The sequence below is a fragment of the Pelecanus crispus genome, chromosome 10, assembly GCF_030463565.1.
Source record: "Pelecanus crispus isolate bPelCri1 chromosome 10, bPelCri1.pri, whole genome shotgun sequence".
Taxonomy (NCBI): Eukaryota; Metazoa; Chordata; class Aves; order Pelecaniformes; family Pelecanidae; genus Pelecanus; species Pelecanus crispus.
The window spans coordinates 23744781-23888959 of record NC_134652.1 but is presented as its reverse complement, the minus strand read 5'-3'; the positions used below and the strand labels follow the sequence as shown (position 1 = coordinate 23888959).

At 42.6% G+C, this 144179-nt stretch overlaps 1 protein-coding gene across 1 annotated transcript; it reads left to right on the top strand.

Annotated features, from left to right (window-relative positions):
- The first annotated feature begins 72325 nt into the window (after positions 1–72325).
- SORBS1 (sorbin and SH3 domain containing 1) lies at positions 72326–142366 on the top strand. The gene is made up of 34 exons (XM_075717923.1): positions 72326–72422; positions 73671–73736; positions 75856–75951; positions 78984–79103; positions 80663–80689; positions 80851–80966; positions 83378–84184; positions 84769–85140; positions 88034–88181; positions 92445–92474; positions 96313–96488; positions 97284–97347; positions 98489–98563; positions 98894–98956; positions 102982–103029; positions 103144–103273; positions 105273–105387; positions 108639–108722; positions 112687–112752; positions 113320–113421; positions 114767–114816; positions 117754–117929; positions 121777–121865; positions 123440–123607; positions 125038–125084; positions 126834–126948; positions 127056–127181; positions 128846–129040; positions 130958–131686; positions 133012–133128; positions 138998–139057; positions 139689–139879; positions 141358–141470; positions 142299–142366. The coding sequence occupies exons 1-34, from the start codon at positions 72326–72328 to the stop codon at positions 142364–142366; spliced, it is 5046 nt and encodes a 1681-aa protein (XP_075574038.1).
- The last annotated feature ends 1813 nt before the right edge of the window (positions 142367–144179 follow it).

Here is a 144179-nt window from a genome sequence, read left to right as displayed (position 1 = left end):
CGATGGGAACTTGCCCAGTCAATTTTGCCTTCCATGGGCTGATAACAATCTGTTTATAAAAGGTTTAACATCCTCTCTTGCTATCTTCATGTTCTGCTTTGGCCTTGTTTATTCACAACTGAATGCCTCTGATTATATTAGCTGTCGTGTGCTCACTATTTGATGCTTTGCATAGTAGAACTGCAATAAACTGGCTGTGCTAGATGTTCAGTGTATACTTAAGACAATGACCATTTAGCTATCTCATTTCCTTAGCAACATTTTAAAGATTAATCATAGAGAGTGGTATAAACCAAGAAAAAGGTGGTTGAAATAGATCAGAAATTAAGTATTTTGGTGTTTTGCTTGGACTCAATATTTTGATAACTTGGTGCAGAATTCACAACCACCACAATGACTTGTTTGTGTGCCTGAAATTTGGATGAGCAGTGATAGAGCAATTCTCAAATATGCAAGGCTAAATTTGCTGAGCCCATTTCTTGGTCTTTGATGAGACTGCAGTAAGCAGTCAAATGCTTAAGACCCGTGACAGAAGTGGGTATGTTTCCCTTGGGGATTGGAGGGGTGGCCACTCATTTGCTAAACCCCAGACAGAGGCCATCGAGTCACTGTCGTATTGACTTCTAAGTGGGTAAAGCAACAGCCTCCTTCCTGTTGGGGAGATTGCTGTTGGGGTCGGCGTATTAGAAGGATCTCCTGTTTGTTCAGTTTAGCAGCATAGGGGAGAGAGGGAAGGCTTTAAAACATCTAGGGGTAGTGTTTTGTTTTCAAGTACTCTTAAGTACAAATGTATTCTTCAAAATCGTTGCCACTGGAGTTTGGTTTTTAACTGTTTTGATTGTCATATTACCAATTTTATGAGAATAATTTTGTAGCCTGATTTTTGTGTTAAAAATTAAGGAGCGGCCTCAATACCAACACATTATTGCCTGTGCAAAAAACCCAACCCAAACCAAAAAACAACAATAAAAACCACCTCACCAAAACACAAACACCCCCACCCAAAACAACCTCCCCTGCCAACCTTATTGCATATATCAAAAGGACATTATATGATCTCTCTTTCCTTCCTTCAGAGAAGCAGGTATAGACACTGCTGTGGGATGCCTCTTAATGAGTCATGATTCACTCTTGCAGGTGATTTACTAATTCTACCGTAGGCGTGAGAGTTGGGCATGGTTTCTGCTCTCTTTCTCTCTGAAATAATAGATTGTTGTGGTTCAGTTTGGTTTTGGGTTTTGGTTTTTTTTATTTCTGACAGGCAATCAGTCAGTCTTAACTGAGTAGCTCTGAGTGGATGAATCATGGGATCAACTAACCTTGAGGATGAGGGTTTAGACTGTAGTTTATACAGTTTGTTTAATTACTTAGTAATAAAGCAAGGAAGGACTGGGGAATTTTGACCTTACCTGGTGTGGATTTCACTGTATTTTGGGGAGAGACAGCATGTCCCGTGCATGCTGGCTGCTTATAATGTGAACACTATGCATTTAAACCCTGAGTGGAGAAGACATCTGGGAGGACTTTCTGAAGCTCATTGAGGCCTGGATTGCTCATATTCAGCTTAAGACAAATCCTTAGAAAAGGTTACTTAGTCACTGTGTAGGGGAACAGACCTTTGCTGGGCCTTGTTTCTCAACAGTTATGCCTTGGCTGAGTAAATAGGCCCTTTGAGCAAGTACCAGATTTGGCAACCGAAATAGTGCTTTTCATGCTTCAGGCTCAAGCACAAACTCAAGCCCTCAAACTTGCATCTCAGAAGATGGCAGCAATCATTCTTACTTTGTCAATGAATGGGTTTGTGTTCTGTGCTGTTATAACTCTTCAAGTATCCTCTATACCTCCTTGGTTCCATATACATTTTTAGTTACTTTCTTGGACGTTTTTCATATTGCTTGGTCCTTTATACATCAGCATGAAGAGAATATTATATTCTGCCACTCTGATGGGTATCATTGTCATCTTTAATTGCATAAACTCTTTCTATATGATTATTCAATTATTTGTATTGTGATAGAGTCTAAACTTGTCTCAGTCATAAGTCAAGATCTCCTAGAATTTCCACAAATGCAAAACAAAGAGACTGTGTTGCCCATAAGAAAGACCTTAGACCTACTTTGACCTATTCTGCTTTTCATGTAGAACTAATATGAAATTACTATAAGGTACAGGTCCATCGGTTTTGAAAGTGGATTATAGTGCTAGCATCTGAGAGTCAGAGAAGGGATAAACTGTGTCTGCTTTGCCACTTAGTTATTCAATATTGCAGCTGGAGATGGGGAGGCCGTATACAATGTACTGTCCCTGGCTGACACAAAAGATTTCATTTGGCTGGGGCGGCTCAAAGCTGTCACAGGTGTTCTCCTTTCATTTACAATAGCTCCCTTAAAATATAAATGACTGCATTTATTACATGAGCTCTTTTGCCTTCTTTGGAATATCCCAGCTAAAGTTACATTACACATAACAAATGCTCTTGCTCTCTTGAGAATTAGTTTAATTACTGATGTAGGTGGGTAAAGGATCTATCGTGTCCGAGATGTTAATTTTACCATGCTTTAATTAAGAGGTCAGGTGTGGAAGGCTGCAGAATACCTCCTGCTTAAAGATGCTGAATAGAATGGTGGGGGATAGAAGGCACTGATATGATGAGGTTTTTACTGTCTGTAGGAGTATTGACTTTCCTTCTGCATCTCCTTACAATGAGGCTGGCATCTGGAAATACATGCCAACTTTTATTCGCTCATTGTGTTTTCTAACATTAAAGGCTTTTTCTGTCCAGAGTCTTCGAAGCACCAAACCAGCATGTCTCTCCTTTCAAAGGTGATGGTCACTCCTAGGTACCACTGAATTCCATCAGAAAGGTCAGGACTGTGTCCTTTTGCCCAGTGTGTTTGAAGAATAGGGCTGCAGCTATCCTATGCCCCTGTGCTCTGGCACAAGGGAGGATGTGGGGTGCATGTTCACCAGAGGACAACAGGTGCTACCATCTCTGAACATCCAGTTGTTTCCTCCTCATGTCTCACTGTGAGTGTGGGCAGATACCTTCCAGCATTTAATTTGAAAGTCTTGTTTCTAGCTGACTCAAAAAGCAAGGAAATGGACTTGGAAAACATTCAGGAAGAAAGCAAAAAATGGGCAGGCAGAAGGAAGGTGCGTCTCATAACAAGATTAGAGAAAACTAGATGATAAGAATGCCTTGCAGTAGGGTGGCTGGGACATCCCCGTCTGAGCTTGTTATGTTTGCCGTGGCAGCTGGAGCAGCAATGCTATAGATAGGAGCAGGTGTTCACTGGCCAGCGTTTGAAGGTTTTCTTGAGATTGACCTGTTGCACTTTTAGAAATACTAGGTGACCAAGTAAAGTAGTACTGTTGCTCTCCAAACAGCTGTAAGGACAGTTGGTGGTTTTTATTAATGTCTTTTTCATCCCTTATTGTCTATGTGAATTGCTGATTCATTAAGATGTGATGTGTGATACAGAAAATTTCTTTTCAGAAACTTTTCTCCTTTTTCATGTATTTTCTGTTGGTGTTTTCTCCTCTCTGTGGTGGTCACTTCTCTTGCTTTTAAAGGGGAGTAACAGTTCGGCTATGCCACTGCCGTCCTCTGCATCCCTGGAGGAAAACTGGTGTAATACTGGAAAAACAGGGAGTTAAATATTAACATGTACTACTGAATGTTCCCACTGAAAAAATCAGGAACATTTCCAAGCAGTGAAAGCAGACTTTCCTTTCCTGTAGTTAAGTTTTGCTGCTTAACTTTTAAAACTACAGCGTGCCTGGTCATTTTAACATGGTTAATAGTTAGAAATTGGGAGTCCTCTATGTCTTAAGTGCGCTCACCCAGGCTGCTTCTCCTTACCAGGTGATGGACCTAGGGGAAGAATCTCATGTGGTGGGTTAGTCCTGAAATGTATAATAATTTTTTTCAAGGTAAGAAGTTGATTTTTTTTTTTTTCCTTCCCTCTGTACTTTGGCTTGGAAATGGAAGTTTTGTTGCTTGCTTTCTTAGTCAGAAGGGCAATGCTAGTAAATGTTGTGATTTGATATTGATGCTACAGTAACTCCTTAAGGCATACTCAGAATTGGGTTTCCTCTTGGGTTATGAAGATGCATAGCTGCCCCCATTTGTATTAGCTGAGGACCTAATTAGCTAAGGCCACAAATGCGGCATTGTATTCTATTGTCTTGAAATGTCACGACCAGTCTTTGCTGAGATAAAGAGGTGCACAAAGGAAACGGTTTTGATGAGTCTTCACTCTTAACAGTTTGATGTATTCAGAACACATATTTATTCTGTCTTGCTGGTTGTCTCAGGTGTCGAGACTTCTGCCTCAGTGGACCGGGAATCCCTGCTCAAGGTGTTAAAGCTCTAATCTTTGCAGAGCAGCTCAGATATCAGCTGTGGTGAAGCAGGAGCTGTAAAGCCTATGACCCTGAACTGGAAGAGCTAGATTGGTTAATATAATGTTTGTGGGCTGATATTGCTGAAGCTTCTCTCTGTATATGTAAAAAATATGCATGATGATGCAGAGTTGATCCTTCAGAAATAAAATGATGGGTTTTGTTTTAATTCCGATCACTTGCATTTGTGCAATAGCATCCCAAAGCAAGAGAGGTCTTGGCATTTGCATGAGGCACGTGCTTCTGCCTACAAACAGCCAGTAAGATAAGTCAATAAAAACAAACCATGCAAGGCATGAATTGCTTAGAGGTGGAAGAGACCTATTAGGCTATCTAGCCCTCCCGCATGCCAGTGAAGAATTGCTTCAACTGGATTTGCTCTAAAGGACAGATGAATAGCTGAGTAAAACACAGGATCATATTTTCTGTATGATACGGTGGAAGGCCTTCTATGCTTCAGTTTTTACATTTGCATCTAGCTTTGAACCTCATAAGCAGCGATATCCCAGAGAAATTTTTTCCAGGCTGTTTGATTTAAAGTGTAACAACGGTCTGAACAGAAACTGCTCTGATTGCACAGATGTGCAGTTTTGCTTTGTGGGGTGATTTTTATCTCATCAAAGCAGAACAAGAAGAAAAAGCAAAAGTCTGTGAGTATGGCTATCTATGAGAGCGCAAGTGTGTGTGTTTGACAGCACGAGAGGTCTGTCCATATTATATCAATTGTGAGAATAAAATGGCTACTCTGCCTGACCATAGGAGGGAATTTTACAAAGGCAACACATTGCAAAGAGAACAAAGGCCTCGCTGCGTTATGGCTGTGTGCGACACGCTGTTAATGCTAAAGCTAGCTACCATTTCCTATTAAAGTAGTGTCTCGCACGTTCGTGAAACAGAGGCTGTAATGCAAAGTGATTTAGCTCACTGGGAGCTGATGCATCTAGTTCTGGCCCAGACATACGAGGCCTCTGTCATCAAAAAGGCAGACAAACATGTTGGTGTTTTAAGCAGCTTCATCTGCTGACTGGACGGGGAATTGCAGGCATGTTTGTTTCATTGCATTAATTTCTTGCATTATTCCCCTTTTGTCTGTTATTGTTTCCTTACCAGTATTTGTATTTGAACAGAAAAAGAGCTCTGTGGTAAATTATGTGCATGCCCCACTTCTTTCCAGGCCCGACATGTTTATATATACAAAGAATTATGGAGGAATTAAAGAGAGGACCAAAGAGGCTCAGAAATTCTTTGGAAGAGCTTGTCAGTTTTTTAATTAATGGGCATATAGCAGAGGGAGTGAAATCTGTTGCTCAATACCATAATAGGCAGTGCAGTGCTTCTGCCTCTCTCTGTCATCCTTAACAGACAGATTTATTTTTGGTAATGAGACATTTAGCTCCTTTGCATCTATTAAAAGCCAGTTCCAGTGTCAAAAATCAGTTGGAAGTAACATGAAAAAGTTTAGTGGTGAAATGTGTTTCTTTTGGATGCTTATTGCAACTCCATCAAATCCTGGGGATCCTTTTTCACTTTATTTTGGTGTATTTTTGCCTTGCTGCAACTTGCATTTCTGGATGGTTTAGGTGTTGTTCCGATAGCACCAAATAACGGTGTGAATATTTAGATTGCATAAAGAGGCTAATGGAATTACTTTCAGGGCAATAATTAATATACTATACTGTCAGTGTAAATAATTGTTTTTCAACACTTTTCTGTTTGTGGACCCTTTAGGGCTTTTTGTTAGCCCCAGATCCCTGCCTACCTGACTTAAGCCTATTGAAAGCAGACTTGATTTTCTTCATGGGTGTCCTTGAAGCAGTCCACAGAAAACCATGGGTGAGTGGCAGTCTGGTTCAACTCACCTGGAGCCATAGAGAAGGAGTCCCCATAGAAGTAATTGTGGTAAAAGAATGCCATTAGTCAAAAAATGTGGGCTCTGCATGTATTTCTGGTCCTGATGCAAACCAGTTAGGAAAGTATTTTCACACTTGTGGACTGAGTAATTAATGTCATACTTAAGCAGGTCAACAAGCAGACCACTTTCCTTAAGCTGTCCATAGAGAAGCTTGTGTGGGCTCTAGATGAATGCAGTGAGTTTTTTGTAGACGTTTGTTTGAAATTCTGTGGGTTTTATTAGATGCCTTTTAATAGGTTTTCAAACTGTTCTATAGCATTCTGCAGGTGGGATGTAATTTTCCTAGTGAGATCTGAAGTGCTTGACAACTGGTGAAAAAACAACTGCCTCCTTTTAGGTTTGTAAATAAGATTTCTTTAAAGAAGCTGTGTGGTGCCTCTGTGCACCTCCATTTTGTTAGCTATAGAAGAGGGGAAATGGCCAGGATATCAGAAAGGCTTGCTGATATGAAGTGACCCAGAAGCTTATTCCAGGAAGTTTATTTTCAGAAAGTGTTGAGTATTCATCCTTTGAGAACCCTTTAAAGTATGTATGATTCACACCAGACATTCCTTTCAGTCTTGGCTGATACCCATCTCATAAAGGTGAAATAAGACTAAATAGATTGATGCAAGGAATGTTTTGACTTTTTAGCTGATAAAGTGCTAATTATAAGAACTGCAGCCCATCTAGTAACAGAACCAGATAACAAACATTGAAAGGTTACTGTTGCAGAGGCGTTACGTCATCCAGCTCCATGGATGAAACATCTTTTCCATGGAAGGAATTGCATCCTACGTGGAAGGGATTCTCTTCTGTACTGTACAAAGCCTACAATTGTCCTTACCTACCCATTTCCTTTCACTCTTCCGTTCTTGCACAGAAGTTATTCTCCTCATTTGGCTTCTGCTGCAGTCTCTATGTCGATGTACTATAAACAATGCTATCCTTTCTTTCCCTTACCCTCCTACACATGCTTTTGAACAACTCTGGTTGCTAGGATTACAGTCCTCATAAGGCTTCAGGGGGAAAAAAGCGTCCCTTCATCATCAGCTTCCTTTTGCAATCTCTGTTCTTCTTTGCATTACTTAAGTAATTTTTTCCAAAGGCATGTTTGCTGTGAGACCTTTCAACAGCAGCGCTGCTGCTGTGCTCCTTGATGCTCTTCCTGGCCTTTTGTTTAAAAAGGCATGGAAAGTCAGTGACTAAGTTGCGGAAAATGATGCAACTTCATTGTATGCTGTGACTTAAACCTTCAGCACCTCGCACAGGGACTACTTTAATTTGTGATGAAAAGAGACAAGTGCTCCAAAATGGCAGAGACATTGACATTCTGTTCTGTTCCCTCTCCTTCCTCCCTTCTCCCCTGCACTCAGGTTTTACACACGCAGATGCTGACTCTGATGCATCACATACACTGCAGAACTGGACATGTTTCTCCTTCACAGGAGGCGTGTGGAAAATGACAGCCTTCACATTATTTCAAGTGGCACAGCAGCCATCCTTTGATGTGCCAGACTGATTTTTGCAGGCAAGAATTGACACTGAGTTAGACTGTTGTGGGTAGAAGGATGGATATACATGCTCTTTGTTTTCTAATAAACATGTTGTTTTGCAATATTGATTTGATGTGTGGATTTGGTCAAGCTTGCAGTCCTTGAATTTTCCCTGCTCGCTGCAGGGGGGTTGGGCTCTATGATCTCTAAAGGTCCCTTCCAACCCAAAGCATTCATTCTGTGATTCTATGCACTTCTGTATAGTGTGAGCACTGATATTTGTTTATTTTTTTTTTTTTTTTATTTTTTTAAATGTGGATCCTGATTCTCAGCATGCTTGATCTTCAGAGCTCAGGTCCAGGAAGTTTTCGTGCTTATTCCAAGGATCTCACTGTAGCCTTTTCTGGGTTAAAAAGTGTAGTCATTCCAGAATCTGTGTTAAACCTTAAGTTTGAAACCCCTTCAGAGTCTCAAAATAGTACAGGATAGTACCAAGTTCTCTGGACCCCACTGGACCTGTGGACAAGGCAGGAGCTCATTTTGGAAGAACCTGTGTTCCCATGGGTCTTAAAACTTTGCCTGAGATATTCAGGAGTGAGCTGTTTAATAATAATGCTACAGTTGAATGATCCCTCTTAATCAAAAGGCCCAGCATGCAGCTACAATGAAGAGTGAAGTTTTGAACAACCTGGCACCGATCTCTGCATCCCACCAGCCTGGCTGATCCCCACACTGCCTTTGGCACCCTGTGAGAGTGGGCACTGCTGAAGTCCTGCCTCTGTATCGCTGAGCCATGTGCTCTGGGGAAGGAAAGGACAAGGGGCAGGAAGACACGTCATCCACGTGAAGATACGATGTGGTTAGAGAGGGGCAGACATTCAGCAGTTGACACTCAATGCAGTAAATTCAGGACAATATTCACTCCATCAAAATCAAAGAAGAAATGTTCTTACCCTTTCTGTCACAGAACAGCTCATATTAGGGTACAAAACATCTCTGTTTGGGCTTCCTCCTGGGTTTTGCATACAGGAGACTATCCAGATTTGTTGGATACCAGGCAGACCTCTGCCAGGTCTTCTAACTTGTTTCTGCTTAAATGTTTAGCAGGTGTGGTAGAAGTATCAGCTGGGACGTTGAACACAGTGCGAGTGAAAAGCAAAGAGCTCATGGTGAACAGTAATTAAGAAGTACTGCAAAGGGTGGATTGGGAGGAGGCAATGAAGTGGAATAGTTATGAATGAGATTTCTGCACAAGATGCAGGGAAGGTTGCCCAGAATATCTCCTTCTACCTCCAGCACCTTCCAGTTTTCCAGCATCTTTATTGATAGTATCTAAGAGATGTACTTCTGCTGCTCCTACCTGGATATCCAAACATTTCACACTTTTAAGTCATTCAGAAAATTTACTTAAGCCCTAAAATAGGGCCTCAGTTCAGAACATATGTTCTGTACATTTTCCATACTACTTAATTTAAAAGTTAAAAATTCAGATACTGTACTCTCATCTTGCTCAAGCTGTTTGGAAGCTGCATGGCCGCCACCTGAGCAAAAGTTAGACCACTGCGCTTGCCAGAAAGGAAATTTGTGCATATTTTGCCCTCACCAGACCATTTTGCAGGGAGCCAATGGGATCCTGGATACTTTCTTCAAGCAGTAAATCAGCAGTTTAAAAGCAGAATTTCATTTTGCTGTTGCTGCCTTTCTGGCTGTTAGGAATGTAGTTGCAATGTGTGTCTGATCCTCAGGGATATCAGTAGGAAGCATGTGTTAATGATTGAACTTAACTGGACTCTCAAAGAATTTCTCCTTCATTGCAAACCAATGGAAACAACAGTCCTTTGGCGCTCAGAATTAACATTAGATAAGAATGATTTATGTCTGAGTTACTTATCTAATGGCAACACTTACTATTACTGCTATTCATAATAATGTTTGCTCCAGTATACATAGGCATTTTGCTGTCTTGTGGTGTATGGAAAATCCATGATTTTCTTCGAGCAGTGTTGCTGGAATCAGGGTATATGTATCTCACTCTTCTCAGCCTTTGACTCTACACTCTAGCCAAAAACGTCCAGGCCTTTTTTTTTAATAAAAAGGTCTGACTTTTTAGTTTTGTTTTGTTTCTATTTTCAGAGGCATTTATTTGTGAAGTGCGGCTGAGGGTAGGGCATGATTTGAATCAAAAAGCTTTTGTACAGGTGTACAATCCAAGTTGGACACGTTACAGGCAACCTGTAGTCAGCATTTGCCCCTTATAAATTAATAGAGGAGGAGAGAAATAATAACCTCTGTGTTTTCCATAACAGCACTGGCATTAGACCATGAGAAAGTCAGGTTATGACTTGAGTGGCTATGATTGGTCCTGTGGCTAAAAGATAGGTGTTGGACAGGGGATTTGATCCACAGTAAGCATAGGATAGAAAGGGAAGATACAGCTGTGCCACTGCTAGTGTGCCTCTCTTTTTTTCTTTATTGGAGTTCCTTTATAGGGATGTCGGCACATTGTAGTGCCCAAATTGGGTAGAATAGTGTTGCTCTTCCTGCTTTACAGACAGTAAGTGAGAAATTAAGAGCTCTATGACACAGGAAGACAGACAGCGGGGTTAGGCATGCAGGCAAAATGTCTCTGCTGGTGGAAGGAGCTTTAGGGTATCGATGGTACCACATGATATCTGATTGGTATACCCAACAGTGTTATGGCATGGTTTTGGGCTGCACTGTCCAGCATGGTGGATGTGATCTATTGACTCCTGAGGAAAACGAGGCTCAGAACCTGGGAAGATGGGGAGAAAAGGGATGGAGGTGTTCCTAGAGCTCTAGTCCTTACTTCTGGGCTCAAATAGTTGGTGAGGCAGGTTGCTTTCTGACAGGGAGGAAGAGGTAGGAAAGTTGATGGGAATTTTACTTACTCCCCAGAGCAACATCGTGGGGAGGGAAAAATTCCTCACTGACTGGAGTACCCACAAGTACATATCAACATGTGCATAAATCTTGTGACTGAAAAAGGAACAGTACGATAGAAAAGCAGTGGTGCGCTGTGCATCTAGTGTAGAGCAGCTCCCCGGAAAGCCTGTGCAGGACAATGGACTCATATTTGATGTGAGGATTTATCTGCCAGTGTAGGCAGGAGCCCTTCCCAGTGACAGAAGGTGTGTTGGAGAGATGTTTTTTTCGCTCCTGCTTCAGGACTACAGCTGTCCCAACTCACACATAAAACTTCCAGGGTGAGACAGGGAAGTTTGGACGTGATACATCCAGCTGAATGAATACTTTTAATCCTATAGTGCCCTTCTCACTGGGGAAAAGCTGGTGTCTTTCCCCCATCCAGAGGTACTACCATTTGAGAAGCAAAGAAGGAAGCAGGGAGGAGCTTCTCGGTTTCAAAAAGCACCTTATTCTGTATTGAGAAGAGGCAGCTTTTCACTGAGAGTATACAGAAGGCATAAATGTTCCCTTACCAGGATCCAAATACAATGATGATGCAAAACTGTGAGCTCTACCTGTCCTGAGGCTCTGTAGCATGGGGTGAAAGCCAGCTTGGAGCATGGGCCCTGCTTGTGTTATTCTCACTGGACTCAGAGAGTACGAGTTGAATTCTGCCACTTGCTGGTGTTTCTGATCATTTGTCCTTGATGGCAGCAGCAGAGAATGAATTTCCCAGCTGCTATCGCCTGCTCTTGAAAACATGCAGAGAAGTGCCTGTTGCAGGTGGGGAGATTGGCAGGTGAGTTCCCACTATATGGCCTTAATGAGGTGAGAAAAAACTAGATTTAACCTTGAGCAGAGATCCTGAAACCAGATCTTCTACAGGGCTTAGATCTCATTGAAATTCTCTAAATAGCTTTTGCAGATCTGTCTTTCTGGGCAGCTCTGCTCTCAGTTGATTCTTAGGGAGACCTGCAGGAAGAGACAGGCAAAGGCCAACCTCTTCGGACAGAGGAGGCTTCCCTGAGAGACTGCGAGATGGAGAAGCAGCAGCATAATGTCCACAGGACGGAACTGGCTCTGTGGCACACCCACTGTATCCCTACATTTAGGTCTTGGCCAGTAGGAAGACACCTGACTAAATAGTGATGGCCACAATTGTAAAGCAGACAGACTTCTCTGTACATGAGAACTTTTGTCCTAGTCCTGACTCATACGTAACTTTGTATTAAAGACAACATAGTAAGAGTAGTGTTAGAACATTTGTATACATCAATCAAGCTGCAATTTATGTGACAAGCTAGGAGAATTTAACTATTTACCAACTTCCATGGTATTTTTAGAATGTTTAGAACACTCTTGAAAAATTTCAAAGATGATGAGTAGAAGTCATTCTGTATGAGTTGCACACGATGTTTTCATATTTGGCTCTATTTTAACCTGTTATGGAATCCAGTACCTTCTTGTCACCAAGCGAGCCTGTGTCTGATGTATTAGATCAAAACATATTCCTGTCTCCAAATGCTAACAGCAGCACATTCAGTTCTCTGGATTTCAGTGGCTAAAGTGGGTGTTGCAGGAAGTTTGGCACTGTTTCTCTTTACAGAATAATAAACACAGATGATGTTGCCTTGGGTTTCATATCGACAGGGAGGCTCTTGCCTCATAAAAGCTGATTCATGGACAAATGGTGACTCTTAGCTTTAAAAAATAACGATACTAATTGAAGTAGATAGGCTAGAAATAGTTGTCAAATTATTTCTAGCAGACCCCAGGGCAGTGGTTTCTTTTATTTTAGACTGAGAGAACATTTTATAGTTAATTTTTCTAACAATCGCATTAGATTATTGTATTCTATAACACTTACTGGTTTTTTTCTTTTCCAGGAGGAGTCCAGAACATACCTTCAGAGCTGTGGCTTCTCTTTCTCCGAGCCCTGCCAAAGGTATGTACTTTACGCACTGTTACTCTCCCTAGTATTCATCTCAAATGCAGTATGGGAATTTTCAGAAAAGTGAGTTTCAAAGCTATTGGCAGAAGACGATACTTCCTTGTTATTTGAATGCAATATTTTAAACACAATATAAAGGTCTTCTCCAGCAAGTTGCATTGAATCAGAACTAAGCCTGAGAATCCAGGTTAATGTGTACAAGAGTGGCTATCCTGCTTGTGCTGTTACAAGTGATGTTCAAGGTTGGGCTGCCTGGTAATGGGGATAAACACTTGGTTTCAGAGGCCCCAGCGCAAGAACAGAGCTATTTAAGAGCAGGTCTACACCGACTTCAAAATCATGGCCAGTGTCTGTTAATTAATATCATTCCCCAGGGTTATACCGTAACTCAGTTATCACTCCTAGGCAAATAACATGGCATAATGGAAGCACTACATCCTTCCCTTTCCGAGTCTGTGAATCTTCCTAGCTCTCTGGAAGAAGGTCTTGTTTTCTAATTAAGCACTGAATCAAGGTTGTACTGCTCCTCCTCAGCAGCTTGGTACCTGAAGCAGTTTTACGAGGACAATTGCCTGAGGTGTAGAGAAAGTGCTTTCAGCAGATGTGTAAAATATTGACCTAAAAATAGGATAACATAGTAAATAAGAACCTGATGTTCAAAGGTTCAAAGCTGTCCCTGCTGTCTAGGTTGTTGTATAACTTGGAAGAACTGAAATAGCTTTTGTGGCAATAATTGTTAACATATGATTCCAGAGTTAAGAATAAAGAATAGTGTTTTTCTATAAACATTGCTGTAAAAGCCCATAATATAGCATGATATTTCTATGTTTTTTCTGAACTAGTGCAAAGAACTATAGAATCATAGAATAGTTTGGGTTGGAAGGGACCTTTAAAGGTCATCTAGTCCACCCCCACACACAATGAGCAGGGACATCTTTAACTGGATCAGGTTGCTCACAGCCCCATCCAACCTGACCTTGAATGTTTCCAGGGATGGGGCATCTACCACCTCTCTGGGAAACCTGCTCCAGTGTTTCACCACCCTCATGGTAAAAAATTTCTTTCTTATATCTAGTCTAAATCTACCCTCTTTTAGTTTAAAACCATTACCCCTTGTCCTATGTAGCCTAGTGATTAATTTCTGTATAATTCTATAGGACATTGCAAAATTCCTGAGTAAAATTCTGTGTTTTCTAGTGAACTGTACATGTCAGCTTGACAGTGTCTGCCTGGTAGCAGAGACAGCAATGTATGATGAGGAACAGTGAGACTGATTTTTTTGTTTGTTTGTTTGTTTGTTGTTTTTTCTTCCTTTGAGCAGAGGGTGGAAAGTGGTTCCTTTGAACCATCACACCACTTCAGCTTTGACTACTGCAATTTGTAGTCCCCACCGTACCTTCTAAACATGCACCCCCCCCCCCCTTTTATTTGGAGCTGATGGTGCCCCAGGTTCGCAATGAGCCATGGACAGGGAAGGTGCTGGTTCTCTCTTTCAGTGTCCCAAGAGCCATGAGCATTTTCTAGTTCTGCATTTGGAAAGCCAGATATTCACTGACCCTGTGTGAACTCACCCATGCTTTTCTCCCTCCGTAGACCCCTCTTTTCAGTGTGGAAGAAAGAACTGAGAGTGATTCAGAATTAGTTTGCACAAAGTTTTCCCAAGTAATTCTCAGCCACCCATGGTTTTTCTGGAAGAGTGGTATACAATAGGCCTTTGTCTCCAGATGGATTTATTTATTATTTTTGAACCTAAATGCCTAGCTTGACCCCAATCTTAAAGGGCTTTTTAGTCCCCGAGGATTAGCAGTTCATCCTTGAAACCTTTTGAAGATGTGACTCTTCTGTGAATATACAAGGTATCATAAATCTGTTCAGTACTAGAATGAATGCAAATTATTCTAGTTATATCTGAGTCAGAGCTTGTTGCATTTTAAAGGAACTAGAGACAAAGCAAAATGGCTGTGAAAGAAGTTTTATGGTTTCTACAGAAATAAATTTTTTTGAATTAGGTCTGGATTCCTTGACAAAACCAGTGTGGGGCGGGGGGGGCATACTCTCAGCAACAGGTTTGCGATTCCTACAAGCTGTGAGTTCTGAATTGGTTGTGTAAGATTAGTTGTTCAGTTAACTATTCTTTTGATGTTTGGGTACTTGAAACCATGTTCTTTAGAAGCAAAATAAGACAATGAATGGATCTCCATCTTCTCCTCTGCTTCAAATTAGTTTGCGTTAATGTCGTGATTTAACCCTGGCAGACAACTAAGCACCACACAGCTGCTCACTCACTCGCCCCGGGTGGGATGGGGGAGAGAACTGGAAGAGTAAAACTGAGAAAACTCATGGGTTGAGATAAAGACAGCTTAATAGGTAAAGCAAAAACCATGCACACAAGCAAAGCAAAGCAAGGAATTCATTTGCTACTTCCCATCGGCAGACAGGTGTTCAGCCATCTCCGGGAAAGCAGGGCTCCATCACGCATAACGGTTACTTGGGAAGACAAATGCCATTGCTCCGAACGTCTCCCCCTTCCTTCTTCTTCCCCCAGCTTTCTGTGCTGAGCGTGACATCATATGGTGTGGGATATCCCTTTGGTCAGCTGGGGTCAGCTGTCCCAGCTGTGTCCTCTCCCCCAGCTTCTTGTGCCCCCCAGCCTGCTCGCTGGTGGGGTGGGGTGAGAGGCAGAAAAGGCCTTGGCTCTGTGTAAGCACTGCTCAGCAATAACAAAAACTTCCCGGTGTTATCAGTACTGTTTCCAGCACAAATCCAAAACATAGCCCCATACTAGCTACTATGAAGAAAATTAACTCTATCCCAGACAAAACCATCACAGTTAAGCATGAAGGCATCATACCACTTGTCCAGCTGGTAATACAGCAGTTGTTTTAATTTTAAAATAATGTTTCTCAAACAATGAGGACGACTTCAAGAGGTTTACATTCTTCTGCTTAAAAGTGGTGGGGTTTTTTTTGCTGGTCTCTTATCAGGTAGAATAAGAGTGTGGTTTTGACTTAACCTGTTTAAACGTTTCCTCCCCATTTTAGTTTGATACTGCTACGTACTTTGGCTTTGTGGAACACAGCTTTCATGTGAAAATCCTCTCACGTGAGCTCTGATATTCGATAAGCTGGAAAGTTCATGAAAATGTTTATATCTTCAGGGAAGTGTTCTTGACACCAGTTACAATAGGTGGAGAGCTGTGGCCAGGTTTTGGTAGGATTTTTTTCTCAAGAGCTGAACACTTGCAGGCGAGTGCAAATTTCTGTAAAGGGTTCAGCTTCCAGTCATATGGGGGCAGATTTTCTAAAGCGTTTCTGTTCTGATCTTTCTGAAAGTCTTTGTCCCTAACTCGTTTCACTAAGTAGCCTTGCCCCTCCCTGCCCCCCCCTTCAGAACTGTAATACTTCTCACTTGATAAATGGTGCACACCTTTCCTTCCAGGGAGATACTCATTTACACCAAATCCAAACTCTGAAAATTGTGTTGGTTGCAGGTAAATACATTTTGACTAGTACCCAAATCTTGTCACGCACGATCCTGAAAAGGAGAGAAAAGAATTACTAGCTGATCTGTTTTACTGCGTGCTGATATAGCTGTGTTCCCTGCAATATATCTTTGTACTGCTTGGTCCAATCTACTTTTAAATGACTGAAGTGGTGGAGTACTTTTTATGCCACTGAAGAAACTGTATAAAGTCCAATAGATTTCACTGTTACAAGATTTTTTTTCCTAATGGAGTTGTCTTTTGCTTAATTTTAGACTTGCTTCCATCAGATATAGCTCCTTTTCTTTCCTAATGCATACTGACAGTTGTGAAAACCTTCCCAATTCATCACTTAGTCAAATATCTTTCAAAGCTAAAATATCAAGAGTGTTATCAAGAGCATTATCAAGTTAATGAAACTGTATTAAAATGAATAGGAAGGAGATTCTGACCCTAGGATGCAGTGCTGGAGGTAGATGGCTGGATGGGCACTATACAGCACTCCTTGTTTCAGAGCCCTAATGAACATGCCACAACAGTGATCCTTTATATCCCTGGATTTCATGTCAACAGTGCACAGATTGTTGAGATTATGGGATAAGACCTGTCATCACCAGCTTCACCGTTAGGAGTAACCTGATGTAGAGAGAACAAACCCCTATTTGTACAGGTTATGGAAATTTCTGCTGTGGTTTGTTTGTCTCCATAAGCGCTAACCTGAGGCTAGATGACATGAAGGCCTTACACTCCTGCTGCCCCGTTGGGTTTGCTCCATTACCATCACCATATTTTATTCATTGGCCCTGAGGCCAAGACATCATATGTTCACTGTTTGTTTGAGCATTCGCTGCCTGTGTGGTGTCAGTGATGAATCACCCAGCTCCTATTTGGCCACTGAAATAAAAACTATGCATCCAGTCTGCCACTGGGGTTTCTCTTTCACAATTAATTCTAACACAGGACATGATACAGTCAAACCCAGAGAAGAATCATGCCAAGAGTGGTGTGAAAAATAGACAGGACCATTCTTGTCTCTTCATCCAACATTAAAGAGAAAGCAGAGATTTGAGATATTTGCTTAAAATTACATTCATTATTTGCTTAAAATTACGGGGGTCTGGAGGGAGATAACATAAAGGAGATAAGGCACAGTGGTTGTAGCTGAGTGTAGCCTCACATCCATAGTGCTGAGCTCCCAAACTCTATCCTGATTCAAACATGGGAAGAGTAGATTGGGCCATTTCCAGTGCTACAATGTTTTGTTAGACCACTTCAACTGTTGCATCCTTTAGCTTTGAAACTGCAGTGTCACCAAACAGCTGCATTTTTTTTAATTCCAGAAGCTTCTGACAGTCTCACTGGGTATTAGCTCACAGCTTGTTCCAGCAAATGCATTATTACCTATTAAACATTTATACAGTAGCATAAAGTTAGACAAGGATTCACAAACACAAATAAGACCTGTTCTTTGCACTGCAGAGCCTCCACTCTAAATCATGTCTAGATGATGACATACAGCACAGCTGCTTGTAGGAGGAAGGGTGAGAAATGTTTGAAGGAAAAGTGATTTCTGAGAAGACAGTGACTGGAGAAGGGGATTTGCAGGTCTAGGAACTAACAAATCAGAAGGTGTAAAAAGAGCAAAAATAGGAATTGAAGCAATATAACAAGTTTAGGAGGTAGTAAAGAATGGAAAAGAAGTTGTTAGCTATGAGATAAGCTTGAACATGAAATGGGCAGGAATGGATAGGAGAATTCTCTCTTGCCACTTTCTAACATTCAAGCAGAGATGGCTTCAGTGTCCAGATGTGATTGAAAGCATCTTGCAGATTTCGAGGATGGGATGCTTTGGGTGGTTTTTTACCAACATTCTCTGCATACCAGCAGAATGGAATAAAGTCTGTGAAAGTATCTGTCTTGAAAAGCAGTAAGTATTGTTTCTTTGGTCTGCCCCGACCAAAATGCAAGTGTTCCCTCATTACCTGTTGGTTTGGAGCTCTGCACTTTCCCCTACCCCTCACCATGTGTTCCACCTGGGCAGCTTCTTTTATTGATTTGGTGCTTCCAGAACTGGATTTCTTTTCTCTAGCTTAATACTGAATTCTTGAGGCTTCTTGCAGTTTTCCCTTTTCTTTTTTTACAGAAATATCGAGGTATTGAAAAACAAAGGGTGGTACAGACGTTTTTATATTTTGCTTGGAATATGTCTAATATGGGAGCTGCTGGAAACACTGCATTATGAGCTTCCAGCCAAATGAAATCTCAGTAAATCTATAAGTCTAGTGGACTGTATGGGAAGAGAGAAATAATGATATTATTATCTGGGGCTGGCTCTAAGCAAAGTTGTCTAGGGCACTAGATTGCTCTTTAAAAAAAAAAAAAGGCCAGGTCCTTTCTGGTCTGGAAAACCAAAAGTGTCTGAAAGAAAGAGTATGTGAAACAGAGAGAGAGTTGGTGTTGAGAAACGAGTGGCACCTTCCAGCACACTTCCACTTTTCCTGCTTGCTGTCTGTTGGCAGTACTAGGAACAGCAGGGCTCCACAGCAGTTTTGACACAGTCAGATCCATCATTCAGGCGCATTCAGTCTTGTCCATATTGCTGGGAAGCTTTTAGCCTGTTAAAACTAGTGAGTGCAAGTTCTTAGTAGTTTGTAAAAATAATTTCATGGCAATGCTATAAAATTATGTTGGTTTCTGCCAATTTCATTTGTGGTGCCTTGAGATTTCATCTGAGATGTGGGCACAGTGCAAGTATAGTGAAAGACAATTGCTGCTCTGGGTATAGAACCTTGATATATGTTTTTGAAACACCAGAAGATGAAGTGACTCAGCTCAGGTCCTGGAGAGAGACTCTGGGTAAGGCTGGAAATGAAACGAAAGTCTTTGCCCAGGGCTTTTCAGTGCCTACGCACCCATTTTGTCCCTGCAATGAATCTGCATGTGGCATTTGGAAAGGAAAATTTTTCTTTGCCTAGCACTGCACTTAATGTTCTCAGACTGTTACACTTCTCTTTGCTTTCCCTTACTCCCGTGCTCATTTTTAATATACCGATATCAGAGGAGTTACTAAACATTTGGCTGAATGCAGCAATTTTTATCGGAGCACTCACGGAATGTGGGAAATCACATGCTGGAGTGCTACTTGCACAGAGACAGCAAATTCAGGAGTAACGCTGTCAGGAAAGGGATGTCCTGTCACCAGCTTTTGTTCTCCAACACAGTTGCCAGCGAGGCGAGGGGGCCAGTCATGCCCTCCGTCCTGCCTGCTGACTCTGCCAGCTCAAGTCCATTTGTGAGCAGTTCTGCAGCGTGACAAGTGCCATGGCTGTGGGACACAGAGAAACAGCACAGCCACTGTCCCCTGCTCAGGACTGAGATCAGTGAGGACTTTAAAGAATGAAGTCCCTGTTGACAAGTACTTTGTGGACTGCCTCTGTGTAAGCCTCCATCCAGAGGGCTTTGACACTGGTTTGGGCAAAATCCGCATGACCTTAGCTTCTAGTTTCAGGTTTCTTGGTGCTTGGGTTCTTCTGCTGATCTGATCTATTGGCAGCTGCTAGCACTTCATAGTCTGATGCTCAACCGTTCCTTGGGGCAGAGCTGGCTGACCAGCCTATGGAGCGCGGTTACGTGCTCCTTTTGTAGACTGATGACAGTGACAGTGTTCAGGACTTGACCTAAAGTGAGTAGTCCTGCTCAGGGAAACATAATATTGCATGGGAGGGGATGGAAGCACTGCACCCATCCCTCTCCCCACAAAACCTATCTCTACATACAAGTGAGCAGAAGTTTTAGTGCCCTAAAATTGGAGTTACGGTACCAGTCCAGCTGGAGTGTGTTTCTTTTAGGTTTGATCTGCAGTTAACATAGGCTTGTGAAACTGGCTTGAATTGGCCTGATATTGAAACCCGTTTTGGAAACATGAAGGAGAGCAAAGGTAATTTGTATAAAAGTCTAGTGCCACTGCAGGCACTGGTGCCAAGGAAAGACAGCTGGAGAGAGGAAAATGTCACAGAGGAGGGGGATGGGACTTGTGAAGTATCTATAAACTTACGATTTGTATCTGTAAATAAGATTTTAGTGGCAGCTAGAAAACAGGGGGATGAAAAGGGAAAGTGGCAAATGATGCAGACATTAATCCTGCTTAGCAAAATATTTCCAAGAAATAAAATTTCATCCCTGGAAGAAAAACAAAAATGCCAAAGCTGATAGTCTGAAGGCAAAATGGGAACCAAAGGCTGTGCCAAGGTTAAACCTTCTTTTTTTTTTTTTTCCTCCCCATGTATTATGACAGAGGAAAAGGCAGAGACTGCTGTTTTTTGCCTGCCCCAGAACCAAGCTGGGCAGGTTGATTAAGGGATGCTTGCACTATTTTAGGAGTGGATCTGAAAGATCAAGGAGATAAATTGTTACTTGCATTGGAACAAGTGGGGGCGGGGAAGAAAATAAAGGGTGAAACACATGGGAAACATCTGCTCCAAGGAGGCATTTTAGAAATAAGCTTCAGCAAGAGGAAAGGAGAAGCAGCTGTGCTGCATGCAGGAGACCACCAGGGCTGCAGTGGGAAACAGGAGAGAAGTGGAGGCAGAGCTGGGGTAAGGCTTTGGCCAAATGCAAAGGGGAGGCAGAGCTAGTGATAAGGCTTCAGCTAAATCCAAGAAAGAGGCAGAATGAAGACCCAGACTGCAACGCTGTGGCTGAGATACCTCTCTAGTCTAGACTGAAAGTGAAAATTTGGAGTGTCTGTGAATAGTACACTGCCTTTAATCAAGACCCATCTCAGGGAAAGGAACAGGGTGCTTTGGACTTGTGCTGAAAGCAGGGTAGGTGGTAAACATACAGAATGATTTATCAGAAATGGTGCGCCCTTCATGGAGGGGATGTATCACCCTGTAATCAGGAGGGAAATGAGCTGTCTGGAGAACATTAAGCCAGCCAAAGAGGGAATGTGCTAGGCTAGGGCTTCCAGACTCTGCTTCTTACTGTGCCACAGGTTCTGTATGTGACCTGGAGCAGAGCACTTAAGAGTACATTCAGATGTTTGGTTCTGGGTCTTCAGAGGTGCCAGATGCATTGCTCCAGAAGTACAATCATACTTGTTCCCAAATAATCTGATTTACCTGAACCTGACTTGTTTCTCGGCTTTTACTTTTTTGCACTGAACTGTAAAAGATTTCACTTTGAGTTCTGTGGAGCTGTGGTTTCATTGACTGATATAAACTGATCCAAGTCCTGGCTGCCATTGAAAGAATATGCCCCACTCTACCCCTACCCCAACTTCACCCCTACCTTGTGTTAGATCTACTGTTGATGGGACATGGTCAGCTAAACTGGGAACTCATCCAGCTAAAAACTTACCCAGCAAAGACAAAATGGTGCCTCACTGACCTGGAGAAGCTGCCTTGTGTCTTCTCAAATAGGAGGGATGCCCAGCTGCAGCTTTCCCAGAATTGCTGGTTGATTTCTTGTATGTGACCTTGAGGCTTCTGGTACTGATGAAGGCTTTTGGATTAAGTAAATCAGTGATCTGATCAACTGTGGCATCTCTCAGGTCCTTTTTTCTGGAAAGTAAATTTTTTTCCCCTATATTGCTGAAATTACACTGTCCTTGTTCCTCTAGTTGTCCGAGTTCCTATCTTTTTCATGTTGCTCATGGGAAACTCATCCAAAGCCCATTGAAAGCAATAGTAGGATTCATGTTACTGATAGCAGACTTTGGATCAGAAATAAATTCAGTTATTATGCCTGGGGGTTGTACTGTTTATACTCCACAGCTCAGTTTCTATATCCCATGATGCACCACTAAAAACAAATTGGAATGAAATTCATCCCATGTATCCAGTTGTGTCTATTACCCTTTGAATTTATGAGAAGCCCTTCCTATACTTAGAGACCACAATTGCCCTAGAATTGATCTAATCCATGTTTTCATAAACCCTTTTTTTGGATGAAAGCATCTCAAAGTGCTCTACAATATCTGTGTTCAAACCATTCCAGTACAACTCTTTCTGTGGTTGCGCTACACCACCATTCCCATAACGAGCCACAGGAAATTGCAACTGTGGGATTGCTTCCTTGCAAGTTGAAAAGAACTGTCCTCAGATGGGCAGAGTTAGTATACTGGGTTTTGGTTGGGACTAACATTTCTTTCCAGCCTAGATGGGCTGGAGAAAGAAAACCAACAAAACTTTCCATGAACCACATTAAAAGAAAGTTTTGCTTCCCTGTTGAGAAAAGCCATTCCCAAAGCAGAGTGCTTTCAGGATGGGTGGGGAAGTTAGCTGGAAGGGAGAGGCTTCACAATCCAAAGAGCAGATTGAGACTGTTGAGGTTCTGCTCAGCATCTCTGATGCTTGATTACGTTGCCTCACCCTGCCAGATTTCTGAGTTAGGTCAATCTCACTTTGGTTCTATAAAGCTTATGCATTCTTTGAATGGATACTGACAAATTTGAGCCTTCTGTGCTCAGGATGGATATTAAAATATCCCATGAACCCCCGCTTCTGTCATAGAAACAATGGTCTAAAGTGAAATTTAATAATCTGGGTATTAATACAATCACTGGGAATTTTCCAAAGATAATAGCACCACTAGTAATACAGCACATGCCATTCCAGAAACAAAAGCTGAAAGGTCATTGTTTTGATACCTTTAGCCATCCAGTGCATTTATGTTGCAACTCAATATTTAATTTGAAATTATTAGGAATGTTTCCAGAAAGAAACAATTGCTGATGAAAACTGTAAAAAAAAAAAAAATGTGACAAAAGAAGATCTTAAGTTTTAATGGCAGGATTAACTGCATTATGTTTTCAGAATAGGACAAAAAGTTTTTCACTTTTTAGCTTTGAAATCCTTTCTTTTCCCTGAAAAATTGTTCCCCCATCCTTTCTGTTTCTCCTTCCCTAACCTAAGTATCTTTGCTCTCCTTTCCTTTTCATCTCTTTGCTTCATCCAATGGGAAAGAGGGTAAGGAGGAAACAGAATTGGGAGAAACTCACTGATATCCCAAACCTGATTTATTACTTAAATTTTTCTTTTTTTTTCAAATGAGACAAGATGAAAACTCTGAGGAACTGAACAGAAAATCTTGTTGGATTGCAGTTGCTGCAAAAAATTGTTAACGCTGTTTCAGCTCATAATACAGGTGTAACTCTTATCAACTGGGTGTGCTGAAGGCTATCTGGTTGCACCTTCAGACCACTATAGTGACTTTCCTCATCTGTAACAACACTTGTGTTTGAAAGCTTTGTGCTAAGGCACTTGTTCAGAGGAAAACATCATTTATTGAAACACTATCTCCCTCCATAACACCTAAGGGACTTCCTATCCAGCTATTGAATTGTCACAAGTCTGCTTATTTTAGGAGATTTTGATGGAGTTGCTGTACAAAGAGGAATGCCTGTGGACACAGAAGCATCCCAGAACATGTCCCATCCGTGTATTCATCTCTCATTCATCTAATGAACAGAGTATCTGATTGTACCTTGGCTGTTGTTTTGATAACCAGCATTCCACTGTGTTCCACCTACATGAGTTACTCCATCAATAATTTCCTTAAAGTCTTCTGACATAAGAGGTGTAGTTGCAACTAAGTAAAGATAATGAGATTTCCTCTAAGCTCCCTTTGGTTCCTCTTGATTTACCATGCAACTTTTAATTAGAAGAGGGAAAGAAGGGGCGAGGAAGAGAGATCTCATCAGTTCTAGTCAAGCCTTGAAGAAAGGTAAGACTGCATCTAGGAAAGGCAAATTGTCCCAAAGTTATTTTTAATTCTGCTGGTTCTTTAGCAGTAGGTACGTGATGAAGTGAAGGAGTGAAAGGATGGACCTATCAGGAAGCAGTGGTGAAGGAGTCTCGGGATCACAGTTTGCTGCAATGAATGGGTCAAAGATCAGGACCTGAAGATTATTGATTAGGGCCTGTGCAGGAGGAAAGAGAACATCTGTTCTTGTTCTATCACCCCCTGCCTTGCTGGTATGTATTCTTTAGGTTGGGTGACGTGAGAGAGGGGACAGGAGTAAGAAGTGAAGCCTTGTTCACATCTGTGTCTTCAACATTTCTGAGCCTGTTGGCGCTGAAACACTCAGAATTTTCCAAAAGGCTGTTTCAGTGTAGGTGTGAAGCCTTGCACAGGAAACATGCATTTTCTCAGGTAGACCAAAAAGTCTGTGATTTGCTAGTTTCTGTGACCACACTTCTTGTACAAGCATGAAATATTGACCAGCCCAGGATTTAGAAACCAAGTTTCTCTTAGTGAGGCTCTTCTGCAGCTTAAAGGAACTATCTGGCAAAGATGGCATCAGAACTTTCTTTTTAATATGAAGAAAAATTCTGACAAAGAAAACAGTACCAGACCTTAACCTGGATTACTTAGACAAGAAGTAACCAAAAATAGGCAGTATCTGTATTCTACAATGTGGATGGAAAGCAGTAAATATTTGTCTGTCTTCCTTCCCTTTGAAATAAACACAAGACTCTGCTGTCATTCAGATAATCTCTGTTTCTATACTAACCCATCTCTTTAAGGGAGAGATCTATTTCCTATTACAACCATATAGAGGCCCTGAACTAAAATATTTTGCATGCCTTTGCTGGCCTCCGGGAAACATTAAACACACAAAGACAGACAAACAGCTGTGAAGCCCCTGTTTAAAATTAGGAGCGGAGAAGGGAAGCAGAGTTTGTGGCTGCTTTTCTCAGACCCAATCTGAAAAGGATCTCAAGTCAATTTGCTTATTTTGCATAAAAGTATCTTTTTTCTCAATATTAATTAAGACCAGCTGTTGAACCAGCAGAGCCAGCGGGCAATTACACCTTTTGCCATGCGGTGAATGCTTGGCCACTACAAGGGTATTTTTAAAGTATGTCTGTTACTGAAAAAAAAATCCACAACCTTGATTGCACAAACTATTTGCTAGTTGCTGCTATAGGCAGCAGTCTGTTTGCCTTACATTGAAGAATGCTATTTGACACTATATAAAAGGCATGTATCTATTTAAAATAGCTTTGCTACAATAGGATTTCACTATCAGAATGCATAAATTTTTGTAACTGTAGGCAAAGGGACAGAGAGCAGAAAACAGGAGTAATAGCTGCTGAAATCTGTTACAGAAGAACTCCTGTTGGTAACTTTGCTCATGAAAGCAGTTATACTGGAGTAGTTATACTGGAGTGAACAGGGAAGAGTCACAAGTGCAGGGATTTGAAAGGTAGGCCACCTCAGGTGCTGCCTTTGAGAAGTACAAAGTCACTGGAGGATGACTTTTAAGGGTAGTACCTAACTGTTGAATTGTGGTTACTAGTCAAAATTTCCAAAGAGCTGTGATGCTTTGGGCCTTAATGTATAGAGTTAATTCCCCATCTGTGAAATTGACCTAATAATACAGACAATTTCTCATTAAGGACTGTTGTGAAAATTAGGTAAATGGGAGTATAAGAACGGGCACAGTTGTGGCTCAAAGATCCTTCTAATGCAGTCTGCTCTGGCAGTGGCTAGTGTCACAGGTCTAGGGGAAGGGTTAATGTAGAGGGCAAATGCAAATTGCTACTTCACCTGAGATATCCGCACCTTCTAGTAACTTGTGGTTAATAACTTCCCAAGCTAAGAGTTTTAGCGTAAGATCATTCTTTCATTTTTCCTAATTTCATTTTTTGAGCTTGCTTACACAGTGGACCTCCGCAAGATCCTGGAGCAACGAGCTGTGCAATCCAATTATGTATGATGTGAAAAAGCACTTCCTTTTGTTTGTTATAAAAATTCTGCCTAAAGATTTCTTTCAGCACCCCTTAGTTCTTGTGTTCCCAGAAGGAATGAGCTGTCATTCCCAGATTAGCATTTTTGGTGTCTTTCAAGATGTAAAGAGCTTTCTCATCTCCCCTCTGCCAACACTTTCTCAGACTGAAGAATCCTGGTTTATTCAGTGTCTCCATGTCAAGAAACAGTTGAGGACACCCTCTTCTGTTCCTTATCTAGTTTTAACTTTGAGGTGATAATCTATAAGAGGCATACTATCAATTCTAAAAGTTGCTATTCATGAGCTAGTATTTGTTGTTTGCTTGGGACTTCTTGGTGGGCAATCATTCAAGATGAATTGAATATTACATTACATGTAGATTTAAGCATTATAAAGCACACACATACTCATACTAGTCCTTGCAGGGAGGAGAGGGAGGATCTTTTACGGATCTGTTTTCCCCTAGTGAGACGTAATGATTTTGAAAACGGAGAGCTGACTATCCGCTACATTATACTTATTTCTGAGCTGAGTTAGAGCCAGTCTCTTTAAGAGCAATGCAGAAGAAGAATGAAATTCAGAAGAAAAATTGTTTTTCTTACCAAGATTCCAGAACGAAACCATTTTACACCTAAGAAACTTAGTAAAAAAACTGCATGGACATCCTCTTCCTTTGTGCGGCAGCTGTTTTCACTCTGTATTTTAATGAGTGGGCTGAACTAATATAATACCTTTGGGGAAGGGCTTTCCCCTCCCTCCCCCCTCCTTGGCATCCCTGCGTAAAAGGCTGCACTACAGTATCATGCTCTGTGCTTCTGTTGAATGAGTAAATGCCTATAGCTGGACAGTCAAAAGGAAAGGCTACATCATGTTCTCAGCTGGTTAAGCTCCTTAAAGCAAGCTTTTTAAAATTTTCCTGGATATTCATCTGATGTGATTTTGGCTGCAAGAAGTAAGTATTTAAAACTTCGGAAGATTTAAGACCTTTCCAATCTCTTCTAAATTTTCCGCTATAACTAACTTGTGGAGTATCTGTTGGTTTTGGAGGTAGATTCTGTTTGAATTACTTCATTTACATTTCCTGTTAACTGTTTATCTCTCTTCTGAATGATTTATAAATTCCCTAAAGTTGCATACTGAGATTCTTGGAGGAAAGTAACTCAAATGGTGTTGTGTATGATGTGTAGCAGAAAGTATTGATTCCCTTTTACTCTATAACAAAACGAGACTTCCTTGTCACTACATATGTTGTTTCCAAACTACTTTTTGAGTCCCCTATTTCTTGATTCAACTCTGCCTGCTGAGTGACTTTTTTTTATCCTGGTTGTATAGTTTTATTCAATGTTTAATCAGTCCTTATGTGTGCTGAGAACATCTGCTTTGCAAGTTTCTGTCTGCTTTCACAGTAATACAATAATTTCTCTGTCTTTTGTATGCTTTCTCATACGAAGCAGAACTGAGAAAATGGTGAAAGCAGCGGCACTTTTTTTTTTGCTGGTTTTCCTTCGGCACTAGATTACATTCACAAAGCTCAGCAAATAGCAGAATTCCCTCTGGAGTGCTGGGAAGCAGCCCAAACTCACTACAGTTGCATTTTGCTGGACTATTCTTGTAGCAGGGTTTTCTATTTTCCTCTCTTTCTCTTTTGTGGTCTGCTGAAATTCTTTCTGTTGTAACTGCATTCCTGATTGATTCCATTCTCAGATAGGCATCTCTTGCCCATTAAATTTCGCCAAATGAATATCCTGAAACAAATGTAAAAGAGATGCCATATGTCTAACTGCAAATTCAAGTTCAGAAATTTTTTACTAAAACTGGGAGTAAGACAGGCTCAAATTCAAGCCTTTTTAATAACTTAATTAATTTGGGGCTGAAATTTAATGGAACTTTGGGTCTTAATTTAACAGAAAATCAAGGCTGACATTAAGCCTTAGAAACTTAAAGTTTGGGTTTGGTTCTAGATTTCTCTGCTGCAGCTGGAACCATTTAGGGCCAGACTCAAACTTGATGATTTGACTCAATAATTAGTACTACACTTAAAACATTTAAAATGAGACCTAGGGTTAGGTCTTTCTTGGTTATGCTGGCATAAATATGGGAGAATTCCTTTCACTTTAAAAGGTCCAGTCTCTGTGAGCATGCAGACACTTGGACTTTAAGGCAAGCGTTGTGGTTGATATCGGGACTGGATCTTCATTCTTGTTTTCCAATGTTATTCTACTCCAGTGATCGCCTGCATCTGTCCTTGCAATATTCACCTCACCTGAGATTTGCATGACAGCAAATAGCCTGTGCTTCCCCAGAATGGGGTATTGCTGGGTTGGGTATTTCTGGTTGGGAAAACAAGGCTTAAATTAAGCAGATAGAAGTTACAGTAACTCCAGGATCATTTAAAAAACACTTTTTGATTTAAGTAGATTTGGGTGATAGCTGAAGATAGTAACCCTGTCTCTTTCTCATGATGGACTTCAACTTTAATGTTTCCTTTAGGTATTCACCGTCTTGCTTAGTAACTTATGGTTGTTCTGAAAGGCTGGAGCTGTATTATATATTGTTGCAAGTAAAGGGCTACCTGCTGCTGCTCCCAAGTGAAGAGGAGTCCTGCTCTGCAGGGCCTTCTCAAGCACACCAGTGCCTTCCCAGATCTCCCATCAGTGACTGGAGATGGCTGTTAATGGTCTGAGCTCAGGCGTCTGAACAGTACTGAACACCATGCCTCAGTTTCCTCTTAAGCTTTTTCCAGATGATGTCCTTGAGGTTTAAATGACAAAGTTTGTTATTCCACAACTTCCTGAGGTAAATGGTTCAATAGAGGCAGTCATTTAGAGGAACAGCCAGAACCCAGAGTGTGGTTGATAGCCTTTAAAGCACCTCGTAGAGAGTTTCCTGCCTGTTGTACAGGAGAGGCTTTTCTTGTAAGACTCCTTTGAGGTGACTGAATGGTCTCCCCTTATACAAAATATCCTCTCTATGCGACTATTGGCCAATGAGAGAGAGAAATAACTAGATACAGGCATAAGCGGGCACAGCAGCCTTGTCAAGCCTGCCCTGTGGCAGATGCAAATGAGCTTTGGCAGTGAACTGGGGCTCACTGGGAGGAATAAGTTTAACGTTTAACTCTGTGGCACACACTCTGTGGGATCTCTAGCATGTTACTTGATCTGTCTGCATTAAGTTTCCCCACCTGGGAATGTAATAATGCTTCGTTTGTCTGTATTGGCTGTGAACTAGTCTGATAAGGACTGTAGTCTTACACACACCCAGCACGTTAGGGATAGCATTTGACTGGGCCTTTAGATAATGCTGTAAAAAATACTGAAATACGAAAACGGATTATTTCAGGTAACTGCATCATCTGTATGTATCCATACAGAAGGCATATGCTGAATTAAAGATCTGCTGAAAGCTTTATTAGGAGAGTCACATCTATCACATGAGCGTATCTGTTTTACTTTATTCCAATTAACCCACAGAAGTGAGATATTTGTCTCTTATTTTTGACTGTAAGTTCTGGCAATATCTGAATGGAGGGAAGCGGAGATTTATGTGTTGATGTCCCCTACTAGGCAAGCTGCAGTAATGTTTAGCACATGAATATGTTTTAATGTAACTTTCTAAATTATTTTTAGATTCCATTAAAATCTGCTGGCTCTGTATGTGGTAGATTCTCCAGGGCCGAGAGTGCATAACTCGGGGGTGTCCTATTGTGCAAGAAACCCTATCCAGCCCCTGACTTGATTAGTTTCTGAATTCCCACAGTTGTATGTTCTGAGCTCCCAAAACTCTTAAGACCCACTTAATTTTCACAGAGAAAGCCTATTTCTTTTTTGTCTACCTCTCATCATTTTGCCAGGTTATGAGAAGCTTTTGGCACTCAAATCTGTGCTAACCTGTTTTGCAGCTTGCTCTCAGATACCTCTTCAGAGTCTTCATCCTCACTCAGTGTCTTGATATCTTCTGTGTGACACAATAATTTTCAATGCTGCTGATTCTGATGTTGGAGTAAAAAGTTGAACAAAAATGGGTAAACATTATGGGTCCTCATTAGTGAGTAAGGGAGAGTAGGTAAAATGTGAAAAGATTTATAGGGAGTATTGTTTAAATATGTGATTTTCTGCATGATGTGTGAGTGATTCTTCGAAGACTATAAGAAATGAAGATTTTTTTTGAGAATAGAGTACCAATTATCTGTAATTTTATATTTTCTTGTGGATAGTATGCATAGAAAGACTGTTATCCATGAAGTAAAAAGGTATAGGTGGATTTTTCTTTCAATGTACTCAGTATTCTCATTCTTCCCAATTTATTCATGTTGTGAATCAGGGAATGGCTGGGGTAGGAGGGAAGGTGGGATTCATAGAAGTAAAGTAATCATTAATGATGCCATCAGAAATCAAATGGCACTAGGAATCACTTTGGACCTCTTGTTCTTTGCATTATTCATCCCAAACTTTTTTGTGATTGGGCAGATGAAGGCACTCCTTCTGGTGGGGATCTCTGTGGCTGTGAGTGCTGGCATGCATCAGATTCCATGATGGGGACCAGAATCTGGATTTACAGCAATAAAACTGAGACCGGGAGTAACTGTGTTTGAAATTAGTTATTCTGGGTTGACACAAGAGTAAGTGAAGTCTCTGTTCTTGAGAAATGCTGCTGTGGTTGAACTGGTGTAAATGTTAGCTGGAATATTCCAGGAGCGTACAGCAAATAAATGTCAAAATCTGGTTGTTTTGGAGTGGACAGACTGAGTACTTAACATGGTGATAAAAGTGCAGAACTCTTATAGAGTATTGATCAATTTTTTTAAGTGATTGAAAATGAGACTGGTGGTTTTAGTTCTGTTGTTGAATTGGGAAAATGAGACACTGCTCTGTAGTGCAGTGATTGCAGAAGGCTGGGAATAAAGCTCAGATTTCCTGAATCCCAGTTCCTCAATGAGCTCTTTGAGAATCTGAGTCCTGCTGAATTATCTTCAGAGAGGAAACTTAACACTAAATTGTGATTACTTAGCAACACTCTGAATGGGAACATCCTAAAAGGTTTGAAAGTTGAGTGTTATCAGAAAATCAGTTTTTCATAAAGGCAAATCTGGTAGATGTATGGATAAACATCTTCTAAAAATACAGAGGGGGGGAAAAAAAACCATATCCATTAGTTCTGTCTGCATCTTACAGTATTACCAGGAGCAGGATATTGTCCCTGGTAAATCCCACATGCTTACGGGTAATGTCTTATCATTGTGTAAGCTTCCACACAATATTTCCTGTATCCTGGATCTTTCCTCAGTCATGGGTTTTGGTGTGCATTTGTGTTTTTTTTTTTTTTTTTCCTTCCTGAAATGTCTGTTTCTTATAGGGACAAAGAAGACTGCTGTAATGTTCTCCCCAGTAAGTCATGTGCTGTAAGAGGAGATTGTAACTTTACTTTGTGTTACAGCTTTTCATGTGATCAGCCACTCCTAAAAATGGCAAAACATCACTGTTTCATGCACACTGAAGGGTTGTAAATAAGAAACTATCCAAAAATACTGTAGTTTTTGGCAGGGACAAGAATATTTGGCAGGAAGTTTGCCTGCAGATAACACACAAGGCTACTACTTTAAATGCTTTAAATGTTGGTTTCTTGTCTCTCTCTTTTTTTTTTTTTTAAAGATCAAAAGGTTTCCCACAGTTTTTGACATGATAATTTGTATTTGAACCATTTTTGGGGTACATTGTGTGTCATTAAGTTTATAGACTTGTCCAAAACCTCAAATCATTAGCTCCTACACATAAATGGCAACTCATCTATCACATCTTCAGTAGCAAGGGAGAGCAGGCTGTTTCGGAGCCATTTAAAATGCTTGGCTTTCATATTTGCCAAGTTCTTTTATTCTCTGTAGGTTTTAATGACTCAGACCTCTGAAATCTCTTCCATACATGGTTAAAGTGTAAACCACCGGTTGGGGGTGGAGGGGGAGGATGGAGGGAACAACTTACTGAACTGAGAGTTTTAAACAAACCTGGGTGGTTTTCTTGAAACAGCATTTCAGTCCTAAGTCGTACGTACATATTCAAACACAGGGTATCTCTCAGCCTTCATCATGCTGGAAGCTAGTAGAAATAAGTATCCATATACAGTGAATGCAGCGCGTTTGCATCCAGCAAGGGTAGCTAGCCTCAGTCCTTCATCCAGGCCCATCTTCTTAGCCAGGATCCTTTTCTGGGGTCTTATTTCTGCAAGATTCCTTCAGCCTTTCTGCCTTTGTCCATCTTTTACGCATGTGTTAATGAAATAACTTGGTTAATATCACCTTCTTTTAACAGTGGACACCCATTGCAGGTCTATCTCGTTCTCCCTTTAAAGTAGCTTAGCACAGACAGCACTTACTTTTGAGCAGGTTAGTAATGGATGGTCAGCAGAACTATCAGATCAAATGTTTTGCACCCATTTCTATTTAAAAAATATCGTCTAAAATAATTTAAAGTTTTCAGTGTGACTGAGCCCTCTTCCAAGCAAGAAACATATTCAGAGAGGCTGATTTGTTCTAGTGCTCACTAATGTCAGACAAACTGAGTTGTCATACTGTCTCTGTCACAAGCCTCTTGTGTCATATTGGTCAAATCATCTAGCTATTGTGGGTAGGATTTTCAAAAGCACACAGAGCTTATGTAAACCCATTCCCATTCAAGCTGACGGAGGCCTAATTCTTGTTTCCTCTAAGGCTTCATTACACTGCCTGGCAAGGTCAGGATCTTTAAAACTAGGTTTTTTGCCCTGCCAGAGGAATATAAAGGGACCCCATGCAAATGCAAATCTGGCCCTGGCAATTTTTCCTTGAACTTCAGTGGAAGCAAAATTAAACAAACGCAGCAGCTTTTCAAAAATCTCATTTTGTGCTTCTTCATTTCCCCATTGCTAAAATAAACCTAATAACACATACCTACCTCATACAAATGCAGCAAAGCTAATACAATGTTTGCACAGCCATTTGAAGATGTCCAGCACAATGTAAGTGCCAACTTGCATCATTATTAACTTGAACTAATTTGCTGATCAGTGAAAAATTTGTATGGTGGTTTATATCTCTCTGAGGAACATCCCCAAATCCAAGTAATTTAGTTTTATTAAGAAAAACAATGTATTGATCATGAATTTAAGAGCCCCAAGTGTGGTATGGACTTTTGACGTACACCGTTGTGCGAGGGTGTTTGGTCCCATGTTAACTGTTCTGTAGGTCACAAGACTGTTGATGGGAGCCCATTTCTTTCTGTCCCAACACTACAACAATCTATCAGTTGCTCATGGCATTTTGTAACAGATCCTTGCAAAAGTTCACAAGGATATGAGGATCCGTGTCTTCTAAATGCCATGTATATTTTGCAGACTGATAATGGAGTGTTTTGTTACTGCAATGAAATGCCTTTTCTTCTGTTGACACTCTAGAGCTCAAATTAATACCGCACCCTGTAGCTCAGAATAACATCGCTTAATTTGTATGAAAGTGCTAACAGAAGTAAAAATATATTTTAAGGGTGTTCCTGTTGCATGAGCTGAGATGGTTGTTAGATAAATTAAGAGACCACAATAGTAAGTGTCAATGTAATAGGAACACAGATTGCCATACAAACACATACTAACAGATGCCTGCGAACCCTTGCTTGCAAGAGAAATCCCTGCCTATGTGAACAACTGCCTTGCTATCAGTGGACTTGCTCATTAAAAGGCTGTTTGTGTATGAAATTCCAAAATCAGATCCTAAATAAAGAATGCAACATGCTTATTGTATGGAAGTGGGGGGTTATCTTGAGGCATAGGGCTTTTGCTGTTTCCTTAAATAAATGAATATGGTGCAAAAATGGTCATGGTCTAAAACGTTATTCGGGAAACATCTCATTCCATTTCCATTCCTTAGTGCTGTCTCTGGATTTACACAATCAATAATGCACATAAATCTTTCATGGACTTAATCTATATATTCTTCTCTCAGTGGTGCATTTTTGTCTCTGTCAACATTGGAATAAACAGGATCTGCCAGAACAGATTATTAAATACAGCTAGTAGTATTGACTGTTTCTGGAATGCAACCTGATTTACAATTACAAAAGCTAACTGGGGTTTGTTAACACAGGAGCAGTGAAGTAGGTTGGAAATCAGCGCTGTTCCAATAACTGTGTAGCTGGGTGGGAGGACTCCTTACTATCTCTGATGTCTGGTGCAGCATATGTTAAGCATGTTGTGTTTAAATGCATTACACTTCATTGGCTACAGCATTTTATAGTTGATACAGTTGTCCAGCTCCCCCAGTACTCCAAAGAGGTTGTATCCAGAGACCACCAGCAGTAAATAACCTTCCCTAGGACTATGGCTGCAGCCAGGCTGCAGATTTCCTCTGAGGAATCTACATCCAAACCCAGCTCTTAAGAAAAGGGCCCTGGCCTCGTCTGTGTCAGAGTGGAGAGGGGTGCCAGGACTTTAGTCACATTTGAACCCTCAGCCACACAGCCTCTTTGGGACCTTTGGGAAGGTGAAAGGGTGACTATGTTATGAAATTGCTGTTTTAGTGTTCCAGACCTACCGCTTTCACCAAGGAACTGTGCCATCTGGCATTTGATTAGTTATCTTAATGCCACAGGATCCCAAATATTCCAACATAGTCTGGTCTATATTTTAAGTAAAACCACATTTCCAGACTGGAATTGACACCTTCAACTGTGGTATTTGTACCAAATGTGGTTGGGTCCAAACAATGTCTCTGCCAAAACGCAAGCCACAACTTTAAAACCCACAACTTTAAGTCTATTACAAGCTGACACTACCTAACTACATATATGCTGTTCTGGTGGGAAGAGAAATCTGCATGGCTGTTCGGTGCCGGCTGTTCCCTTTCCTTTTGTAAAGGAATAAGCATTCTCCATATAGCAGGGAATGAGAGCAGCCCTGCAACTAGGGGCTACGGCCTGTGTGCTGACATCTAGATCTGGCTAGTTGCCATGATCTTAGCTATTAACACCTGAGGCTGTGACAGCGGGTTTACTGCTGTGTTTGCTAGGGGGAGGTAAATCTCACTTCTCTGTGTAAAAACAAAACCACCCCTCCCACACACACACAAAAACCCAAACCAAAACAAAAACCCAAACAAAAAAAAAATAGCCCAACACCCTAGGTTTCCAGGCTTTGCCATGTGGGGATTCGTTCCAGCTTATGTGCCTGCCCTAGTGCAGGATGACTTGTCCTCTTGAAGTGCTTGTTGCTCACCATTGACCGCAGAGGTAACTGTCTAGATGCCTGACATTTGGTTAACTCTAGCTAGGTGAAGTGGATCCTGTCATTACTATTTATCCTTCATGTTTGTACATGTCAAAAAAGTCCACGTTTAGAATCCGTGGCATTGCTGATTTTAGCTTGAGTGCGGATTATGTTTTACAAAGTTCATGTATGCATATGCTGGTGTGCAAGCCACACTTTGATAACATTTCTTCCAGAGATTCTTGCTGCTGAAAAGCACTGGGTAGCTGGTCTTGATGGGAAATAGAAAGTAAAGAGTGGTAAAGACATAATTGAAACTGCAGCTCTTGGCAAGATCTACGATTTCTGAAAAATTGAAAATATAACAGTTTCATGCTACAAATGCTTTGGATGCATGGTACACTTGGTGGTTACTTGGAGCCAAATGGCATTTCACCTTTTTGCATGTGTAAAGTTGCTAATTAGGGATGGACAGTTCATCTCTGAATACGTCACATAATTGTTCTGAAAATTTACCGTTATGAATTTGTGTCTCTGAGGTCTGTAGTACTCTTTCACTGTATTACTCTAGTCTATGTGGCTCTCAAACTATCCTGTAAATATTCTTATAATAGACAGGGCCTTCCTATGATGTTAATATAATTATTTAATATTGGTATTACAAGAGCAGTTGAAAGATCTAGTGCTGAGCCTATTTTGTAAGATGCTGTGCAAACAACACCTTTGCTTAATGAAAATACTAAACTGAAAGTTGCTATACCTATTAGTTTTTTACCTGTGTATGTTAACACTGAGTAGGGGAAAACTCTTTAGATTTGCCTCCTGCTCTTTGTCTTCAGTCAATATATTCTTGTTTGAAAGGATAAACTGCAGATCTGTGTGAAAATGAGAACTGAAGGCACATGATGTGAATGTAGCTCTGTTCTAGCAAAGAATGTGAGTATCCAGAGGAAGTTAAGTATGGGGTTAAATCCATTTAGTGAAGTCCAATGGCACTTGCATAAGTGATGTGCTGCCTCAGAAGCCATTGGCAGTTGCAGCTGTTTACATCCTTAAAGTTATGGTAAAACCTAATTCTGTTTAGCGAAAGTGATCATGTGCAAAGAATTAAATAGTTGCAGGAATAAATTCTAGTTTTGAAACCCGGACCTGCTGGTATCCAAGCTGTACTGGGGGTTCCTTAACAAACGGTATGTGGGGAGACCTGGTTTATCATTCCAGCAGGAGGGCCGGCATTTTGTTTGTATTCTTTTTGTCGGGGGTGGGAGAAAGGAGTTGTAGTAAGATACTGTCTGTCCTTGTCTTCCCATTTTGCATTGGTGGGGTAAGAAAACCTGGTTTGATTGCCAGGCATATTGAATTCCTTGAGTCAGGGGCTTGGTGTACCATGGGTAGTAGCAGTGTCAGATTCTACTCTGCCATCTGCTGAGCCACTTCACTGATGTGACCTGAGCCATTTCCTGGTAGGGCCAGTTTGGATGGAAGGTGTTTCCATGTGTTTGTGACGAGTTCCTGTTTGCAAGGCACTGGGCAGCAAACTCGTTTCACGCAGTCCAACAAAGTTATGATATAGAGGTGACTTCTGTTCACTCCTGGACTGGTTTCAAGATCCTTTTGTCGTGGAGTGGTTATTATGTAGAGAGTGGTTCTCTTCCAAGTCATCCAATTTCTTCGTTATGTTGTTTACACGCTTCTCTAGGCATGCTTGTGGAGTGTGTCTGTTTGAAGGGTGTCAACACTTCACTGTATAAGCGTATTAATTAACTCTTAATATCTTGATTGTAGACATGAAGCCCCAAATCACTTTGATTATTTAGAGGAGCAGAACCTGGAGAGGGCTTGCTGTATTACTAAGGATGCTTTTTGTCATTTCAGGAGTCTACTGGCAATTGACTGCACTGTAGACTCAGTTCATCAGGCCAGTTGTGGTTTCCTTTGGGACTTCAGACAAAACATCCTGCCTGTACTTCAATTTCTCTATCGACAGAGGAAGGACAGCTTTTACATAGTCATAGCAATAGGGACTGCTCGGCTTAGAGTTGCTATGAAGTTGTCGAGAGGACATATGTTATAGAAATGTATCATTTTGTTCTGACTGAAATGCAGCATCACTGTTCCTTTCATAATTCTCTTTAAGAAGAGAGTGTCAGGACTTCAGCACTGATAGCAGTTCTCTTACTGCATCACTGGGCAACTTATTGCTATTTGTAACAGCATAGTTTCCATTTGTCTTGACAGACTATTTCTAAGCTTTGCTCATTATTTAGGACTGGATTATATCACTTTATTTGTTTCTGTAGATGCTTTCATCAGAAACCAAGTCCAGATGTAGCAGGTTGGCAGTAGATCAGGTTGAACTACCCAAGGTTTTGCTGAGACTAAATAAGGCTTAAATATTTTCATTCTGTTTCCTCTTCACCTTACTTATCATGCTGGCATTGACAGAAGTAAGGCTGCTTTCCTGAGTGTTGATCACCCTTCTGCATAGTCAGTAAGTGCTGTTAGAAGTGTTTAAAATACAAGTGACTTGTTGATGCAAGAGAGAGACAGGGGTTTGAATAGCTAACCCTCCTTGTTTTGGCAAGCCTATTAAGATGTCAAGTGGCTCATATGGTGGACAGGATTCCGAGACCTGCAGTAGCACGGCCCTGACATTTGGAACTGGCAGTCAGCCCTGAAGGTAACAGTGCACTCAGTCTGTTTTCACAGTCATTCTCCTCACAGGTCTATATCTGGTAATAGGCTGCCATTGGCAATTTGCATGGCAATTCGGACTAATTGTCACCAGCATTGTCACCTGTCACAAACAATTCATAATCAAATACTGCATCTCTGCAACTCTGGGCAATTACCATGTGTATAACAAGATGTGTTATAATGTACCGTGATCAGTAAACAACAGCATTGTACTGACTTTTGCCTTCTGCTTCCTGAAGAGTGCTGGTAGAAGCCAACATGCTGCAAGACATGGCTACCTCTGGCCCACAGAAGACATCCTTTCTTTTCTGTGTGCAGGAGCCAAAAATGAGGGATGGCTTACATTTGGAGTGGGGTGTGTGACAAAATACTGCTTTACGGGCACTGATAGCCCCAAAAGGGCCTCATAGTGAGGCAGTTTGACTTTGTCATCCTCTCAGAATAAAAGACACAATCTCTAACCCCTCAAACTGAGGTCTTAGAGCAATGTGGCCTTTATGGAAAGTGCTGTTCTGATTTTTAGCAGTTGAGTCAGTAAAACAGCATGGCTTGGCATCTAGTTATAGAAGAGGTTGGGGAAGGATATTGCTTGCCAAATATGCAAAGCATTCGTGTGATTTACTTCAGCAAAGATGTGAAATATATCCTACTCAGTCTGGGCTAAGGAGGAACCCTGGGGCTAGGAAAGTGCGGAGCTTTGAATGGCAAATGGAGATTGGAAAAGCTGTGAACCCCCAAGGAGGTGCCTTGTCTCCCACCTGCTTGAGACCAGCCTGTGGTGGTGATAAACCCACGTCTGGATTGAACCCCTAGGACAGTTCTCTGTGTATACAGTGGAGCGATGAGATTTGACAGAAGATGAAAGTGAGTTTAGGCTCCTGTTTCAGAAGAGCTCCTGCAGTGTTTTGTTGAACACGGAGTGCTATTGGAACTTCCTGATGCAGTTAGGGCCAGTGCTGCTTTTCTTCTGATAGGGATGTCTCTGATTTGTGATACAACTTAGTTATGCATGAAGATACATAGGAAACATCTCAAACACTGCAAGCTAATTAACTGCAGATACTATTTAGTTACCAGTATCAAATCTATTGTATCATTTTCTGTATATGGACTTTGGACTTCTGAAAGCTGTTAGATCTTGTCCTTTTACTTACCTGGGGTTAGGCTTCCTGAATACTTCCCTGTGAATTATGCAAATGACCAGGAGAATAAAACGGGCCAGTATACATCCAAATTTGGTTCAAAGAGGTTACTAGAGTAAAATTTCTTTGCATTGCAGAATTCTGTCTCCTTCCAGGAAACACATGTACCGGGGACCTCAGCAAATCAGTCAGTCTGCTATGGAAGATCTCATTCTGTACAAATGAGATAACTCACTCTCAGATACATAATCTAAACTGCATTAAAATATGTTTAGTCACCCACCTCTTCACAGAACACATGCAGCATTCCTCTTTCCTTGTTATTACATGACAATTTTCTGATAGCAAAGCAAGAGAGGATTAATTTGTACAAGAAGTCAGGTCAGGTCCATGTGAAGAACATATCACTGATACACTGTGGCAGAAATGTGTGCATACTGTGAACATAAATTATGAAAAAACTGCACCTTCTGGACAGAGATCACTCCACCTCCGTCATTCTCTAAAAAGAAATAGCAGGATCCCAGTGCATGGATATAACTGCACCAACACAACCTTGGTAAAGTTAGTCATGGATCATACTTCGTATCAGTACCTCAGCAGATCTGCTTTCCCTTCATTAGCTCCCTCCTTTTTCAAGGGTCCTGGTCTTATTACTGTTAAACAAAGAGCTGTTTCTTTATTGCTTTTGACATGGGGCTCAAGAATTCACTTACATAAAAATGCCTTGAAATCAGTGGGTGTTTTGCCATAGAGTATGCCAGGTTCATCTCCTGAATGTGAAAGGTTTATCATCACTACATCATCAACAAGGCAAAGAGGTGTGATAATTGCTGGCTCAAGGGGCTGTGGAAAGCTGTGGGCCTGGCTAAGAAATCCTTCCAGTGTGGAAGTGACTTCAGGGTGAAGCTCAGGCTCAACAGACACAGGCTGTTCATGTAGTTACCTGCGTGGCATGGATGTGCCTTGATGGCCTAAGTAGCGCATACTTCTAAATGTTCGAGAGCCTCCTTAGACTATTCTTTTGAGCCCTACTTTAAAAAACACAAGTGTCTGGCTCAATAAAATGTGGGAAATGAGAGCAAAGAATTTTAATAATTATTGTGGAAGTTTATTCAGCTTCTTAACACAGCTGGGAGCTTCTATACCATATGTGAGCTATGGAGAGTTTAGAATGAAATACGTTTCCTTCTAAGGTTTGAACATGTTTCAGAAGTAAAATATGTTGGCCATGAGCACACATTACAAATGACTGTATAACAGTTAAGCACAGTCACCTTCACTGCATACAGGCCTCACAGATTTTAGCAGTCAAGAAACAAAGAACTGAGTCTATAATGCTGCGTGCCTTTGATATTGATCTTTGGAATGGGGATATCTTCCTAACTCATTCCAGTCCTGTCATGCCAGGAGCAGCTCTGTGCTCAGATTACAAGGAAATGTGGTGGAACAATGCTGGCTTACGCTTGCTGAGAACAGGAGTACAATGCAATGGAAGTTCCCAAGATCCTGGCGGCTTAGCTAATGGACATTGCATGTCTTTATTAGTGTTTGAACATCTGTTTAGTTAGTAAACCCCAAGACAAGTGAGTACCTTGCTCTTTTCAGGACAAAACTAATAATGTTTGAACAACTTGTTGAAAATGTTTTGGCCCAGCATTGTTATAGCTAGTCCAGCTGTGTTATAATAAAGCCAAGCCCTTTATTATCTGAATGGATGGATGGGAAAAAATATGTCTTATATTACAGCCAAATACAAAGCAGCGGAGTTACTGGTCTTCTGAAACATGGGTCACTTACTATGAGGTCATGTTCAAAAGGTCTTTCTAGCCCTTGCCATCCAGAGAAAATTGTCTGCTTGACAAGCACAAGCATTCTTCACTTCTGAATGTATGGTCAGGCTCTGCTTAGCAGCCCATTGGCTAGGACAAGTGAGCTGTTTACATGGGGAATGTCTGCTAAATTCTGCACCTTTGTTAAAAGGTGCAGGTGTGGTAGATGATGGATGGGTCAAAGGAATGAGAAGAGAGTTTATCCTTTTTCTATTAGTATGCTTGTTTCTCTACAGCACTGATTTGGTCTAGCCTGTGAAGTTCCATGAAGCCAAAGGAGTCTTTAGGCATAAATTTCAGTCCTTAGGTCTGAAGGGGAAGAAGCTCTGCACAAGATCTGGCACAGGGTTAATAGAGAATTCATCTAACCAAGATGTGGTCTCCCAAATGGCAGCACTGTCTCAGGTTGAAAGTTTTGACTTGGATTGAATGTATAAACATTTGAAAAGACATCAGTAAGAGTAGCTAGAATTTTATGCAGCACTGAATAAGAAACAAGGTGAGTTTGGTCTGGATGTCTAATGCCAGGTAAGTTACTCATGTGCTTCTCTCAGGTTTTAATACTTTTTCTTGTTTTTAAAAATGGAAAAATGGAGCAACGTCACCTCAGAACCATTTTACAAATCGTAAGAGTACTGGATAATTTTGTCTTAGCCTTATGAGAGTATCCTTCCTCCCTTTTGGAATTCTGCAACCATATTTGACTGTTCTGTCTGCGCTATCCTAGACATCTTTGCTGCTCTCGTCAAGCACATGGCTTAGTTGTCTCTTGGCACCAATTTGTAATCTGCCATATCTTTTGTCTCTGACTTTTTTTTAAATGATAAGTCTGAAGAGTTTATAGTTCACTTGAGTATTTGTGAGATGGCCTCATCTCTCAGATATTTAATGACCATATTAGGGAAGCTCCGAAAGCCCAGAGAATCTAGTTTATAGGATTCGTTCTGAAAGTTTAGTATGCTTACAGGATTTGAAAAACAACTTGACTTGATGGCTTGCATTTTATGCAAAGCTGTGAACCAAGAGGAGAGTAATTGAAGCTTGGCTGGTTCAGAGATATGAATACATTAATAGTATCTCACAGGAAATACAAGAAAAGGCTGGTGATTCAGGTTCACGGATAGCATCTATTCTGGCGAGTGACCTCTTGGAGTAGGTACAAAGATACATAGGTCATGCTGTTGTACTACCCCTTCACCATCCTGAGTGATGCTTCTAAAATGTGAGGGTCCAACATACCAGTGCAGGATGAGGAAGCATTGATGATGATGATAGACCTCTTCCTGTAGAAATTCTGAGAGATGTTCTGCACAACCTGATTATATCTCACATCCCATGGGCTATTTAGCTATTAAATGTATCTGCCTCTGCATTTTGATAGAATCCCAATGCATAGAAAGACTTTTCAATGCAGTAAGAAAGTGGTTGTGGCTAATCTGTTATGAGGTACTTGGATTTTTAAATAGTACCAGGATCTTTCTATGTAATTTTGTTTTTTGTTTTCTTCTGAGCCTTTGATAATGTTTTTCAAACTTATTTTCTGTAGCCACAAAGAAGGCTGAGGTTCTTAAGTATTCATATGGTTCTTTAATTTGGGGGGAGGGAGGAGGGGAAAGAGCAAACAAAAGAAAAAGGAAATAGCCCGTTAAAGATGGCTATACCTACTCTGCAAGGTGATGGAGCCATTACAGCTCTTCTGCAGTGGAAGTGCAGTGCTCACTTTTGCAGAAAGTGCATGTAGTTATTGGCTCTGGAGGATGATGCTGACAGCCTGGGCCTTCAGAGGCAATAAATAGGGCCTCTAAAGGGAAGTCAGCCTTTAGGAATGTGAGAAGTAAACACTGCCTAGGCCTCCTGTATATTTACAGTAGAAATACCCACATGAACACTTAATTGATCTCACCTGGGGACCTGGAGCAGCCTGTCTTGTGCCCAGGAGCACAGTGCTAGCATAGCTAGGTAGCAGCTAGCTCAGGGCTTGCTCGTGTATCTCTCTATAGCCCTGCGTTGTGCTAGCATAGCTAGGTAGCAGCTAGCTCAGGGCTTGCTCACGTATCTTTCTATTGCCCTGCATTGTGCAAAGTAGGCATTCCCAGAATGTTATTATTTTTTTCAGTTGAAACCTAGGATTCCTGGATGCTGTGTGAGCTACAGCTGCTCAGACTTCACAGAAAAACCCAGCTATCATGGGAATCGCAGTCAAAGCACAAGAGTTGGCACGGCGGGGCCTTCTGCATTCAGTCTGCATTTGACTTGCAACTGGTTAGTGTCCCCTGACTTCACAGGGAGAGCAACCCTCCTGGGAGGTGGGATCAAATTCTGTTTCATGCCTGCTGCAGAGTAAACTGTGAAAGGAGTTGGATCCTAGGAGAGCTACTGCTTTGACTCTTACGCCTTCTTTGCGCTGAGCTTGACACCCCGTTCTCGTGTTTCTCAAGTCCTGGCTGAGGCGCATCCTTCTGCATCAGGGGAGGAGGACAGAACTTCCCATCAAGTATGTTCAAGGAAGACATATGGGAAAGCAGTGTCCTCTTTGAGATTCAACTCTCCCCTCTTGGGATTACTGGACACATAAGTGCTTCAGTGCTAGGAGACGGAAGAAAACCTCTGATTTTATTCAGGTTCGGCTCTTTCTAGCTACACCTGACACGATGTAGCGGCAGTCTGAGGGGTTTGCTGCTCTGGGTCTCTGTGCACAGGTGGAAGTAACTGAGCTCTGCTGAGGGATCCTCAACTGAGCACAGCATCATCCTGCCCCCAGCACCCCAGAGCACTCATGTGATGATCAAAGGGAGGCAGTGGCTCCTGAGAAATGTCACCAAGCATTTAGAAAATCATTCTGCTTGGCAGCATTTCAGCTTCTTATTTTATGACTCTCCCCTCCCTTGCCCTTTGATAATGTAGGCCTTTGCATTAAAACAGGATCTGTGTTTCCCAAGAGAGAATGCCTGGAGGATGGAGTGAAGTCATGTGTTGTATGTTCATGGTATTGCCACTTCAAATGTTCTTGAATCAGCATGTGATTCCCCCCTACCCCAAAGTAAGTGATTTCACGTAAAGAATCATGAGGGGGTTTTGTTTGTCATGTAAGAATATATGTTAGAATGACTTTTATTTGCCTTCTGGTTCTGATCCTTTCTGGTTCTTCAAGTTTTTCTCTTCACTGTGAGTGTCAGTGACTCCCTGATTTTATTTTGGGAGTTGTTTTTTTTTATTATTTATTTTAGATGAAAGCTGAGATTCTCATGCAGTCTTCTGTTTCCATCAGGTGAGGCTTTATGAAAACATCACACATTGTAAGAGCTGACAACAATATACCAGATGTGCAGCGCCCAAGGGCGCATCAAACAGGGAGGTGGCACTTTGTGCTGTGCCCATTCTTAACTGACTGGGAGATATTATATGGTTTAGAGCAGCTCCATAAGTGATTGTGGGCAATTCCGGATGGGTTCAAGCTTCGAGAATCCCCCAGGAGATTTTTGGTTAAAGACTGAATGTTATTACTTGACTAGAGCTATGAAAAGACTGCAGTATTTTTGCAGCAACACTTTGGAACTATTTCAGTTACTGGAACAGTGGATGTTAAAAATCGGGGCTGGTATTTTAGCACCAAGGCTTTGTTGAAGACAGGGTGGCTTTTAAAGCCACTTTACAAGAAATGAATCTCTGTCAAAGTTTGTGCATTTTGTGGTGGTCTGAGTATGAAGACCAAAAATGGAGATTTTTGGTGCTTATCTTCATTCATAGGAGCAGACTGAGTCACAGCTGGGGCAGACTTTAGGGGGAGAAGAACTCTTGAGCTAAACTAAGCAACTTGCCGTTGTGCTCATCAGCGTTCCAGCTTGCTAGAGGAACAGAAATACCAGTCATTGTACCAGACAAAACTGTAGGCTTGCTCACTGGCATTGGCGCAACCCAAAACTTCTGAGGAGAACTTGAACCAGTGCTCCCCTGTGGTTTGGGCACCCGTCACACACAAGACCATGTAAGGGCCAAATAGGAATTTTACAGCCTTTTTAATTCCAACAATGACTCAGAAAGGGCAGACCCTGCCTGAAGGCACAAGTATGGGGCTGCAAATGGAAGAGAGCGACGCCTTTGGGCTGATTATTCTTCTAACTCTTCATGTAGCTCTCCCAGCTGTAGATATTACTTATGTTAATATAATTGTCTAATCCTTTTTGAAAGCCAGTAAAGCTATTTCCCTACAGTATTCCCTCCTTGCCCTGTGCTAATAAATTCCTCAGGCTGATTTTATGCCACCTTTTTAAAATTATTTTTATAAAAGAATATCTATTACATTTACTGCCTTTTTATAGCATGGATCAAGATAAATCGGCACATCCCAATCTTGCTTCACAATTATTCATTCTTTACTTCACTTGCAGCCTGAAATCAATCAGCTTTTCTTTCCTTCTATCTTTTCCAGCTAAATATTCGTCTAATCTTTCTGTGTAACCTCAATGTATGTTTGTCATTTTCAGTCTGTTAAACATTGATTTGATTCAGTTGTCTAATCTTTCAAGGTTCCTCGGTATTAATTAATGATACATTGATTAGCAAGTCAGATTTTCTGGGCAGCTGCTCCAAGGTTCTGCCTGATTCTTCTGTGGCTGTTGCCTGGAGCATTATGAACCCCAGCCCAGGTAACAATGTGGTCCCCAGGACTTTAACAGCTTCCCTGTGTCTGGTCCAGGGCTGCTTCTTCCATTACTCCCTTCCTGTGCTTGAGACAAGCAGGAATTATCTTAAAACATGTTTGTGGGGCCCTACCACCGTTGGCAGTGTACTGCATGGTCCAGCAGCAACCATAGCAGCCTTGAGACTGCCTTCCGTGTTCCCCCTACAGCAACCCAGAGCAGTACCCTGCAGTGTGTAGTATCCGTAACTCAAAGAGTGCTCCGGCCCAAACTTTGATCCTCTCAGAGCTGCAGTTTAATCAGCTTTAGACTTCTAGAAAGGCTGGCTGAGCAGGAGATGTTTCTTAGTGAGATGCTTTCACCTGTTTTAAGGTTTCAATCATACCTGATGTAACTTTGCCGGCTACTTTGTGACTTGCAGTGTTCAAGCACAAGATACAGAGTTGGCAGGAATCTCATGAGACTTTTTCTCATAGTGTTTACAATCAATTTTCTTTTCTTCTGTTATGTATAAAGACATCAAAACAACATGAGGTTTAAACAAATATGAAACACGAATTTGTTCTTTAGGACAGGAAGCATTTTTCTTTTCCTGTAGTCCTGATCGAGAGCCTTGGCATTTGCCCTTTGTTTTGCCAAGAACAGATCATGTTTTTCAGGGTCTGAGTCTAATTTCTGAATTAGAAGAGCAAAGAGAAAAAGAACTCCATTTACAAAGTCTCAGTGGAAAAATAAAATAGGCACATATGCAAACGTGGGGGGGGGGGGGGGGCGCGGTGTAAGCACGTGCACAGACGGGGCTAGAAGCAAGCCATGCGACTTGCTTCCGTGAGACACGCTGGCAGTTTCATCACAACATGGAGCTAATGTACAGAGAAAGCAGAGGGGCATTTCACATCAGTTACACAGCTCATGGACAATATGCCTGTGTCAGCTTTTCTCTGAGCTGGTAGTGACCCCATGCAGTGCACTGTTCCTTTTCTCATTTCCATCTGTTCAGCATTTCAGTTTCTCAAATCATAGGAAGCCTGCTATTGATTTTTAGATGTGTCCTAGGTTTGCTGTAAATTTTGTACAGTGACCTCATACTGCCAGAAAAAAAGATTTCAGGACACCTTCAGTCCAACATCTACCCTTAAATAAATGGAACATGTTTGCAAATCATTGCAACCTATTTATAACCCTTTGGGAATGCCTGAGCTGAAAGAGAATCACCGCCATCTTAGTAGTTATTGATCTCTGCAGAGTAGATCTTTCTTTTCATGGGAGAATTCAGCCACTTTACCCTTTGTTCTCTGTATTTTGGTGTGTGATCGTCTCTCTTTCGGTATATGCATGGCGGCACCAAATCGTAACAGTTGTGTCTGTCTTTGTCCAGCATGTTGTGATTTCATTTGGAGGCAATGCAGTCTCTGCATTAGGCCAGACAGATTCTGCTCTGGCAGCGACACATCCGCCTGACATGCCCCATTGCTCTGGCAATCTACAGCTGAACCCTCTTTATGTCATTCTACTGTTCCTTTTCTCATTTCCATCTGTTTGTCGTTCCAGAGTTTCTGGAATAATGGAGACACAGTGATTGCTTTTGAGATGTGTTATAAGCTTGTCGTAAGCATTTTCTTTCCTTTAATAGCCCCCTTTGCCAGGCAGTGCAGTTGGTGGATACAGTAAGGGGAATTGACAACTTATTCCAGCTGTTCTGCTGAAGCAAATGCCAGTGGCTCTTCTGCGTGTTTCCCCGCTCGCTGTCCGCATTGATTTTCTATTATTCTTGGCAGATATACCAAGGCCCATTATTGCAGCTACTGAAAATTAAGGGGGCCTCGTCCCTTGAAGTGTTAGAATAAGAGAGATTTTAGCGTTAGGGAGATGAGGAAAATAAGTGCTTGTACTTTAAGGGATTATTGATATAAAATCTATGGCAAAAACCTTACTCCTGTTCTGAATTTTGCATGCTTCACCCTTTCTGTGTTCATTGAGGTAAAATTCATTACCATAGTTGTTAGCTGTGAAAAATTATATTCACTGTGGAATTAAATCATGTGGCTGGATTTAAAGTCCCAGCTTTATTTACAGCCACTTAATGTTTGCCTTGAGCTGTGATAGAGATCTTATACCTTAGGGCTCCAACTGATTTGCAGAGAGTCAGGTAGAAGTAAAATACTGTCCTTCATGCACAGTGTTCTTGAGACACAAAGGAAGGATGTGAGAGGAAAAGGCATCTGTCTTCTGTGGGAGTACTGGGTGCTGGCTATGGCCAGGGTCAGAGCGCAGCGGTGCTGGGACCCAGCAAGGGAGGAATCCCTGCACCCCCCAGAGCTGTGGCTGCCGCCCCCCTCCCCGCGTGGAGTACCCCCCTCTCTGACTGCAGCATTTTCATCCTTGGTACAAAGCCCTTCGTGAGTGATACTGCACAGGGTGGGGAAATCATTCACTGCCTTCTCTTTCTCTCCCCCTTCCCTGCTGTGGTTTCTTTTTTCTAGGCAGTTACGTAGTTCTCAGTGTTTCTGAACCAAACGTGGTGAGCATGAGATTTTGTTGCATTATTTTCCCCCTCTCCCTGGAATGAGGGGCTATTGTTTCCTCCTAGAGAAGTGTAATCAACACAGTGCCTGGAGACCAAGTCACTACATGTTTGACCCTTTGCCTTGGTCACTGACCCACATTTCATTCAAACATGTTGGTAAATAGTGGCACTTCTTATGTCTTTAAGATTTTATGTAACAGGCGGGAGAAGATTAGAATTGGAGGTATCTCTTACTATTTTGGGGCCTGGGCTGCCTGCCAGTTTTACTTCTTGAGTAGCAAGTATGTAGTTTTGTGAGTATGAAGCGTGTGACTCATTCTCCTCCTTGACATGCTTTAATACATGTACTGAGTGGTGATTTACATGAGGATGCATTGAGGTTCTGCTTGAGCTGACAGCACTCAGTGCGCTTTAATCTCACATGTGGAAAGAGGAAATGAGTTAATCTGCAGTTAAATATAGAGGTGATGAAAGAGGTGGAAAGGGGAGGGGTTGACTCTAATCTCACTTAGGTTGGGGTGAGTTGAGAGTAACCTCTGTATCTGGATGGTATTACTCTGGGGTTAGTCATATCTCACCTCTGCGGAGCTGACAATATTAGCTAATGGAAAATGGCGACAAAGTGAGAATGTGCCCTAAGCTCTGGTGTCGCTGCAGTGTTGTTCTTTCTGTTCCCCCTCTACATGTTGGTGACACCTTCCCCCCCACCCCACCCCCCTTCAAGAGGTAACCAATGGATTGTAGGAGTACACAACTGTACATTGCTGAAATTACATCTTAAGGACCAAATCTGAGAGTGGATCAGTGTTGATCTGCAAGCTTGGTTCTCTGTGATTGATGTGAAGATGTACCATGACTTTGTTCCTTTATTTGGCAGTGTATGTTTGTTTTCTGTTTATTCCCGTCCTCAGCTTTGAGCTGGAGATGCAGAAGAACTGAGAAACCGGGATACCTCCTCCGTAGAAATCCCCTTCTGTTCTCCCTTTATGTGCTGCAGTTCTTAAACTCTGTGTTAGACCGAGAGCTGCAACCAACCATTCGCTCCAGCTTCCTGCTGGAAATTTCTCTTCCAGCCTACATGTTTTTTTTTGGGGGGAGGCTGCATTATTGTATTCCTTACTGGTATATATTAGCTGCTGCTGAGCAGTTTCTCTCTGCAAAATGCTGCTGGTATGCTGCCTGCCCAACCAGAAAGACAGCTACACCCGAGCACAGAGGCGAGCTTTGCACCAGGCTGGCACTGCTGCCAGGCTGGGTGCACTGCCTGTGCTGTGAAGCAGTAGGTTGCCTGCACAGTGTTGGAGAAGTGGTGAAATGGATTTTGATGACTCTTTTGGGCAGGTAAAAGCAGACTTTTGGGCATGGGCTGAGCAAACCTGAAAGAGGAATTGCAGCAGCAGCCAAGAGTTGCTTCTTCTGAGAAGGGAGCTTGAGCTAATCTGTTATGTGCTGACAATGTTTTCTCAACAGAGTTGAACCGAAGTAGTCTGTGTGAGGAATTTGCATTTGGAGATCACATACTATATGGGTAATGTTTGTTGAGCAGTGGGTGAGGAAAGCCACTGGTTTACATAAGCTCACTAAGATGAAAAGACTTTCAGTTAGAAGAGTTCTTTTTTATATTGCAGAAAATCTAAAACAGTTTTTAGAGATCAAGATCTATCCTGGAATGTACTTGTGCCTCTTCTGTTGACTTTAGTGGGAATCACATGCTTTTGCAGGATTTGGCCTGGCATGTAGATTAGTTACAGCATCACTGTTGTCTTCATTCTTCCTGTTGGCCCAAAGCAGTATTTTGTGAGTCATTCCAGTCCATAGACACGGGCTGAACTCTGGCCATCTCTCCCTAACAAGTCTATATAGATCACATACAAACTGTTTGGTAAAATCTAATAAACTATCCAAAAGCCAATAACATTAGAGATGGTTTATCAATAACAGGCTGATTCTCAGTATTAATTGTAATTAGCAAAAATGTTATCAGAATCTGATCTTTGCTGCACTAGCTGAGGATGGCATTTTTGTTGTGTTTGATACTTAGCAAGCTAGAACTCACAAGATAGAGTGGCTCAGATAAGAAATTTTTAAAAAAGATCCATTGATAGCTCTTCTGATCTGAACCACAAGTCTTATGACTTCCAGAGTGGAAGAACATAATTATATCTGAGACCAAGGACAAGCATCAACTTAGCAAACAGTTGCTCAAGTTAAAGACAGGGACCCTTGTCCTCCCTTCCACACTGCTCCTTGCTGCTGTACTGATACTGATGGTTGACTTCACTTGTAGCTTTGCCAGCTGAAGAGTGCATGTGAGCACTGTCTGACCAGCATTGAGAAAATAGATGAGCTTAATTTATCTTCACTGGTTGTTCAGTTTAACTTGGATTCTGCCTTCTGTGGATGATGGAGTGCTCACGTGGACACTTACGCTACCAGCACTGCGGGGAGTGGTAACCTCCAGCAAGTGGGATGGTGACAAGCAGTTTTCAATGGAAACACCTTCAGAAGATGGGTGTCGTTTTCCAGCCTTAGAGGCAGTATAGACCAGTGAAAAGAGCATTGTGCTAGGAGAGCAGGAGCTACAGTTTGTTCCTGGCACTGATCCTGGTGTTATGTGATCAGGTCAAATCACTTCTCATCATGCATCTGTTTCCCCTTCATCTGTCTTGTCCATTTAAACTCCTTGGAAAAGGGCCTGCCTGTTCTTATGTGGACAATGGCAAAATGATAATATTTTTATTCTGCTGGTCTTACAGAGCTGCTTAAAGTTGTTTTTTTCTAAATGGCCTTTAGGTCTGAGTACTGCTTGTTGTGGGGTGGTTTTTTTTCTTTCCAACCCTTTGCTTTTCCATTGCAAAGCTGGCCCCAACACTAATGTGTTTGATTATGTTTTCCTTGCCATTGTACTTGCTTTGATTTTGCAGCTCAGTGCCCAAAGCACAAGGCGCTGTACAAACAACATGATGAAGTCAAGCAGGGTCAGCCCCTTTTTCTTTTTACCTTGAAAACAATGTGAAACTCCTATGTTTCTTTTGCTTGGCACCTCCAGCTCTTGAGCTCGAGTCTGTGTGTGGGTCTGCTGCCCTCCTGTTGTGTTCAGGTGTGAGATCACTTGGACAGCGTTTTCCATTGCTGCCTGTGGAGGTACTGGAAGCTGTGCTGTCTGCTTGGTTGCGTGTGAGATTGAGCTATGAAGTGTGGAAAATTAATGCAAGAATAGCAATGTGCTGAGCTGATGTCCATGTCTACAGTGGGTTAGTTGTGACTAGGTGCCATTACTAGGGCTCACAAGCATACGCATAGACTTGCCTTGCTGGATCATGCCTGGCCACTGTCTGTGACAAGGCATTTGTTTCTCACCTCTCCTTTTTGCTTTTGGCAGTGTTCCTTTCTCCATAGGGATGTGGTTTGAGTGTGGCCTGTGTCCAGCCCTTTTAAGAAGTGCCAGGTTACCGGCTGTTGATCTGAGAAAGGGAGGAGCTGGATAGCTTGATTCTGCGCTACCATAGTATTGTCAGCCAGTGTCAGCCCTCAGCATGAATAGAGCAGCCTCCAGAAACACCCATAAAAATGTGTACCTTGGTACTTTTGTACTTTAGGCTCATCCCCATCTTGTTCCTGCTATTCCCTTCCCACATCACTCTGAAGAGCCCCTTATGGCAGGTTTGGGTACCAGGACAGACTGAGGCTGTAGCTTGCTGCATCAGAACTGCACAAACTGCAGTTTTCCCTGAGCTGCAGTGATTTATTTGACTGTGGATCTGAACACTCTAAACTCAAGTTGTATCTACAGTTAGGGAAACCCTTACTTTAAAAAAATCCCCCAAAACCAAAGAACAACCAAAAAAAAAACCCAAAACCACAACCCCACAGGAAACCTCTTTACCAGCAGTGTGGTAAGGTTTCTTTGTTTTGTGGTGGTTTTTTGTTTTCTCCTCAGTTTGCTTGATTTCAGCACTCACCTGTTACATTGCTGCATTCATTCAAAGTTTCCGTGTGGGAGCACTGATCCAGTTGTATGCTGCTTTTTGTAGGTTGCTGAGCAGTTCAGTCACCATCGGGGGCCTGGTGTGCTGGCTGCTTGTGCAGGAAGAGTCCAAGTACCTGTTGCATTATTCAGTGGAAACTCTTTCAGCAGACTTTTCTGTTACAGTGGAAATCAAGTTCTAACAGCAGATAAAGCCAGAACACAGCTGAAGTCTAACAAAATTAAAATTAAATGTGCAAAACTTTTTGGCAGTGTCCTTTGTCTCTGATGCTGTCAGCTGCTCTAATTTTGATGCCACTAACAGGAAGGGAACTTTTGTTACTACAGCAGTGGGCATAAAGTTTGTCTAAACTAAATCCTTCTGTGAATCCTGCATTGATTTTTCACCAAAAATAGCTTCTTATTGTCCTCCAGGGGCTAATGCGGGCCATATTTCCAAAGGGAAAGTTCGAATGTTTAGCTATCTCTTCTAGATTGGGGCACAGACCAGCCATAACCTGCATCTGTCTTCCCATGTCTTGCTGCGCTTCCTGGCTATGTGCCAGGTCAGAGCCTTGGTTGTAATAACTCTCAGCACCAGAGGAGTTTCTATCAGTTGCTTTTCATGCCACTTACTCTCTCCTTCCCCTCTCAACCTAGCTCTTAGTCCTTGTGATGAGTAATGAGTTCTCTGGTTTGGGCAGCTTTTGGTAGCTGGGACTCCAGCCAGCTTCAGCCTTTTGCCAACTCACAGGGACAGGGCAGGCTGGGAAAGCAAACAAACTGTGGTTAATGGCAGCAGGGCAGCTTCTTGTGTTGCAGCAAAACCAAGGCTTGACCTTGCCACTGGAATATTAACTCTCTTGGTGCATACTCTGGACAACATTACAGGAAATTTTCTTCCCAGTGCTAGCAATAAGCCTTTCAAACGTGTCCTTTCATTGATCCCTACGTACTTTGTTGGAGATGGAGAAACTACTAGACTGTCCTGGACAGAAAACTCTAATTTGTTTCAACTTGTGCTTTCCTAGGACTATTCTAGTTTTATTGAAAAACTAGCCTGGTTCTTCTAGGCTCGTTGTTTGGGATATTGGTGGGTCGTGAAAGAAGTCTTGAGGCTTGTGAAAACATCATATTATTGGAGGTCTGTGAGAATGTTCTAAGATGGCTCCCAGGCAAGGTCCCTGATACTCTGAGAGTTTCTACCTCTGTTTTTTCCATGTCATTTATGCCCCACCTGCACTGTCATGAGGACATCTTACTGGTGAGGCTTAGTGGCTGACAGGCTGGTTGTACCAGGCCCTTGGATGTTCTGGTCTTGCATTGTTTTTTGAAAGAAACGTGACTCCGTTCCCCTCAGAGCTTGAATAAAACACGCATTGTTTGGTCAACCAGCATAGGCATGTAACTTTGCTAGTTGGTCTCCTCAAGTTCTTTTGAAAGTTGTTGAATACAGAGAAATATGAAGAAGGTAGTGTAGAGAGGGGCTGGGCTGCCCTCTGGAAGAACACCTCTCTCCACTCAGTATGGAAGAAGCTTAGGGTGACTGGCTGACTAGTTCAGCCTGATAAATGACATGATTAAAGTTGAGTGGTGTCAATACTTACTTTATAAATCAAACTGCAAAGACATCTCACTAGTACCAGGCTGCTGTTAATGTTATTGAGTGAAACAATAAAGCTGCACAGCCGTCTATCAAATCAATGTCAAATCTAACCATTTAGACTTAATATTGGACTAGAGTTAAATAGTCACATTTCATAACCATCAATGCATGCAAAAAAATAAATTGTCCTCTGTGAATTCTGCCTCTGTGGCTGTCCGTCCAGCTGTGTACCCTAATCAAGGAATTTGTCCGAAGACAACCTGATGTATGTTTCTTAGTATGTGTCTACTACCTCCCCTTCCTTCTGAGGGTTTTTGTTCCTGGCAGTGGGGAGTTACATTTTGTGGCTGTTGTTACTCCTAGCTCCCAGCCCAGGCTCTGTGTCCAACAAGCCTATTTATGCATCAGGGATAACCACATAAGATGCATATTCTCTTCTCTCTTTCTTCATTTTGCAAACCAGTATACTAAATTAAGCTGAAATCAGCAGTGATTTACATTAGTAAAGAGACTGTAGGTTGTAGGGAGGCGTGAGTATTTGTGCTATTCAGCTGTCCTTGCTGCTTGGGGGGGGATCTCTAGCAGAAAGGCAGGAAAGCAGATGTGGTTTCAGCCCTCCCTGGAGACAACAGTAAATATCGGTTCTCACATAGGGGATACTAGGATGCTGATGTGGTCAGCCTGCTGTTTAACTATGCTTCCTACATGGTAAGCAGAGGGAGTTGCTTCATCTAAAAGTAACATTATTTCTGTGAATGGCTGATTGCTTTGGTACAGCCCTCTCAGTAATTGTGTTGGACAGCAGGACTAGTGGCACTAATTGCATTTTCTTCCTCGTTGACTTTTGTAGGTATGTGCTGTTATGTAGCAGTTGCATGTGAAGAGAAGACGGGGTGGAAGTCGCTGCCAAAGGATCCTGTCCTTCTAAGCTGTGTCTGAAGGGTTCAGCCAGCTGACTGGCGTGAGTACCCTGAGGGAGAGGAAGGAGCACATCACTGGGAGACCTCATCCTGACTTGGGGCGCCAAAATTGCATCCATCTCTATCACTTGCAGTGAAGGAGTTTTTCTTGCTAGGAGCAGCCTACCTGGGTTGTGCAGCAGAAAGCTACATGTTGGTGAGAGCACCACTGTATTATATGGGGTTTTTCAGTAGGTGAGCCAGTCAGAAGCTCTAGTTCTTGAAAGAGGATCAAGCTCCAAGTGCTATTTTTGTGGTGAATCATGGATGCATTAGATAAAACATAGCAGTCCCAGCAAGGATTAAATTCACCTTTGCCACCATCAGATGTGTTCCCTGTTTATTATCTGCATTTGTGACACCCTTTTCTATTTATTTTGATGCTGGTGCCAGTAAATATTTTGTGCCTCAGTCTAGGTTGGAAACATATGGAGGTAGTGGGATTTTGGAATTGGAGTGAGGGTTAGGTTTTAGGATGAAGACCAAAGTTTAGCAGTTGGCCTTGAATAAGCTACAAATCCAGGTGTAGCACTGGTGCTTGCCTGCATGGCAGTAGTGAGCTGGATTCATTGCCTCATCTGCAAGAGGCCATTGGGTTAGGTTTGAGTGAGTGTTGGGGTGTGTCACTTGGCTTGGCGTAGGTTTAGAGCAGAGAGCAGCTGTTGGACTGGGATCAGGGTTTGGGGGGAGTTACGGAGTTGATGATATAAGATAAGGTCAGATCCCCAGGGGGCTACTGGGCTAGCTTTAGGGTCGCTGCAGACAGGACAGCTACAAATAGCTGATTTTTTTTCTTTAGAGGAGATGGTGTGGGGGCTTTGGTACCATTTGGTCTAAGAGTAACTCCTTGAAAGAGACTTGACAGTTCTGAGATAAGGTTTGATATTCTTACTTGCCTGAGGCAAAAATGCTTCAGCCTTTGAGAACTCTGCATTGAAGCAGAAGTCATAGACATGATCAAGGCTGAGGCTCACATGTCAAGCTGTTGAGACCATTTTTTCGCCTTGGGATGACTCTGATATGGAGCCTGTTTGTGATCAGGAAGGCAAAGGTCCAAGCAGCAGTTACAGAATACTGAATCTCTGGCATCCCAGAAATGGCAAATACAACTCTTTTGGGCTACTTCTTTTTGTTTCTAAAAATGCTGAAATCATCAGGGGAGCAGTCTCTCCTGTCTCTCCCCTTCCCTCTCCTCTGCACGGGTGCTCTAATGGTCTCAAATTTCAGCTCTGTATGATCATCTCAACTCCCTTCCCATATAACACTGCACCTGATATTTGTCTCCATGCCAGAGTCACATCCATACTGACACTGTGATTCTCAAGGGTTGCTTATATCTCCCTTCAGTGAGACAGAGCCCTTGCAGTAAGGCTGCATCAGTCTCTTGCATAGAGGCTCTTGTCAGTCTGAGTGCGCTGTTTTCTTTGAACTAGTCCTCTCTGAGGAATGAGTCCCGGCTGTTGGAGAGGAAGCTGGAGAAGCTTTTGGGATGTATCAAGCCAAGTTTTATGTCATTCTCTTCCTGCTGCCTTATAAGCAAAATCACACAGACTCCACTGTTGAACTGGCACAATTACTTGGTCTCTTCTAGAGATGGGCCATTTTACACCAGGCCTGAACATGATCCTGTGCTTTAGCTGCAAAAGGGAGGGAAGCTCCCTCCCCTCTGTTTGGCTGTTTTAGAGGGAAAGGAATGTAGTACTTCGTTCTCCTCCAGCCAGAAAGACGCAGTCAGGCATTGATCTGGAAAAAATGCATCTCCAAGAAGCCTTGATTCTCAGAGACATGCCTGGGAGTTGTAGTGCTTCTTGCTTGCAGTGTGGCTGACCTACGTCATCAACCCAGTGATGACATCTCCTTTTCTTCTTCCCTTATCCCTGATGCCTGCTCAATCCTACTAGCTTTCAAGTGACATCAAGGCATGGCCCATCTATCCTTCAAGGAGTGTATAGCATTGAGTACCAGGGCCTGCATAGCCCATATAGGAGTTTGGAGGAGAATGACTTCCTCTTTAGCCCCCATTCCAGGTTAGGTGGAGCTCTGAATGGCTCTTTTTACATTACCTTTTTATATGAGAGAAAATAATTGCTTTTCTGTAGTCTGATGACTCTGTTCCTTTAGTTGGACACTCATGAGAATGCAGGGAATTGCTTGTATACCACGCTATTTTGCATTTGTTGTTTTTAGGAGCTAAGTAAGGCGTTGTGTTGGTTTTTAATGTGAACTGCAATGCATGCTGCAGATCAACTATTCACTTCAGACCTTTAGTCCAGCCATCTGGCACTTAGCGGAGACAAAACAGTTCCAGGCCTGACAAGCTGGACTAAAGGTACAGAGGGGGGAAAGAAGATACCTAGCCAGTGTACCAGGAAACAAAGTAAGTCTATGAAAACACAGTGGGAGAATCTTGACTATATCTTTTGCTGTTATAGGTGGGGGAGGCAAAGTGTGGAAAATGCTACCATGTAGGTCCAAGGGTCTCTAATTTTTTCTCCCACAAAGGAGAAGAACTGCCTTAGTGCCCTGTTGCAGAGGTTGCTAAAGAGTCGCTGTTCTCACTGGTGGCCAGATTGTCTAGGGCCCGCTGAACCATAGCTGCTGCCTTATTCAGTTCCCAAATCCATTGCTTCAGGTGAATGCTGAAGGTTACTCAGACAGGCTGCTGTAAGGCGCAATGAGTCCTCCTTTCACTGCTTCCCCTAGGGACAGATCAGGACGTCTTCTAGAGAAGGGCATTGCCCAGAATGTCATTTTTTGCTCCAGCCAGCTGGTTGCACCAGCTCCACACCAGCTCTGCCCATCTTAGACTGTAGAAGAGGTTTAAATAGTGCAGCACTGTGCCAGAAACCAGAACAGTAACAGTGAGAGTGAGTTTATAGAAAGCAGGAAGATGGAGTTTTCATTTTTTCCGTTGAACTTTTGGGAACAGATGGAGAGTCGATGAGGCAGATATGCTGGAAGGGACAGTGTGTTTCAAATGTTTTCCTTAATGTCTTCCCAATCTGCCCATAGGATTCATAGCTCCTGCCTGTTCAGTGCAGGGCAGTTAGTATAGGATGTGAAAACTTCAACACCCCCGGGCCTCCAGAGGTGGATGTTCCCCAAGGCCTCCTGAGCTGTGTTTTTGGGCTAAGGAACTTTTGACACAAAGGGTCGTGGGAGCAGCTCATGGCCTGATGGGCAACGTCTTTGTTTACTTCATTCCAAGTCACTGCAGTGAAGGATCTGGACTTTCTGGATAGAGACAATGACCCAGGAGCATCTTGACTGAGCCCTGTACTGACGCTAATAGGCCAGTCCAGCCTCTCTAAATGGCCAACGTTGTGGTGTTTGGTTTTGGGTTTTTTTTTAATCTGGTTAGAAGCCAAGAAGAATCTAATCAGAGCCCAGCAGTACACTGAGCAGCAGTCATTATCATTATTTAGTCATCTAGTTGCTGTTTCTTTGCTCTGACAAGAAATGGTGGTGTAGTGGGAGGGGATGGGCAAAGATCAGCTTTTGTCTTCGTCTCCTTGAAGAGGTTCAAGCACACTTCCTCTCAATACACCTATACCCAAGTGTTGCCCTTAGAGGACAGATTTAAAGTCAGTGAGGCCTTCAAAACTCTGTTTGTTTTCTTCAAAATACAGTTTTAAGGGAGAGAAGGGGGAACTTAAACCCTCATTAACTCCCAAAGGCAATGATGTTTGGCTGTGAACTGTGAGATATGATTACTCTCTCATTAGTTTTCATAGTCTCAAATGTAACTGGTTAATAATTCCAGCCAGCTGGCCAAGTTTGAGGCAAATCCAAATTTCTCTTCAGCCTGGTGTTTTGGGATAGACCCTTACTTATTTATGACACACACAGCAAGTACATTGGGCAGAACTGCTGGGGCTTAATTTCCATGAATGCCCAGGCTTGTCTACTGGAAGACATGTTGCTTCTTTTGGCTTCGTAGTTCTGTTCATGGAGAACAGAGGATCATCTGTGGGTAGCCTGATTTGATACTCACTTGTCTTTAGCAATTAGGGTGCAGGGAGAAGCATTGAAGGAAAATACTGAGATGGAGAGAGAGCACAGTCTGAATTTTCTTTGCTGTTTCTGCTAGTTCCCTTCTTTACTGCACTCCTTCTTCTCCTTTTTTACCTTCGACAACCTACCAAATCACTGTCATTGGAAGAGGCGGTAACCTCGGATGCTGGCCCAGAGATTATGCTAAATATCCAAGTATTTTGAATCTGGAGAAAAAGGAGAGGATTTTACAAAAATCAGCTTCCGTGTGTCATATAGGAGGTGATTTTGTCCTGACTGTACCTTAAGGTTAATACAAGTTGTACAGCACAAAGGCTAAGAGTGCTGGTAAACAGCTAGTGCCATTACAAAAGCTTTTAATATTGATTGGGCTGTATTCTTTTACCTTCACAGCCAGTGGTGCCTTTCATTGAATGAGGTGCTGGTTGGATCAGGAAGGATGGCTCTGGCCTAAACAAACATTGTTATATGAAGTGCCATTGATGGTCTTCTGTAGTAGAGGAACAAAGCCTGGGTTCTCCTGCCACACACAATTCAGTAATCACTGAGCCTCATCGTTGTGTCCCATGCCCCAGTTTGGTACATGTACCACAAATCACAGCATGCAAGTTTTACTTCTATTTTGTCTGAGCATAAGTGGCAGTACAGGGTACAAAGGGCTGGAGATGCTTATGTGCAGGTGAGGATGCATGTTTTGTTGATTGCATGCTGTAACTGCCGTTAATTTCCTTAGGACTTGGGTAAGCATAGCTGAGCCCTAAGTTTTTCCCATGCAGTGTTGTATTTAGCAGGTCCTGAATTCCACAAAGTTGCTTGGACCAGGGTCAGCAACTGTTCAAGGTGGATAGGCAAGGTTATGCTGTCTTTTATGCATGAGAGTTTAAATAGGTCAGCAGATAGTGGGAGCTGGGAGAAACTGCCACTCAGGTGACTGCTGAGCAGTTGACCACTCCCAGCTTGTGTTGGTGTGAGGCAGTGCTTCCCAGCTCCTGCTGGGTCCTTCAGTCAGTAGAACACAGCAGCGGGAGCCATGCCTCTCACAGAAGTCTCCCTTAAGATGCTGTAGATCCCAAATCCTGGTAAACTGTGATCCTACCAGGTAGTTTTTTTCTGTTTTAAATGAGGGATCACCATCCTACAGCATATCCGTTATCTCCAACAGTCGGAAGGGACACTAGGACAGTTCTTCAGCAAGGAAGCCAAATTATGCATTTGCTTTTCTGAGCTGTTTGAGAAAATTTTCTAGCAGTTTGTCTTGTAGCCCATGCTGTTCTCTCTGTATGCTTAGCAGGTTATGTGCTTTCAATGGATTAATAGACACATTATTGTTACAAGGGCCTCTTGCTAACCCTTAACTTCTGCCCTGCAGACTTGCTCCTACTGGCAGATTAAGTTCCTATCTAGAGCTCTTGTAAAGATGTATACAAGCCTTTTAAGGAGTTTTGCTCAGTCTCTGGTGACAGTCTGAACCCCTTCATGCCATGCAGATTCAGCTGTAAGTCCTTGTGCAGTTGCACTAAGCTGCCTGGCAGGTTGTAGGAGCTGCTGGCAGCAGTATTTCATTCTGTGGTGACTCTGGTTCCCGTAGCTTTCAGCTGGGGAGGACTGAGCTGCAGAGTTCAGGCTCAGGTCTGAGGCATTCAAAGGGATCTGGGTGTTGGGAGCTTTGGGGCAAGCTAGGGCTCATCTCTGACAGCAGGGAGGGTGCTGTAAAACTATACTAACCAGAACCTGGGTGGCTGTTTTGTAACAAAGCAGAAGCAGGGTGAGCATGCTGGGTGAATGAGTTTGCTCACTCACGGTACTGGGTGGAACTCTAGCAGCAGCATGTTATTTTGGCTGAGTTTTGTTTTGCAATTCAAACCCCAGAACTCAGAGGGAACTGAACTAAAAGCACGAGCATGAAGTAAGTTTGCTTGCCTTCCTCCTCCATCTGCAGAACCAAGTAAGCTCAATCACTTTTGCTTAGCATCTCCCAGATCTATCAAAAGTACCTCCTTTTCTAAACTACATGTCACAGTTTGACCTTTGACTCTTTGACCTCTTCTAGTGGCTGGAAAGCCCAGCCCTGTGGCATATGGGGGTAGCATAAAAGAACTAGTATGGCTGTGTGACACTTATCAAAACACAAAAACTGTATCGATTGTGCAGCAACCTTTCCAGTGTAGCTTATAACTGGAACAACCCACTTCCTCCAGAGAAGGGATTTGTTTATGACTGGTAGCAAAACAGACATGATGATGGTAGGCTTGTCCAGTGGCTACTAGAGCAGTGGTGCAGAACATCCTAGAACTGGCATCTGCCCCTGTTATGCCAAAGAATTCCTTTGTTGTGCAAATTGGTTTGCCCCTTTTGCTATTTCCTTCAGTTGTTACGGTGATGTTGTCTTTTACAGCTATGGCTATTATGGGGGAAAAATACAGCAGTGATTGTGCCGCAGTAGGTGCCAGGAAAATTGCAATGCATAGTACACTGTTACTGCGGGTTGATGGTAAACCAGCAACGCTTCATAAAGCTTTTTATCCTGCATTCAAGGTTGACTTTGGAAACGACCAAGCTGTGTGGCCGTGCAGCCATGCAAAGTTCTCCCGTTGCCCAAGTGGAATAGCAAATTCTGCGAAAATTCAGTTTTCCATCCAAGTGGTTGTCTGTAGCAGAAACTCCCCCCTCCTTGCCAAGCTGTTTGAGGGTTGTCTAAGCTGGTTCCTGCAAAGACCAAAAGTGTTTCGGACCCAATCCGTGACCTCAATTTTCCTATCTAAGTTTTGACCTGAGCCAGGCCCTGGATCGTTCCCTGCTTTGACTCTCCCTAGGTGCCATTCTTTTGTTCACTAGCTGTTATTTTTACAGTATGGTTTCTACTCTCTCAACATTTTAATCACGGTCATTTTTATTACCTAAAGAGAAACTATCAGAGGCTTGTTTATAAACCCCTGCTACACAGCAAGCAGGTCTTCCAACTGACACACTCTCATGCGGTCCAGGCTCCACAACAAACTTGAAGGAGATCAAGGAGGGTATCTTTGGGTGGTGAGGGAGGTCTCCTGTTGTGTACTGTTGTATAAACAAGTATATTTCAAGTAATTGGAGCTGGTGATGAGTGCACGGCTTACTTTGGACAATGTTGTGGGCCTTTTTGTTGGTTTTCCTGGTTTGCTTTTGAGAACAACATGGGGTTTGGGGGTTTTCTTACAGAGAGGACAGTAGGGTCTGACCATTCAAAACATACTGTTTTCCATCATCCTTTATTCTGACTGTTGATATGTCTGAAATAACCCTCTTCCTCCTCCACCCAAACCAAATACACCTGACTTTTAAAGGGGCTGGAGTCTAAACCTAGATGCAGACCTGAACTTTGCAAATAGTCTCTGATATCTGCTGTGGTAAATGAAACCAAAACCCTAGGTACAAGCTCCCCAGCATTAGTCTTTTGGGATGTGGTAGTAAATGTGGGCTCGGGGGCCCTTTGTTTAATTAGAACTACCAGTGGCACATTCACACTGAGGTGTGGGATTGGTCTTAAATGAAGTAAGATAGAGCAGCATTTTCCAACCTCTTCTGGCTCCTTAGCCAATATACCAAGTCAGAATTGTGCCTATATTGGCTTACAATTAAATTCTTCATTTGGTGGAAGGTAAGTATTGGAATGCTAAAAGGTGTTTTGGGGAGCAAAAAGGAGAGCCTGTGTTGCTGACAGAACCTCAGTCAGCATTTCATAGTGCATCAGTATGGGTTTACATGTGTAGGTATTTGGAGACCTTTGTTCTGTGTCCTTCACTAACATTTTACTGAAAGAATCTAAAGTTAGAGTAAGCATTGACCCACACAGTAACCTTTGCTCTATGTCCTTCTGTAATCAGCAACTCCTGCCATCTGTGTTGTTTTCTAGGTCTTGTCTGAATGCTGGGATGCTCGCCTTGCAATAATTTGCAGTACATTTTTTCAATTTGTGAGTTTGGCAGCAGATTTATGCACTGTATGCACTGTACGTGCATATTTGAGGAATCAAAATCCAGAGACGTGCTGCACAGAGAGACACTCTGGAGCATCAGTCACGAAAGCCAGCAGTGCTTGGTGTACTGGTTGCTGTGGTCTGGTGACAAAGGACAGTACCAAGATACTTAAGGGTCTCCTTCAAATTATTTCCACTATTAAGCTACCACTTGGTCTTGCATGAACCATCCTCTAACGTCTGATTTCAAGAAGTCTTGGTCCAAGTCGTTTGTTCTGTAGACGTTCACCGTGGAAGCAAGGGTGATCCTGTGCTGCTACTCACCTTCCTTACCAACAGGCTGCCCAGACCTGGGGATGTGTCAGTATACCCTCACCCTCCTAAAAGCTGGCACCACCTCCACTCCAGAGCAAGTTTTGGGCTGTCTAAAGGGGAGCCAAGCTGCACTGCAGTGGGGACACTCCACTGTAGGGACACCCTAGTAGAGCTTGTGGCTTAAAAGCTCCCTCGATGCCTGTTACGATGCCCATAGAGTGGGCATCTAATATGTAATAGCCATGCAGGCACTTAGTTTCACTACAAATCTCAGCCGCTGATTGTAGAAATTTCAGCTGCCCCTTCAGCTCCTAGCTGTTGAAATAGGATCTGTCATGTCTAGCGCTAATGAAAATATTCCTTCCTTGACAAGCAGATGCTGCCTGGTTTAAAAAAAAAAAAAAAACACGCTTTTTCAAGTATTTTCCCTGTACTTTAACATTTCTTCAAGGTCTGCCTGTCAATTCCCTTCTGAAGTGCATCCCATACCCATGCTACCGTGGAGTGTCACTTCCAAACTTTCTCTTTTTCCTTTGCCCAGCTCCAGAGCTGCAGGAAGAGTCAGTGTCTTCCGTGATGACAGTGGCAGGGGAGTGACAGGCAGGCTGGGTGGGGGTGGCTGATGGTGAGCAAGCCTAGTGACAGGATGGGGTGACTAACAACCAGCTGGCTAATTAAAGCACAGCAGTAGGAGGAGCAAAGTATTTAAGGATGCCAGAGAGAGAGAGAGATGCTTCCACAAATTTCTTGTTACACCTCAGCAGCCAAGTGACTTGGGCAGCACAGTGAGAGGTTTCCTTAACTCTTTCATGCCTCTTATGGAGTGAAATCAAGGCACTAAGAAAATGGCACCATTAACGGAAAAGCCTGAATCAAGGTAAGGACACTGGTATGTTTTTTTAGTCACAGTTAGTCAAAGTTAGCCTTCCTAGAGCTGCTGTGAGCTGAACTCCCAGGACTTTACATGGCGCTGGTGTATGCTAATGTGCACTGAGTGGCTAGGTCTGTTGGGGCAGTACACACTGATTTTCAGATTGCTTCTTTCATTTGGAATAGGTATTTCCACTTGCTGCTTGAAACCAGAGGAGATACCAAGGTAGTCATTACATGGGTTTGTGTTCTCATTAAGGAAAACGGGCAGGCCCTTCCCTCCTTACCCTAATGACTGGATCTTTCTCCTGACTATTTTTATGGGAAGGAGGGACTGAAAGCAATTCCTGAATGCTGATTCTGAGGCTGTTGCTAAAATGAAAGTGATGAGAATGGATGTGGAATTCTCAGCAATATGTGAATTTGGTCACCTGAGGCTGGAGGAGTCAGAGGGAAGTGAAATGAGGACTGCCTTCTGGAATATGACTTTCTGCTATTTCTGGAGACACTTGGAATGTCAGACTGTTGCTTAACCCAGCAGTTTGGTTTTCTCAGAGCATCTTCAGTAATGAGTAGAGGAGCACTCACTGTGTTCTTCATTCCAGTGTGTAGGTGCCTTTAGGGGCAGCACAGTCCAGCAAGGCTAGCAAGCCAGCACTCCAGCCTGAATTCCCTATTCCCTGGCAGGCACAGGTTTGCTGTCTGGCCTCGGATGTGTGACAGTGACCAGCCTTTTGAGTTTTGCTGGGACCTTTTTTTGCCTGATGTTCAGGTAGATGAATCAGTTCCCTGGCAATTTTTCTAGTGTAGCAGTGCCTCCAGGTTGGCAAAGGCTAAGGAGAAAGACCCTGTCTAACTTCAACTGGCATCCCTAGGCTTGTCAAAGGTGTGTTGAAAGTAGTGTGTTGAAAGTATTGTATGCCTGGCTCCCCATATGCATTGGCTAGACTTAGCTTTATGTGGTTCCCTGGGGGGTCATGGTAGTTATGTGTAAATGAGACCAAGTCTCAAACTGCTTTTTCTTATTCTGAAAATATAAAAAGCAACCTGTAAGACTGATACACGCACCTTCTTACACTGTGCCAACTCAGCTGATTTCAGATGTTACATAGAATAGAGGCCTGAATCTTCCATCTCTGCGTAAAATAGGAATATCACCTATATACCTTGAAAAGCATTAGCTGTTGCTTAGTGAGTGTTTGTGCAGAGCTTCAAAACAGCTAGTGCTAGCAGAGGTCCTGACTAAAAAATTAATGTTTCGTGTGGTTGCCACAGTGAGCACTCACTCGTTAATGCCTGTGCAATTCCTCTGCCTTACACAACTAGGAATTTCGGGATGTGTCTGGGATGGTATAAGGTGGTCTATAGCATTAAAATATCTGGTTTATATGTCAGAGGTGCATCAGAATCTACGCTCATTTTTGTGAAATGTCTGTAATCTGGATTTGAACTTTGTGACACTAGTCAATCTCTAATTAGTATTTCTACTTAATGCAACTTCCTCTTATTTACTACTTCACTGTTTGAGAGTGTGTGACAGAGGTGAAGACAGCCTTTGTAGTCTTTGTTATACAAAATCATGCAAGAGAAGCTGCTGGATGTTGTTTAGATGATCTAATTGATCGTATTTATAGAATGCCATTCACTGTAGTAAATGCAGTGTAGTGTTTGTGTCCCTCAATCCGGAGGTCAGCTGAATGGATCCATTGTTATACATAATTAGGGCTTCTGGAATTTGGGTCTGTTTATTTACAGCAATTGTTCTGCAGAGGCACAAGTGGCCCCGTATCAGAGGTGTACAGAGAGTTAAGTGCAGTATGCAGAACACCCCAGCTGCACAGCTCTTACAAGTAGTCTCACAACAGCCTGAGCTCAATGAATCTTTTTCTTCCAGCTGAAGTACAAAACCAGCATCCTCTTGGCTAGGTGCAGTCATTGCAGATTGTCTGAAAGATTTCCCTTTTGCAAAAAGGTAAATCTGATGTCATTGAATTAATTACCTCTTAACTGTAAATAAATCCCAATTTCAGCAGTTACAAGCTCCCTACCCAAATTCCTGTATGAGTCTCATTTGAGCTAAGTGTCCTGAACGGTCCCAGGCTGCGGTATGCTGCTAAATCATTTACGGCTTTCCCTCTGGAGTTGGTGGCCTGAGAGCTGTGCCCAGTGAGTTCCCTTGTATAGAATGTACATCAGCTTGTTTGAGGAGTGCTTCCACCTATGAGGTGTTAGCATACATATCACAGATAAATCTGAGCAGAAATCTCAGCTTTCTGCTGCTCTCAAATGCTGTGCCTTGTGTCTCCTGCTAAGATGAATATAAGATTTTATTTAAAATATCCTAGAATTTTTTTTTTTCTTTCAGAAGTTTTAAAATGTACATATGAGCTGCTTGGGCGTATGGGTATGGCACAAAGGCATTTGTTTCTTTAGCAGACGTGAATGATACATGGGGCACAGCTACTGACACCATGATCTCAGTCATCAAATACAAAAACCAGAAGGCAGTCATGACAGACTGGGGGAGGAAGTCAAAGCCCAGTTACAGTGTATTTAAAATCTATTGTCATGAGAAGAAATGTTTTTGACTGTAAGGCTACCTATAAGAGCAGTTAACTTACCAGAGGGAAGTGGTGATGCACTGCATGTCAAGTTACTCTTCTGTCTGCTCTGGGCCAAATAACCCTCTGGACAGCTGTTTTCCAAGCCCTGTGTCTGTAGTAGAGCAGGAGGTTCATGGCTCAAGCAGGAGCCACCTTTCATGCCCCCAACCCTGCAGGTATAAGTCATCGTCACTTAATGAAGGTTCAGTGGCTGATGTGAAATTATTCCAGTCTATTTCTTTCCAGGGAGGTCCCTGGAGACATCAAAGCGCTGTCTGAACTAGCACTGACCATAGAATTGTTTTTAGTAGACGGGTCAGAATTAGAATGGACCAAAAAAGCTGATTTACCTTTTAAACTTTGCTTTTCAGCTGTTGGGCATGTCAGCTGTAGGCTTTGCTCTCTGGTTCTGTGACATTAAGCAGAGTTTAGACTTTGGACTGCCAACATTTTTAAATCTTCCGCTATTTGCCAGATGTTAATGAGATGGGTGACAACATGCAGACCAATTGCTTTGGAAATGCTTGTTTACAGGCTTGCAAAATGAAGACCCAGAGGTGCAATTGCTTTCTAAAAATGCATGGATGGAGGTGAGCGCAAGGAGGAAGAGCTGCTTAAACAGAAAAATTGTGTTGGTGCAAAACAATTTAGCTGTAGCTGTTCGTGAATTAAATTTAGGTTGCAAGTCAGAAACAGCATTCAAGCCATAAGAGGAATCAGTTCTGGAGCAGACTTCCAGGAGGAGCCATAGAGGCAGGAGACCTTACCAGTTTTAAGCTGGAACGTGAAATGTTCTTGCACAGGATTGTATGACACAGTTGCCTGCAATAGGATGGGAGTAGGCCTGATGACCCAGGAGATTCTTTTCTTCCCCCTGCTCCAAAAGTGGTGACCTTGAACTGAGTTAACTCAGGTTGCAGCTAAACTTTGTTTAAAGTTAATGACTGGAAGATGACTTAGTTCAAAAGCATCTCTGAGTTCTTAAAGCCACATCTCCTAGTTTACATTTCCTATTTGACTTTTATTATTCAGAATGGCACTTTCCTCTTAAATTGCACAAAAACTGGCACATATGCCCCAGAATGTTTCCTCCTAATGGGCAAAATTAAGCTAACATGCACCATATTTTAAAAAAAATAATCAGCAATACTGCATATGAAATGTGCTATGTTCAGTTATTCTAACAGCTGTAAGTTCAATTATTTATAAGAACACCTTATCCAAGCTCGTGTTCTGTGCTGCCACTTGTTTCATTTAGTGACCTTTCACTGCTCCCTTTCTGCAGTCTTAACACTCACTGAAAAGCATGGGAAGGCTGTTGTCTTGTACAGAATTGGTATGATTCTTCTATGTGCACTGCTTGCTTATTCATAGTTTTTTCATGACATTATTCTTAGGAGCATAATGTCTTCTGAAGGAATGACAGGATGTTCTTTAACCCTTAAAATAGAAATGACAGGCAACATATTTCTCTCCATGTTTCAGGATAAGAGAATAATGATGCTTGGAGAGAGAGATGATTGCCTGGGTTAACCTAGAGCTGCCTCCTGTATTCTGGTTATTTTTTCCTGCCACATTTTATGTGATACAAAGTGAGAAGTACAGAGGAGTTGTGCTTTCCAGCAAGTTTCTTTAAGCAGAGGAACCCTCTGGTAGGAGGCACTGGCTGCAGTGCAGCCCTTTGCCCACTTTCCAGATTTGGGACTCCGCATTGCTGGCATGGCTGCTTGAGCAGAGCATCTGGGTCAGGGACACTGGTGGCAATGTGAGAAAGGGTCTGAGCCAGGGGTTTAACAAATGAGTGCTGTTAGTGATATGTGAGACCTGACCAGGTGAAAAGTAAGTTTTGTGATTCCTGATCATCCCTTAAGTCTGAAAGTTTACCATTTTTCTAAAAGCCTCAACTCCTAGATTATACTAACATAAATAAGATTTTGGTTTTTCATTTAAGTGCAGCCACAAAACATTTAAAGCTTTTGTATATGGGTAGAAAATGTTGAAAATGTAAAAAACTCAGAACTGAGAAGATAAAGCAGGAGCCCAAATCTCAGGAATATAAGGGACCTGCCCAATAAGTTTTGAATGCTCATCTCATGTTTAGCAATTGTTTTAAAATCCTATGCGAGCCATCAGAGCTGTCAATAATAACAAGAGAAGAAACAAAAGGAAATCACTTTTCCCCACACGCACATTAGACCACCAAAAATAACCACCATCTGTGACTCTTAACTGAGATACCAGTGACTTAAGAGCGTGTGTCCTTACTCGGAACTATTAATGAGCTGTTTGTTACTCCCTGCCATTGTAGGGGGAGTACTCGAATGTTTAGAGCATGTGAGATAATCCAGAGACTGCTGTGGAAAGAAGTAGTTGCCACTTATCTGCATTCCTCCTAAATAGGCTTCTAAATGCACTGCTCTCTTTTCCACACCAAGTAGGGAAGGAGCTGCAGCCTTGGAAGAAATGTGCTGGGGGTGAAAGGGAGGAAGGAAGCGTTAAATGTCTGTCTAGAGGTATGACCAAAGTGGCAAGGAGTTGGTGGATGTTACATAGGGACATTGGCATGTTCAGGGTTACAGCTGCTGGCTTATGCCCCGAGTTGAGGAATTCATTACCTTTCATTGTGCTTTGAATGTTTGCAGCTTTGAAGCCTTTGTTGCTATGTCTGTCACATTTCAGGAAAGGCATGAATTCCAGTCTGGCAAGGAGACACGGGTTAGAGCAGGGAGCTGGAGGGAGACACTGTGGGGGGTGGAGTTTTTTTTTTTTTTTTTAAATTTGTTTTGTTTTGCTTGATCTCACAGTACCAGTTTCTCTGTTTTTAATATTGATGCTAGGGATCTAATTTTTGGTTCCCTTTGAAAGTCTTCCTTCTGAAGCGCTGCTGTGCATGCTTGCATGCATGTCTACAGGATGTTCTCAAGGGGAACTGGGAGCAGCAAATGTTTCCAGATCCACCTGCTCTCACAGCCCACGGACAGCCTGTCTGGCCAACCTGGCAGGGACTGCTCTGTCTAAGGATGTACCATCCAAACACTCACAGCACACTGACTTACAGCATGTACCTTCCCAAGTTGTTACAAAGGGCAACGCTTGGCTGCACTGGGGCTGTGGAGCCAGGTGTGCTATCTGGCTGGACCACCTATCTGGTCCCAAGAGCAGCCTTAGGGCTCAGAGAGTCCTAACAGGACTTCAGTATGTGCTTTGGGTTAAGCATAAGACAGGTAGAGTAACTCTGTAGCCCTGATGCAAAAAGGCACTGAAGCATGTTCTCAACTCCAAACATGCTGTTTAGATTGAGGAAATTATGGTGCAGTTGTTTCTACCTGGATGCAGAAAATCTGTACACAGATCTTCAACTGATCAAAATCAACTTTTAAATGGAGTTTCTGGAGTTACACCAACCCAGGCACTCAGGACTGGTTACGCTCACCCCGAGCACACTGAATCCATTCTGTGTTTGGGAACCTGCATTAAGTATTTGTTCAATTTGAGTGCTTGAATAATGCTGATTATTTTCTCAGTAAGTGAACACTGAATGCTTGTTACTTTAATTGAATTCCGTAATTGCTAGTAATGTGGGGATATGTGGAAAAGTACTTTTTCTAGATCTAGTTCTAATGAGTTTGTACACCTCCTCTATTTAATTTTAGCAAACTACTTTAATTATCACTTTATTTTTAACCTCAAATCACTTCTTGTGAAAAGTAATTTGTTCTTTTAAGGCCAAATAATTATGCTTTTTTTGGTGTGAATTCTTTCCTTAATGCTTTTCTTAATGCAGTGAAGGCCAGTACTTCACACTGTAAGCAAAGTCAAGACCTCTTTGAGTCAAAAAGACATCACTGAAATCAGAGTTTTATGGCAGCTGTGATGTCACTGTTTCTAAACAGAGGTGAGACAGTTTAAAAAGTACAAAGCATGGGGTCACAAGTTTAATTGCTTGGATACTGCCATTGTGGAAGGGGACCTGTGTTGCTCTGGGATTGCAGCAGCAGTGGACCCTGCCTTTGCCCAGACACCCAAGCTTGTATTTCCTCTTTCCTGAAAAGGTAATACACTAGATTCTGCCCCCCCACACCACCCCATTTTTTATCTTGTATACCAGAGGAAACCATTTGAGAATGCTTGGAGTGGAAGAAACTTTCTGTTGACTTGCATGAAGCGCATGGGGAGGGTCAGTGCTGAGTCAAAACTTCTGGGTACCAGCAACCTCCTCAGCTTCAGAATGGCTTTAATCCTAAAGCTGAGTTGAAACCTACTGCAATAGTGCCCCTTCTTGTAGTTTTCTCCCTGCCCTATGGAGGGACTTGTATTTATCCAGTGAGTTTAACTCATAACAATTTTCCATACATGCTACAAACCTCCTTAGCCTGGATAGCCCATCATTTTAGCCTGTTTTTTTCTGGTTTGCTTGAACTAAGGCATCTTTCTGTCACTGAAACATACAGAGATCAGAAAGACCATTATTATTATTAAGTATATTTGTCTAAATTTTCAAGCTGTGTCAACTTACAATTTCAGGGTACTTGCTGCTAATATGAAATGGTAGAAACAAAAAGCAGACACTGTATGGGTAGGCAAAATCGGGAAGCAGACCTTTAAGTTGGGCTCACTTTTTGTTGTTGATGGATTTTAGGTGGCACCCTCCACTTCATGCTGTGTTTTACTGGGATCAGCTTAGAGTTAGGCTGCATCCTGCTGAGCCTTCACCAACTGACAATGTATATCTTATGTGGATATTTTAATGAAGAAAACATTTAAATAATTAAGTGTTGGCAGCTGTTGCTGGGGTGGCATGCTGGAGAGCCCAGATATTGGCTGGTTTTGCAGACTGATCTGTTACTATATTTGCTTGTTGAATTTTCTTTTCTTTCCTTTAGAGTATCTGTTGAACATGCTCATTATATTCTGGCTGGTATGAAACAAATGCTAGTTAAGAATGGGGATGCTTGAGGCAAGAGAGCAAATTCAGCTCCCTGAAGGCAATTTAACATGTAGCAGGAAAACAAGTATCTCCAACTCTCCTGTTTAGTTTCTTGTTTCTCTGAGCACTTTTTCCCCTATACTTCACAGATTAGGGTCTTTGGTTTAGGCATGATTTCACAGCTTCAGATACCTATTTCTGTTCACGTCATGGAGGCCATTAATTGGCTGGAATTACACTTGATCTCACTCTCTTTAGTGCTAACTTTTGAGGGGGGAAAAAAAGATGGGAACACAAAATTGAAGGGTTTGTAATTCAACCTAGAACCTTTAGAGAGTTGAGAGATCTTGGCAAACACAGACTCGTTTTGTAGAAATGCCACTCTTTGACTCTTCAAACCAACATCTATGGTGTGACATTGAAACCTATTCATTTGCCGCAGGTATCAAGTCCCCACAGGAATGGGCACTGGGTATGAATAGGCCCCACAGTTCACCTCCGTAGACTGTCACGACCATGAAAATTGACTTTTTCTCCTCGTGGTCCCATCTGGTAGTTTTTGTCTTGAGTTGGTAATTTCACTGCCTTTGGTTCCAGGAGGATTAAAGCTTCTCATTTTAAAGTTTCACTTAGTGGATTCCGATCCTGATCAGTTGCACTGCAGGACTGGAAATGATGGGTGCAGAAGTTAATACGCATTTTGACAAGTGTATCTCTTCTGTATTGAAACATGTTTCAAAGGAGAGACTGACTTTGATCTGAGCCACAGATCACCTTGAAATCTAGCAGTGGTCTAAATTGAGGGGTTTAGCTTAAACCTTTTAGTCTCAATGAGGATTTTTTAAAATTTATTTTTCTTAAAGGTGATGCACGTTTTATATACTAGAAGCTAGCCAGATTTGCACTTTGCCATATATAGACTGTTAGGCTTTAATCAATATCTCACAATTTAATGTTGAGCATTAGTCTTAAAGTCTGAAAGTAGTACCTATATTAGGTGGAAATACTCTTTAATTTCTGATAATTATCAGCAAAAAATGTAACTGATGGTTGGCATAAGTCCATTTGGGTTTTGAAACTAAATTTTTTTAAGAAACTGTGACTATTACCTTGACTTTTGTGATGAATGTTTAGCATCGTGTTCAGGGCTGTCTGGGCAGACATGAAACATAATGTAACCATTCTGCCTTTCACTTTAAACAGAGATAAACAAAATCCAGACGTGAAAAAGGCAAGTTCCTCCACCACAATGAGCTCTGGTAAGTCTGTGTTGTTTTCCATTTGCCCTCCTTGGCATTCCTTTTTATTACTAGAAATACTTCTCTCTGTTTCTGATGCAACTACTCTTTCTTTTTTTTTTTTTTTTTTTTGAGTCTTCTTCCACCTCCCAGAAAAGAGTCAAAGCCCTTGAAAGCTCAGGGAATCTGACTGACTAAGGCAACAGTGGAATGGCTTTCTAGTAAAAACTGTCCTGGCTTCGTGTTTGTTGTTTCAATTTGGCCCATAATGCTAAAAAAATTACTAGAAACATCTTGAGCTGGAGTAGGTCACTTCAGCTTCTTTCACTTTGGAATACAAGAATTCAAAATTATTGATTACCTGAGAAGATTATCTGAAAGAATTTTATGTTTTAGTAGGGGTGACAAAGTTTTACATCTGGATAGGAAAAATCAGCTGTTCAAAAATGAGGGACCAGGAAACGGGGGCTGGTTGGGAAGAGGAAAGCTTCTGGATTTGTCTGGTAACAGGCTAAATCAGAGAGAAGAACAAAGCAGACGCCATACTGAAGTACCATATGTAGGACCTGTAGAATAACATTCTCACTTGATTTTAGCACCTTATCAAGTCTCGGCTAAAGTATCGTGTCCGGTTTATAGCACCACATTTTGAGAAAAATGTGAACTATTTGGAGAGTGTCCAGAGGAAAGCTAGGAGACTAATCTGTGTCTGAAAAACATGAGCTGGGAATTTGGCTTAAGCATTCAAAAGCTTCCAGACTGTGAAGCACTGGAACAGGTTGCTTTAGGGTGATGCTGGAAGTTTGTAAGAACTTGTTAGGCAAACATTTGTCAGCAGTGACAGAGGTAGATTTGTTTCTGCTATGGGTCAGGAATATGGCTTTAAATGACCCTTGGAGGTCCTTTCTAGCACTGTCTTTTGTGTTTCTCTGAATTCACAAGAGCCAGTTTTATTCATGTCAGCTGAGGACGTTGCAGACTTGAAAAATCTCTGTTAAAAATCTCATCACTCATCTGGATGCCATATGCACATACAGAGACAGTCCCTGTTTAAAAGAGACTGCGGTCCAGGTAGTCAAAGGGAAAGGAGAAACAGGGGTGTCATCCAAGGGAGATTTGTGTCTCCAGGCATCTCCTGAGATAGTAGGAATACTTCCTAGTTGCTGAATCAAGTAGTGCTGACCCATGGCATCCCCTCATGGTCAGAGGTTAAATTCAGTTGCAGAGGTTTTAACCCAGAAGTAATCTGCTGCTTCATTTATCTTACAGAACATGAAGAAATTGATGTTGCAAAAACTGTTGTCAATGGGCTGAGCAGCAATGGACAAGAAAAAGGTAGGTTAAGAGCTTTAGAGACATCTCTGCAGCTCCCCCTGCATGTCAGCTGCGTGATGATGTTGATTTCCCCAGACATTCACTACAGCAGGGGTTTCCAAATTTAGTTTGCTTGGCGACTGATACAAGAAAAGCCTTGTGCTGCACCATGCCAGCAGCAGCAGCATTTCTTAGCTGAACAAGTGTTCTTTGTCTCTTAAAGGTGGCGGGCTGGATTTACCTCTTTGTATATTTTTAGTGCTGTTTTGCGGAAAGCTGTGCACTACTTGTGGTACTTGTGAGCACCTGTGAATCAATATCTTAGTGTGTTTAGACAGCATGGGTTTGTGGGTGCCTATGTGTGAATCCTGTTAACTTCAGTGGGAGGTGAAGGTTTAAGCCCAGGATTAAAGGGCAGGAACTAACCATTTAAGTAACCAAAAAAAAAAAAAAAAAAATCTGTCATTTGCAGGAATGATTTAAAACCCAAACTTCCCTAAACAAACCAGTCGTCTTGTTAACACCAGCAGGCTTTGCAGTTTGCTGTATAGCATTATGTATTGTATAGTGATGGTGTGTGTTTTGGCAGGGTGAAAGTATGTGGTTGTATGAGTTGCTTTTCTACTGGTTTCATTTCCTTTCTTTTCCTTTTATGCCTTTTTATAGTGGTTAGTGTTTTGACTGCATTGTGCATGGATGAATTCAAGTCAGTTATAGAGCAGACCAGAATTAGGGTTGTTCCCTAAAGCACAGGCTGTTTGGATTTGGGATCTATTGTATTCACAGGGTCTCCAGTGCTCAGGGAGAAGCATGGAGAACAGGGTTTGATTTGGGTTCCTCTTTTATAAAAAAAAATTTAAAACAATTCCATCAAATTAAAAACTAATGATTTTATGAGGTTTGAAAAAATTCTATCAAGCTCTTCCCCCATCCTTTTTCTTGAGAGCCCTTTTCTAGGTTGATGAAGTATGTGCTTTCCACCTTTGCCAGGGACCAGAAAGATCTTCCACAAGAGGGGGTGTACACACCATCCTGATGTCAATGCCTCTCTCAAGCTGGCCCAATGCTCATTATTGGTGTGTAAAGTAGTAGAAATGTGGTTCCTCTTACTCCTGATTTTGCAGGCCTGAGAGAGATGGCATGGAATGTGAGGAGACATCCAGCATTTTCTGGTTAATACGTGCAGAAAGCTAATACATTTTAAAGGAGAGAATTCTGGCTCTGCAGAAATCAAGAGCACAACTCCAATTATTCTGGTGGAGCCATGATTTACAAGATATTTATCTTGGCAGATGCTGTTGAGCTTCACTTCTGAGTAGTTTTGCCTTTGCCCTTTTTCTACTCCCCCCTTCTTTTTTTTTTTTTTTTAAAAAAAAAAAAAAAAAAAAAAAAAAAGAGTTCCACATTAGCTGCAATACACAGTTGGAGAGAGAAAGTACCAGCTGTTTTGGACAGTTTTGTAACAATTGCTATAATTTTGCATGGTGTGATATATCGTTTTCCCTTATGTTACTACATCTAGTATAATTAGTGCGCTAGCTGATGGAGTCCAGTAGAAATCTCTTCAATTTACTGTTTAAATGGATGGATTTTTTCTGAAATTGGTATTTTGATGCTACCCTTTGGCATGGGACTATTTTCAAGACTATTTCACATTTCACTTCCTTCTGTTGCTGAACTTGTAAAATATGTGCCATCAAATCTGGAATTCATGTTAATGTGGCTAGATTAATGTTCCTCTCTCAACCTTTCAATCCTTAGTTTTTCACTTTATTTTGTTTTAACTGAGCCGTATTAATGTTAACATTTTTATTTTTGCATGTAGTGTTCCTCAGCTACCAAAATTTTTTGATGGCTTCTAAAAGCTAACGCTTCCAGATTCTTTTCGCCAGCAGCAGAGTGGCAGTCAGCAGTTAGTCAATTCAGTAAGCAGTTCTATATGCTGCATAAAACAGACACGTCCTGAATTAGGGCGAATGAAGGGATATTTTTAACGGTTGCATCACTGCTCTCTGGGCTGCTTTTGTATTTGAAATTTCCTGCTATTGTGTCTCCAAGTACATTAGAAAATTTTGTGGCATGCTTCCCAAACTCTGTTCTTCCCTTTTTGGATGTGCCATTTACACTTTTGTGTTTGCAGCTGTTGACGTCCCTTTATGTACACGCTCTATTTCTGCTGTTAAAATAATCCCCGTGAAGAAAGTGAAAACTTCTCCTCACCTAGTGCTGCCTACAGGTATCTTCTTCCCTCCTCCCCTGCCATGCATTAGTTGGCCATCTCTCTCCCTCCCCATCTCCCTCTCTCCCCCATCTCTGTCTCTCTGCTTCACCCACGCGCTTTGGCTAGTTTTCAGCTTCATCCTCTTCTCACTGTTTCCAGAGCTGCAGATTTCATCAGTAGGTAATAAAGTTAGCTGTTGATGGCACAATACGCTGTTCTCAATTATGCTGCTCCTCTGCAGACATAATTGTGTCTACTTGAATCTGGGATCATTGTAAGCTCTTCTACTAATGCTTGGTTATGAATAATATTGTTATTACAGCCTCATTTTGAACCAAACTCCTGATGAACCAAAGAATGCTTCCTGCATATCTTTAGCCTTTATGAAAGTAAATGGATATCAGAGATGGTATTTTACAGGTTCAAGCATTGTTCAACATTGGGGGGATTGTTTTGTTTTTCTGTACGTACACTGATGTTACAGAATCTTTATATGGATAAATAAGGATGTTAGGCTGTCTGTCACCCCCTTCCCAAGCACATGTTTTCCCACTAGAAGTACAAGATTATTTTGTACTTGGCTGGATTTGGACAGGCTAGTCTGGTTGGTACTGCTTGTCTCTCCTAATCTCACACATGTGCTCTGTTGGACTAGTACAGTGCTAATGTCATGTTTATTATCATCTGCTGGATTTCTATACTGAGAGATTCAGATTTGTGTTTTCCATCATTTCACCTAAATTGTGAAGGAATTCAACATCTTAGGTATTTGTCTTCCTCTCCCAAATTGCAATAGTCTGACAATATTTTATTTTCAAACGTTTTCAAAACATTTTAATTTTGTTGAGTTCAGAACATTTTTTTTTCTGATTCTTATTGTTTTGATTCAATATACAGGTCTAATATCTTGTATGAAAATAAAAAAAGTGCTTTGATTCCCAAATTTGATTCTCCTCCAATATTTATGGCATGGCAAACTCTTAAGTGTTTCCATTTCTCTCCAGTGCCTGTGAATGGAATCTAGGTGTAGGAGTGTAGGAGAACAGCTACCCTGCACTCTCCATGGATGTCTAAATCAGGCCTGGTGACTCCCAACAGTGTGTCCATGCCTCAGAATTACAGCAGTCTTGAAACTGGAGTCCCAGAGCTTAAACCTTTGTCCTCTGGATTGAAAGTGGATCCGGAGAGTCCTCGGGCTGTGTGTTGTGTGATGTGGATGGGAACGATAGCCAGAATTGGACTCTGGGCAAAAGGAATTCTGACCCTATCCAGATCATGTGAAAATCGGAGAAGTCAACTTCTGTTTCACCAGTCATGTGGGTGACCTTAAGGCATCATCAGTTGTGTGGTGTGAGTGCAAATGTGGTATATTTAAGGCTTAAGCAGCATTTGATATGTCTGTGTGGATGGTCTTTCCCCTCACGGAGGCTGCCTAAATGAACTAAAGGCTGAACTGTAGGAAAGTATCCTCTGATTCCTTACTCATTCCATCCTTTCTCCAGTCCTGAGTGTGGATCCAAAGCTGTGCTTTTTGTGAAATCCCTAGAGCATTGGAAGCCCACATAAAAGCTTGAACTGCAGTGATTCCAGCGTAGAGGGCTTTCGATGTGAGCCGCCAGGTGTTTGCCATTCATTGAATCTTTCCCCTTACCGCTGTTGTCCATCTGGCACTATTGATGTTTCCCTATACTGTTGCCACCTTGGCTGTGGTTTGTGTGTTTCACAACCTTAGCCAAGGCCTTGTCGTGGTCTACAGGCACTGTACGGGTGTGGATTTAATGGGGCATTATCCTACTGAAATCAGCCAGGGAATATTGATCTGCACAAACATGGGCTGTTCTCTGGGCAATAAGCAGCAGCCTTTGCCCCTCTGTCCAGTCTGAAGGCATAACTTTCATTATAGTAACAGTTCCTAGAGAGGAGCTGCATCCCTCCCCGTGCAGATGGAGGGATGCTATAGCAAGATCCTCATCGCATAAAAATAAAAATCATTGTGTTGTCATTTGTGTAACACAGCACATGCTCGGTACCTCTTCAGGCGCCCTGTGCGGTGTCATGGTAGGACTAGCACCTCTGTTTAGGTAGGTCAAAGTGAAATCTGATGGCAGCTGCAGCATCAGTAGTAGTGCATGAGAAAGGGAGGTGATGTGTTTTCCTGTGGAAGTAGCTTGGATAAGTGAGAGACTCTTTAGGCTTATTGTTTCTATAGGTATCTTAGAGGAAACAACTCTCCGGAAGGATTTTAAGTAAGGAGAGGAAGATAGCCTTGAAGTACTGGTTTGTTATTACTTAATAGGATGACAGGAGGAAAAAACCTAAATCCATGGACTGAAGTGTACAAAGGTACGCCTGCACAGAAGCTGTGCTGGATCGGGCCTCAGCAAGGACACTGACTGGTGTCTGGCTCACAGGGTGATTTGAACAGGTATATGTTAAATCTCCTTCTAGTTTGGGGGATTTGGGTTCCTATGTCAGAAGGTGAAACACCGCCATGAAATGGGGAGAGGGGGCAAGGAGGTGGCTTGCAGTGCCCTGCCTTTAGATCATATTCAGCGTAGTTACAACATTTTATCCTCCAGTGGTCATAAGACTTTTTTTTTTCCTCTTTCAGTCCTGTACAAAAAGCATTTTTAAGGCTTCAGCACGCAAATCATATTGCTTTATACCACTGTGACATCCCTATAGAAGGGCCACAGGTGTAATGGTAGAATGTCCTTGCCAGTACAATATCTCCACACAAAGCAGACCAAATAAAGCAAATGGACCTGTGAAATTTGGTTCAAACGCTCATCCTTTTTTCCTTCTCTCTTAGCTCTGTTACACTGACTCAGAACTTACTTCTACATTCACCAGTTACATGAATATGAAACTGCTTTGATTTCTCAATGCTTTAAATCCAGAGCTAATCTTCATCTGCATAAACATTACTAGATTGATTCACCCAGAGGCAGCTATGCTAAAATTACTCCATAGAGCTCTGATGGCTCCTGATAGCTTTGTATTATCTGTTTCGATGTGTCTCCTCTGTGCATGTGCATTTCCTGTAGAAACGGATCCCACTAAAGTCTGCAGCGGAAAAGGAGCTGTGACCCTCCGGGCATCTCCAGCCTATGAAGAGAAACAGAATATCACTTCGCCATGTCCTCAGGTTGTTGAGCAACCTGAAAGTAAGTGGGCAGAAGGTTAACTGGAATATGTTACTCGCAGTAAGCTCAAATGAGGTCAGTCCAGGGTCTTGGGGTGACTTTTTTTAGCTACTACTTAAAGCCCAAAATCCCATAGGATAGTTGGAAACCTTTTGCAAGAACCAGACCAGTGGAGGGAGACTGACTCCTCTTGCAGGTTTCATGACCACTCACTCATTGGCTTAAGTTTGTTTACAGCTCCCTTCTGCTGTCAGGAGGACCAAAAACTCTCAATCTTTTTTTTTTTTTTTTTTTTTTTTTTTTTTTTCCCTTCCCCCCCACCCCGGCAGGCCCATGTCACCTCCTTTTATCCCAGGCGTGAGGTGGAACAGAAAGAGGCCAAGTGGTGCTACTGCCACCACAGCATTCACTTGGGTTGTCAAGGGAGCGGGGACAGCGTCCCAGACAGACAGTGTCGCCACAGAGCTCTGCCATCTTTCAATAGCAGATGCGTAATTACTTAATTGTAGGAGACAGGCAAAGCATAACAAACCTGGCCAGTGTCGTGGGTCTGGCAGAGAGGATGAACTCCCAAAGGCAAGATGCCGTTAAGGGGGGAGGGGTCAAACTTGCTCTTGAAAGCAAAGCATACATCGTTTCTGACTGTATTGTTGGAGGAAGGGCAACTCCATTAATTCCAGCCCCAATGTGCTGCTTTCTGCTCTGTCTTCTCCTCCCATTCTGCTCCACCCGTGACCTACCCTCTTTTCATGCTTGCCATTTTCTGTTTCTTCACTCCTACCCCCCACCATTGCCTCTCTCCTTTCTGTTGATGGCTTCATAAATTTCCAGCAGCCTGAATGGCAATGAGCCCATTACTATGGAAATCAGCTCATTAATACTTGCTTTGCTTACTCTCTCAGTTGCTTTATGAAATGTACTTTGGAGCTGGAAGACCTTTTTGCATATAACTTAAACAGCAAAACGGGTAGAGGGGTGGGTGGGAGCCCAGTGGGAGGTGGGTAAATGGGTGATGACACCAACGCATCTAGCTGCAGGGACTGGGTTGTAAAGTGACATCAAATTTTATAACTCCCTTCATGCACACGCACTTAGTCTGCAAAACCTGATCTATTTGTTGGCAGTCCTTTATCTCAGTTAATCATACATAGTGATGTTGAAAAGGATAGATATGTCTTCACAGCCTGTATCATGGCTGAATACGAGGTCCCTACATTTCCAGTAATTTGTGGTGTCTGGATGTCATGCTGCAGCTTTAGAAAGTAGCTAGCTGGGCTGCCTTTTTGCCTCTGAAATAAGAATGTCAATGAACAATTGTTTCTTCATTGCTCTGAATGAATTGCCTTGTGTTTACAAAGGTCAGAAACAAGGAGGGCATCATGTTTAGGGCTGGTCTCTATGGTAATTAGGCAGCCCTGTCAGAAAGCATTTTATGTGTGAAATGAAGTAGCTCAACTCTTAACTTCAATTGGTACATGTTTTCTGTAAATTTAACAGTTTATTTTTTTCCCCCTTTCTTTTCCTTTATGCCTATCCTCCACCCCCACCTCTTCCATCCTTCCTTTCTGTGAAACGCTTAGGTCTGGAGCCAGAAAACCCAGAAACAGGTACAAACATTGGCTGCTATGTTGTTGCTTCTGTTGCTTTCTTGGAACTATTTCTTGTTGCCAGGGAAAAAAACAAAAAAGGAAGAAAAGAGTTCTCTCCTTTTGCTTGTCCTGTAGCTGGAGGGAATCCTCTGTGATCTGAGTTTTCCTTCCCCTCATAGATGATTGGAGGTCGTCATCTAACACTGATGCCAATGGGGATGCCCAACCATCTTCTCTGGCTGCCAAGGGTTATAGGAGTGTGCGTCCGAACCTTTCCTCAGACAGCAAGCCACAGGTAAGCCTTTCTTCTGTGACCCTGAGGGTGGTGATCTGGGTTCAAGCACTGGATTCATGGTGAGGAGTCCTGGGTTGAACTCCAAACTTTGCTGCAGACTTGGGTAAGTTGCTGTGCCTCAGCTTTTCCTACCTTTAAAATGGGGGCAACACTGATGTCAGCAGGGTGCTGTGGAGCTCATGTGTTTAGGCACGCCACAGTGCTTCCTTGGTGGATGAAGGAGGAGGACAACACTATTTGTTTGCAAGAAAAAAGGTGAAGTAGTCATCTATTACTGTTTTGTCTTTTATGTTGGTCTATTTCCTAGAGGTTGCTGCAGGCTGAAAGCAGGGTTACACCCTGCATTAAAAACAAGGTGTTGGGGAAATGCCTTTGATTTTTAACACTGTAACTGATACAAGCCAACAAGGGAAAGGTTATTTGTACCAGAATGGTAAATTGTTGAAGTCAATCTGTTAAGAGAAATGTAACTTCATCCTTTTTCTTTTGGGTGGTCAGTCTGCACAGAAGCAGTCTGAAAGCTGATAAGGAAACCCTTCGTTAGAAACCACTTCCTTGTGTGAAACAGAGTCCCTTTAAAGCTTTGTCCCCTATCAGGGTGACTGCTCCCATGATCAGGAACCTATAGCAATGCTGCAGAACAGACACCATTCCTGAAATTGTAAGTGAAAGTGGAAGAAGGCACAACTCAGATGGAGGCATGGGAAGGAGCAGCACCCTAAAGGAGAGACCTGTTTGCTGCCTGATACTTACAGCTGTCCCGTAGTCCCTTATTGATATTGTTGATGAACAGAGAGAGTGCTGATGCACATAGTACTTCTTATAGAAGTCTCAAGGATAGCTGTCCAAACTAAGCTGAAATGGAAGAAAATGGAAAACGGCAATTGCAGGTGGTAAATTAGTATTTCCTGATAATACTACGTAGTGGTAAAGTGAGGCTTCACCTAACCTAGGGAAATATTGTGGCACTCTGAAGTCTCCAGACTGAAACTACTGTCCTTTCAGGAATCAAAAGGAATGAACCTGTTTCAGAAGCAGAAGCCCTTCAGAAGGAGCACTTACCCACCCACTTCTCCACACCCTTACACGTCAGGGAAGGGGGGGAAAGAGGGGCAGCATGAGGACAGTAGGTTTCAGGACCACAGCTGTAATTTTATGAAGCTATTCTAGATCTATATCCATGTAACAAGAAGAGGTACTGGCCACAACCGATCAGATGTGGATGAATTTTAAAGGAGTTATTTTTTCAGATTTGAATGTTGCAATCTGTTAAGGCATCTTCATTCTCTTGTGTTGGCCATTTTAGCAGTGGTTTAGCCAGCCTTTGCCCACAAATATATGACAACAGGGCAACAGGGTGTGTGTAAAACCTACTTTCATAGTCTCCAGAGGGTTAATTTGCAAGAATGCAGGGAGCTACTGTTCACTAGGTGGGTGTTTTAGTTCTGTTCCTTTCAGTAGCTTATAGTTTTCAGCTACTGGCAACAAAGCCGTAAATAAAACATCTCTATTGCTAAGTTATTTTACTTCAAAACAGTTTGGCTTTCAGAAAAAATTCACTGTAATTGGAGCTGCAGTCAGTAGGCAGTTGTAGAGTTAGCAAGCTATATGTTGCAAAGTACCAAAACCAGTAAATCTCTTTTATTATTTCCTAGAAGCAGGATTTCTCTGTTTGGTGATCTTGATTCTGGAGGCAAATTCTTATGAACTCAGTTCCTCAAGAAACTTTAATTGTCCTGGTCTTCCTGAAATCATTTTTGGAACTGAAAAATCCTGAAGAGAATTCAAGAGCTAGCTTTTAGAAGGAAGAAATGCTGACTTTTTACTTAGCCAGCTGTGGCAGGGTATCATATTCACATCAGGTCTGCTTCATTAGCACTGGTGAAACTTTGCAATGTTCGTTTTTCAGCAATGCACTTAATACGCAGCAGAGATGGCCTAGGGCTCTGAATTTGGCTTTGCAATTCAAACATCCCCAGTGCTGGGAAGTATTTAGTTACACAGGCATGAGCCTGGGTTTAGTTAGCCAGGATGTTAAATCTTGACTCGGGCTTTCCCAGGGGCATGGTGGGTGTTGCTGTGCAGGCCTCTCGAAACAATACAGCTCTGAGATTTATTTAGCCCAGAGAGAGAAACGTGTAGGCAGGGACTTGGGAGCTGGGTAAAGTTTGCCTGCTGCAGTGAGCAGTGCTAAGAAAGAGAGAATGTGTGAGATGACGTATGTGAGTGAGTTCTGCACTGGCCTTCCAGATACTGGATTTGCTTTTTGTTCTTGCTGTATTAAAACCTGCTTAACCCAAGTCTAATGACTGAATTCATTCTTCGAATTTATTTATTTTTTCCTTCCTTTTTCCTTTCATTTGGTGCTGCTTCCTCTATCCCTCTCTTCTTTCTTGACTCTGCCTGGGCAGGCCCTTGCTCCTCCCCGTCCTCCTCTTCCCAAAGAGGAAAGCTTTGCATGGCGTCCTCGCACTGACACTAAAGTGACCAACCTGTTGCCAGTGCCCATCATGGACCGCGTGTACCTGAATGCACCCAAGCCTTATACACAGCGTGCATCACCAAATGCCAGTGCACGGTGTTATTTCTCATCACCTACCCCATATGGGGCCATCCCCAGTGGGAAGCAAGGCTTGCCAGCAGGGCATTCTCCCTCTTCAGGCCCTAAAGATGAGGTGCATGCTGGGCAGCCACTCTTGGAAAGACGCTCCTCGTCAGATGCATCATCCATACAACGTAACCCTGACAGGGCAGATCCCAGTAGTAAGGCTGGAATGAATTCCAGTCATGAGACGAAGGCGGATAAAAAGGTCACCAAACTATATGTAGCTTGTTTATCTAACAGCACTTGCTCAGCCGCATCTGAAAATTCCACTGGCACCGCACATGACCCAGCAGCCAGCACCAGTTTGGGCGCTGAGCTCACTCAGGCACCAGCCACCAACATTGTTTCCTCTGTAACAGATACTGGAAAGTCTCTTCCTGCTCCTCCTCCTCCTCCTATTCCTCCCAGGCCGTACTTTTACATTGTCCTCAGTAAAGACGCAGTTAGTTATGATGCGGGCCAACCCTCCTGGACTCAGTCGTCACCTCCGCAAGCTGTGAGGGACAGAGTGCTAGAGCCCCAGAGCACAGCTGCCACAGAGGACAGGATGAGAAAAGAGCCTTACCTTACTCAGCAGCGACAGCCACCATACAAGGCAATGGGACGCAGCATGGTACATGTTTTCTCCATAACCTTGTTTTCTTTCAGACACGTGAACGGTTCTTTAATTCATTACAATGTTCCCTTAATGCTTTATTCCCCTCCTACCTAATTTCTGAGCATTCATTGTGCCACCTGAGTCTTCTGGTCGTCTTCTCAATAATACTTAACACCCCATGTGCTCCCCCCCTCAACATTGATCTGTGTGTTTGTGCGTGTGTGGTGTTTCTAGGGGGTTGGGTTGGGTTGACGAGGATCTTTCTATTTTAGGGAGGTGTAAAGAAGCAAACTCTGTAATGTGATGGCTAGTGCTTCTCAAGTGATGGTGAATGCAGAGCTGTTCTGTGGTTTGACTTAGCCTCACTGCACAGAACTGGACAAGAGGGGTGGTGAGGGGAAGGAAGGTTCTGGGGAAAAACTGCGCGTGTTCATAGAGGCCAGGGCTGCAAGACTGAAGACGTACGTCTCCCTAAGGAAAGAAAATCTGTTGGGGCTTCGTATCATTTTGGGTGCATCCTTGCATGACACTATACGGCTGCGTTAGACTTTAGTCTAACCAATCTCCCCCATTGCATAACAACACCTTGTTTCCTACAGGATGCCACTGCCACCACCACAGCTCAGCCTGGAGTTATAGTAGTCCCCCTCCTCCAGGTTAATCCAGACAGACAGCAAGAAGGCAGCTCCAGCACTCCACCACCGCCTCTGGTTCCTTTTGGGCAAGGCTCCATATTCCCCGAGACTGTTTCTCCTGGCTCACCCTTGACTTTTCCGACTCTAGATGATTTCATTCCCCCACATCTCCAGAGGGGTTCCCACCATAACCAAGCACCCTCCGCATCTGGCACGTTACCCTCTGTTTACCCGAAACTGCCATTCTTCTCATCACCACCTTCACTTGTCCCTCCAGTCACGGGGGCTTTGCACAGGGGCTTGAAGCCTGAAATCACTGGAGTCATCTCACATACAGTAAGCTTGCCAAGTACCCTCCTCGCCCTTTTCCTAAATTTATATTCCCAGATTAAAATTACTTTCTCCTTGCAATACTAAACTTGAGAGAGGAGTGATGACTCGCTCCCTGCCAGCAGCATGACAACTGAAACCTTGTTTACGTCCTGTGCTCGTGCATGCGTGCTGCCTGCCTTGTGCAGCTTTGAACTTTCTATTGACTTCTCACAACGTTTGACTGTCTCCCTTTGTGCCCATTCTGCTAGGTGATGCACACCTTAAGAGTCTTCACAGGATTTGCTCAGAATAATTAATTCTGTACAAACAGAATAGCTGCAACTAACTGATCTCTTCAGGCTCTTTTAATAGCATCCTTAATTGTGTTTGAATAACATTTAAAGCAGCAACAGCAGACCAGTTAAAGGTTAGGGCTGGCTTTCTGTTCCGCTTGGAGCCACAAGACCATATGGTCTCTACACAAATCCCTGCTGAAATCAGTGTAAGATTGCTGCCAGTATCCAATGACTGACAAGCAATAATATCAGTTACTGTGTAAGAGTCTTCCAAGCATGTAGGTGCTATGGGATAGATTAGGGGGAGAGTGTCTCTTCAGTTTGGAATTGCTTGTCTTTGAAAAATCCGCAACAGTTTTAACTTGGAATTTACTGTGTTCTTCTTGGATTAGGTTTTGCTTCTCTTTAAGCCCATCACCTATTTTAAAAAGTCCTCGGGGACAAGGAGGAAAAGTAGCTCTCCGTTAAAGTTGCAGAGGAGGCAAAAAGTACCTGACCCTCCTTGTACTGGAAGTCTTACAATGACCATTTTTTAATACGGTTGCTTGTAAGGACAAGTAAGAAGTTCAGCAGAAATCCCCTTCTCTCATGATGATACTGTCTCTGCCCTCTGACTCAGTAGGGATCTAGCAAACAAGCATGTGGGGGGAAAAGAGAAAAAAACAGCAAAGGATGATATTTTCAAAAGTTTTCAGTATTGGCACCTCTGCTTCTGTTGAAATTGGTGGGGTTTTACTGCAGAGAGCAATGAAAGTTTGGGTGTTTGGGGTTTTGGGGGGTTTTGGTTTTGGGGGGTTTTTTTGTTGTATATTTTGGGGGCTTTTTTTCTAATGATGCCTATCTGCAGGCTCCAGAAAAATTCAGCAGGCATCCAAATCAGAGTAGTGGAAATTTTGCCGTACCTGATTTTCATGAGATGAGAGTTTTGAAACATTTTTGGTCATGCTCACTTCAGGCATGTAGTCACAGAGCTGTTTTCCACAGTGATGTAAATGGTCTTTGTTCACCCACTTTGACTTACCCTGATCTGACATCCCTCTTCTTTGAGGGGTTCTTTATATTTTAGTTATCAAAGTGAAGCTCAAACCAAACTCTCTCATACTTCTTCTCCCTGACTCCCACTCCTCTTCCCAGATTGCATTATTTGGAATTTTATCACAGCCAGCAAAATGGGGCTAGGTCTCTCTCTTAGGGACATCTATTTCTGAAGACCATTGATTCTTCTCTGTCCTCACAAAGTGTCTATGGCCTGATCAGATGCTGCCTGGAGCAAGACCACATCCATCCAGCAGAACAGGATTGTTCTTCCCTATTTCCCCTCTAGGTTGGAGAGACTGTAGGTGCTTGTTCTGATTATGGCCAATTCTCACTATGATTTATCTCCAAGCTCTGGTGCCAGGCCTCACTCTGGCTCCTGTTCAGCCCCCTGCCTGATCCTGTAAGTCCTTTCCCCTGACGCTGGTGAGTGTGAAGGGCACTGAGTTGCACTTGGCCAGAAAAGCCAGGAATAGGGATTCTTCTGGAGCAATATTCTGTGCGTGTTCAGGTTTGGTTTGTTTTTTTTTTTTTAATAGCAGTGAAAATCCCCCTGAATGCTCAGCTCCATTTTACAGATCAGTGGCCTGCAGCATTTCAGTCTGACAGTGAAGTAGCAGGAGTGCAGAAATCTGGTACGCTGTTCCATACTCTCTTTGTTTGGATGCTCATTCCCCATTAACAGTAATTGTGTGTCCAACCTTAAGAAGGTTTGAAAAATATCAGCCTAAACTGGCACACAGTTTTAGTCATCATCCCTTCTTTATCTTTTCCCCTTACTACCAACAAAAGCCCGATATCCCTGGACTGAGATTTTTCAAAGATGAACTAGTTTTTGAAGTCTCCCTGCTGATACAGCCTGTATTTCTTCAGAACAACCAGAGCTGTGGTGATAGAGGTGGGTTTGAAATAAGCAAATAATGGAGCTGGATGCTTTACGAGAGCAAGAGCAGCTTGCCATCTGTGCTCCAGCAGCAAAGCCATGTTGAGTATCTTCCTTGCTAGAGTCCTACTTTTTACCCTCTGATGTTATGGGGGTGTTTTATTTCATTATTTTAACCAGGTAGGTGTCACGCTTGTCTCCTGATTGATGGTGCTAACCTTATTTCTTGGACCTTCCTTACCAAACTAGCTGCAGTAATAATGTTTCACTCCAGAATTGCATGAGTTTTGCATGTCTGACTTCTTGCTACGAAAGGAATACTTTTAAAACAAATGTTTGTGTGTACATGTACTGGGGGAAAGATGTCTGCATCTTCCCCTCCCCAACCAGATTTGCTCATTTCTGGCACCCTGTGTTAGCTCCACAGAGTCTGCTGGATGAATTTAGTGCTTCCTTTTGGGGTTGGAGTTGTGAAACCCAACACCAAATAATTATAGTACTGCCTTAGCAAACTAATTGCATTAACAGCGAGCAGGGTACGTACAAGGAGCAGGGTAACACTCATGCTTATGCCTTTTTTTACTAAAATTTGCTGTGATTATGCTTCTCATTCAGCTTAAAATGTTGGGGTGGGTTTTTTCCAGATTTTCCCGGTGTAGCAGCCTTCTGCATACTGCTAATGATGTGTTGCTCTCCTTTTCAGGACCCAGGTCCTGTGCTAAATGAAGTGCCCCAGCCTGGCACTGGCACTGACTATCCAACCTCCTTCACTTCAATCAACAAGTCTTCTTCTGCCTATCCCTCTACCACAATCGTCAATCCCACTATTGTCCTCTTGCAGCACAATCGAGGTAAGGAGACTTGCATATAGATATTTGTGGCTCAAACTGAGCAACCTGTTATGCTACAAGAAACTGGAGAATGTGTGTGCTGTGGACAATTAAGTCCAGACTACTAAGAGCTAATAAAGCTGCCTCCAGAAAGTTGTAGTGACTGGAGCATACAACAGGCAAGTGAGAAGTCAGAGGCCTGGGACAATGCCTATTTTTTCCTAATTAAAACGTGTGGATCTGAAGCCACTGTGAGGTTGGGGAAGAGGCTTATAACTGGGCTATGGACGTATGAATAAGTTATTGCAGGGTAACAGCTTATCTCCCATCATGTGTCCTGTCATGGTGGAAAAAGGTGTACGCTCACATCTATCTGTCAGTAGAAGCAATGTAGCCTGAGGCAGGTTCTCCCTCACTGGAAAAGGGGATATGTTACTTCTCAGCTACTGCAGTGTGAAAGCAGCCATATTTTCAGTTACTGTGGGAGAGATTTGACCTCTGAATTCTCAGTAGAATTTACCCAATAGTAAATAATCTGTTTGCCCATAAGTTTGAACTTGGTAATTTGTTCCTCTGTCCATAACAGTTCTCCTGATGGCTGGCATTACCCCAGCCTCCCAGTTCACTGTGCATCACTAAAGACTGTAGCTTATAAAGGGCCACACAGATGCAGTCCAATTTGCCTTGGTTTCCAGTGGACTAAGGAAACTTAAGGACAAGCAGATTTCAGTCTACAATGCTATGACTTACCTTTTGCAAAGGGGAAAAAAAAAAAAAAAAAATCAGAAAATAGGGGCAAGGCCTGCGCTCCTCATATTCTAGTCATTCTAATTTCAGGCATGCATTGATGTGCTCAGACCCTCATTAATTTTTTTTCAGTGCCTTTTTATTTATTAGTAAAATCCCATATAAGTCATTACAGGGGTTTTTTTTTTGGCATTATTGTCGAGTTGACAGACAGATGTCCCAGCCATCACACTAATGCTTTTCGAAGGTTGTCACAACATTTTCTTTCTTCCTTGTCCTGTGGAGTTTCCTTTGTATTCCAAGACTTACTGAGGATGAATGTTAATGGTCTAATGAGCTGCTCTCTTCAGAGCAGAAAACTGCTCTAAAACTTAGTGCAGTTTATAAGAATGTGCTAATTTTCAAGCATCTGATCTCAGTTGTTGTCATTCAGCATAGTCCTTAGTTACTGTTGAAGTGGAATGTATTTCTCCATCAGGTGGTAGGACATCAGGACATCAGACTTCCCCCCCCCCAAAAAAAAAAAAAAAAATCCAGAATGGAAATAGTAATCAATGTGTCATCTTTTCTGCCCTCTTATTAACAGTTCCACTGTGCCTATTTGGTAAAAGAACAAGATCATTGCTAGGTTTCTGTTTATTCTTCATGTACTTCAAAGCCTATTTTTGAGTCTCAGACATTCTGTTAATTCTTTTACTTCCATTGTAATTTTCTTTCACTTCCCAGCATATGTTACATACTCATAGGTATACATTTTCTTAGTTTTGCATCCTCTTATGTGTTGAGGGTTTCTTACAGTTCCTTATGCTTCCATTCCTATCTAGGCTTTATCCCAGCATAGCATTAAGATATCTTTTTGCCAACTTAGTGTTTTTAAATGGTTCTCAGATCTTAGTTATCTATTACATTTCTGTCCTGGCTGACATGATTCATATTTGGTTTCATCTTTATGGACCTTATCTGTTCAAAACTGGTTTGGTCTCATGGCATATAACAAATTGTTACTAGGTTGTGATCCACGTTCACCTGAATGTTTAATTATGTTTTGTGCTGAAATCAATTCCTTCATGTCAAGATGAGGTTTAATAAAAATTCCTCTTGTGTGCTATGAAATACCCTCTGAATTAGAAATTTCAAGGTCATTTAGTGCTGGCAGTCTGAGATCTCCAGTAGTTTAGTTAGTCGTCCAGATGGATAATGTGGCTTGCTTCTCCTCAGTGGATTATTGATTGTTTTTTAAGGCGCTGGTTATCTTATTCTTTGGAGTGACTGTTGTAGCAGACATCACCTACTGTCCTATTTTATGCTTTATCTGCTAGTTCATTAATCTGTAAGCATGTAAGACCCTTTGATTTGGAGCTAACGGAGACTTAGAAACAGGCAATGGCATTTGAAGCACAGAAACTACAATATATCTTTTTTGTGTGTGCTTGACCTTACTCAATACGTTGTGATGAGAGATCTCACAATTTTTTCTACTGGATTTCAGTAATGCCAACTGAGTAAGATTTATGCTTATAAACAAGTCATTTCAGATCCTCTTGTTCATTCCTAGCACCAGGGTAAGAATTTCTTCCCTTCATATCTGTTGGTGTCTTAATTTTCTTTTTGACACCTTTATTTTGCACTAAACGTACTCAAATACTTGTTTCCTCTTCCCCTTTTGTTACTGGTTTCAAGTCTTAGTCTCCTCCAGTGCTCCCTCCTCTGGGAACTCTGAAGGCATCTATAATCATTCCTTCACTGTTGCCAGCAGCTATATTCCTCTGTTTGACCCTTTCTCCAAGAAGCCTACAAGTTTTTGGCCTTTGCTTACAGTCCCAGAACACAAGATCAAGGGTGAAAGCCTCAGTTAGCTGGTGTGTGCCTGGGGCTGTGCAAGCTGGCTCCGGTCAGGCAGGAGAGTCAAATAGCAGACGCCTCCTGCTCCTCCCACTTCTATCCATCAGCAGCAATCTTTCCTACTCAGAGTCATAAGTGAAAAGGAAATCTCTTCCTGTAAGAAGTACTTCTTTTTTTTTTTTTTTTTTTTTTTTTTTTCATGAAAAGTCTATTCATCCATGATATTCTCTCCCCTGTGGAAGAAGAGATAGGAAAGAACTCATCAACTCTTTAAAACACATGTTTTTGTCAGGAGACCTTAGTGATTGAACACAGTTCTCCTCAGTGAAGGTGGTGGCTGAAGCTGAGATCATCCTCGCTCGCATCTTTTTTCCTTTCTCATGATACAGCAGCCTACTCCTGATGGCCTGCCTAGAAGAGTGAACTCTGCAGCAGGTGGTTCCCAGCTACTTTTCAGGTTCAGATTGCTAACCCTTCCTTTTACCTGTTGCACGTAGGGTTTTGTTTCATATGTTGGCAGCTATCATGTGAGCATAATGCACACAAGCAGCTTGCCATCAGTGGTTAGCAGAGCAGAAGTGCTGGGGTTAAAGAACAAAGTTCATAGGTATTAGTGAGGGAGCTGCACTTAGGAGAAATACCGGTCTCCCTTGCTGAGATGATCCACTTAGTACAAATATCTAGTGAATGTGGGTTCTGCTAGCAAACAGCATACACCTGGAGGATTGTTACCTACTGCAGACTTGCTTGGCAAGTGTCCCGCACCACCCCAAAGCACAGTTATTTTCCTGGGCAGGCATTGCATGGCATGGTTGATTATGAATATTTAACAGGTGTGATTAATATATTAAAGTTTTGAAATCTTTGCATTAACAATATGAGCTTTCAAGTGTGTTTGTATTTTGTATGTCAGTAAAATAGTTTATTCTTTTCAAATGGCTTTCATGCTTTAAATGAAAGGATTAATTGCTAGGCAGTAGAAAGAGCAGAGAACAGAGAGCTGAGAATTCTTGGTTTATTCCCAGCCGTGACTTGGGCCAGTCATTTGGGCATCCCTTTAGAAAGCAGCTGTGAGCATCAATTTTAGGGTGGTCAAACATACTGGAAGATACCACAAATGTCCCAGTCTGGGAACTCTGTAATGGAAGGCCCTAAACCAAGGGGACCATTCTGAGAATCAAAGCCTTAACCAAGCTGTGTCTGTGCGCAAATCACTGAATCTGTGGCTTGGTTATATGAGACTCAGCAAGCACCAACAATAACTCAATTCTTTCCTATATCTCTTCAAAATGCTACAGCATTATTGTTTCAAAATGTACTTCGTGCTAATGGTAACAGTTAGTTGTCAAGTTGTTTGACTCTGTGAGTCTTTACTGTTTTTCAAATTGTCTCCTGTCCAACTTTTTTCATTCTCTGATGTTAAGAAAAAATAATTTAAAAAAAAATGCTCTTTGCAAATGTATTGGTCACTGCATCAGGAAATTTATATTATTCCACGAGGCTGCTGTGTGGAGAAGGGACTGTGGGCTGTCACTTTGGCAGGGTATTTGAAAACAGATTCTCTCCAGCAGCTGCTGCCATTCTGTCTACAGCGTATTTCTTGCCTGTCAGAAATGCAGCACCAGAGCACTTGCTGTTTATGTCTCACCCATTTGTTCTGTATTTCTTTTTGTTTTGTTTCTTCCTTTACCACAGAACAGCAAAAAAGGCTTAGTAGCCTGGCAGGTATGATGTGAAAGGTCTGCAACCCCCCAACTGCTGCCTCTGCTGGAGCAAAGCTGCTGCTTTGTTAGCTGGTGGAGTACCTTTAGCAAACACACTTCCCAGGAACTGCAAAGGAATTAGTATAAATATTTGTCCTGGCTTAGTCCAGGTCACTGAATGTTTGATTTCTGTCTTTTCTCCAAATGCTACCCGTGTGGCCACATGCTAATATACTGAAACCCTAAATTACTCATCTGTTCCTCCTAAGTCATAAGATTTACATTCAGTTTGATTGTTCTAGTTGACTTTTGGGGCTGCCTTTTTAGTCTTCAGGTTTATTCCCTTGGGGCATATTCTCAAGTTTCCCTGCACAGCCATTATAGTTAGTCTTGTTTGTGGTGAGGGGAGAGGAAGAGAAATAAAAATCAGTATTTATATGACTCAAAGAGCAGAAGTATTTGTGCTGGATGTCAAGAAATAGATGATAAAATTGTAGTGTGTAAGTATGCATGTGTGCTGCCACCCTTCTGTCCCTGGGCAGGTCTCTGCTCTTGCAATGGGTGTGAGAGTCTCTCCTTGAAAGAAGAACAAGTTGTTTTCCTGGTCATCCTTCCCTCCCCACACCCCAAACAGAAGTAGCTCAGTCTGCAGTGGGCATTATAGGAACAACGCATTATGCACCGCTTACCCATATTATTATTCTTTGGTTATGGCCATAGCAGGGTAAATGGAGAGGTGAGAGAGGAGAGAGTCACAGAGAGTGCTTAAGCACTTTAAATATCACAGATAGAAACACAGGGCAGCCAATACCGCATGTTCTTGCTTTGCTGCGTGAGCCCTGGCCTAGCGGAGGGTGTCCCATGAGGACAGCATCTGTCCATGAGGCAGCTGCTGACCTGGTCCAACTTCATCCACCAGGTTCCTTCGGCTGCGACACCAGCCTGTCCCTCTTCTCTGCTGCCACCCTGCTGAGGTGACAGGCTGCATAGCAGCTTACATCGGTTTCTCTCAGCTCCTTCCCTTAGTGTAGGTGTTGTCTCATTGGACACCACTCAGCTGCGAGTTTAATGCTTGCCTGCAAGTCCAGACAGAGGTTTCCTGTTGGTTTTCCCTTTTGCAAGGTGTTTCCCTTCATTATCAGGAACTCCTTTGTTTTCTAAACTAGAGATAGCCACAGAGCAGTTTGTTACAGCCCAAATGATCCTCGGTCTGGAAGAGTGAAGTGCGTTGTGGCACAGCTGGGTCTGCACCTGCCCTCAGCGTACCAAAACAACCACACAAAGCTGCTGGCCACCACCTTTCCCCCTGCTTTTTATGTCCTGTTGGTTACAGCAGTAAAACTCTCTTGTTGTGCAACCCCATATATTGCTGCTGCTCTTGCAAAGGGGTTGCTCAGGTATCATGGAGTGTGCTGACTGGTACAATTTGGTTATTTGGGCGATTAGGCACCAGATTTGGCTCTCTGATTTTTAAATACCTCAAAGCCTGGTATATACCTCCATGAACTATTTTGAAATCATTGGAGCTGCATGGCAAATAAGTCAGTGTGAAGTTTAGCCATTATTCCCCTAATTGTAGGGTATTGTAGGAAATCTATGGCGAAAGGTGTGTTCTTTAGTTCCTCCCTCCGCAAAGACACCCGTGCAGCAGGTGTCCGTGTTCGCAGTATCAGCTGAGCAGCCAAACTGGGCCAGCAGCTAAGCTGGTCCTCTTGGTTGAGTCCTGTGGACCTAGGAAGGACTTACCTGGCAGGGTGCACAGGGAGGGCTTGCCCTAATACAACTCGTGCTGTCAAACAGCCCTTTCCTGCCTCCAGGGTTGTCAGTCCAGCACCTTCAACCAGTTCTAAGTGCACTCCAAAAAATATTTTTTAAAACGCCTTCAAAATACATTTAACTGGCTGATAGATTTTCCCCCTGGCTATGCCATGCTAGATAGCTCCCAAACCTTCATCTTTAGTATTATAAGATGTGAATTCATGGTTGGGAGATGGCTGGCACAGGCCAGATGGTGGGTTTTATTTTTACTAAATCATCAATATAAATTTATCAAAATAAATGATATCTTTATCAAAATAAAGATTTTGCTTAGATCATGGCTGTGGCACTGGGAAATTGGATCATGATACATTTACCCTGTTGTTTACACCTGTATTAGGTATTTTGAATATTATCATCATAGTTTCAGATGGGGTCTACCTGGCAAACAGCCAGCCACTTTTCTGGTGCAGGGAGCTAGGGAATCAAAGAGAAATAATATATATTTACCAGTCCTGTTATAGAAGAACTTTGTGACCTTCTCTGGCATTGAATTCTTTAGCCTGCAGAAAATAATGACTTTTCTAGACCAGAAGCTCATGACTTGTAACATCAGTAGTGACAATAAGTAATGGAGGAAAGCTGTGACCTTTCCTAAAGTTTGCATTCTCTCCACATCCTCATCCACATCCAAAAACCTGCTTCCTTTTGGTCTTTGAGGTCATGGAATAATGGTCTAGTTTCAGTTGCTCTTTCCATGCTCTGTTCCTAGAGGCTTAGTAAGGAGTGTAGTAATGGAAATGGACCAAATACTTCCTACAAAATGGAGAGCTCTGTACACCAGGGACACGAAAGGACCAAAAGACAGTGCAAACAGATTCACAGGGAGGGGAAGTAAGATGAAAAAGCTGAACAAGGATTTAATAGATGCTTTGCCCCATTTTGAACATTTATAAACATTATTTCATTTTTTTCTTAAAGAGGAGGAAGACTTAAAGTTTGATGGTAATTTCAAACCAACCACTCAAACACAAATCCTTCACGTACTGAGTTTTGCAGGGCAGAATTGTGTTTGCTCAAAGTACCAATAGACCAATGCTTTGTTATGCACGAGCCTTTTCTCTGCTAACTGCCCCTTTCAGACTTCTGCACATTTAACAGCTTTGGGCAGTATGGTGATGTGCATGTGAATAAACATATCTATATCTCTCTCTCTCTCTTCAGTGCATGCAGTGATGTAAAAAGGATAGCACTTGGCAAAGTCTTGATGAGGCAGACTGTAAAATCACAGATGTTTCCTCTCCACAAAATCCACATAGAAAAAGTCCTCAGCAGAGCATAAAGGTTGCTGTGCTGCAGCTCTCCAGAGCATAGTAGAGCTTCAGAGCAACCTGAGCTCCCTTGGTTCCTTGGCCTCTGGTGGTGCCTGCTGCTACGTGTGGGTGTTAGTTGGGCAGCGTCAAGGAATTCCAGGTGGAAGTAAGATGGTCTGGAATAATTAGTTGTTTCCCCCTCTCTTTATGCAGACTCGTGCAAAAGGAATCATGCGTATGCTTAAAAAACAGTGGAATTTGTTGTTTACAAACTCTGGTTAGGGCACAGAGATGAACTGGAAGCATCATATACTGACTGTAATGAATAGGCTTGTCAGGCAGGTGAGTGCAAGCTGTTAAAAAATAGTGCCCCGCTACCACGTAGGATGCTCCATTAGATTGAAATTATCTGCAGAAAAAGATGTCTAGGAGACTGTATCACTGATGCTTTTTGATGAAGAATGAGATTGCAGAGTCACTGATTAGTCAAAAAGACACAAAACCCCAGCCCCGAAACAGTCCTTGAAACCAGAATTTTCCATTGTCTTGCGTGACAGCTGAGACTGTCATGGGATATGCGGAGGTAGCTACCCGAGAGATGCTAGCCTGCTTTTGGTGGCATCAAACATTTTCTTCATAGATTTCCTTCAGTCCAGATGCTAACCAGAGCTAGCAGTGACACAGTCTGTCTCATCAACTACTTGCTAAGATTTTTGCCTTGAAAGAGTGGAATATGGTGATGTGGTGAAATGCTGGGATGGGATAAGAATCCCCCATTGTCATTTCCAGATTCAGTGCCAGACAGACTAGTTTCTGATAAAGTTGATTCAGCGCTCATACGGGACAAGCCGGTTCAGGAGACAGTGCCAAGTGAGAAGAGGGCAATGGAGGAGAAGAGAAGCATTGTCAAGAGCCCTCAGCACATGGCTGATACCTCCGTCGATGATATTGGCATTCCCCTGAGGGTAAGACAACGCTGAGCATGTGGTCGATGCAGAGAACCTGGGCCAGATTCTGCCTACCTAGGACTCAAGGAATTCACTAAAGTTCCAGACACTGCAGAGGTTTAAGGGACGATAGAATTCTACTTCCAATGTATTTCATTATGAACACTTCCATTTACTATCAGTGACCTGTTTCAGCTGCCTCAGAGGGAAAACTTAAAAATTAATATCTCTTTTCATCAAATTTGAGAATACTGTTTTCTGCTCTTCTGTTTCATTCAGAACTAGCAACTAAGGGAGAGTTTTGTCTCATTTCAGCCATCTTAAAGGCAGATATCCCTTTTACACAACACGTTTAATTTCATTCAGTGTTCAGGGGAAATTATCATGAAAAGAATTATTAACGTATTCTTACAACTAGTGTCTGGAATGACTTGAATGCTAAATGTTTCTAGCTGTCCATTGAGTACTTAGGAAATTGGTACATATGACTAAAATAGGCAAGGTATCTACTTTTAGATATCAAATCAGATTAATATGCAAAACCTTCCATACAGTCTACAGTTCTACACAGGTTACAACCTGCCCCTGCAAAGCTTGTGTATTATTAGTAACTTGAGTGAAGCCTGTAGCTTCATTACATGAGAGATTATATATCATGAGTGAAATCACTCATATTTCAAAGTATTAATTTCATATAGCCTTCATATAGCAGAGCGTAAACCTTTTTCATTGCTGGAAGATTTGTAAGAACTTTGAAAGGCTGGTAGGAGTCGTGGTTGTGATTGTTTATGTGTATATGTATTTTTCCAATAGAATACAGACAGATCGAAGGACTGGTACAAGACGATGTTCAAACAGATCCACAAGCTAAACAGAGGTACTGTAACACAGATGTTTTTTATTTACTTTAAAAGACCTTGATAACATTTTGTTTCATTCATGTGAAGAATTGTACTGGATGTTAAATAAAAGCATTTTGTGTTAACTAGTGTTTGCTCTGTACCACAGAACTTAACCAATGTATTTGAAATCTCTAAAGTCAAAGGTGAGGGAAGAGTGAAGTCCAAAGAAAGGTCTGTGTTGTTTTGAAAGGTGAACTGCAGTGCCCTCATGAAATTGAGTACTATTTGACATCAGAAAGCTGCTAATAATTCCCTACTTAGAGAAAATAGATCCCTGAACTCCAGTTTTAGCAGCTAACCCCACCCCCCCACCACTTTTAAAGGACAGTAGGTTATCACTGAAACTGCTCTGTGCCTAAGAGAAAACTTACTATACTGTAAAGCTTTAGTACTTGCATAACATAGCTTGATTTGAAGCTCAGTGAAACCAATGGAAAGGTTTCCATTGATTTTTGGTGAGTTCAGAATCTGAACTCTGCTTTTTCAAAACCTCAGATTTTCTCCTTTCAAAACCTAAAAATGTGGTGAGCACTTGCAAATTTTGTAATGGTGCACTCTCAGGGGATCCCCTACTTCGGGGCATGTCTGTGCCTGGCTGCTGATACATTCATGTTCTTTCTTCTGTGTGAGAAATGGCTGCAGTAGTATTTGCAAACTGAACCCTCTGAACAGGCTGAAGTGCAGGCAAATGCAATTCAGAACTCCGCTTATATAATAGAACATAGAGCATGCAAAACTGGAGCTGTATTTGCCGCTACAGCTGCTGTCATGATGAGCTTTATGCATAGATAGATGCTGTGTTGTATTGGATGGAATGAGAGGGAGTTGAACTGTTTCCTAATCCCAGTGCTCCTAACAGAGGTTCTTCAGCTCAGCAAAAGCCTGTGCTTCAGGAGGAGGAGAATGAGTTCAGTTCCCTCGGCTTCCAGGATCTCTTGCAGGGCCCAGACATGCAAGGCAGCAATGAGCAAAGAGGCATCTAGGGTGTGTCATGCTAGAACATCAGCACGAGAGGAACCGTTCTCCAGTCAGCTTGTATGGATTCTTGTGTCGCCCTTCTTCCCCTTTAAATCTGTCCTCTCTGTTCTTTTTTGCAAATCATGTTCCTCTCCTTAGACACTCCTGAAGAAAACCCTTATTGCCCTACCTACATATTTCCTGAACTTCCTGAAATCCAGCAAAAAACTGAAGGTACCAGAAGTCTAGTCAGAGTATCTGTTGTCTTGTGCGTTAACTGTACTATAGCACCCTAATAGTAACTAGATTCAGGTTCTAGATTTCCGTTACCCATGTGTTACACTCACTGGAAATTCAGTTATACCTGGTATACCTTCTTGTGTGATGCATAAAATAACTAAATCTTTGCTAATCCATTAATCTTTTTTTAAAGTATGATGCCATTTACTCTAGTATTATTAAAGTAGGCCATAAAATCATACAGTGATAGGAAATTGGGGGATGAAGCAGAACCTCCACTTTACTGTGGATAGTCTCAAAATCCACTGCTTTTCTCTGCTGCAGAAGACAATCCTTATTCACCTACATACCAGTTTCCTGCGTCTACTCCTAGTCCTATCTCTGAAGGTAATAATAAAGGACCATATATATCTTTCTGCACATATGCTGCCTTATCCATTTATTTTCCCTGGAATTTTTTCTAGTTGCTGAGCATTATGCTGCCTTGTAATGATTTGCTGCACTCTAAGCATTGCCTTGACTGTATGATGCCTTTTGGCTTTGCAGCGCTCTTCTGGCTTTGTAAATAGTATTTGACTAATGCTACAGACTTGGGGTTTGCTTGGTTTTATGCGCTTATCAGTTGTATTTAGCCATGTGTGTGCAGTGATTATTTAACACGCCTAGTGCTGACTTACATGTAAAGATGTGGTTTAACTGAGATTTCTCCCCCTCCCCCTTCGGATCAATACATTTCTTTAATTATTTACTTCTGCTTTTGAATATTAACACAGTATTAGGGCCAGACCCAACATGCCACTGAAGTCTATTGGTAAAAAGGCTGCTTGCTTCAGTGGGTTTTGGATCAGTCCCTCAATGTAGTCTTTTAAAATAAATATAACTTGGTAACATAGGTTCAGGGCTGGCCTTAGGTGCACTTGGCATATCTAGGCAAGGACAGAGTTTGATAGTCTCATCAGCACATCTTGCAACTTGAAATAACGCTTTAGCTTATCCTTTTCATGTGCTCAGCAGATTCCTTTAAACTTCATGTGCAAACCAGAATCCTTTGCAGTCATGTTTCAGGGGTGGTGAAATAGCATCTGTTGCAGTGATAATTGTGTAACTCTGTGCATATGCTTGAAAACACTTATATGTGAGAAACACTGGAATCTGCTGCACACATTGGACGTACAGACATTTCCTGATTGGGAAATTGATGTTGGCGACAGCCTTGTTGACTTGGTGCTTTGGTGTTCTGTTAGATCCTGCAATTTAGGAACTTGCCTACTTAGCCTGTGCCTCAAGCCAACCCTGATGAGACTGTTAATTAACCATTTCATTCAATGTTTATATTAAACATCTGGTGGGTACTGTGTAAGAAGAAAGCATACAATATGGGTTCTAGCTGAGATGCTCAAAGAAGGCTAGGAGATGTAAGGTGTGTTTCACTGTTAAAATCAATGTGGACTAGTGTCATAGAGGTATCTAAGATACTTGCTCGTTTCTTGGTGAAACCTGTAGGTGAAAAGTCCTGTCTTGCAAATCATAATGCAATGTAAAATACTTTCAATTGACAGAATGGTATGTGGATATGGATGAGAGAGAAACAAAGCGTCTCTGTAACTAATTGATAAAGGAGTTTTACAGAGATTCAATTTTCTTGTTCATAATGAAGTTCTAAAATCCATTTTGCTCTTGTCTGAACTAACATAGTTTGCAAAACCAATGATGACAATATATTAAGAGTCTGGTTTCTCATAAATGTCCCCTACGCACTTACAAATGTGCATATGAAAGTGATTTGCTGGTTTAGGTAGTTGAAATTCTATTGGACCAAACACTTGCTTTTTATTCTCAGTACATTGGGAAATGTGTCTCTGATATTTGCTTGGATTCTTTCTTTGATAAGGAATCCGGAATATCTGATGATGTAGACAGGTTGGAGTGCATGTTTCATGTTTAGAAACCATCTCAAAGTTATATACTCAATGGCAAAGTGTTTATACAGAGATGGGTTGAAGCCTCAATTTCATACAATCAGTGTCAGAGTTTTTTGCTTTGGATTGATGCATAGGATCTCCTAGAAACATCAAGATTTGGGGTCCCCTCTAAAAAATCTTAAGAGTCTCTATAAACGTAGAGAATATGGCCAACCCACCAAAAAAACCCCCTGCAGAATCTCTAGGAACTACAGGAGAACAGCCTCTTCTTGCTGAAGGAATTGGATTTTGAAACTACAGACTGGTGACGCCCTGCTCCATTAAGGAGGGTCCCACAGATAGAATGCAGCTCTGAGAGCCAGGAGATCTTGTTTTACCACTCATCTCTGATTTACTCTTTAATATTTATCAAGTCATTCCAGATTTCTGTGTTTCAGTATTCCTTGCTGTAAAAAGGGAAGAAATGTAGACACTCTTCTTCATAAGATACTCAAAGAGACAAAACATACCTGTTCTCCTTATTATTGTAGGTATTAGAATATTAGCAATTAGAAAATAGCACTCATCTGAAGTGAATTTTTTTATTGTATGGTTTTCCTGTCTGAATGATGAGCTATAATGAATATTGATATTTCTCTTCAAGTAAGTACATCAATTTTTTCATTGATCATCAGCACTAAATAAGACTATGAGAGGTGAATGGCTGTGAAGATAGTTTTAGACATTTGTTCATCTGTATTTGTAGGGATCGAGAGTTTTGTGATTTACCAAGTATTTTGCTATATGGATAAATCCAATTTTTATATAGGAATACCAGTCAATTTTGTCAACAATTTGGTGTAATAACATTAAATAAATGAATAATTATTTTCTGTCATTTAGGTTTAAAATATGGGAATTGGCCTGAAAATTGACCTTCGCTATTTTTTAACCTGAAGGTTATGATAAGCACACCAGAGTCAATAACCACCTGTTTGGAACTTAAACCTTCCAATTCATTCACCAAGAGAACTCAGCAGAGAGGCTAAAAGTAAAGACTTCCTTGAGCCTTCCTGAAAGGCTTGATTAAGGCTTGAGTGCAATTTTAGGTCAGCTGTGTTAGCCAGATTGGTTTTTCCAGCAGATGAGATTGGCTGTAGCAGCTGATTGATGTCCTCCTTGCGAGAAGATCTGGAAATTGTTTCAATCTGTTGATCGGCATCGCTAAATTCACATAATTTTTTAGTATGTTCTTTTCTTATCTAGCTTATTCTAGCTTCATCTATTTTGTTTCTCTGTCTTTTTATCTCTGTCGCTTTTAGTGGTTTCTTCACAGAGGTATTAGTAATACTTTTGCTCACAGTTCTCTTTGCAGTCATTGCATTGTACTTCCCTGCATTTTGCCTTGGAAGTCCTGTAGATGTCTCATATGCACATCCCTGCAAGTTTGAACCCTCATCAACAGAGAAAGGTGATGGGCCTGTGGGTCCAGCTTCCAAGTCTGATCCCAACTCCTCCTGTTACTACCTGCAATTCGTTGAGGATTTGTTCCAAAGCCTGTTGAAGATGGTGGAAAGATACCGCTACGTTTTTGATCAAGTCAAAGTCTCTCTGGCCATCACCTGTAGAGTGGAGGGTGGTAATGCTGCCATCTTCCCACATTCTTTTTGGGCACATCTGCCTTGCGTGCTACAGTACCATGTTATCTTTGAATAAAGCAGTATGTGGTTCCACAGCCCAAGGCAGCAGTTGTGTCCTAGGAACGACATTGTTGATGCAGTATAACACTTTCACTGTCAAAGACAGAAGGTTGTTCACCTTGGGGGCCAGCCCACACCACTCAGTTACACTGATGTCATTGCTAGCTCTTTTAGAGCTGCTTGAGTATCTCTATTGCATTCTGCAGACATGTTGTTCCTATTTAAAAAGGAAGCTCTTCAGAACAAGGACAGTCTCTTGGTGCAAGTATACATGTGTGTCTCGTGCCAGGAACGTTATCTGCGCTTAAAAGATAACCCAAGTCAGTGAACATACTTCAACTTGGTGTGCAAGTTAATACAAGGAACATGTCCCAGCAATTATCGTATGTGATTGGGAGCAGGACTGCTCAGCTTTATTACTGTGTCTAGCACCTAATGAGTTATTTTAGGCATATGCTACAACTTTTAGATCCTCTATTTGTCTTTCAACTTTTGATAAAGTGGATCTAATAACCCTTGCTGCAGAGGAGTTTCATGAAAAAAAGTTATTGTTTTCTAAAGTGCTTTGAGAGCCTGGAGAAACATATTAGTGCAAGTAGTACATTAATATTTATATCTAATCTAGGAATTATATTTCAATGCAATTTAAACCTCATTGGGATTTTCTTTTTTAGGATCCTCTCCCTCTGGTGAGTATTGGGCATATCACTCAAATTGTGGCCAATGTATTGGCAGAAGAAATTAAAATGGTCTACGGTCTCTCTTCTTTGGGGCTTTTTCAGCTCACTTGCAAAATGCTTTTGTCTTTCAGATGAAGATTCTGATTCATACTCTCCTCGTTATTCCTATTCTGAGGACAGTAAGTAATTCACATTTCTTGTATAATCTGTCAAACAGAAAGGGCATGTAAAGCACGTATTTATTTGCCTCCTATCTAGTTCACTAATATTCCTATATTTGACTTATCCTACAGGCAGAACCCAGCTTTCAGTTCCCCGCTCCAAGAGTGAAACGGACACTATTGATTCAGAGAAGGTTGTTAAGAGGTCTGCCACTTTGCCACTGCCAAACCGTACTTCATCACTGAAATCAAGCCCAGAAAGGTGACCTGAACTAAGATATATTTGGATCAGTACTGGAAGAATCTCTGAAACCTGTGAATGGGAAAGGAACAAAGGTGGAAGCTTTAGGTGCACAACTCCAGTTAAACTTTTTTGGGGAAGTGGAGATTTAGTTTTGGCACTGACTCTTCTACTAGGCAGCAGTGAACCCCTTCATTGTCACAGCCCAGTCCCCCATTTTGTCTGTCTTTTTTACCAGGCATCACACAGTCTGTGGCGTAGTTTCCTGCCTGGGTGAGGAGTGTTTCCCTGGGTGTCATGCCTATACAGTGCCTACCACAGAGGCACAGTGGAAACTCTTGGCTCAGCGTGACACTGTAAAGGTACCTCAGAATACCAGCAAGTAGCAATAATTATGGAGAAGTAAAATTTGGATTTATGTTGAGCCTTGGTAAAAGTTTTGCTACATTTTCCATCTCTGAGGAGTCCCACCCATATGAACTTTTTTGGAAGTATGTTCTAGTTAGGGGTGTAATTTCTGATCTTTCAGGATGACTTCCCTCCTCGTTTTTTGCTTTGTTACCATGTATTTTAAACCTCTTTGTAACAGTAATGAATGTGTTTACCAAATGAAGGGAAAGCAGAATGAGCAATGAATATTTTATGTCCTGCTGAATTCTCCCAGCTCTTGAACTGCTACTCCCTTGCCCACCAACTTCCACATGATCTTAATGTTTTTCACTTGCTGCTTCAAATGAGCAATGCCATAATTTGAGACTGCTAATTCAGTGAGCATCTCAGGCCACTGGATCAGGAGACAAAGTTTGCTGATAGAATGTGTCTTGCTTATGCAGGAATTGAAGGCATAGTACATTGTCCCTCTGAGAAAAGTTTTGCAAGTGAAAGCATTACAGTAGTTAGTGCTTCCTATTATCTAGTGACAAAACAGTGTTTCACCAGGGAGAAGTTTCTCTGGTGTTGGAATCTTAAGCAATCAAGTTTATTCTAGACAGCAAAGATCAACCTTGTTGAAATTTGTACACTGTTTGTAGGCCAGTCATTTTGGCTGTCATCTTGCCTTACTTTAAAAAAAAAAAAAAAAATTAAATTGGTTGCCTGTGTCTCTTAAGGCAGTGGAGAGAGTTTGGGCAATTGTTCCTATCCTAAACCAGGTCAGTAGGGTAAGTGGGAGGAAACCTGGAGCAGCAGTTTTGGTTAGATACCTCACTTTGTTTGGTGAACGCTAGGTGAGATGAATCCACATACAACATTGCCCATCAAAGGGGACATATAAAGAACAAGATCAGAATTAGTTTACCACCTTAAATGGTCTGATTTCTGGGCTTTTTCGGGTGCATTGGTTGTTCTGCATGAGGTGTTTGAATATATCACTTTTCAGAGGAGCTGGACATTGTAGGATATGGAACCTGAATGCTTTGTGACTACTTTTGTCTGAACTGTGCCAGTGTGGACACTTCATAAAACTATAGCGGTTTGGATAGTCAATGGACTGTTCTTAGCCATCTTTAGATATACCAGCCTGAGATAATTTTCTCACATCTCTAAAAGAGACCCCCTCTTGGACCCCAGAGTGTCCCCAGAATCCAGAGCAGCAGTAGTCAGGTAATGAGTGATGTGGCTAAAATGAAGTAGTTTAGTGAAAGAGATTTAATCTGAGTTCTGCTCAAAGTTTGGACATGTTTGTATTTGTGAGCTTAGATGAAGCCCATCACTAAACTGTTTCCAATCAGGAAATCTACAGAAGTCTGGAAGTTTATTGAAAGTACTTGGAAGAAACCCTCTCTGCTCCAATGGTTTCAGCAGCTGAGCTGTATCAAACTCTGCCTACTACAGATAAATGAGTATATGCCCGGAGCCCTATCTGAATTGCTCCTCATGCAGCAGGCTCCTTTCCTAGATAAAAAAAAAGAAAAGTACCCTGGTTAAACCATGATTAACAGGGAAAGATGCCTGTCAAAAGGAAGTGCTTGTCTCCACGGAAACCACAGTATTTTGGGTTAATTGATCTTTATTTCCTCAGGACTGACTGGGAGCCTCCAGACAAGAAGGTGGACACCAGAAAATACCGTGCAGAGCCCAGGAGCATTTATGACTATCAGCCAGGAAAGTCCTCGGTTCTGAACAATGAAAAGATGGTAATGTTTGTTTTATCCTAGTTTGTGGCTTTATCCTGTGATTGTTAAATACTCCCCAAGTGCTTGTCCAGTTCCATTCAGATAGATTCCTTATGCTTACATTGCAGTGCTCATGTGATGTATTTCCTGTATATTTTGTTTTGAAAACTGTTTTGCATAACTTCCTAACATTTTTGTTCTCTCTAAAGCAAGATCCAGGGGGACGGAGAGGCTTCTTTCCTTTTGGACGTGTTGTTTTCTATGTTAAGTATGGATCACTAACCCTAGTTTTTAATCTCTGTTTGACACTGTGACCTGTTCAGCAGCTGTTTTGCCAGCTGTACTTTTTCTAGGGCACAGCATTAGTTGATGCAGGAGGGTTGAAGGCATTATGCAACAAAGCAGGCTGGTTCAGTTTCTATGTTCCTCTGAAGCTTTAAACACCAAACGACTAATTTTTAGAGTGCCTGTAATGTGCGTCGGGGGATCTCTGTGAGGTGCATTAGGACATGGCCATCTCCCCCGGGCTGCTTTCTTCCTCAGCTGGATCTCACCACTTCTGTGGCAGGGGTGACAGAACTGAATGTGAGCTGGGTCCCCAGCTACGCCGGTGTGTAACCTGGAGTATTAAGTGAGCTGTTACCAATTTCAGCTTGAATTAGCAAGTAGTGCTGTGAATTGTGACAGTTAGGGGACATACAAAGGTCTCATTCTGCAGGCTTGGCTGAGAACACTTGGCAAGGGGCAGGGCAGAGAGGTGGTGCTAACCTCATCAGCCAGTCCTGCATAAATCACCACAGCTCACTTAAGGTGTCCTTCAGTGGTACGAGTGTGACACCGTAAGTGCTAGAAAATACTGAATGAGGTTACTAGTGAATGGCCAGTTTGGTACATAAAGATATAATTGTTCTATACAGGCGTTCATTTGAAGGATTCAATTAAAAGTGCTAATTGCGTGCAAGATTCCAAATGTAAACTGGACTTTGTGCCTTAACAGCTCAGGCGTTGATCCATGCACGGAGTAGGTAAAGGAATGCCCCTGAAAAACCTGCCAAGGATTTTACACAAGAGTGAACAGCAATTTAAATCAATAGAAATGTAAGAATCGAGTCTGATCTGGGACCTGATGTTTCTCCTTAGTATTCTGGTGGGTTTTCTTTTTTTCTTCCAAGTGCAATCAAGGTCCATCACTTTTTGAAGATCCTGCAACCAACTTCTTCTCTTCACTCCTGTCCATTCATTGACTTGAACAAAGTTGGTCCTGATAGGAGCATGATCCTAGTGCCTGTTGAAATGGGCGATGGATGACTCTCTCTTGATCCTGCTAGGTGTTGGCTCAGCCTATTAGAGAAGTGCCAGTGAGGAGTGGTTTGAACATGGTATGACAATTCCATTCCTGCAGTCCATCCTGGAGCAAGATTTCTGCTGACTTACGTGGCAGTTTTGTCTCACGCTAAATGGCCAAGATTAAACCTTGTGGGAAAAGGCCTGCTTCATCTGTGTACTTAAGCCTTTGCGAAAGGTCTGTCATCACCAATGGCACTGTTTACATGCTCAGACTTCATCAGGTACTTAATGGAGCTGTTGAATTGGAGTCTAAAAGCCACAAGCAGGACCATCATCAGCATAATTAAGAAAAATTGTACAGAGCTCATCAAAGACAAGAAGAATGTGATAGCTGTGTTACTTCCAATGTTATTTTTTGAGCTTTAATTTCAAGCCATAGATCACAGAAGAAAGAAGGTCTTGAAATAGTGGCTTCATGATCTCCATCACTCTCATTAAATACAACAGTGATACAGTGGTTAGTGACTAGATCTTTCAAGGAGGCTGCAGGAGATTTGTGGATATCTCCTGGTAATCACACCCAGAACTGTGACTATCGGAATCCCAATCCAAAACCATTTCAGAGCAATGAAGAGCCTACTGTTGACATCAGTGGGCTTTTTTAAATGTAAAGGCAGCTATATAACAAGATGAGTACTTTTAGTTGGAGTCCAGTAAAGAAAAAAATTGAGGCATTGCTTCTGTTTTGCCTTTAAGGAATAGCTAAATCTTCTTCCAGGCCATTGGAGATCAAACATGGTGTAACCATTTATCTTTCAGACTGAAGCATTGCCCCTCTTTCAGCATCAATCCTGAGCTCTTGTCCTTGAGCTTTTTTTGTGATGCCTAATGGCTGTGGCAGAGTCTGCAACATTTAGCAAAGCCCAGAACTGTTGGGAGCTCCCCCCTGCCTCAGTAGACCCATCACAGGACCATTTTCATCCAGACACTTTGTGTTGGCCTTCTGTGCATGTGTGTGTCTCATCGCTTATTGTGATGGAGCACTTGAGATCACACTGGCATATCAGGCATAATGTATTTATATTTTTAATGCACTGAGATCAGTTATGTGTAAGACTAGGTACACTGAAATGCAAGAGTTAGCTAGATGTCTTTTGGGGAGTGGCACCTCATAACCCTCAGCAATGGACTTTATTCTCTTATCTCACAAGTAGTGTTTTTAAACAGCTACAACTATTTCAACTTTTTTTGTTTCATTAAAACAGATTGTATGAACAAAAGGGAATTTCCTTTTCAACTGTACTGTTTTCTGTCCTGTCTGATTTTTCATTCGTTGTAGTTTTGTCTGATTCTCTAACATTTGTTTGTGAAGAAACAAATAATACTGTCTCTCTATCCATCCCTTCAGAGATCTTTCAGGGATGTGTTCTCTCTGACTTGTGACTCCTTTGATTTAGAAAACCACCTTTCACTCTGTTTGCAGTGTATAGAACAGGGTTTCTCACATATTCATGTGCTGTTAAAGATGCAGTATTTGATTCAGGTCTCACCAAATGTCTTTTTTTTTTTTTTAACCAAATGAAGATTTAAAAAATTTTTTTCAAGTACATGCAGCTTTGGACTCAACGGAAGTGTCTTGACAGTAGGACTGAGGGACTGGTTGACTCCTAGCTCTTCCATTGAGTCTCCCTGTGACTCTGGGCAAGCTGCATAATCTTTCTCTGTGTGGGTCTCCTGATCTGTAAAAATGCAATTCATTCATATTCATGTTCCTCACAATGATGCCATTAGGCTTAACTGATGTTTACAAAGCAGTTCGTGGCCTTTGTGAGAGAGGTGCTATAGAATTCTAAATCATAAGGCTAAATATCTACATTTTAGAATGGAAACCATGGGCTCTGCATCTCTAACAGTCCCTTTCCGTGTATTCTTTGCATAATGTTATCCTTCTCTTTCTTCCATTCCCCTATCACCAACTCCTTTAGACTCGGAATATAAGCCCAGAAGAGATAGATTTAAAGAATGAACCTTGGTATAAATTCTTTTCGGAATTGGAGTTTGGGAAACCGGTAAGTTTGATAGTTGCGATGACCAATGAAGTCAACCTGCCTTTTTTTTTTTTTTTTTTCTTTCTTTTTTAAATGATTGTCACATCTCTTTGCTAGGCTCTAAACCTGGAACAGCTGCCTTACTCATTTAAAAATGTGATTGTTCATAGCGTCATCCTGGTACTGATATAAAGCAGCTGTTCTGTGACCACTTTAAGTATTTTGAAGCCATTTACAGACATTCCACACCTTCCAGCCATATGTATCAACAAGGCAATATTTTTTTCACGCACCATAGTTCAAACTGCATTTTTGTTGTTAATATTAGAAGTAATGCCCTGTTCTCATTATTGAAAGTCCTTATCCAAAACTCTTATTCTCCCTCTGCCTAATAAGATCTAGGACGGCTGATAGGTAGCTTTAAATCAAGGAGAATCACTCATGTATTCCTGGACTTCGCTTGTAAACTGTAGGTCAGTAATTTCCAGCTATCCATAAACAGATCATGACCCTGTTTCCTGCTTATTTTCTTATGTGTGTAGCTGCCCATTGCCTAAATGGGGTGCATCCGTCTGTGTTGAATAGCCCTTGCCATTCCCTGAAACCTAAGGAGTCTGAGAACAGTGTGCTTTTTTTTCAAATGGAGCTGTGTTGCTATGTGTGTGGGGAAAAAAAAAAAAAAAAAAAGCCTTGATTTCCCACTCTGGAGAAAGATGAAGCAAAGCTTAATTATTCAATAGGACAAAGGACATTTTGATGGAGGGAACACATCAGCAGTCATGGCTACTGGAAAAAATGTGACTTTAAAGCACTTTATGGCCTGGTTCTTACTGATTAAACACTATTAACTTCATTATCAAATACTGTTTAGTAAGCTACTCTTACTGCACCAGCAGGTCAGTATCAGCCTCTCGCATCTATTCATGTATAGTGCTTGTTTCTCCTTGAGGTCAGTTGTCAAATGCCCATGCACACCGTTTTTGAGTGCTGCTGAGATTTCCCTGCATGTACAACAAAACAGAAATACATTTTAAGGTTCAGCACTGGCTTCAAAGGCAACTGCACGTGGACACCAGAGAGTAGGTTTTCTTCAAATCTAGTCTTTGTTCTCACAGAAGCAACAAAATTTCTCTGCACAGAATGTAGCTGCCTGAGGTTGGGTGCCCAGTCTGACCACATTGTAGAAATAGTGTCCTTTTTGCTGAAAAACAAAACATGTACAGTGGCTGAGTAGTCCATTTAGTCATAGAAAACTATGTTTTATAGCTATGGACCTTCCATCCTAAGCTAAAGAAGGCGCTTCAACTGTGTTTGAGATGAGACCCCCCCTAATGTTTAGGCAGTAGAAGTCAGGTAAATCCCATCTCACTGAGGCTTTTAAGTGATGTCAGTATACGGATCTAACCCTTCACAAGTTGTCATGGTTTAAGATTTCCACAAAGCAAGAAGAAGCCTGCTTCTCTTTGCTGCTGTGTAATTAATAGCCATATGCTCTTGCAATGAATGAAGGTTTGTCATCTCTGTGATCCTTCCAGTTAGTGTAAGTTAACGGAAAATGTGTCGGAGAAAGGAGAACATTTATGCCCTTGGGCCTTTCTAGAAGTGAGGGTATATCCATCCCTTAGAAGTGTGTGTTTGTGCTTTTGGTCATGCAGCCTTGGCCTTACTTCAGAAGAGGGCATCTCGGGCTACACCAGTAATCCATGTCTCATTCAGCAGAGCATCTGTTCTGGTGACAAGTTCCCCACCTCGCTTGGGGCACTGTTGTTAAGGGCTGCTTTCTTATAGCTTGCCTTGAAATGATACCACATCTCAATTTGCTCTAGCTCCAAAGCCATGCAACTATGCGTCCTGATCAGCTATGCCAGCCCATGAATGTGGTACTATGTACATAGTGCTTTGGCATTATGTCAGGCACTTGAATTGAGGACGTCATCTCAGACTTTTATAGCTACCTGCTCTGGAACCTGACAGAAATTCAGCAAAGCTCCCTCAGAGCTTCGTCACCAGAGCCAAAAAAGCATGCTTTATGTAGTTTTGCTTACTCGGGTCAAAAGAGGACCAGATTTTTGTGACCAGCTAGTGGCTAAGCCCCAGAGCGTTTTAATTGACATTTACCAGTGCCTGGGATTTTCCAAGATTCTGTTTGTCCCAGCTTTTTTTTCCAGTGCTGGAGATAATGTGTACTTCTACAGGATGATTTCCTCCGGCTTTCTGACTTTATTTGCAGCTATGTGACGTGGGCAGGAAAATCCTTGGTAAAAGGGAGCACAGGATTCTTGTGAGCCTGTGGGTGCTGCTCTCCAAACATATCAGAATGACCAGGATGGGGCTTTCCCCGCTGAGGAAAGCACATGCACTTCCTAGGGCAGATGAAGTGACACTTTGCTGGACCAGCATGCTGGAACCTTTCTAGGCAGCTCCATGAAGAGGCGCGTGCCCTGCAGACAGGTAGATCAGTCTCTGCAGCGTGGATGCTTTTTCAGTGTGCTGCTCAGACTGAATCCCCACAGGCTCCTTCCTTCTTTCCTCCTGACATGTGGCTCCACAGCCCCATGGAGCCCATCCACAAAACTTGACGTTCAGTTAGTCTAGAACTCAGTTGTCTTCCATTGTGATTGCGGGATCACACACATGGGCACTTTCTCCCAGCCGTTCCTGAGACAGCACTAAGCAAGCTCTTTGCTATAAACAGAGAAGCAGGGAGGCTGGAAAAAGGGGTGCATGTCCTGCCTTCTCACCTCCTTCCCTCCAGTTCCTCCCTCCAAATCTCAAAACCTAACTCTTTGCAGCACCATCTGCCTACCTGCAGCTGCTGATCTGATGGATAAGAAACAGGTATTTACAGTGTTTGCAATCCACACGGTGGCTGTCCAAATGTAGAAGTGGGCTGGATTAAAACTACAGGTCCAGGCAGTCTAAAAACCTGAAGGAATTTGGACCAAGACCCAAATGCTGTAGCTCAGTCTCGCCTTTGGTAGACTGACACTGGGAGATGCCCTGTCAGTGAGTCAGAGACAGCCTAGTCACAGAAGTCACTATGGACACTTAGGATGATGCTAAGCTTGCCAGCCAACAAGAGGTTACTTTTGTTTGGAAACAGAGCAAATGTATTCTGATTTCACAAAGTAAGAACAAAGTCTCTTTGAGCATATCAGTGAGAGGTGTGTATGTGGTGAAATGAGGATATTAGCGTGGCATTATTTGGATAGGAGTGTCAGGGCAAAGGTCTTTCACTTTAAATAATCCTCCTTGATATTTACACGTGCATCCAAACAGGAAAACCCTAGTTTGAAATTGGCGCCTTCACCTATAGGATGAATTTTAAATAGCTAGTTCCCAAACTTTCATGTGTCCCACTCTCTCCACCAACCCCCCCCCCCCCACAAACAAATCCCCAAACCAGTGAAATAAAAAATAACAACTCTGCATTCTCATTGCCCCACAATGCCACCACTGGAAATTCAGCCATTTGTTCACATGGTATGTATTCATAGTCTGGCGGGGGTGGGAAAGATTCTCCCTTTTCTTTATCAAAGGCCCTTGTTTTACCCTTTCCTTTTGAAAAGAAGAATGAGCAAAACAAATGCTTTTTATGACTGTGTGGTTTTTTTCCCTATTCTGTTTTGGTTTTGTGCTAAGAATGCTTTAACCACCAGCTGTGGGCTCCCTCTAGAGAGTCCAAAATCCCTTAGAGCACCTTGCAAAAATAGAAATTTCCTCAAACAGTACTGAAAACAGCCCCTCCCAGACTGCATGTATGCCCCTTTTTGCCTCTCATGATCTCTTGGTATTTGTGCTATAGCGGATTTATCCCTCTATCTTTCTCTCTTTCTCTGTTGTGTTTTTTTTTTTTTTAATTTCTTTTCAGTGTTGATGCAAATCCCCTATTGTATTCCCCCTCTGTTCTAATCCAGTTTCCATATTCTCTGTGATGTCTTTCCTTATCTTCATTTCCTCATTTCCTTCCTCTGCTTTCCATCAGCCTCCAAAAAAGATTTGGGATTATACTCCTGGAGATTGCTCTATCCTTACTAGAGAGGATAGAAAGGTAATTGTGTCTCACGTACATTGTACTAAGTATCTACCGCGTATGTATGTATGTGATTTTTTTTTTTTTTTTTTTTGTAGCATTGCTTGGGTTTTGTGTGCTTGTGAGTGATGTTTTTTAATTGGGTTTGAGCTCATTAGCCTAACAATTAAGTAGCTAGTAAATTGATTTAATAAGCAATTCTTAAAGCATAATCAGCCATAATTTAGAGTGGTGGTTTTGCTATCTTGACTTGCAATGATAATTATACTAACAGCATATTGCATATTGTTACAGTATCTTTTTTTTTTTTTTTTTACAGGTGGGTTTTATAACTTTATGGTTTGTAGAAATAGATTCTAGCAGGCCTGTGCATCTCTTAATTTTGAATGTTAAATGCCTAAAACTATTTCCTCTGTAATGATTGAAACATGATTAATTACCAGTGAATTTCTGTGTATTGTCCATACCATCTTTGTCTTTTTTCAATTAAAAAGGCTCGCTTTTTTTTTTCCAAAATTAACATTCCTTTGGTTTCCCCTAACCCTAAGCATTATTTTCCCATTCTTCTTCTCCTTCTTTAACCAGACTGATCTAGAAAAAGACCTCTACCTCTACCAGACTGAGTTAGAGGCAGATTTAGAAAAAATGGAGAAGCTTTATAAAGCGCCACATAAAAAGCCACAGAAGGTATTTCCTATTCTTTTCATGCTGCCAATCCCTGTTTCCAAACTCTCTGCTCTAATCTATTCACTGCTGGATGATTATTAAATGAGGTTGGGATAAATAATGGTTCTGACCGTTCTGACTGCATGGCTTGCTGTGTCGCTGTCAGAAATAATAGAATGTGATGCTCAGAATCCGGCTTGAAATCCATTTCAGATACAGTGATTTCCTCTCTCCCCTGTTCCCTTTCAGCTGCCCCCCACCCCTGTCCCCCTTTAGGGTTTTGAGTTCAGTGTCTGCAAAAAAACCCTCTCTATTTTTCACATGAATAGGCAGCAGCAATCAGCTTAAAATTCTTGGTTGGGTCACGTCATCATCTCGTGCCTTTCAACCGTGTTGCCATCTACGCTCCCTTCATACAAGCCCTGCTCTCTGCTAGGAGCTCACGCCTACCCAAGATTTGGATATTCCCAAGAGATTTTACACAATTTTCCTTACACTGCACCTTGCCATGGCCTTCTAGGGCAGGTCAGGTCAGCTGCTGCTGCTGTTTCGAGGGTCTGCAAGACCTAAACCATGAAATGATAGATTAATTTGGTAACACGCCATTTTTTCTATTTTTTTCTGTTGTTGATTTTTTTTTTTTTTTGAAGCTGCGGCATTTCACCAGGGCTAGAAAAAGCTGCTTTTCAAACCCAAGATTTGCTTTTTCTTCCTACACAGGAATCCTCAGATAGATTAGGGAACACCAAATACAGCATTTCTGCTAGAATTGCTTTAAATTTTTTAAATAATGTGCCTAGGAAGTGTTAGATGGATTTAAAGCAAGCGGATAAGAACTGGCTTTTGCTATTGAACCTGTGCAGCTGGCATTGCTTCTCTTAAGTAAGGAAACTGAACTGAAACGTTGCTTTTCTTGTTAGAGCTTTGATTTTTTTTTTTTTTTGAATGCTGAGGAATGTATTGTGCTGCAGAAATGTAATGTACCTTTAAAGCAAAGGCGGGCAGTGACCGGTTAGGGGAAAAGCTTGGGGAAATAATTATGAGCATGTGTCTCCTGGTCATGGCCCAGCTGGTTATCTCTTCTTGCTTTTGGCTTTATTCACAATGACTCATTTGCAGACAAAAGAATAGGCGCTGCGAAAAGGCATCGGCTGTGCTAAAAACCTGTCACTGCCCTGAAGGAACTCAGGAAAATTGTCGCTTTTCTGCAAAGACATTGACAGCTTAAATTGCATTTAGACTTAAACCTCAATGTCTCCTAAAGGCTAATATTCAAGCAATAGATGGAAAATTACTTATGCAAGCCTTTTTCTTTCTCCTCACATCTAAGTGTGTATCAATGACTCCTTTGTTTGGACTTTTGCAGAATACAGCAGGTGTTACTCCTCTGGAAACTTCCACGGACCATTCTTCCTAGTAAGTTTTCCAATTGCTTTTTCTCTTTTACAATTGGAGGGCATGTTGGACAGGGTTTAGGGCGTTGGAAATGGTTTGGCTATATTTTTTGGTGATGGATATAGACAAACGCATGTACCATGAGAATTATACACGTGCTTTAGATGAGTTCAGGTACGATATCTGCTCTTCGATCTTGAATGATTTTTGAAGTGATTACATGAATGATTGCATTGTCTAGTTAAGACTTGCTGATTGTGCTAGACAGTGACTTTAAAAAAAAACCCAGACCTTTAACTCCATCTTGATGAAGTTTGCAAATTGACTGTAACTTCATGCAAGTAACTTTATTGCGTGGAATAAACAAAGATTGTTTCTGTTACGCATGTATGATAGATTGGCTCCTGTTAGATATTCCTAGTTATGCACACCATCAAAAGAATGCTGTTGATGGAAGGCAATAATTTTCCCGCTTCCAGGAAGGGAACAGTGGTAGCACTGACAATATTTCTCAAAGATCTAATGTGGCACTGCTTTTCTGGAGGAATACGTAATAAACAGTCTACTCTGAATGAGTTGTACATGGAGCTGGTTTGTTTTAAAAGAGGAATACAAAAAACCAGAAAAATCCAGAGCAAGATGCTGAGCTGTGCTGAGTTATTCGAGCCGTGGAGCCAGCTCCTACTGTGAACCTGCTGCTCCTTGTAATTGGACTGAGTGCTTAACGTTGTCCATAGGCACAGTGATCCCCTGTGTGGACGGTTTGTTAGGAAAGGCATGTTCTTCTCCAGATGCCCATTAATATCACGTGTGTTCACCGCCCCTCTGGGGCTGCCTTAGTGATCTCCTGTACTTCTTTCAACTCAGTTCCCTTCTGTCTGTGTTCATTCTGCTGGGAAACTTGGACACTGCTGCATTTTGTTGGTTGCTCCTGTGACTGTTTAGTTTTGGTAGGGAGAGAGCAATAAAATAAATGGAAATCTCAGAGATTAGCATAAAAGAATAGCTTATATTTGCCAAAGACTGGTAAGGTTTCTGCCCACGGCAGCACTGTCTGTGCACTTTCTGACGCCACCCAAAGCATGCAGGAGTGCCAGCATCTGAGCCAGTGGAGGGGAAGCAACCTGGGTAGGCTGGGAATGGGACACAACAGCGAGGCCCAGTGGAGTTGCACATACTTCCCTGCCCTGCCTTTAGAGAGCAGGGAGAAAAGATACCTGGCGTTTACTGTCTTTTTTGCAGTGTTGCTCTTCCCTCCGTTCACCTGATTCTGATCATGCAGACTGCCTTGGCCTTCACAGTACTGCTTGCTGGCCCTAATGAGGGAGCAACCGGTAAAGTAAAGGGCCTCTGCCAAATGCCTCATCTTTCCTCCCCAGGTGTATTCCCAAAGGAGGATCATTTTAACCCTTTGTTTTTTAACAACTAGGCTAAAATGCTTTTGGCTCCCAGACGAGGAACCTCAGGGCAGTCATTATTCCTTGTAGCAACTAGCAGGGCTTCCTCAGGAACCTGACAAAGAGAGGCACTGGGATAACCCCCATAAGACACAACAGCTCTGTAGCTATGGGTCTGTTTGAGTATTGCCTAGGTTGAAAAAGTGACTGTATTCCCTTTCTCTTTCGTGGTGCTTTTCATGAGCTTTTACTCCAGAAAGTAGTTTATGGGACCACATATGACCTGGTTTTCCTTGTCTGGAAATTAAAATCTTTGTGATCGAGACATTGTGTAATTCCACCTCCATAGCCAGTCCTCTGATGTGTTTGAAAGCTTTCTCTTTACCCCATAGGTACAGTGTCTATCCAAAATAAACAGATGCATGCACAAATTTATCCACAACAAGCAGGCGTAACCACAAACATTTCCACACTCACATAAATTTGAATCACTCCTGGACATCAGGATGTAAACCAGTGTTCAAAATGTTTCCATGAATTGGCAAATGCCTTATTTTTTTCATTTTTTTCAAACTTTCCAGGAGTCATGCTTTGGCCCCAGAATAGCTTTGTGTGAGACTGCATCTTACTCTGAAGAGCCTGGTTGAGCACAAGAACTGGTGTCAGATGAGCTTAGCTTTTAGGAAAACTTTGTGTGCCTGATTGCTCAACAAGTCTTTTGTACATGTAAAGGCCTTTTGTACCATGGCATTGTCAGTTATTTTTTTTTAGAGAGAAAACAGTGAAATCTACAAATCAGATGTGGGGGCATACTTAATGTTTAGATTCATGACTGCGGAAACGGATTTGTAAGAAACGTCCAGTCTTTAAAGGCCTAAGAAATTAAAATTATACTCATTATAACAGCATTTTGTTTCTATATCTGCATGGTAGACCTGGAGTCCAGGATTTTTCTTTCCCTGTAGGGGAAGCCTGAGGCAAAGCTGAGCAGAACTATGCACATCTGGGAATTTCTTTGGCACTTAAAACAGTAGCATCTATAGCCCTGGACCATCTGCATGGTCCCTCACTGATGGGCTTAAGAAATTGCTCTGGGAATCTTGAACTATAGTGTTAACTGGGAGGCTGAAATGGTTGAGATGGACACCTGAGAAGCTGTGCTTTGTAACCAGGGGACAGGCATGGCTAGTGTTGAGGAGAGAGGACTGGGAGCTGGAAGATATTTGTGCTCCTTCCAGCTAGCCACTGAATTTCTTTGTGTCTGCAAAGAAATCATGCATCTGCTCTGTGACTCTCTTGCCTCATCTGTAAAATAAAGGAGGAGTGCTTTCCTGACACCTGTTTTCTGGGGGACTGAGCTGGGAGAGTTCCTTCAGGTGGAGAATGTAGTGCTAAACCTCGAACTTTATCGCAATGTATTCATAACCTCTTTATTCAGCACCAGTTCTTCATACACGGTCTATTCTGGGTTCACAAGTGTGCTTTTCTCTTACTTTGCATGAAGCTCTCAGCAAACAGAAGTGACCCACTGGTGTCCCTCCCTCTTTTTTGTGTTTTCCAGCTCCACATATTCACCCAACTACCATGCAGTGAAGAGGGAGTCAGAACCAGCACTGGGGGACTCTGCTGGCTTGGAGAATGAAAGGCAGATTTACAAGAGTGTGCTGGAAGGTGGAGATATCCCGTTCCAGGGGCTGAGTGGTCTCAAGCGACCTTCTAGCTCTGCTTCCACAAAAGGTAGGTGGTCAGAGCACTAACCTCTTCTCCGTTCTGCAAAGCGTGTCAAAAGCCAGGTGATACGGGGCAAACTACAGGGTTTAGAGTCCTATTCAAGCCAGCTGAGGTTTCCTCTGTCCTTCCTCTTTGCCATTCCCAGTTTTCCCTCCTTTCTTCTCTTAGTCCACTCTGGCCAATATTTTTCATGACCCCTTTATCTGATCCAGGTTCCTCTTCCCGACAGGGACCAGCTCCCTCCATCCAGCACCTCAGCCACACCCTACACCCTCATGTTCTTCCTCGAGGCTGCTCAGGCTGGCCTTGCTATCTATCCGCTCCCACTGCCTTGCCATGCTAGAGCCCTTCCCTGCCTTTTCTGCTCTTCCTGCTGCGGTATCTCAGCAGACCACACCATCTCTGCTGGCCTGGCTACCCTGGTGTACCCTAGCTGGCATCGTGTACTCCACAGTCTCCTGCCTGTGAGGGGTGTGCAGAGAATGCATGGGACACTGTGAACCAGCAGTGCCCTGCAGGCTTTGAGAGAGCGAGGCAGCAGAGACTGCTGCATCTCCTCCCCTTTCCTCCCCCTGTCGTGCGCTCTCTAGAAGATTAGGACAAGGAAGAGCCTGACTTCCATCAGGGAGTTGTATTGGGGAATGTATCTCTGAGCCAACTTCAACCTAAAAATGGCTTGAGATGGGGAGAGGACTGGGGAAGGAATGTGTCTGGTTTCTGAACTGCTCTCCCTAAAAATAGTACATCACACCAAAAAGGTCTCTCTCTGTCTCCATCTTCCAGCTGTTTTTCAGCATTATGTCAGGCCTGTAGGGCAGGGAGTCAAACTGGATCTGAACAAAAAAATCTGTTCAAACAGTTATTGTTCCCCAAACTGCAATTGAACCTGAATGGTTATTTTGACATTTGAGTTTGAACTCAAATTGGAAACAGACCTAAAAACTGCAGTCTAAGCTGAACCCAGACTGGATCTGACTTTAAAAAAAAAATAATGTCCTGATCTGACTCCTTGATTTTTAAAGCAAACATGGTCAACCACATTGTCTGAAGGACACTCAGCTTATTCCTAGTATGGGGAATCTCTAAGCAGGCAGCTCTTGGGCAAGGCCAGCTGATGCGGCCTGCTTGTGCTAGCACAGTCAGCCACTGATTGTCTTCTCCTTCCCAGGAATAAACTGTTTGGCAAACACTGTGGTGAGACCATAGTAGGTGTGATTACAGGCTTGGTATTAAGCCATTTTTGCAATTTTAGTGCCTGTGCATTCTTGCTGACACCCTGATCCTGCCCAGAGTTCAGCTGCCCTTTTCCATGGTGCCGCAGTTTCCCTGGAAGCTGATGATGCTCAGCACTTTTTAGGAGGGTACCTTCAAAGTGCTCCAGATCTGCTTCTGGCCAAGCCTCTCATTTTAGAGATGTTAGCAGCACTTCATCTACTCCTGTAAGCGCGGCTTGTTGTACAGTTCCTGCTTTATGTTTTGGAACTTTGTTCCTTTAAAGTTCATTTTATGAAATCCAAGCATGTTCTTTCTCCTTTTTCAATAGCTTTCTAGCACTTAAGCTAACAGGTTGTATTTATTTTATTCTGCATGCTTACCAGTGGATCGTAAAGGTGGGAATGCTCATATGACTGCACCCTCTTCAGTTAATAGCCGAACCTTTAACGCTAGTCATACCGGTATGTTAGGTCACGCATGTAAACATAAGAAGCCCTTATCAGCTGCAAAAGCCTGCATTACTGAAATCCTCCCTTCTAAATTCAAACCCAAACTAGCAGCTCCAGCTGCTCTTGTGCAGGACAAGAAGGGTATCTTGCTGTCTCATGAGAAAGCTCAAAGCTGCGAAAACCTTCGTAGCTCCATTGCCTTGTTCGATAATAAAAAAGCTTTCATGGTAGACATAGGGGAAAGCATAGAAAACATGTTGATGAAGTCGAAGCAGGAGTATGCCATCAAATCTGGCAGTACCATGAGCCTGCAGGAGTATGGCACCAACTCTAGGAAAGGCTACCTGTTCCCTGCCTCCAGGAAGAGTGGGATGGAGTTTACAATGCTGTATAAAGACATGCACCAGATCAACCGGTCCAGAATCCATTTGGGCACAGTCTCCTCCTGCAGCGTGAGGGATATTGCATCTCAGTTTGAGAATGAAGCAAAGGACAGGATGGAGCACAGCCTTAGTCGAGAGGATTCAGAGCAGATCCCCAAACACACCGTTTCCTCCCGTATCAGTGCCTTTGAGCAGCTGATCCAGAGATCCCGATCCATGCCCTCACTTGACTTTTCCATTGGACAAACAAAATTCACCACTTCTCTCCAGTCTAAAACTTGTCTGAGTTCTGCCTACTCTGCAGAGTTTCTTCTGGATTTGCCGAAAGCACACCAAGAAGAGAAGGATGCTGCCAGCTGGGCAGATAAATCCTCTCACTCCTGTAGCAACGTGGAGGACACGGCTTCAGATGCTAGTGATGCCATCCCTATGGACACACTTTCAGCTTGCACGGATGAGGTAGATCTCCTGTCAAATGCATCCAATGACAGCGGCAGCAGCAGCAGCAACCTCAATGGGCCTCAGAAGCATAAAATCAACAGATGCAAAGGCGCATGCCCAGCTTCCTACACCAGGTTCACTACCATCCGAAGACATGAGCAGCAGCAGGCCTCCAGGAACCCTGACTCCAAAGGGGATGTCTATGGGGACAGACACATGTTCCCCAGAAACGTCTACCTAATGAGCCCGCTTCCCTTCCGATTGAAAAAGCCCTTCCAACACAAGTCCTGCAGGACTGCACCCCCAGACTGCCCGGGAAGCCCGGCAGTGCCCAGCCCTGAGAACCCAGACGACCCCATACAGCTGCAGGGGAGCGTAGGAGACAAGAGTCACCACTCCCAGCACCAACTGTGCTCCAGAAGCAGGCCTCTAGCCCCCAGGCGCCTGTCTTCCTTTGACATTGTGGAGAGGCTTAGCTACTTCCCCACCATGGGATCTAGCCGAGATGGCTTCATGGGCCGGGCTGGCACTCCTGACTCCTTAAACAATGGAAACCTTGTTCCATATGCTCTCTGTCACAGCCTGGACACAAACAACAACCCGCAAAGTGAACTTGGGACGTACCTAGGAGGTGGCTTTTTGTGTTCTTTACCAGTGTCCCTTCATCTGTCTTCTTGCTTTCCTCTCTCCTCCCCTTCTCTTCCACAACCCTTGCATTTTTACTCCCCACCTTTGCATCCCCTGACTCTCTCTGTTTTTTCCCCATAGTGTGTCTAATGTCCTTTGCGTGTCTTGCTGAGCATTTTTGTTCAGGACTTGTTAACAGCTGCACTTCTGAGAAACGATTTCTGCTGCCTTTCTAATCACATCAGGTTCAGTTTGTCTCTCAAGGAACTCCAGGGATGCAAGAATCTCAACATGAGATATTTCTAGTCCTGTATCATTTGCACACATGGGAATATAAACCAAACCCAGATTATTTGCTTTAAGGAGCAGTTTCTCAAGGTCTAGTTGTGTGTGTGTGTGCGTGTGTGTGTATATATTAAACTTTTCTCAACAGTAAAATGCCAAATCATACTTTGATGGCAGCAAATCTTTTCTTCACAAAGTCCTTCTATGTCTTTACTCTTTCCTGTACCGTTATTTTCTCCCTGTTTTTGGATCTTTGTTCACAAGTACAGCCCAAAAGGGAAAAAAATTAAAATGGATAAATTGTCGGCATCTGATTGGCAATTTGGTCAATGGCAATTGAGAATCCTTGCTGTCATAATGGAAACAAATTGTTTAAAAATATCTATTTTTTTTCCTTTCTGGTTATGCTAGATAAATCCATCTGTATTTTAACTTCCTTATGTTGTTTCGAAGTAGATTCAGAATCACCAAGGCATTTTGTACCAGTTGATTACATGGAAACTCCAGAAGAAATTATCCGCAGACGGCATGACGATAAAGAGGTAATGCCATCCTTTATGGCCTAATGACAGTTCTGGCAGCTCCACGTACAAGAAATACAGCATTCAGCTTTATATAAGGACAACTTGTATGTCCATGGCTATGTACATTGGAAGATAGAGCAACAAACTGGAGCTACTATGTTTTAATTCTACATCTGCCACTGACTTTATGTAGTAGTCCAGTTTAGCTTTTGTTTAAAATTAATCTGATAGTTCTTATTAATTACATAAAATTATATATGGGGGCTTTAAAGAATGTAAAAAGGTTGGAGATGTATGCGAGATGCAGTACAACACCCTGGTAATCGCAGATACAGATGAAATGGTTAATCTATAACTGAGTTAAGGTTTTATTGTTCTCCAAGCAAGCCACTTGAGTCAGTATTAATCAAACTGGTGAGAACAGTATTTTTCTTGGGGGGAGTCCCCAGGTTTTGAACAGCAAATGTAAGATATTTTAAGCTATCAGAAAGTGTGAAGTTTCCCTCCAGTGCAAACTAGAATTCTTTATGGTGTCTCAAGTTGTTGACAACAGAATGTAGCAGTCCTTTTCAGAATGGCTGGGCAACACTGGGACAAACCAAAATAATAGGAAAGCCACGTAGGCTTCTCAGCACTGACTGTATTCAAGCTGAGACAAAGAAGTTATAAAGTGATTGCTTTCCAGGAAGCTGTTAATTTTCACTGCCTGGGGGCGGGGGGGGGAAGTTATATTTTAGTGTTAGCTTTCTGAGTTCAAATAATGTTTATGTAAGCTTTGAAATATGGTAAAACCTGCTCTTAATTCCCATGTGAAAAAATATATTTTTGCTGTCTTCCTCTGTGAAACAGTAACCCCCCTACTTCCAAAATCCAGCACAAAAACTCATGTAAGAGCAAAACTCTGAATTCACTAAGACCTGCTGGTTTCAAATGAGTTAGCACAGAGCTGAACTCTTCAGCCTACAGTCAGCTCCAAAAGGTGGAAGAATCCTTCTGCCCACGTACCCAAGAATGCATGTTTCCATTAGTGTGCCAGAGGCTTCAGAAGTCCAAAATAATTATTTGGGCTTTATTTACTTTATTTTATGAAGTGTATTACATGAGCCCAAAGGAAGTATGGGACAACCTGATACCTGAAGGTGGTTAGGCACTCTCCCAAGCTTCTTGCAAAGCTCAGGTGGGTGCTGCCTCAGAACTTACCTGTGGGACTGATTCAGGTCTCTTGGTAGTCAATGAGAGAAACTCCTTGTTGGTTGAAGGAGGTTTGGATCAGCCCTCTGCATTATCAGCCATCTTCTTAGAAGCTCCCAGGACTTGGCCAAAACTTAGAAAAACTCCTCATTGACTTCCATCAGCTTTGGATCAGATCCTCTGTATGAGCTGGATTTCAGTTATGCCATAATGGTGATGTACTTTCTGTGCTTGCAAAACAAAAGGGTATTGTGTAGTTGGTAGAATCGGTATTTTCTGTTGAACTGTAAAATCCCAGCTATTTGCTGGGACCTCAGAAATTTTATTTGTCACATTTATGGCAGCTTTTGAATACCTTTAACTAGATGATTTACTGCCCATTTTATGCAATTTTATGGCAGAAACTTTTAGAGGACCAGAGACGGCTTAAACGTGAGCAAGAAGAAGCTGATATTGCAGCTAGAAGGCACACAGGGGTTATTCCAACGCACCATCAGTTTATCACTAATGAGCGATTTGGGGACCTCCTAAATGTAGACGATACAGCAAAGAGGAAATCTGGGTCAGAGGTCTGTTTTAGTTACCTCAGTCTGCTGCTTGACCCAAAGCAATATTTGCCTCTCACAATGTTGTGCTTTAGGCCGACATTAGCTCTTCAGAGAATGTCGTTTGTTTTTTTTTCCCACCTTCCCCTTTCCCATTCTGGCTTCATTTAGATCTGCTTTGACTCTTGTGCCTGGTAAATTAATTGATATCTCTATACCAAGCTGCATATGTTAAAGCATGCCTGCTGAGAATTGCTGGTGCACACCTGTGATGCATGCCTTTAAATATCAGCTACTTTTAGTGAATCAAAGGCATTCTACATCTTCTGCATCATATTGCTACATTGTCTTCTTGTCTGTGCCCTATGCTTAGAAACTTCATGTCTTGTTGATCCTGGCCATGTGACTGTCTCATAGTTTTTTTTAGAAAAGGATTGTTTCTTCTCCTCTTGAAAGATGCTTAACGTCCTTTAGAAACAATTGGAAAAAGTCTCAGCATGTTTCACTGCGTACGACCAGGTCGGTCTTTCTGAAAGAGACAAAGGAGGAGGTTGACGGTTCTCCCATGAGTCCAAGGCACTTTCCTGAGGGCTGGATGCTAGTCCAGGTGTCCTGGCCAAATGCCTTTTCCTGCCTTAGGGATTGCTGCCGGGGCTCTGGACAGCAGCTGTTTCCCCAGAGGTGCTGCACTGCGGCGGTGAGCGAGTTGGTCACCGTGTGGATGGAGTGCACTTGCCTGCCCTTTATGCAGTTTCAAATGGTCCGGTGCCACATGAATATGACTTCTTATTTTATGCTCTATTACCAAAATTACTTTAAAATTGTCTGAATATTTTGTGGCCATTAGAAAATCAGCCAAGTAAATCAAGCTTTAAAGCCTAGGCCTGCTGTCAATGTCCTCTTTGGCTTTAGAGCCATGAAGACATTTGTTTAGACACATGCTTAATGTATTTGTGCTTCCTCTTCACCTTTGTCTCTTTCCTACCAATTTATACAGAGTACGTGGGTCACATTGCAGGATTCAGCAGTGCCAGGTGATAATAAGAGCCACATCAGATAACATCCTACTGTTTTTTTTCCCAGCTAGTAAATTTTGCTTTTCCATTCACATGTCAAAGGAAATTGGGTCCCAGAGCCCCAGTAACTGTAGTTACTGGGGCAGCTTTCATTCAACAGGGTTTGTCACATTTAAAAGTTTACTGCTGTTAAATCCATTTTCTGTAGAGCTCTTAATTACTGTTATACCAGAAGTTGGCATTTTTTGCCCTGGTGGGAGACCCCCATCCAGCATATTTGGACTGTAGTACCAGTTGCACACAAGCTTGTAGCAGAACACCTGCATTCAATTTCTTCCCCAGACTAATGTTAGCTGTAGAAGAGTTTGGGTGCTTTTCCTCAGAAGAGGATTGAAAACCTAATTATTATTCTAATGTGTTGATTTTTTTGATCTCTAGATGAGACCTGCTAGAGCCAAGTTTGACTTTAAAGCGCAGACGCTAAAGTGAGTACAGCTTGTTACTACTGCCTTGAGTGTTCTTCCTCTGCTTTTTCCCCTAGGATGCAGCTTTTATGAAGCGTCATGCAATAGCATTCATGTTTTGGGAGCATTTTTCCAGCTGCTCAAAGCAAAGGTGTCCATAGTAAAGCAGGGAAAAGTAATATGAATCTTGCAGGTCATAGCCTCTAAAGGACCTTTAGGAAAATGTCTTCTTTCTCGGTGCATCTGTATCCCATGTGATTTTTTTAGGGCAAACCCACATTCTTTACTGGAACAAGGGAGTGCTCTGCTCTGAGGGTGGGTGGAGCCATAGGAGAGTGCTCTGGCTGATGTTCATCCTCGCGCCTTGTAAGCAGGACTGCTCGGTGACACCTTTTGGCCGCAGCTCTGTCACTGCCCTCGTGCTGGAGACAGAAGGGATTCCCCTGCGTGACATCCCTGGTTGTGCTCTGATTTAGGAGCTGGAAGAACTGTGTTAGTCAGTAGCTTACTGTGTAAAGCTGCAATACAGACGGTCAGAAGAACGTAGATAGGCAGAACAGCAGCATCCTTTTCACTGTGCTAAGCATAGCCTGAAGTCAGGAAGGGACTTAAACAGATGCCTAGCTTTAAGCATGTAGGTGGGCCCTTGACTCAGGATTTTCCTGATTCAGGACCTATAAGGGCACAGAGTGGTCACTGCTCCCCTGGCATCTGTGGATACACTAGTGGATGTTTCTGGTGGCATTGTTGTACCTCTGAGTCCTATCGAGTGAATCACAGAGCACTACTTTTTCCTTTTGGGGAACACTGCTGTGAAGAGAAGACCTGGAAGGCCTTCCCCTCTGCATGAGCCTGGAGAAGCTCTCATTTTAACATTGCTAGGGAGGGAAGAAGGAGGAACAGAATTCAGCGAAGGACCTGCTGTTTTTCTTCTCAGGTGCTAATGTCCTGGGAATATTTTGTTATATGTTCAATACGTGATGATTTGTAATGATTTACACAGCATCTCCTCAGCACCTGTAATAAAACTGAGGCAGATGTAAAGTGTAACTATTGTGTGCCTCAAGCGGAACATACCAGGATGCCAGACAAAAGTAAAGGAGAGCTTGTGAAAATCATGTTAGGAAAGGCTGGATTGGTCATTTTCCTGTGAGGATCCAAGTAGTAGTTTTATCATGAGCCTAGTACAAGCTGCCCACAGTGGGAGTTCCTCAAGCTTCAGACACTCATCATTTTAGCACTGAAGACTGTAGATTGAAATCCCAATTGTTAGCCCAGGTGAGGTCAGTGGATGCACAACCACAGGCTGACCAGAAGTGTAATCATTACAGGATCAACGCTGGCATGTGAGGGGGTTCATCTAATCAGCAAACTAGCTTCCATTAAAATCATGTGTCTGTTTGGAAGGCACTTGCAACATGACCTGTTTCAAAACAGGAATTGAGTGCTGCTCACCATATCCAACATGGAAAGCAGCCAGTGGCATCTTTTGCTTGAGCTTGACCCCATTGCTCTCGGGGGTGTGTGGTTTTTAGGGCCCTCATAGGCAGCTTTTTAGACAGGATGCCCAAAGAGCAAGAGAGTCCCTGCACATCATGATATGAACAGAGTATTTCTCAACATGTAGCTTTCACTTTGGGTGGAGCATGATGGAGCATGATTTGTATCAACAGGGCTAATGCAGACCTTGGAACCTAGCGATTGTTGGACAGAAAAAAAACATGTATGTTCTCCAGTGAAGTTCTGACAGAGTGCTTGTGTTGTTAACAGGGAACTTCCTCTGCAAAAAGGAGATATTGTTTACATTTACAAGCAGATTGACCAGAACTGGTATGAAGGTGAACACCATGGCAGAGTTGGCATCTTCCCACGATCGTACATAGAGGTAGCTGCTTTTCTGGCAGGCTTTCTCTTTGCCCACTCCCTTTCTGCCAGTGACCAGTTTATGGGCTTTTTGTATGTGACTCATCTGATTCTGTTTGTTCATTCTAGCTCCTCCCACCAGCTGAGAAAGCTCATCCCAAAAAGCCATCACCATTGCAAGTATTGGAATATGGAGATGCTATTGCTAAGTTCAACTTCAATGGGGATACCCAAGTGGAAATGTCCTTCAGAAAGGTAGGACCTTTGTTGTGCTGATGAATTGAATCCAGACAAATGCTGAAGTGTTTTAACACCAGTATCTTGCAATTTCCAAATAAAGGCTCCAATAAGATGAACTCCATATTGGGGAAGGATTCCTTCTCATCACCCATGTTTTTACTCCATAGTCATTGTGTAGTGCATTGCAGTGAGAGTGGTGTAGGTAGGTTGAATCAAGAAGTGCCAATTGCTTCCTTAGGGCTAGCTGAGAGGATACTTTGAGCACAAGTGCTGGCAGCCTGGCTCTGTGTTGTGGTTTAGCCCCAGCCAGCAACTAAGCACCACGTAGCCGCTCACTCGCTCCCCCTAACCTGATGGGATGGGGGAGAGAATCAGAGGAGTAAGAGTGAGGAAAAACTCCTGGGTTGAGATAAGAACAGCTTAATAATTTAAATAAAGTAAACCAGTAATTATAATTATAACAAAACAATAATAATAATAATAATAATAATAATAATAATAATAATAAAACAACAAAGCAAGTGATGCACAATGCAATTGCTCACCACCGCTGACCGATACCCAGACAGTTCCTGAGCAGCGATCGCTGCTCCCTGGCCAACTCCCCCCAGTTTATATACTGAGCATGACATCATATGGTATGGAACAGCCCTTTGGTCAGTTTGGATCAACTATTCTGGCTGTGTGTCATGTGTTGTCCCCCCGCCCCCCCAGCTTCTTGTGCACCTGGCAGAGCATGGGAAGCTGAAAAGTCCTTGACTAGCATAAGCAGTACTTAGCAACAACTAAAACATCAGTGTGTTATCAGCATTATTCTCATACTAAATCCAAAACACAGCATTATGCCAGCTACTAGGAAGAAAATTAACTCTATCCCAGCTGAAACCAGGACACTCTTCAAGGCAAGTTAGATATTTGGTGACATGTCTCCACTCTGATCCTCTCCAGTGGAGATGCACACAGTCACATGAGAATGGCGATATAGAAAAGAAGGAAACTGAGTTTGCCTTCCTTCATACTGCAAGCCAAATCATTTAGCACAGGCAAGCAAGATTCTGTGGTATTGGTGACTGGAAAGACCTGACTGCAGAGTGAAGGGATAGGAATGGGTTGTGTAATGGCTGTTCAGAGCAAAGTCAGCCATATTTAGGTTTAGTAGCAGCATTTCTCCATCTCAAACAGCTTTCTGTTTTGATGCTCAGGTTAGATCTTACCTGTCTTCTCTTTTAATTATACATGAAGGCAGGGCTTGCAGTTTATATTAAGGATCTGGAAGTCACTTCATTTGTCAGCAAAACAGAGCATAGAGAGACCTAGTTTAAACTGCAGACCTGTGCATACTCCCTGTACACCTCATACCCCCGAGAGTCTCGTGGTCAGCCTGAAACTGCTGGTTTATGTTTTTTTTAACTGGCTTTAGCAAGTAGGGTCTTGAAAATGTGAGCATAACTGAGCCTGTGGACAGCCCAAGTCAGCACCAGAAGATCTGCATTTCCTCCTCTGAACTGAAAAATATCATTCCCACCAGAGGTTAGGGTTAGGACCACACAACTGGGAAACAGGGGAGGCTGAGAGCCACCAATTGTTTTAAGTCAGCTGCAGCAAGATTAAAGATGTAATCTGCTTTGGAATGATGAAGTATGTTAAAGTCAGGACTACATTACTGTTCCTTCCTGTAGGGTGAAAGGATCACGTTGATTCGACGAGTGGATGAGAATTGGTATGAAGGAAAGATCTCTGGCACCAATCGCCAAGGCATCTTCCCGGTCACTTATGTGGAGGTGCTCAAACGGCCAGTGGTCAAGAATGCCATCGACTATCCTGACCCACCAATGTCCCTCTCCCCTAACCGCAGCATGACAGCTTCACCACAGGTATTTGGACGAGATGCAGCCAGTTACAGTACCTTGCAGAACAGAGGGATGTTGCCATTGCCATGCAAGAAACAATACCTGAAAAAAGCTGTAGCTAAGGCTAGTGTTTTGCGCAGTAAAAGCCATGTGCTCCGTGCAGTATGCTGCAACTGCAGGAAAAGGTGATGTTTCATTTACCAGAAAGGTTAATGAAGGGGTCATTTGGGGATTTGGAGACTCAGCTTTTCATCTCTGATCTGTAGCTTGAATTCAGGCCAGGTTGAAAGGGCCACAGTTCACAGCCATCTGAATACATTTCACTGCTAGAGATAGAATGAATTGGTGATCCAGCTCCTCCTGAGTGCGTGTTTACACTTTACAGACCTCCGCTGTGATGAGTGAATTTTTTATTATGACTATTAAAAGGGCGTCACAGACTGTTACAGACCGTAGGAGTCATTATGTTGATCCCAGTCAGCTTGAATGAAGCTGTATACTTACTCCTGATTGTTCCAGCTCACAACCAAGGTTTTGGGAGACGGGGTCAGGAGAGCGGCCTGTATTATTTGAAATTGGTGCTAAATGAACTCAGGTTTTGAGAGCAGGCCAGTTTGGGACCTTCCATGAATATTAGATTCACTATAAACCATACTGCAGTTCAAACCAGAAATCAAAATGGCAGCAGGTAATCATATGGGGATCCCAGAATGTTTGCTATGGAAGACATCAGGGAGGCAGTGAGTCTCTAAATCCCTTTGCTCTCATCCTGCAAATACTCATGCTTGAAGGTCAGCACACATGTCTGGGTCATGGCCCTGAGGTTCTGGTGCATCCCCCTCTAACCCACGGGACTGAAGCAAGGTCATTCTGAGGTCAAGACTGCCAGGAACAAAAGTGGAGATTTTGGATCGGGAGGAAGGGATATATGGTACGGGATGGATGGGAAAGGCTGCCATGGTTCATGCCTGGTGTCTGTCTGGATCTTCCCTAATAGGAGTGTTTTTATTCTTAGCCACCGTGTAAAGAGGAAAGACTTGTTGCCTGTTTGGGGTTCCCTGTCAATGTGGACCTCAGCTGAGCTTTTCTGTTTGAGCTTGGCAGTCTCTCCATAGCTGTGGCCTGTCTGCCACCAGCTCTCTGCAAGCTTCTCCCTTTGATGGAAGGGATTGTATCCACCCTTATTTGGTTTCCTTTGCTATTCTTTTGATTCTTCCCCTAGTAAATCAATTATCGCCCTTACTTTTTTGCCTGACTTGGCAGAGGACTGAGAAACGTTCTGATCAGTGCTAATGTAACTGATTTCACGGACGTCGCTGGTCATAATAGCCAAGGGCAGAACTCAGTCGTGTGTTCTGCCTTTATAAACACAGGACCTACTTTAATCACCTAAAGGCCAAATAGCCACAGCTGGCTTTTTTGATCCCTTTCTCCTCCACAGCTTCAGCAATGCGAGTTTCTTGAGGAGCAGGCATTGCTCATGCTACAGCTGGATAAAGTCAGAATGAATTGCAGCAGTGAATTTTGGCTGGGTCCACAGTGCGAGTTGCTGGGGCCCCAGCTATTACTGCCAGGCCAGTCAAATCCTGCATGCTGCCATCATGGATGGTGGCTTCAACTGCTCCCTGAGGGACTTAGGGCATATGGTATGAAGCCTGTCTTCCACAAGGCATTTTGTGTCTGGGATCCTGGCAAAGGCTGGAGAAGGGTATTGGCAGCACAGATACGGACTCAGCTCCATGGTTGGAGTAGCTGTGGACAGCACGTTCTCCAACATGGTGCACCTGTCCGTGGAAAACTTATGCACCATGCTTGGTCACAGATCTGCTCCTCTCCACACTCGCTCGCTCTCCTTTTACTTTTGCTCAGTTGTTTTGTATTTCCTTTATTATTTTTTTGTTCATTTCTTTCTTTTTCTCTCCTGCTTTTGTCTCCTTCAAGTCTCCCAGCTCTGAGCTGCTCCATACACCAACTCCTCCGCCTTTGCCTTTCGTGCGCCGCGCCTTATCTCCAGAGGTGCAGGCGGTCACATCTGAGTGGATTGCTCTGACCGTGGGAGTGTCTCCTAGCACCACTCCTGCCATAACTCCTCCATTGCCTCCTCCGCCTGAAGCCTCCCTCTCTCACACTGACTATCTCTCGCCTTCTGCTGCAGCCAGCCCTTCCCCCACGGTCAGCCTCCACCATTCTCATCTCTCTGGCTCCTCGACTCCCAGGTCCATTAAATCCCCATTGCCCTCTTACTCATCCAGACCTCAGTCCTCTGCTCACAGTTTCTATCAGGCCACTCCGCAAAGTGAAGAAAAGTTTGTTGGCTCCCCTTCTCCCAGCGTGAGCTACTCTAACTCCCCTCGCTGGGCAGTGGAGAGCCCCGAAAGCGTCCTCACAGAGCAGCGTGACACCACTGGCAGCCGAGCCTGGCTCCAAAAGACTAGAGAGGGCAGCAGCAACCCCGAGCAGGGTGCTCATGCTGCTCCCAAGGTCTCTGTCGAGCGCTGCCTGAAACCATCCCAACTAGACATGCGTGTGAGCCCAGAAAAGAGACCTGTGGGTTCCTCTGAGGACAACCAGTTGTGTCAGGAGCTAATGGCTATTGTGCAGGGAGGTAAAACAGAGAAAAGAGGCGTGAGGAAAGGTGATCTGGGAAAGTTTCAAAGCGGGGAAAAGAAGGTACTTCTCCTGCATGTGTGTGTGCTGCTCTGAATCCCTGATTTTAACTCGTGGGTTGAGGTTTGTGCTGCTCTGCCGGCCAGGCAGAGCCAGTGGCTGCCACATGTCATTTTGATGATCCTAAGACCTTCTCCAGGGGTCACCGGTGGCATTCACCGGACAGCAGATCAAAAAGTTTTAGAAGAGGGCTCAGCCGCAGTGTATTGAAAATTATTTTAGCATAGATAATAACACAGGACTGACTCAGTTGGTCACGTCTAACGAGGTGATTGTCCCAGATAATGGCTATTACCAGATGTGTCAGATGAAAGTATCACAGAGGTCTCATGCCCATATACCTCACTGTGTAGAATACAGGCAATTCTTTGCTATTCAGAGATTTTCCAGTGTGCAATGGATCATCTTTGGTGATAGAATTTATTTGTTCCTCCTAAAGCCAAGGACTGAAAAGCCTTGTAAACATCAGCCTGGCTCCTAGAATCACAAAAGCTGTCCCCTGTTGATTCTGGAGACTGTGGTTTAGTGAACCTTAGTCTGGGATATGCATGACTAAGTCAGGGAGGCTTGATTGTTATCTATGCATTGAGTGCAATTTATTACCTTTGCATTTCCAAAATGATGTGAAAGGGTCTAGCCACAAATGAGAATTAGACGTAGTGATATTTTTCCCCGAGAGTTTTTAGTTACATGTAGCTGTATGTTACAAGGAGAAGGAACATAGGGGAACCTTCCAGTAGCTTCTACAACATATCTTCTGCCCCCAGTTTTGGCATAGATCTGCCTTACTTTGCAGCTCTCAGTTGACTTGGGGTCCATTGTGGGCTACAGCAAGCCAAAATACATTACAGCATCCCCATGCTACCTTGTGTAAGAGTGGAAGTTTGGAGAGCTCAAAATAATAGCATTATAAATACTGTCTTGGATGCACGGCAATAGCCTCCATGACATACCCTATCTAGTCAATGTTAAATAATAAGGAACTAGGGTTTCTAAGGTGACACATTTCACACTGGGAAATCTTATGACAAATTGTTTGATTTCTGCTTGAATCATAACCAGAAGTGTACTGAAAGCTGTATAAAGACTGTGCTGTTTACCATCTGGATATATTTTTAGTAGCATTTTTACAGGCATAACCTGCATGTTTAAAACAGAATGAGGTGGTCAGCTCAGACAAACCAACTGGAAACTGCACTTGCCCTTGCATGGAGTTACGTTTGCTGTGTGTGCAACAAATTTACTGGATAGTAGATGCTCTTATCACTAGCAGTGACTGTGATAAGAGAGTGTGTGCCAAGCTGACCAACTTTTCTTTTCTTCAAAAGACTGGAGACTCAAAAGCATTCTCTTCATCTGCTCCTTTCTCTTCCTCTGCCCTCTCTTCCTCTACTGTCACAACACAGCCACCTCCCAGACTTACACGCAGAGTCAATAAGCCACAGGTAATCATCTTTGCTGATTACTCTTCCATTACTTAGAGTTGATTCCATGCCGTGCCATTGTTTTGTCATATGCTTGTTTAGCCATTCATTGATTCCACAGGTGAGATATTTCTCCTGTCACTTAATTCAGAATTTTTTTTTTTTTTTTTTAATAATTTAAAATTACTTCCAGGCTGTGCAGAAGGGCAGGTATGGGCAAAATCTTCAGCTGGTGCAAATCCACATAGCTCAAGTCTGGGTTTCTGCCAGTTTGTACCAGCTGAGGATCCGATTTTCTGTTCCTCCAAAGGATTAATCCAGGGCTTACTTAGTTCTGACCTTGAGTTCCTACAGCTCGATTGTATTATAAGGTAGTATCAGTGGTCTTGTTAGCGGAAATGGTGTAGCATGAGATACTTTGTTTCAGGTTTTGTTTAACCACCTGAGATCAGGATTCAGGGTTTGAGTGTCTCAGAGCTGGGGGTAAGGCATACACAACTTGGTATCCCCAGCGTCAGAGACCTGTTCCAGCCTTCTCAGGTAGGATTCAGAGGTTCTCAGCTCTACTGGGGGCAGCTACAAACATCTTTAGAGAGGAATGCGGTAGTGTTTGTGCAGCGTAATCAACTTGGCCTCAGCGCTGTGTGGCTGGGATGTCCAGGGTCTGGGAATGAGCAGTGCTCGCTGCTGCTGGTGTCTCGTCGGTCCTTCCACGCAGCTTCCACAAGATGGCAATATTTGAAACAGAAAGCTCACAATTAGCAAAAACTGGAGTGAGCTTGTAGTGATGGGTATTGGGGAAGCAATCTTCAGCTTGATCAGTGAACCAGGCAGGCTGCTCATGCAGGATGAGTGTGGGAAGTAGTTGCCAATGTTACTTATATTCTTGATCAGTTTATGAGAGTGAGATATAGCCTTAATCCTGACATTTTTCTGTTACTTTTACTCACATAATTTCCCTGCGATTGTGAGCTTGCACGACTGTTTACTGAACAACCACCTCCTGCTTCCCTTTCAATTTCAATATCAGAGTCCAATAGGATACATGTTCTGCTTCATGTTAAAAATCCACAAAAATTTTCTGTGTTGGCCTTTCTCCTGACCTCTGACCTGCTTGGTCCTGCTGGTGCTTGCACTGGATGTATGCGATTCAAAAGAGCAGGAGCAAAAAGCCACATTTAGGGAAAGATGTTTCTCCCAAGTGCTGACTAGCACACAGTTCTATTTTGGGTGTTGCACCTGGTTGTAATAGGACCCTGTCGCCTTTGTTTGGAGTCAAAGTCAAGCCAAAATTTGTATTTTATATGCTTTGGCAATCAGAGCATTGTCAGTGTCAAGTTAAAACTGTGTCTGACATTATCAGCAGTCTTGACCACCTTTCCAGCTCTGGGTCTACTGCTGTTTAGGGAGCAGGAATGGTATTTATATGTGCAAATGACTTCTCATTATCTGCATGACCCACAGAGAGGCTGACGGCTTCAGCAGAACTGCAGGTAATACCCTGGAGGCCTTTTCAAAAATCTGTCATCTTTTCATTGATTTTAATCAAATGAGAAAAGCACTTAGTAGACATGGAAATGAGACATTACATTTGGTTTTCGTTTCCATTACTGTCCATCGCTGGTGTCTGAGGTATTTTACCATTTTGAATTTTAGTTTTCTTTCTCATAAAGAACCTCCCCAGTCACGAAATTTTGACCCAGGGTTTTTTGCAGGTTTAAGACCCCTTTGGTACAGGGCTGGTGTAAGGACTGTGTTTTTGCCCATTCCATTAAGTAATAACATAAAGTCTAATGGCTCTTTTAGCTATTCTGAAGTTATTCCCTTTTGTTTAGTTTCACAATCCAAACTAAAAAGAAAAAAGAACAACCCCGCAGCACATGTAAGATATTTCAAATATAACTTGCAGATTTTTTTTTCAATATTCCAATAAAACATGATATTAAGCAGTAATGTAATCTATCAAACTACTTTATTTCAGGGGACCCTCAGAAATTTTCTGGTTTAATTCCTGATTTACTCTGAGGTCCTTTTAGTGTGACAGTCAGCAGCGGTGCTGCTGAGTGTGTGAGCAGCGCAGCAGTTTTGGGGCTGGACTGCAGCTGGCTGTGGGGTGGGGAGGGTAGGAGTGGCTGGAGGAGGGTCCCTGCATCACCCAGCAGTGTGAGGGATGTTGGCGGGGGGGCTGTCTGCTGCTTTCCACTTGTACAAAACCACTCAGGCAGAGTGGTGTGTAATTTCACCCGCTTTGTGCTGGTAGAGAGGAGAGCGTATGAGGAGGGTGCTCAGACCCCATGTTCCCCAGCACAGACCAGCTATGCTTACTTAGCATGGACATTACTTAGCACCGTCTCCAAGGTAAGCTTTTATCCCCCCCCAGTGGTCTTCTGCTGCTCCACAGGTTCAGCACCGCGGCGTTTCTGTCCAGCGCATTTATTGTCCAAGCCAGAGCTGCACAGCCTGCAGCAGGCATTGGTACCTGCTCCCGGCGGGAGATGCATTTTTCTGCTGTAGACACAGCCTTCAGCTTCTGATCCAGGAGCCAGGGAGTCTTTCCATTGACTTTGACAGCCTTTAGGTCAGGCTGCTCTGCACCGCAGCCTTTTCAGTGTCCTTCGTGAGAGCTCTTTAGCCAGTTTTGCCCTTGCTTTCACCAGAACTGGGGCTTGGTGTGTGCAGAGGTTTTCTTTTTTTTCTTTTGGCTGGGCTGGAGAGTCCTCCCTGCTAATGGTTCTCCATACACGTGTGGGAACATCACTGCTGATGTGTGCCCTTCTCTGAGGGGATACCAATTTGTCTGTCTGTCTGTCTTGTCTGTCTGTTAGTCTGTTCTGCTTAGCTTTCTCTTTGCTTATGTAGTCCTTTAACTCCCACCAGAAAGGGATGGAAGAAGACACATAAACAAGAGCTGTAGTGGATAGACACGCTGATGACACTTGACTGCACTAGGAGCAGGGAGAGCACTATTGAGTAGTCCCAGCATCTTTCTTCCAAACAGTTAAAATCTGCCTCAGGGCTTTTCTAGGCTCTTAATGTAGAACCTTTTTCTGGTGTTCTTACAAACCTCCGGTGCTCTTTAGACCCATCCTCAAACTCTGTATGAGGTGGAAACAGTGGCCAGCTGTGCTTCAGGACTGACTGTACCGCATATTTTTATAGTCTGTAGACATGGAGACATTGACACTAAAGCACCTGCTTAAGTTTATTCACTTAATCTTTACAAAGCATGTAGTGTGACCGAGGAGGTAGGAGTTGAGTTGTCCTCACGGGTTGTGAATACTTGGTCACTTTTAGGGCTCTCAGTTAACCTCCAGCAGCAGCAGGGCTGGCTCGGTGTTTTGGGGGAACCTCTGTTTTATACTTTGGATCTGTGCCCCATACTCGCTGATTCCTCGGCCACTCTCTGGCACATGGAGCCACCACTGTAGGTAGTACATGGGCTTTCTGAACCTGTGTTTGAAGAGCATTTGGACCTATAACAGGTTGGGTTTTTTTTTTTTTCTTTATTCTCTTCTCTCCCTGCAAGGATAATGTAACGTTTGTTTTTTTTTTTTTTTAAAAAAAAGCCATCTAGGCCATGCTATCAAGGTCACTTGTTTGAAGCAGTGAGGTGATACATTTACAGCCTAAAGTTATAGGATCTGATCTGGCCATGCTGCATAGTTGCTGGCTTCAGGGTGTTCCATCACCTCACTGTAGGGCTCTGCTGTAGCCCTGGGAGTTAGTGCAGAGACACCCAGAGACACCCACTGCTTTGGTAGGAGCTGCCTGGATCTCTGGAGCAGAGGGCAGAGGGGATCCACTTAGTTGTGTGTCTTGTCAGCAACGGGGGGCTGCTAGGAAGGCAGGGGACTGCTTGGCCTCTGCCCCTGCCCAGCTGCCTCGTGGAAGTCCCCATGAGGTTCCTGCCGGGAAAGGGAACATGGCCAAGTTTCTGATGCTGGTAGGCCGCACCTCCTAGTATTACACATACAAGCCTGCACCATGGAGCATTCAGAGGTAGTGTCAATTTTTTAGCTTTCAAATAACTAATTTAATTCATAGCTATTAATGCTTTTTGGAGGAAAAGCTGGTCAGGGAGGTCACCAGTAATCAATGAGAAATGGACCATGCAGTCTTAGGAGCTCATGGAGCAATTCCAGCAGTCAATTTATTAGTATGGAGCAGAGAAGCACTTTCTTGAATTAAAAAAGATCATTCTTACGGCTGCCTCTCACCTCAGTCTGGAAATTGGTTTTCCCAGCTCCTTGACCACCTGAGTTACCTCTGATCTCGTCAGATTTGATGCATTATATCCAGTCGGTCTGCACAATATTAATTTTAAATTTCTAATTATTCCATCTGCCTTTCAGGGCTGATGATAGAGAGGCAGGAATGATTTCCAGAAATCCTATGACAATTTCAGGCTCCACAGTAAACGCTTTGAATGTGAATTCCACTGCAATTAGCCCACCCAACTTACATTTAATTTTCTCTCTATAGAAATATACATGGTAACAGAGCATTGTTTCTTAGGGCAGTGATCCCAGATTCCAGGCCCAGGCAGTACAGATGACTACAAAGGAGTTGCTGTGGGGTTGGGTTGGCCTAGAGTGGGTCACACTCCTCAAGAAAAGAGACGGTTTGCTTTAATACAATGATGGCCACAGCTCCAGAGGTCCAAGATGTGGTTCAGAGGAGCTTTGAGAATGGGAATTAGACAGGGATGAGCTCATCACCCTGCACTTCTCCAAAGTCTTTGAGCATGCTTGGGCTGAAGGTGTCACAAACCTCTTTATCCTCTGCTTCTACTCTGTCTCGGGATGCCATGGGAAAGCAAGCCTTTTACTGAAGGGCATTGTTGAAGTGAATAAAGAGCAGGGGGGAAAGCATAAAAATAGAGGCCTTTGGAATTTGGGTTGAAAATTGTGTTGAATGATCACAGAAGTTGGCAATGCTCTGTATCTTATCCAATCCACTTTGCCAAGCAATCCTGCAGGTAGTACAAATAACCCTACACTGGTTCAGACATCCCATTTGCTCACAGCATGCCCCTTGCTTTCAGTAGGTGTTTGACATGCAAAAAGCATGCAAAACCAGGCTTTGAATACCTGTGCGACTTTCTCAGTGACCTTGCCATTCCCCATAAAACCTCCAACCCCAAACACCCTGATTTTCCTTGCTATGCCCTGGGGCACGTGAGTCCCTGTGAAGGGTTGTGACTGGGGAGAGAGGCAGGGCAGAGTCCAGAAGCTTCACAGGCGGTGGTGTCTGGAGCTGGGTTTTCCAGGCAGGGCCTCCTCTGACCTGAAGCTCTGCCTCCTTGTGGGAATTAACTGAGTGGTTCAGATCCTTGCTTGGTACAAGCTAGAGTGATTTTGATGGGGCTACATGGCATTGTGCCTTCTGAGGACCTGAGCTGGTCGTTTTTAAGAAGCAAGCGAGTTACTGTTCTCTCCTGTGTCAAAGTCATTGAGGACTTTTCTAAAAACAGCAGAAGATTCCTCTCAGCATGCTTTTGGCCTTTCAGGTTTGATGCTCTCAAGTATGTGCTTCTGTCCTTGTTTTTTTCTTCCTCCCACAGGAATGCAATATGACACTATGTACCATTTCTGGTTGTAGCAGTGTCCAGAACCTTCCACTCTGAGTCCCTGCTCTGAGCTTCTGTTTCACTGTCACCTTTCTCTTTGCAGCATTCTGTGTGCTGCAGTGCAGTTGCATTACTGGAGCCTTAATGTCTCTCGTGTAAATGAAAGACCTTGTTGTCCAAGAAGCATGGTGTTGGGGTGGGGAGGGGAAGAGTTGTTCATTTTCTTTTGTTGTCTGCACTCCATTTAAATTTTTTTTTAATTCTGACCGATGTAACATCTGCTAAAATGTCTTCCTTATCATTTGCTTGGTGATCACACAGCCTTCCCACCATTCATTGAGAGCTGGACCAGATCTCACAGAGTCTGAAAAGAGCTATGTGGTAAGGCCACTGTTTAAATCAGATGTGTAGTCCTAGACTGTCTTCACCCAGACAGTAACACCTCAGTAGAGATAAAATGCCAGCACTATTCTTAGCGGCAAAGTAGGTACATATCTATCTACTTGCATATATTGTTTTGTTTGCAACAGAAAAAGGGAATTTAGCAATTAGAAAAACTGTCATAGCCAATGAGAAGTTGGGCTAATTGTGCTGCCAGTCCCTGGGTATGAGTTAAATGAAGCAAAATGCATGAATGGAGCAGCCCGCCTTGCATTCTTGAACTGACTTCATAGCATTTGTAATGGTGCCAGTGCATAACTAATTGCAACCTCTTACGCTGCTGCTTTTAAAATTATATGTATATATATTTGTTACAAATCTTTAAACTGAATGCCAAATTCTTCTGTATCTTGCCTGTTTTTCCATGCTTACACCTGGATTCCTTCTGCACTCCACTACCTGGATATTTACCTGGATCTACAACTCTTTTTTTTTTTTTTTTTTTTTTTTGTACTGGACTTATGTGCTGCATCTGGAATGTTCCATCTCTTCTTGTCTATATTTTCCCCTCCCTCCCCCCTGTTGACTGTCCTTTGGGTGTTCTTGGATGTCAATGCTGCCTACCACACAGGAAGCTGTTTGCAATGAGATCATAAACATTGCAGAAAAGTCTGTTCATTACTGCAGTACTATTTCTCAGCCTCTTGACTCTCGCCACAAGGTGACCTCTAATGACCATAAACCATCTCTCATCATTTCTCAGCAACCTCAAGCACAGCAGCAAGGACCCAGCCCTGACAGAAGTCAAACACCACGAGACATGTAAGTCCTTTTGGCTCCCATCTCTTCCAGGGGCCTTGTCTCTGACTGGTGGTGAAGATGGGGAGGTGTGAAAGCTTCAGCATTTCAGGAGTTAAATTAGAATTATGGGAAAGTGTCAGCTTTCCTTTAAAGAACAAAAATAGCCACATATCATCATAATGAGTAGTTATTAGGTCCCAAAACTGGGACCTTTGTGTCTGTATAGCACCTGAAACAATGACCTCATGATCCAGGACTGGGTCTCCTTTGGGTACTTGATTCATGCTGGTTATGGAGGCTATCTCACTGTCTTTGTATCTTGAAGCTGGACACAAATCAATATCCACTGGCTACACCTGGCTTATATGGCGTGGGTCAATGGGTTCACCCCTGTTCCTAGCTTCTCACAGCACAGTGAGCGGTCCCAACGCCGATGCCACTTGCTGCGGTGTTGGCCAGTTCCGCAGGTGGCTGAATGATCTGAGAGACCATGGCTGAGATTTTCAAAGCTGTCTGGCGGGTTTAAACCTGGAGCTGCCTTTAAGCTTGGCGGAGCCTTTCACTGATGGTTTTGAGAACAGTACACTGCACTGTGTGCTGGGGACTGAAGTTCCTTGGCAGTTGGTTCCTGAAAGGAGCCTTTGCTTTCCCCTACCTCTTTATGCAGAACAGAAAGTCTCACATCAGCTCTATTTTCACTCCCCATGGGCAGGGGATCCAAGCCTCTCCAGATTTGCCCAAAGATTGTTTCCACTCCATGAGGTTCCTTTCAGATAGATACAGAGTGCCTCTGGTGCAAGTGGTATCTCAGGGCAGGATTCAACCTTAGATTTTGTTTGCAGCTCAGCCACGATTTATCCAGCCACCTTAGTGCAGTAGAGTAGGCAGTGTCTTTTTCTGAAGTTCTTCACTCTGCCATTTGGTCATTCATGGCCCTGCCTATGCGCCAGGGCAAGGGAATAGATGTCTCATTTAGTCCCAGAATGAGTGTATCCAGGTGTCGTGGTTTTTTTAACACTAGGTAAGCACTACTTAGCAACAACTAAAACATCAGTGTGTTATCAACGTTATTCTCATACTAAATCTAAAACACAGCACTATGCCAGCTACTAGGAAGAAAATTGACTCTATCCCAGCCAAAATCAGGACACCAGCCTTTGGCTTGCATTCAGTAGGGTGTCTGCACTCATATGCTCTCTAGGTGCTACACGTTAGGAAGACTCCAGTTGTTACAGTCTATGGAGACAACTACATGGCAAAAAGGAAACAGAAGCTCTCCGTGTATCCCACACAGTGCAGGCGTGACACTTTTTACTGCCATGGCCTTGTGACAACAGCCATTTTAATGCACTTGGCTTCCACCTCTCAAATGAAAAACACAGATCCAGACTGCATTGAACAAAATATAATAGGAATTAGAAAGGGGAAGGGAGATGTCCCCTTCTGAAGGGATGTCAGGGAAATCCAATGGGTAACGTGCAGTATCTTTCTGGTTTTAGAGTTAGCTACCAAGCCCTCTACAGCTACACTCCTCAGAACGATGATGAGCTGGAACTGAGGGATGGTGACATTGTCGATGTCATGGAGAAATGTGACGATGGCTGGTTTGTGGGTGAGTGTGCCACTTGCCTGTCAGTAGAACTTTTTGAGATGCAGATGAGCAATTTTGCAGACTGTCTGGAAGTTGCTTTCATTTGTGGGGTCAAAACAGTGGGGGAAAAAAAATAACCCTCAACTTTTTTCACAATTTCTCATCTTTTCCCACCAAGAACATTAAAATTAGGGTGCAGGATGGTGGAGCTTTGTTTTCCTTGGCAGGTCTCTAGTTTTTCCTTTTTTTTCTTCTTAATTTCCCCATTCCTCTCTTCCTGCTGATCCTTCTTGCTCACACAGATGGCAGAGCTACAGAGGGAACCAAGGAAAACTGGATTTCTGTAGCTTTTCCAAAGCTGAGGGAGCCATGGGAAGTTACAGAAAGTGGCAAGTAGGGGACGAAGGGAACACATGGATGGGAGTTGCAGTCCCTGAGAATCCAGCCTCATCTCCAGCTGTTTGTTTAGCAAAATCTAGCCCTTTACCTTCAAAGAATGCAAGTCTGGACAGTGTTCTCCATCTCAACACTGCAAATACAGGCTTGTTATCTCTTCTTAAGGGAGATTAGCTCATTTACACTGATAGGAGTCTGGCTCCTAGCCTGTAGGCCCAGGAGCTTTCACCAGCACCTTATTAAGTGTAAAAAGGGAAGACCAAAGATGATTAGTAGCAGAACTAGTTGTGATCTCGTCTATACCAAAAGGCTTTTTGACCAGGACTTCTATTTAGTTGTAGAAAGCAATGCCTGCAGGCAGAAGAGGCTGCCACCTCTACCTTTTCAAACCTCTAAGTCTTCCTTGCACGGCTCCATCTTACTCTGGCTTCCTTGTGTTTTATTTTGTGACAGGTACATCCAGGAGAACGAGGCAATTTGGCACCTTCCCAGGCAACTACGTGAAGCTTCTGTACCTGTAAAATAAGGGTGATCCCACTGTGACAGTGACAGGGCTGTTTTCCAGGTGTTTGTAAACAGTGAAGAAACAGACAATTTATGAATGTAATAGACGAGACGAGACGTGTTAGGAGGATGTGGTTATGTGGTACAGTATTGAGTTGAATGTGTAGCCCTGCTTCCACAGATTCAGGGTGTGATTTGCTGAAGAAGAGACAGTTTCTAGTTTACAGTGCTGCCTTTGTGTATTCCTCTCCCCTCCCCAGCAAGAGTTCTGGTAATAATCTTAATTCGTATGAAGTCCTTACCTCTGAGAAGGCTTCAGGGAAGCACATGGTATAGGTTTTGTTTGTGTGTTGAGATAGGATAGTGCTTTGGGGCAGTACGCAGCCTTGCAGCTGCTCCCTTTCACTGGCAAGGTTCAGGGAGGCCAGGCTTTCTGCCCGGTTTCTGTCTCGCTGAAGACTCACTTTGCTCTGCCTTCCACTTCCATAGAAAACCCTTCCTTGTTGTCATGCACCTTAAGACCCAGCAGAGGCAGAGGACAGCTGATATGGTTAAACCGCAGAGCTCTGTGTGGAAAAGGAGTTTGGGACTGGTGGTTTAATCCAGAGAGGTCAGCCAAAGCATAATGCAAACGTGCAAAAATCCCAAGCCCTTTAATAACATATTACCTATCTCTGCAGGGTTTTTTCTTTTGTGCAGGGGGTGTGTGTGTGTGTGAGTGTATTGTGTGCATCAAAATGAACCGAGTTCTGTTTTTGAAAGAGAAATCAGCCCGGCGTTGACATTTATCTGCACAAAGAATAGAACCAATAAACAGAACATCCATGAGAGCAAATCCTGTTTATGAGTCCTACGGCCGTTCACTTTCTCTGCTCCTCCTGCCCTGTTGCTGGCCCTAAAGGATCACACACTTTTCAAAGCATACTCTTTCGGATGAAGACTTTGCTTCTTTCCCAGCATTAAATCTTAGAGGCTCTGATAAGTCTGAGCAACATATTGCTGAGGGTGCCTTTTTTTTTCTTTTTGGTTACAGTGTCAATGGTAGGTCTCAAATAAATACATGCCTTTTGGCTGCCTCTTAGTCATACAAAAAAGTCTAATCAATTTGGAAAGCTGTTCCCAGCGGTTATTACCAGTTACGTAGATTCGTATTTCCTTGAGAAAAAACCTATGGCTTGGCTGTATGCTTGCCTGTGAATCCACTATGAATACTCTTTTGATAGACATTTTGTTATTAAGAAAAAGCATAAACAAAACCGGTTCTATCAGACTCTGCTTCCTACAGTTACCATACAAATAGCAAAGGGTTAGATTGCTATTTTGTCATAAGCCGTATTTAATAATATAAAATGCCTATTTTTATGCTGATGCTTTTATACAGATTTATTAAGAGTAACTACAACTAACTGTTAGCACGACTTGCAATGTTTTGATAAACTAGCCATGCTCCTGGGTTTGAAATCAAGTAGGCTTGTCTTCCGCCTAGGTCAGCGGAAGAGAAGACTCAGTGTCTCAGAAGTTTGACTGTAAATATGTATATTTAACTTTGTACAGACAATGTACTTACCTTGTATAGAAAAATAATTTAAACACTTTGAGTGAAGGGAGGAAAAAAAAGGCAGTTGTGAAAGGTTGGGATTTTTTTCCACTTTTATTTAAATGACGGAATTCCATGTATGTTCACATAAAGAGTTTTAGCACAAAATATCTATTATGAAAGGTTTCGGATATGACACAAAGTACCACTGTTTCTTTTCTGCAGGAGATGCCTTTAATCCTGCATCTTATTTATGGGTTTGTTTTTCTGCTTTGGGTTTGCCCTCCAGTTAT

Excerpts from the sequence above, each read along its gene's own strand:
- SORBS1 (XM_075717923.1), top strand. The coding sequence starts at position 72,326 with ATGAAACATAATGTAACCATTCTGCCTTTCACTTTAAACAGAGATAAA. Across the intron at positions 72,423-73,670 it reads CTCCACCACAATGAGCTCTG|AACATGAAGAAATTGATGTT; the intron begins GTAAGTCTGTGT and ends TTTATCTTACAG. Across the intron at positions 139,880-141,357 it reads AGTCAAACACCACGAGACAT|AGTTAGCTACCAAGCCCTCT; the intron begins GTAAGTCCTTTT and ends TTCTGGTTTTAG.